This window comes from Rattus norvegicus, chromosome 10 (assembly GCF_021556685.1).
Source record: "Rattus norvegicus strain SHRSP/BbbUtx chromosome 10, alternate assembly SHRSP_T2T, whole genome shotgun sequence".
Classification (NCBI taxonomy): domain Eukaryota; kingdom Metazoa; phylum Chordata; class Mammalia; order Rodentia; family Muridae; genus Rattus; species Rattus norvegicus.
This window is the reverse complement of record NC_141543.1, coordinates 23,217,307-23,361,485: the sequence shown is the minus strand read 5'-3', so window position 1 is coordinate 23,361,485 and position 144,179 is coordinate 23,217,307. Positions and strand designations below refer to the sequence as shown.

General features: G+C 45.2%; 1 protein-coding gene and 2 long non-coding RNA genes across 14 annotated transcripts; 2 read left to right on the top strand and 1 right to left on the bottom strand.

Annotated features, from left to right (window-relative positions):
• Positions 1–36,425: 36,425 nt before the first annotated feature.
• On the bottom strand, positions 36,426–133,561 carry Fbxw11 (F-box and WD repeat domain containing 11). 12 transcript variants are annotated; one of them, XM_087571575.1, is made up of 15 exons: positions 133,359–133,561; positions 123,929–124,085; positions 97,267–97,368; positions 71,289–71,360; positions 66,636–66,861; positions 57,327–57,513; positions 55,833–55,923; positions 48,863–49,000; positions 46,830–46,948; positions 45,019–45,268; positions 42,398–42,516; positions 41,813–41,923; positions 40,896–40,974; positions 40,380–40,565; positions 36,441–38,790 (listed from the first exon to the last, which is right to left on the bottom strand). In XM_087571575.1, the coding sequence occupies exons 3-14, from the start codon at positions 97,315–97,317 to the stop codon at positions 40,404–40,406; spliced, it is 1,605 nt and encodes a 534-aa protein (XP_087427701.1). In that variant the 5' UTR covers positions 97,318–97,368; positions 123,929–124,085; positions 133,359–133,561; the 3' UTR covers positions 36,441–38,790; positions 40,380–40,403.
• LOC120095061 (uncharacterized) lies at positions 108,978–120,027 on the top strand. The gene is made up of 3 exons (XR_015631511.1): positions 108,978–109,164; positions 111,482–111,587; positions 119,334–120,027. It is a non-coding gene; the product is annotated as an uncharacterized LOC120095061 (long non-coding RNA).
• A 351-nt stretch (positions 133,562–133,912) lies between the features above and the next one.
• On the top strand, positions 133,913–143,888 carry LOC120095062 (uncharacterized). The gene is made up of 2 exons (XR_015631514.1): positions 133,913–134,431; positions 142,509–143,888. It is a non-coding gene; the product is annotated as an uncharacterized LOC120095062 (long non-coding RNA).
• Positions 143,889–144,179: the final 291 nt, after the last annotated feature.

The following is a 144,179-nucleotide window of genomic DNA, read 5'->3' as shown; positions in this document are numbered from 1 at the left end:
CAGGCCAGCTTGGTCTACATAGAGAGACCTGTCTCAACATCCTCCACCAAAAGGAAGAAGAAGGGGGAGGAGGGGTGGGAGAAGGAAGGAAAGAGGGAGGGAGGGAAGGAGGGAGGGAGGGAGAAAGGGAGGAAGAAAGGAAGGAAGGAGGAAAGAAAGAAAGGGAGGAAGGAAGGAGGAAAGAAAGGAAGGAAGGAAGGAAGGAAGGAGGGAAGAAAGAAAGGAAGGAAGGAGGAAAGAAAGGAAGGAAGGAAGGAGGGAAGAAAGAAAGGAAGGAAGGAGGAAAGAAAGGAAGGAAGGAGGAAAGAAAGGAAGGAAGGAGGAAAGAAAGGAAGGAAGGAGGAAAGAAAGGAAGGAAGGAAGGAGGAGGGAAGAAAGGAAGGAAGGAAGGAGGAAAGAAAGGAAGGAAGGAAGGAAGGAAGGAAGGAAGGAAGGAAGGGAGGAAGGAAGGCAGGCAGGCAGGCAGGCAGGCAGGCTTTTCTGTTATAACCTCTTAATGGGAGACTTGTCTGATTCTAACACTCTGTTCAGAACCTCTGCAAGCCTAATTCGGGCTGCCGGTAGCTGTCACACAGTGGACTTAGAAGAGAAGACTCTTCCAAACATGAGCCCCAGATGATTGAGATGATGTTTGCTTTCTCTTCGGTCCATGGCATGCCAGGACAGTGCCTGGCACAGAGGAAGCACTGGCAAACATGAATGGCAGACACAGTGCACAGCTCTTAAGAAGTGGGCCTGTGGGGCTGGGGACTTAGCTCAGTGGTAGAGCGCTTACCTAGGAAGCGCAAGGCCCTGGGTTCGGTCCCCAGCTCCGAAAAAAAGAACCAAAAAAAAAAAAAAAAAAAAAAAAAAAGAAGTGGGCCTGTGACCCCTGCCTCAAGTGTTTGTTTGCCCAGCTGCTAATATGCACCTAATGACACAAGCATCTCTCTCTCTCTCTCTCTCTCTCTCTCTCTCCCTCCCTCCCTCCCTCCCTCTCTCTCTCTCTCTCTCTCTCTCTCTCTCTCTCTCTCATGCACATGCACACACGCAATGTCTGTTCTTTCTTCTCCCACTTAAAATCCCAAACATCCCTGCCCCTGTGTGCTACTCAGCTTTCACCACAGTAACTCTCCCTTCTGCTTCAGTAATACCTAGGCTGGGGACAGAGTGACATCACTGAACCCCGTGAGTCAAGACATCTACAGTAGGAAAAATACGGGTGCCCGTCCCACACAGGCCGTCCGGGCCGTGCTGAGCCAGCGGCTCATCTCTGAGAGACAGCTGACACAGTGGCTTGTTGATGCTGAGTATTTATACAGAATTTCCCACATCAATCTTGGTCTAAAATGGGAGGTGATGTCATTGAGCGGTAAAACAAATGTAGTCTGTAGAAAAGCCTGCTTGGGGGTGGGGGTGAAGGGGGTAGTGCTTGTTTATCCTGCACGGGTTGTAAGGTGAGTGCTGATCTGTCCAACAAAGACCGGGAGCTGGGACAATCCTTGCTGCCTCCCCTGACCCCAGGGACCAATCCCTCTCTCCCAGTTGTTCCCAATTAAAAAAAAAAATCCCCTGGGAGGGGCCTAAGGAGGCACATTAAGATTCATGTCCCCAGTTTAATTCCTGGAATCTCACCCAGAAAGGGGAAGGGACAACTTCTCGATAGTCCAGCTGGAGGTTTCCCAGCAGCTCCCAGGCATTAAAATGATTACTAGAGTTCTTTCTCTTTCTTGCCTTCTTCATGAATTCAATCTGAAAGCCACCATGCTGGCGGTAAAGACACTCCTGCAGAAGGGGGAACTGAGCAGGGAGGAGCTGGTACACTGCAGTGGCCATGGCATGCTAGCCTTGGTGTTGAATAGGTGTGTTAAAGACTAACGGCGTCTAAGCAGAAGAGTGACCCAGTACCAGTACCAGTATCTCACCCAGGCAGGTGGTGGTGGTGGTGGTGGTGGTGGTGGTGGCCAAAGCCCAGGAAGTCAGGGCCTGAGTGGGTAAGGGCCAATCATATAGAACAATGATCCCTGTAATGAACTAGGACAGGGTGCTGGAGGTGCCCCCACCCAGAAGGACGCTCCCAACCTGCCTGCTCCAAGCACCCATGTGATGAGAAAAAGGATAAGGCTCCCGCAAGGAATAGTAAGCCATTAGTGGCTGTGCTCTGGGTTCTCATTGCCAAGAAGTGCTGCTACAGATACAGAGAAACAGGGAGTAAGTGTCATAGGATTTCTAGTGCTGTGAACAGACACCATGACCGGGGCATCTCTTGTAAAGGAAAACATTTCATTGGGGCTGGCTTACAGTTCAGAGGTTTAGTCCATTGTCACCATGGCAGGAAGCATGGTGGCATGCAGGCCAGACATGGTGCTGGAGAGGTAGCTGAGAGTTCTACATCTGGATCCATAGGCAGCGGAAAGAGAGAGTGACACTGGACCTGGCTTGACATTCTGAAATCTCAAAGCCTGCCTTCGCCCCCAGTGACGCACTTTCTCCAACAAGGCCACACCTACTCCAAAAAGGCCACACCTCCTAATAGTGCCCTTTCTATGAGTCTATGGGGGCCATTTTCATTCAAACCATTTCAGTGATAATGAATTGTTTCTGTGTGTTAGACTGGAGGCATAGAGAAAGAGGGGTGGATAGACAATAGAGGGGTTGGTGGGTAGACAATAGATAATTGGTAGGTAGGTGGATAGATAATTGGTGATAGCGAAAGAAGATAGATGATAAAGAGCTAGGTAGGTAGATGATAGATCAGTAGATAGATACATACATACATGCATGCATACCTACATATATACATACATAGATGACAGATAGATAGATAAATATATAGATGTATAGATACATACATAGATAGATCGATACATAGTTAAATAGATACATAGATGGATACATATATACATATATAGATACATACATAAATACATATATACATACATAGATACATACATAGATACCTAGATAGATACATAGATACATAGATAAAGTGGGCATGGATATGTGAGTGAGTGTGTGTGTCTGTGTGTGTATGGGCAAACATGAGCATGTGTGAACATATAGTTCCCAGATCTGACAGCCTGGACTCTCTAGGAGCAGCAATGGCCCAGGAGAGTGAGCACCACAGAGTCACCCCTGGTCTCCTACTCTCCCCTGGAAGGAGCAGCTTCACCAGCACTGATCACTCTAAACTTTCTCAGCCTACAAACTTCCAAGTAGGAGGTCCTCCACCATGGTGTCACTCAGCAAAGACACATGCCTCCAAGCTTTGCAGACCAGCTGTCCCCTGGAACAGGGGCTCTCTTACAGGGCTCCAGGCAAAGTGGCAGCAAGTATTCAGCCATTTTCCAATGATTTCCTTGGACCAGGGAGCGAGTTATGAGGAGATGCATCAGCACCCACACTGTCAAGAATGGAATACTAACACATGGAGAAGTTGAAGGAGCTGACCCAGCCCCCAAACCCTCTAAAGGGCCAAAGGCTAATGAGCTGAGCAGGACACAGGGACAGTGAGCTTCAAATAGAGGCATTTAGGGGCTGAAGACATAGTTCAGATTAATCACTTCACTGCTCTTGCAGAGGACCTAGGTTCAGTTCCCAGCACCCATACAGGGTGACTTACAGCTAACTGTGACTCTAGCACTAAAGGACTTTACACCCTCTTCTGGCCTCTGTGGACACGCATGGTGTGTACACCACGCACACACACACACACACACACACACACACACACACACACACACACACACGGGAGGGTGTAATGTTGGAGATTTACATAAATGCCAGGACGTGACTCTGCAACTCACTTTGTCCTCAACTTTGTGTGGACTTCTATGCTGTACCTGCACCTCTTTCTCCATACCCGCTACACGCATGCTCCTCAACCTGCCCAACCAGTTTTAAACTGATGGACATTTTGATTGTGCCCAGTGTTTCCATTTACAACGCTGCACTGGAAACTCTCGTATACCACTCTGTTGCACATGTCCCACAATTTCTCTAGTGTAGACACTCAACAGTGCAATTTCTGGGTCATGGTCTATGTACATTTTTATGCCCTTTAAACATATTTAATAGATCCTGCCAAACGTTTCTCCAAAGTGGCTATACAAATTTATAGTCTCTCGGTAGAGCGAAAGAATTCCCCACTCACTCACCAACCTGAAGTGTGGTTTCCAATCTGCTGGACCGTGTTCATTTGCATTTTCTGATGCGTCGGGAATTTGGCTATGTGTTTCTGCCTCCTTGCTGAAGGAGGAGTGGCAGCCTTTTGGGGCAGCAGCTCAGAAGACTAAGTAAGCATCACATGGGCTCATGTGGCAGGGTCGTCTCTGCAATGAGGGACTCTGGGCTTGACTCAGAGTCTCTGCTGCAGTGATCGAATAGAGTGTGTGGAAGGGGCCGGCCAAGGCTTTTGACAGATCCAAACCACCCAGTAGATGCCAGGACCAGCCTGTTATTGGTTAGCATTATTGTTACCATCCCAACACTTCTGTTCTGGGGCAGGAAGCTGTCATCAGAGTTTCCCATAATTCCCTGTGCTGACCTTGCACTTGTTTCCAGTGAATAGAACACAAGTAAAGCATTCACTCCTACAGTTAGCTGTGAAGGGCTGTAGCTCCCTCCTCACTGGTGCTTCTCCCTTTGTGAACTCTAGGAAATGACTTTAGGAAATGCTGTGCTGAAAGGTCGCACATGACAGGAAGTGGGAGGAGCCTCCTGCTATCAGCCAAAGAGGATCGGAGTCCTGCCAATAATGGTATGAACTTGGACAAAGATCCTTTGCCAGACTTTTGATGATGATAGAAACTATAAGAAACCTGAAGATGTGACAAAATCATGGTCAGATTTCATGCATATGAAAATTGTGAGGTAATGAATATCATATTAAGTCATTAGATTTGGGCTGATTTGTTACACAGCAACAGCTAACTGATACAGGATAGAAGTTTCCTCAGGAAACAGGCTCTATTGAGGACGTCTCTCTTTTTAATGTGGGCTGGTGGGATGTGGGTGCCAAGATACATGTATGTAGGTCAGAGATCAGTTTTGTAGGGTCAGTTCTCTCATTCTACCTTTTTGATTCTCAGGTTCCAAGAATCAAACTTTGGTAGTCAGGCTTTACAGAAAGCACTTTTGTCCACTGAGCATCACGCCATCCCTGACCACTTTTCTTGACATTTACTAAAACTTAGATTTCTCCCTCCTCAAAGGAAACAATGAGATAAATAGAAGATAGATAATAGAGGTGACATAGACAAAAGGTATACAGGTACAACTAAACATACTTCTGGGTAGTTTCTGAGGACAGAAGGTTGTGTTTCTGGACAGTTTCACACCTCTTGTGCACCTTTGTGCAACAGTAGAATTGAGGACTCAAGAGTCATGGACTTGACTATAAGGTTGGGATTGCTGCCTGTGTAGGCTTAGATATTTTTCAAAACCAACTTAATAAGGGTTCTTAAATGCTTCAACCTCCCTTTAGGCCACCACCTGCCAGAGGTAGGGGGACAGAAAGGTGATTAGAAACAGGGGTTGTGGACCTGTTTAGAAATAGAAACAGGGCAATTCCAGTCTTCATTGTCAGCAGTCCAATCCCTAGCAAACACCAACACAAGTGAGCAGCCGCAGTCCAGCCCACTCGGCAATCACCACTCACAAATCAGCCAAGGCTGCCCAGTCTCTGCCAAGACCACCAGAAGCTGTTGAAATATCGCAAGTTCTTCAGTGAGTTGCTCGCTATGAAGTCACAGCAAGTGAAGATCAGCAACGCGATGCAAGGCGAACTAATAACAGAATCATCAGCGAAGACGAGTGAGGTGGAGCAACATGGACCAATGCCAGAGCCTCCTTCCACTGTCAATATGCGGGCTCACACTTATGTTCTTTTTATTTTATTTTATTTTTTTGGTTCTTTTTTTCGGAGCTGGGGACCGAACCCAGGGCCTTGCGCTTCCTAGGCAAGCGCTCTACCGCTGAGCTAAATCCCCAACCCCATGTTCTTTTTAAACATCATAGGTCCTCTCGTGTGTCTGCTTCAGCAAAGCATCATATGACATAACGGAGTTTCCAAAGAAACCAGGAATTTCCACTTCAGTCTGCCTTGGCCTGTCACTTCTCTCTTGACATCTTTTCCTTAACTATATACAAAGCAGTTTTAAAGAGAAAATCCCATGGAAATACAGAAATATATGATATAGCCAAGCTTCCAACCCATAGTGCACACACATGCGCACACACAGACACACACACACACAGACACACACACACACACACACACACACACACAATTACTTCTTCTGAGACTTTATGACCTTGGAATCTCTGTCTCTTTGAGTTCCAGTGTATAAGATTATGTCCTCTGCAAGCAGAAGCAACTGGACACTTTCCTTTCAAGTCTTATGCCTGTTACTTTTTCTGGCCATATTGCTCTGGCCGAGACCTCTAATGCTGCATTAAATAAAAGCAGAAGAATGGTCACTCTCACCCTGCCCCGAGTCATGGAATGAGCTCAGACACACCCTGTTCGGAATGCAATAATCAGCTGGGGGTTGTTATTTGCAGCTTCATTGTATGTATCTTTCTACACTTAATTTGTTGGGTCTCTATCATAAGAAGATGGATTCTCTCGGATATCTTCTCTGACCCCCTACGGTATCCCATGGTAAGTCCGGCTCATTGATTTGCATGTGTTGAATACCATTGCGCTCTGGGAGTGAATCCAACTTGACATATGCAGCGAAGAAAGCTTTAAATGTACACCCCTTTGGAAACAGATAAAATGCTCAAAACCAGGGTGCAGTAACAGGCAGGGGCAGTTCTGCTGGATGCATGTGGAAGGAGGGAGCTGGACTCCTCTGCCAAAAATTAAAGTAAGAGCAGAAGCCATCAGTTCTTCTACTCTCCCCTCTGCTAGAACAACAGCAACTTCTTGTATTTTGCCAGCCTCATCCCTGACACAGGATGGTGAAGGTTGAGGTGGAGGGCTTGCCCGCATTGGGTGCCCGGACACCAGGGCTGCCAACAACTCTGGCAAAGTGCATGTTGCTGCCATCACCAACTCCTTCACTGGCCTCAACTATAGGGTCTACATCTTCCAATATGATCCTACTGACAGCAAGTTCCATGGCACAGGCATGGCTGGGGATGGGAAACTTGTCACCAGCAGGAAGACCACCTCCAGCTTCGGGGAACAAGAGCCTGCCAACGTCAATGGAGTGATGGTATCTTGTGGAGTCTACTGGTGTCTTCTCCACCATGGAGAAAACCGGGGTCCACTTGAAGGGTGGAGCCAAAACAGTCACCATCCCTGTCCCTTCTACTGATGTCCCCATGTTTGTGATGGGCATGAATAAGGAGAAGTATGACAGCTCACACAGTCCACGCCATCACTGCTACTAGAAGACTGTGGATGACCCCTCTGTGAAGCTGTGCTGTAATGGCCAAGAGCTTCCCAGAGCATCATCCCCATATCCGCTGGTGCTGACATGGCTGCAAGGTCATTCCAGAACTAACAGGAAGCTCCTGGCATAGCCTTCCATGTCCCCAACCCCCAGTGTGGTCATCAGGGAATCTAACAAGCCACGAAGCAGGCGTTGGAAGACCCACTGAAAGGCATCCTGGCTATACAAGGGCCAGGTCACGTCCTGCTACTTTAACATTGGATGTGGGCCTGCCATTACCCCCAATAACAACTCTGTTAAGCTCATTTCTCGGTACGACAGCAAATATGGCTACAGCAATGGGATGGTGGGCCTCATGATCTACATGGGCCCCAGGCAGTGAGAAGCCCTGGGCCACCCACCCCAGCAAGGACACGGGAGCCAGAGAGAGGCCCAGGGTTGCCCCTGTCCCAACTCAGCCCCCAACATTGAACATCTCCCAGAAGAGGAGGGGCTTTAGGGACACCATCATTAAAGTTCACTGCATCCCAAAAAATAAATAAGAGCTGAGCAGGGCAGGGCCCACTTGGGAATGAGCAGGATGGGGTGGGATGCTGTGAAAATTACAGTAAGGGCGCATGCTCTCCCGCGACAGGGTAGGGAGAGAGGGAAGGGAGGAGGGTGCTTTACAGTGTTAGCTGGAAACAGCAAGCTTAGGGTTCCTTTCACTGTCTCCACCAATCTTTCAGTCTACTGGACGGAGAGCTGAGGGGTGACAGGGTACTGGATTTAAGGGGGCCTTATCCGGGCCTCCTTTGCGACTTCCAAGATAAATACTCTGTCTAAAACCCCACAGCCTACACCTGTTTCCTTCAACTTAAAGGCTCCCTTAAACGATGTTTTCAATTAGTAGATGTCTCTCTAAAGCAGATCTGAAGACAATTTTTATAGCTAAAATATTAATTTCCTCTTAGCAGCCTCTCTCCCATACAAAGGGGTGTGAGAGAGTAGGTGTCTCAGCTACCCTCCCTCATTAAAGTCTTCACTGTGAAATCCAGGCTGTTCCTCTGTGGATGCAGAGACCCTTTCGTTCCAGAGGAAGCAGCAGTGGGGCTGTCTGTGGCCCAGACAGACGTGGCTCAGCAGAGGATGGGCTCTGATGGCTCGGGGGTGTCTTGGGTTTCAGCTTTGGCCAAAGTTTGCTCTTGTCTGCTTTCCTGCCCGTCTAGTGGGTCAGCCCTGTCTAGACAGGCAACCCCAGAGATCATTTCCACTGTCGGTTCCCTCCCTCCCTCCCTCCTGCACCCACTCATATCGGTGAGCCCATGAGTTAGGAGATCTTACGTGGTCTGCCTCCCGGTGACTAGCAGGGGGCAAGAGGAGAGGAGGCCTCTGCATTCCACAAAAGGAATAGAGAACAGCCTTGTGAAATAGCCTCCCCATCCACATGGCTTCCTAGAGTCTTTAAAACTAACCAGCATTGCAGTTGATATATCCTACGCTGAGCCAAAATAAACCTTTTTTCTGCGTAACTTAATTGTCTCAGGTGTGTTGTTACAGTAACAGAAGATCAGTGTATGGTGCAAACTTCTCTCCCAATACTGGTCAGCCACAACAAGCCACTGCTTATCCATGCGCTCAAGGGGCAGCTCTGGGAGAGCTGGCAAAAACAGGAAGTGAGGCAGTGTCCGCCTACAACGTTTGCTGCCTGGTGTGGGGGTTAGCTGGGTTGGGCACCTCATCTTCAGTCCAAACTTCTACCTCCAAACAATGGGATTGGTCTAGTTCCTAAGGTTGGTATTCGCCAACAGAGGAGAAAGGAATGGTAGGCATCCTGGCTTCCTCTCTGTGGCTTGGAGAGGAAAGGGTTTATTTGGTTTACACTTTCAAGTCACAGTCTGTGCTGGTTCGCTGTCTTCATTAGCTGTTTTCATTGGTTGGGTTGGGGTTTGGTTTGGGTTTTTTTGTTTGTTTTTGTTTTTTGTTGCCTTTTTTTTTTTTGTCAACTTGATACAAGTTACAGTCACTAGGAGAGGAGTACCAATTGAGAAAATGCCCCTGTCAGATTGGCATAGGCAAACATGAAAGGCTCTTTCCCCTCTCTCTCTCTCTCTCTCTCTCTCTCTCTCTCTCTCTCTCTCTCTCTCCCTCTCTCTCTCTCCCTCCCTCCCTCCCTCCTTCCCTCCCTCCTTCCCTCCCTCCCTTTCTGTTTTGTTTTTTAAGACAGGGTCTTATTATGAAGCTCTGGCTGGCCTGGAACTTGCTATGTAGCCCAAGACAGCCTTGAACTCACAGAGGTCCTCCCGGCTGTGCCTGTGCAGGCTGGGATCACAGGCGTGTACCACCACGTGCTGCTGTGAGGCATTTTCTTGAATGATGATTCATGGGGAAAGGCCCAGGCCAGAGCAAGCAGTGGTATCCCCAGGTGTGTGGCTAAGAGAGCAAACCAAGGCGGGGGGGGTGGGGGGGAGAGCCAACAAATAGCTTCCTCTATGGCTTCTGCTTTAGTTCCTGCCTCCAGATTCCTGCTCCAGCTTCCCTGGATGGTGGACAACTATAAGCTGAAACATACCCTTTTCTCCCCAAATTCCTTTTTGTCCTGGCGTCTTTTTCACAGCAACAGGAAGCAAACCAAGAGACAGGTCATGACCGAGAGAAGTCAAGATGGGGACTCAAGGCAGGAACGGAGTCAGATGCCATTGAGGAATGCTGTTTGCTGGCTTGCTACTGGCTCGTGGTCAGCTAGCTTGCTAATACAGCCCAGGGCTAGCTGCTGAAGGATGGTGCCACTCACAGCGGGCTGGGGTCTCCCATATCGATTAGCAATCAAGACAATCTCTAATAGACATAGTCACGGGTCAATGGAGACAATTCTTCATCTGATGTTCTTTCTTCCCAGGTGACACAAAGTCCTGTCCCACTAGCCAGCATAGGCAGGTTCCTGTCCACTGACCTCTAGGAGAGGTGGCTAGAGCTAGCAAGGAAAAGCACAAGAGGCCCAGTTCTAACATCAGATGAATATCCATTTCTTCTACTCACTGTTTTATTATTTTCTGAAAATGGAGTCTTCCCAGGCGGCTTACATTTTAGGGCCATTCTTGCCTGTGGTGGAGTGGACTTTGGGAGGAATGGCTCGAAAGAACAGAGTAAGCAGCCGCCTCCAGCTGCATGTGAGGATTCAAGGCCCAGCACCTGCAGTACATGGAAACGCGTCTCCCCGCCAGCGATTCCAGTGGCAGCCTCTGAATGGAGGCACCACTGAGTAGGGTCCTTGTAACCCAGTTTCCTCTTAGCTGCTTAAGGCTCATCCTCTGGTCCCCCTTGATTCCGAAGGCATCCTGATCACGTGAGGTTCCTGTCCTGGGAGTGCCTTCTTCATTGGAGCTCCTTTAAACCCACCTCCTGCCTCAGTTTCTTCCAGTCCCAGCACAGCCATGACCCACGATGTCAACCCTAGTCCCTCAAAGAGAACCAGGCACCAATGTGGGCTTGCTGAGCGGGGAGCCCACTTCTCCCCCAGAAGCTCTGCTCGCCCTTGGTCTTGGAGAGTCAGTCACACTGCAAAAATACTTGGGCCTGGCCCTAGCCACCTTCCTCCATGCCTTTTGTGGTTTCACAAGGAAAGAGACCATTTATGGGGTGGATTTTAGTGAGACTTAGGCGCTGTGTCCCAATGTCAGCTGCATTTCATTTGCCCCAGAGGCCAGTGCTGGCAGCGGCAGGCCGTGTGTCTGTTCTCCTTTCCCTCTAGTAAAGAGGCCCCAGGGTCCTCTTTTAGCTCATGAAGTGGCCCAGGCAAATCACTTGCAAAAGAACTCTCCTCGAAGGCAAGAAGTCAGCAGGGCACTGGGCCTCTGCCTTTGCAGCTCGCTGCTGAAGATCCTAGGATGACAGGACCTGCTTTGCTTATGTGATCCGAATCCTCTCCTTCCATACCTGTTCAAAAGCAAAGGGGCGGGGCCAGTGGGGTGGGTCAGTGGGTAGGAGCCCTTGCCCCTCGATCCTGAGACCTGGGTTCAATCCCCTGAACTCACATAAAGATGGAAGGAGAGATTTGTCTTCCCAAAGTGGCCCTCTGACCTCTGACCTCCACACAATTGTGTGCCTACATATACATCATGTGCACACATGTGTACACACACACACACACACACACACACACACACACACACCACACACACAGGTTGAAGCATGTTGGAATCTGCTGTCCTTTTCCTGGAGTATTCTCTCAATCCTGTCCTTTCTTAAGCTTCAGCTTTCCCATCTGTAAAATGATTAAATAATAAGAGGGTTTACGAGGTATAGCTAAAGTTATAGGAGAATGAAGGGGAGGGGGAGAAATGGAGGGGGAGGGAAAGGAAGGGAAATGAAGGGAAGGGGAGGGAGGGGGAGGGGAGGGGAAAGGAAAAGAAGGGGAGGGGAGGAAATGGAGGGGAGGGAAAGGGAGGGGAATGGAGGGAAGGGGAGGGGAGGGGAACAGAGAGAAGAGGAGGGGAGGGGAAGGGAAGGAAGAGGAAAAAAAGGGAAGAAGTCCTACCAGATGCCTTGGTGTTTTGTTCTTGCCTCTACACCTGTAGAGAGGCAGTTCTGTGGTTCCAGCCATTCAACCTCTCGTGGCCACAGACAGTGTAGAGATTCGACAGAGACGTGCCCAGAGGCTCATGTGTTTGAACACTTGGTCCCCAGCTTCTGATCCTGTTTGGGAAGGTAATGGAAACTTTAGGAAACTTGCTGGAGAAGTGCATCATTGGTCATTTGGTGGGGGTGGGGTAGAGGGAAGTTTTCATGGGGAGTGGAGGAAGAGGGGATGGGGGGATGGGAGGATGGAAGGGTTTTGAAGTTGTATAGATTGGCTCCACTTCCTGTTTCTCCCCACTCCCTGCATACACACACACACACACACACACACACACACACACACACAATTTTTCTCTTTCCCTCTCTCTTTTCCTCTGCTTCCTGTGTGGGGGTTGCCCTCACTCCTGCTGCTGTGCCTTCCCCGTCTGATGGACTGTATCCCTTTGGGAATTCAGAACTGAAATAAACCTTCTTCCCTAAAGAACACCTTTTTGCCAGCGTAGTCTGTCACTGTAACAGAAAAAAAAAAAAAAAAAAAAAAAAACAAAACAAAAAAACAAAAAACAAGGCCGAAACCAACGGTGATTTTCAGACAGACTGGCTGAGTCCCCACAGGATGCAATGGCAGGTGGACATGCCTGACTCAGACCTTAGGAGAGGCTCTTTCTCAGGAAATCCATCACAAGTCTCAGAACTGAGCCTCATGCACTGGTTTCTCTTAATGTGTTTGACCCTTAAAGACCCCACCTTTAAATACCATCACAACAACAGCAGGAGCTTGGGAGGAGACACTAAGGCCACAAGCAGTATATGACAGCCATCTCTCAAGTCACAGAATCAGGATGTGGCACCCTGTGGGCACCCTTCTCTTCTGAGGAGACCCCAGTTCCTTCCTGAGGTGGAGATGAATGGATGTCTGGTAGAAAAAAAAATCTGCTGTGTGGCCTCGGATAAGTGGCTCACACCTCTGTACCAAGCAAGCAACTATGACTATTGACAGGAATGAATGAGTTCCCACACACCAAGCCCCTGCTGAGTGTGGCAGGAAGACAGCCCTTCCTGAAAGCTCTGCAGACATCATCATCCCTCTGGAGGCCCGACTTCAGCATGGGTGTTGGGGAGGGGGGGTGGTACACGAGTAGTCAGAGGGAGACCTGCTTGTGTAGCAAACGTGCAACGGGCCCCAGTAAGGCACGAAAGAGTTGACGAGGGGTTGAGCAAAGTCACTGATGAGCCAGGAAGTGTGGGCAGTGGCTGGGTCAGTCTCCACACTGAGCCATCCCTGCCCTTTCCTCCTTGACACCATGTTCCTACTTCACTCAGCCCAAATTCAAATGCAAACCACGGGGGAAACCCAAATACTGGTCATCAGATAAATCACCGGATTAGTAACCAGGACTATCCTCCCACTGCTAAAACCACTGTTTTCCCTGTGAGAAGTCAGCAGGCCTCCTCCCACCGCCCGACAACGAGGCCATTAATCCAGGAAGGGCGGCTCTCCCCGCAGCCGGAAACCCCTTGACAGTGGAAAAACAGCCAGGCTCTCGGTGATTCAGTGGTCCCTGAGATGGCCAAGATGTGCGCTTTCTGCTTCCCTGGCCCAGTTTGCAGTGCTTTGTCTAGGCTGAGATTAGAGGTGAGCCTGGGAATACAGTTATGGGGGTGTGTGGGGGGGGGCAACGCTGAGCCTAGCTCATGTCTCCTGAGGACTCATCCCTGCTTGCCTTGATGCCCAGAGCAGGCAGGAATCAGGGAACAGGGCCCCTTAGAGGAACAGAAAGGAAGCCCCCAAGCACCTGGCTTTGGCAGCCGAAGCAAAGAGAGAAACACACATATTGGTACTTTTCACTTGCTGACAGCAGAAGGCACGTCCAGCACTGGGCAGAGACAACATTTGTCCTGGACCGCGCTGCAGGATGAACACTGGTGACACGGCGCGGGTAGGGCAATGGCGGCTTCATCTTCATCTGTGGCCATGTTCCTTGGCTTTCTCAGGCTGTTTCTGCCCGCTGGGCCTTGGCTGGTAGAGCCTGGAGCTTAGAGAAAGGTGAGAATAGCCAGGTTGAAAGAAGGATAAGGTCCTCCGCCCCACATTTCAAAGTCCCCGTGTCAATCCCTAGGCCTTCCCCTCCCCCAATTACTCACCCTTCTTATAACATGTGAGCTTCTCTCACCGGTCCACTTTCACTGGTCCCTGTGCTCCTGCTGTTGGCTCTCTTCCTTCTCTATTCTCTGTTCCTGCTATGTCCTCTATACCATCTCTATTTGGTGCCCGTTAGTCTCCCCTCTCTCACTGATAACCCTACCCAGGTCCAGGTCCAGTCTGCTGTCCATGTTTAATCTTCTTTCTCTGCTCTGGGCTCTTCCAGCTGCCTCTGATTGTTCTCTCTGTCTCTCTCTCTCTCTCTCTCTCTCTCTCTCTCTCTCTCTCTCTCTCTCTCTGTCTCTCTGTCTCTCTGTCTCTCTCTGTCTCTTTCTCTGTGTCTGTCTCTCTCTCTGTCTCCCTGTCTCTGTCTCTCTGTCTCTCTCTCTCTCCTCTCCCTCCCTCTCCTACAAGTAAACCTTTCCATACCATAAAGCAGCCATGGTGTCAGTTTATACACAGAGATGATCTAAGCTTCCCACATTCCCTCTGCCTGCCCCCATCCCCACCCTCAACAGACTAGAGAGGCAGAGGTAGCCAGAGCCCAGGCAGGATTTATATTCTACTTCTGAAATGCAACCGTCCAGACAGGAGGTGGGGGATCCCCTCCTGGATGGCCACTTTGTGTCTTCATCTCTGCCACAAAAGCCCAGTCTTGGCAAGATGTGTCCAGCCTTAGAGGGCCCATCATTGACCTACGCCTCATTACTGGATAATCTTTACTTCGGGCTAGTCATGTGTCCAGTTCTGATCAAGCAGATGTCTCCAAAAGCCCCTGGGAAATTTCCTTCCTTAATAAATAGCAAGTCTTGGGCTGAAGAGATGGCTGAGCGGTTAAGAACACTGACTGCCCTTCCAGCGGTCCTGAGTTCAAATTCCAGCAACCACGTGGTAGCTCATAAACAACAAGTCTTTCCTTTATACCTGGAATATTACAGATAAAGCTGTGATGCCCTGAGCTATGGCCTCCTAGGGGCTAGGAGGTAGCCTGTACTGTTAAAGAAAATACACCAATGCCAGCAGAATAAAGAGAGTTCTCAGAGCCACCCTAGGGCTGCCAGTCCATGACTGTCCAACAAAGATGTCTTCCTTACGATTCTATTACTTGGTTGCCCTGTTGCTTTGCACCAAATGCATCCTAATAAATCCCACAGGTAAACAAAAAGCATAAGAAAATTCCATCTTGGGAAGATGGCCCTTCCGAGCGAATGATCCTGGCTTTCTAACACTAACATCGATTTGTGCTCTGTTCTTGGAAACCATGCTCCCCTTCCCAGTCCCTATTTGTCACTGACTTAGCGGAAAGGGGATGAGGAGATGGGTGTGAAGTGCACCCGTCTCTTGGTGGCCTCTCTGTTACTATACCCTTCCCAGCATCTCACAAAAGATCTGATAAATCACCTTCCTCCCTACACTGGCCTCAGCACTGGGTATGTATTGATGTTGGATGGACTCTGCTTCTCTTCATGTTCATTGGCCCTCTGGCCTGCTCTCTCGGCTGCTTAATGAACAGGGTTCATAAATGACATCATGCGTTTACCAGGCAAGCCCAAGGTAGCCCTTTTGATTTTCCCAAGCCCGTTCTTTACTTACGATCCCAGTTGCCTTCTAAAGGGCACGGTGTGGGCAGGTCAGCAGACCTAGCTGAGGAGGACCGGGTCTGTGTGCCTCCACCCCTTCCACTGCCCAGGGGTGCCTCAGCCTCTCTCATTGTCTGGGGGCCAAAAGGGAGTAAAGTTACATGCTTAATGTGGCGTGGGTGGTATCAGGAACCCCAGGTATCTGCTTTGAGGAGCCTTGGCACTCTGATAGGTGTGCCCTCTGCCTCCACCTCCATCCCAAACTCCTGTGTGCCACCCCCTAATCCCCACCCAGTTCCTTCATGCTCCTTCAGACAGCAACAATGCCTTTGCCTATAATTTCAGCACAGAGACCAGACCACAGCAAGAGCAACCGATCTGGAGCCCCACCCCCACCCCTACCCCACTCCATCCAAGAGCACTTCCTACTTGCTTCAGCTTCTGCATCCTTCCAGCAAACACAGGCGAGCAGGACCCAGAGCCTTGCAGTTCCATAGGCCTGGCCATGAACTGACTGGAAGCCTGCATCTCCTGTGAGGAGGGGTGGGTGTGAGGGCTTGAACAACAGGGACGGGAAAGTTAGCGATGCCTCTGCAAGCCTGTGGTTTGGGCAGAGGCAGAAGGAGCAGTGGAAGAAAGGCCACAGGGGTCAGAGGCCTGGAGGGAAGATGCTCAGATTGCAAGCCGACTTTCCCCACCCTAGGAAAACAGGAAGTAGGTTTTTTTTTTCCCTCCTAACGCTGAGCCAAGAGAAGAGAAGTCACACCTGAGCACCCCAGACACAATTTTCTGGCCTGGGAAAGCAAGGCAAACCTTAGTTCCCTGCCAAGGAAAACACCTACCTAGCTTTTGGTAGAGAAATAATGACGTCCAGTGGACATCTGTGTCATCCCTAGGTGTGGGCCAAGTCGAAGGGCTGGGGCCATAAAGAGCCATGGGTTGGGCACTGGAAATTTGAGTCCCGGTACAACCCTTGTTTTTCAGCTATATGACCTTGGGTAAGTCACTGCCCTGCCCCCTCTCTGGACCTCTGTTGATACAGGCAGTGTCTCCTGTGCATTGCTACACCGACAAAGTCTCCCATATTAGAAAACTTGGGTCTCTTTGCTAAGACTAGCTGCATGGAAAGGAAAGACAACTTAGAAATCAGAAAACCTGAGGTTAAGTGTGGAACCCTCCCAAGGAAAAGCAAGGGCCACTCCATGTATGAAGTTTTGCAGAATGGGCTGGTGGCTTCCCCACCAAAAAGGGCCATAGCCAGTGTAGGGTGAGACCCTGAGGGGTTTGCAAAGGCAACATCTAGAATACAGGGAGGCAGATGTGTGTCTACTCTGAAAGCAGAGAGGGTTATGTGAATGGGATCGTGGGTATTGGCGCTCTGGGATCCTGAAGAAGGGCCTCAAACCACCACGCTTCTTTTTTTTTTTTTAAAGATTTATTTTATTTATTATATATATAAGTACACTGTAGCTGTCTTCAGATACACTGGAAGAGGGCATCGGATCTCCTTACAGATGGTTGTGAGCCACCATGTGGTTGCTGGGAATTGAACTCATGACCTCTGGAAGAGCAGTCGGGTGCTCTTAACTGCTGAGCCATCTCTCCAGCCCACCACCACGCTTCTTGAGCAGGACCTGAAGCAGACTACACGGCATGTCATGAGAACTTCGGGCCAGCTCAGGACAAGGTCAAGGCTACCTGTTAGTGGAAGACACACTCAGGTTAGAGAGAAGAGGAGCCATGAGAGAACTGGATACCCCCAACATCAAGTCTCATCCCACTGCCGTCCTGAGAGGGACAAAATGTTATGGCTAAAGGGGACTGAGTTGTGAACCCAAATCAACAGTGCTTAATTCCCTACATTTGAACTGGAATGTGGCTGCATTGCATGGTCTGCCACAAAGCACACCATGGGGGCCTCACGAACCAACCTCAATCTACATTCTGGGATCAAGGCTATGTTCCTCAGCCACCGGCCAGAGTTTGTGAACACACATTCTGGATGGAAGCAAGGTACCCGGAGGTCTCAGGATGTTGAGAGGGCTTCCAAGCCATTCTGCTCTCCAAACTTTTCTCTTCCTAAATGTGGCTTTTGGTGGGTAGAGGCCAGGTTTACAGTTATGTCTCTAAGAAAGTTCATAGTCATTTGTCCCCAGAGAAAGGGAGCAGAGAGTGGGACACTGTCTTAGTTAGGGTTTATATTGCTATGAACAGACACCATGACCAAGGCAACTCTTATAAAGGACAACACTAATTGGAACTGGCTTACAGGTTCTGAGGTTTAGTCCATTGGCATCATGGCCGTGTCCAGACAGAGGTGTGGCTGGAGGAGCCGAAAGTTCTACATCCCCATCCGAAGGCAGCCAGAACACTCTACAGGCTCTTCCACAAGAAAAACCTCTCTTCTGTCCTGGGCGGAGCTTGAGCAACAGGAGTCCTCAATGCCCACCCGCACAGTGTCACATTTCCTCCAACAAGGCTATGCCTATTCTAACAAGGACTCACCTCCTAATAGTGTCACTCCCTGTGGGCCAAGCATTCAAATACATGAGTCTATTGGGGCCAAACTGATTCAAACCACTACAGACACTAACTAACCTCTCTGAGGTTAGCCTGGTTTGGACATGGGCCAAGTCTCCATATGCATCACTTAGTCACAGATCTACTGCTTGCCGAGTGGCTCACAGATAGCATCTCCAGGCCACCACAAGCCTGCAAGGGAGGTATTAACCTCACACCTACCCACTTGACCAAAGGGGTCCCTCGAAGAGAGGCAGAACTCCTCCAGGTTGCATGGATAAGAAGTTGAGGGACTAGGGTTTGAAGTAGCTTCAAGACCCTTCCACCAAGGACTGTGAGTTCAGGGGTGTTTGTTAGACCTTGGTGCACAAGGCCTTAAGCTGCAGCTTCACAAGGACACAGAGGACTCTGTCTGCTCAGTGACAACTACAGGCTGACACAAGACTCCTCACCTCATGCACAGCCCTTCCTATAGATTCACAAAAATGCTTATGACCCCCACCAGGGTCATGTAACTCGCATAAAGTCACTCAGCCACTCAGTGACAGGACCAGGACTCAGTCTCCGGCCCATGCTGATATCAATAGCATCCTTGACCACTCTGCGATCCCAGGTGAGGAAGGCATGTATGTGGAACACAGAAGGTGCCTTGATAGCTCCAAAGCCTTAACTGTGCCTTTCAGTTTTTAATCTTCAATATCAGCAGCTACATCACCATGAGCAACAACACCAGCAGCAGCAGCAGCAGCAGAAACCCTATCATCTTCATCATTGTTGTCATCACCACCTCCGTCATTACTGCCGCCATTGTCACCAACACAGTCACCACAAGCAGCAGCACCACCATCATCACAACTATCACTAATCATCACTGCATGAGTCCTCTCCCTTATCGATGTGTGATTGAGTCATCTCTGACATGCAAAACTTAAGAGGGAAGTTTGGTTGGTTTATACAGCATTCAATCCATCATGGCAGGGGAGGCACAGCACCTGGGGTCCATCCATGGCACTAAGATCTTGTAGCACTGCTTGCTGTATCTTGTCCAATCAGGACACAGAAAGACAAGGAATGGAGTCAGCCTGTAATGCTCAAAGTCCATTCAAATGCCGCACACCTACCAGCCAGACCCCATGAGCTTAGTTAGGGTTGCTGTGAAGAAACACCGTGGCCATGAGAACTCTTATAAAGGACAACATTTCATTGGGGCTGGTTTACAATTTCAGAGGTTTAGTCCATTATCATCATGGCGGGAAGCATGGCAGCCTGCAGGCAGACAAGGTCTTGGAGAAGGAGCTGAGAGTTCTGCATCTGGATCCACAGGCAGCAGACATGAATGCCACACTAGGCCTAGCTTGAGCACTGGAGACCTCAAAGCCCACCTTGACAGTGACAGACTTCTTCCACCTCATAATAGTGCCACTCCCTATGAGCTGAGCATTTGGACACACGAGTCTGTGGGGGCTGAACCTATTCAAACCACCACAGTTCAACAACTTTCTCAGATAACCACCAGCTAGGAACCAAGTGTTCAAACACGGGAGACTGGGGGTAGGGGATGGGGGATTTTAGGTCCAAGCATGATGACCATTATCGCCACAATCACCACCACCATCATTCCAGTCATCCTAGCACCACCATCATCAATTAATCATTATCATCCAAATGCCTCAAAGTATAAAACATCTTGCTTCTCATCCTTTTGAACTTGCACTGTGATGTTAGACGAGATTTCGAGATTCTAAACCTTGATGTTTTGGGGTATGGAGAACTTGTAAGTACCATTTGCAAAGTGAGATTTGATCAAGGAGCTCTTTTTCCCACCAGCCCCCTTCTTCCTGAGCAGCTAGAAGTCATGAAGAAGGTCAGCAAGCCTGTTCCTAAAGCAGGCTAGACCATTGTGGTGTTTTGAGTAGGTATGGTCCCCAAAGACTCATGTGTTTGAATGTTTGGCCTATAGAGAGTAGCATTATTAGGAGGTATGTATGGCCTTGTTGGAGTAGGTGTGGCCTTGTGTCACTGTGAAGGAGGACTTTGAGGTCTCTTTAAGCTCAGTATGACACAGTCTCTCCTTGCTGCCTTCGGATCAACATGCAGACCTCTCAGCTCAGTCCCCAGCACCATGTCAACCTGCATGTTGCCATGATTCCTGCCATGATGATGATGGACTAAACCTCTGATTTGACCATTATCTTTTTTTTTTTTTCGGAGCTGGGGACCGAACCCAGGGCCTTGCGCTTCCTAGGCAAGCGCTCTACCACTGAGCTAAATCCCCAACCCCGGAACTAAACCTCTGAAATTGTAAGCCACCCCAATTAAATGTTGTCTTTTATAAGAGTTGCCTTGTTTGTGGTGTATATGGGAAGTCTCCCCTAATTAATTGATTAGATAATAAAGAAGACAAGAAGCCAATTTCTTGGCCTTCCAGGTTAGAGAAAGGAAGAGGGGATGGGGGGGGGGGACAAAACTGCCCCTTTTTACAGCAAGGCGGGGAGCAAGATGTAGACCAGGAACTGTTAGACCTGGTGGTGGCTTCCACCACCAGAAGATTTCCAACATAAAATAGTTGATGAGTTTAGGAAGGGAGATTCCACTCCCAGCGGTTGGTTGTATCATCTGTTGATTTTAAACTAAGAGTGTCTGGTGATTCCATTTGCAGCGACTCTGGTGGACTGGAGGCAAAGAACATAGCCAGGGGCAGAATTTGACCAGACTTTGGAACAGGAAGATTGGGCAAGGACCAAGTTCCAGGGGAGAGGTAACCACAGCAGAGCACAGGCTGCTGAGAGCTCACCAGCAGTTGGCCACTGGGAACAAGAGAGCAATCTTGGAGCTCTGGAGAGGCAGAGCCAGCATTTGTGGGAGAGTCATTGGCTAGGAGAAACACGTGGTCTTGGTCTTGGGCTATGCACCAGGCTAGAAACAGACAGAGACCACCAATACCCGTGCTTAGTCGGTCATAGCATGGTTTGTTTTGATAATACTACATGCTACAATGGTAGCTCTTCACAGCAATAAAATCTTAAGTATGACAGAAGTTGGTACCAGGAGTTGGGTATTGCCTTAATAGGCCTGACCATGCTTTTGCTTGGAGGAATGCAGATGTTGGAACTTTGGATTAGGAAAGCAGTGGAATGTTTTAAGTGAAGTCTAATGGGCCATTTCAACAGGTGTCTGGAAGATAATGGTGGTAAGGATAGTTTGAAATGTGAGGGCTTGGCTCAAGAGGTTTCAGAGGAGAAGAATTTTAGTATGTATGGTGATTTGGATATCTTTGGAACATGGTAAATGGAACAATTGAGAGGTGTGGCCTTGTTGGAGGAAGTAAGTCACTATGGAGACAGCTTTGAGGTCTTATGCTCGATCTCTGACCAGTGAAGAAGTTCTCTCCTAGCAGCCTAAAGAAGACAGTCTCCTCTGCTACCTTTCAGTCAAGACATAGAACTCTCAGCTCTTTCTCCAGCACCATGTCTTCCTGATGCTGCCATGCTTCCAACCATGATGACAATGGACTGAAATTCTGAAGCTGTAAGCCAGCCCCAGTTAAATGTTGCCTTGTAAGGGACAACATCTAGTCCAGTTCCACATCAAAAAGCAACTGGACTAGGTGTGTGTTCTCCCATTGAGGCCAAACAAGGCAGTCCAGGAGTCTCAGCTAGAAGAAGGGGGATCAAAGGGAGGCAACAGAGTCATAGACAGCAGCCACTTCAATTGTTAGGGGACCCATGGAACTGTGCTGCACATATGCTTGCTACATATGTGTCGGGCACCTAGGTCTCTATAAGCCATCATGGGCCCAAGTTAGTTGACTCTGTAGGTCTTCTTATGGTGTCCTTGACCCCTCTGGCTCCTTCAAGCCTTTCCCCTACTCTTCTACAAAACTCCCTGAGCTCCACCTAATTTTTGGCTGTGGTTCTCTGCATGTGTTTCCATCAGCTGCTGAATGAAGCCTCTCAGAGGACAGTTAGGCTAGGCTCCTGTCTGTAGGGATAGCAGAGTATCACTAATATTGTCAGGGATTAGCTCTCTCCCATGGGATGGGTCTCAAGGTGGGCCAGTCATTGGTTGGCCATCCCTTCAATCTCTGCTCTGTCTTTATCCTTGTACATCTTGTAAGCAGGACAAAATTTGGGCGGAAGGTTTGTGGGTCAGTTGGTGTCTCCTCTCTCCATGGAAGTCCTGCCTGGCTACAGGAAGTAGCCACATCAACCTTTATATCCCCCACTGCTAGGCGTCTCAGCCAAGGTCACCCCATAGACTCCCAGGAGCCTCCCCACTCCCAGGTCACCAGTTCATCCCAGAGATGCCCTCCCTTCTCTCACCCAGCCCTCTTGCTAACACCTACAACTGATCCCCATCCCTGTTCTTCTCCCCACTCTCTCTCCCTCCCAGTTCCTTCCTTCCATCCACCCCCAATGACTATTTTATTTCCCCTTCTGAGTGAAGTTCAAGTATACTCCCTTGTTACTTAGCTTCTTTGGGTCTGTGGATTGTATCATGGTTATCCTTACAAGTGAGTACATACCATGTGTCTTTCTGGGTCTGGGTTACCTTACTCAAGATATTTTCTAGTTCCATCCATTTTCCTGCAAATTTCATGATGTCTTTGCCTTTAATAGCGAGTAGTATTCCACTGTCCACGTTTTCTTTATCCATTCTTTGGTTGAGGGACGTCCAGATTGTTTCTAATTGCTGGCTATTATGAATAAAGCTGCTATGAACATTGTTGAGCAAGTGTCCTTGTGGGATGGTGAAACATCTTTTGGTTATAGGCCCAGGAGTAGTATAGTTGTGTCTTGAGGTTTCTATAATCAGGTCTCTAAAATTCCAAATTTTCTGAGAAACTGTCAAATTAACTTCCAATGTGGCTGTACAAGTTGGCACTCCCACCAGCAATGGAAGAGTGTTCCCCTTGTTCCACATCCCCAATAACTGTCATTTGAGTGTTTTATCTTAGCCATTCCGGTGGGTATAAGATAGAACCTCAGAGTTGTTTTGATTTGCATTTCCCTGATGACTAAGGGTGTTGACCATTTCTTTAAGTGTTTCTTGGCCATTAGAGATTCCTCTGTTGAGAAGTTTCTGTTTAGCTCTCCATCCCATTTTTTAATTGGGTTATTTGGTTTACTGGTGTCCAAGTTCTTGAGTTCTTTATATATTTTTGGTATTAGTCCTCTGTCTGATGTAGGGTTGGTGAAGATATTTTCCCGTTCTGTAGGCTGTTGTTTTGTCCTAATGATGGTATCCTTAGCCTCACAGAAGCTTTTCAGTTTCACAAGGTCCCATTTATTCATTGCTGATCTCAGTGCCTGAGCTATTGGCTCAGGAAGTTGTCTCCTGTAGCAATGAGTTAAAGGTGATTCCCCACTTTCTTTTCTATTAAATTTACTGTACCCAGTTTTATGTTGAATTCTTCGATCCACTTGGACATAAGTTTTGAGCAGAGTGATAAATATAGATCTGTTTGTGTTGGAATTTTGATGGGAACTGCATTTGGTAAGATTGCTTTTGGTAAGATGGCCACTTTTGCTATGTTAATCTTACTGATCCATGAGCATGGGAGATCTTTCCATCTTCCGAGATCTTCAGTTTCTTTCTTCAGAGACTTGAAGTCCTTGTCATACAGTCCTTTCCTAATGTCAACTGTTATGAAAACCATTTTGATAAAAAGGAGCAAACTGAGCAAGGAAAAATACAAAATGTATGGTAAAGGATTAAAGGGGCACCAGGAAGTAGAATGGAGCTAAATCCTGTATTCCAGGAGATAACAGATTAAAAATATTAACTGGAATTAAGGGAGCAATGACCTCAGGGTATAAATCCACCCAGCTAAGCTTCCATCTTTTGAAAAGGAATTGAAACTCAGGTCTCAGAACTCAGGAGACAAAGGCACGCAGATCTCTGAATTCAAGACCAGCACAGTCTACAGAGGAAGTCCCAGGACAGCCAAGCTTAGGCAGTGAAGGAAAACATCAAAAACAGAAAGCTAGTGAAGATGTAATTGAACAAGGAAGCCATATCCCAGCCCCAGCAAACAGCAGAACGTGGCAGCTTCAGCCACATGGCTCTGGTTTTAGAGTCCAGAATAAAAGAAAGAGCTGTGGAATCTTCCTTTGGGATTCCTGAGGCCAGGAATGTGTAAGGGGTGTCCTCCCTTCATGGAAACCTAGAAAATCCATGGTGTGAAGCTTCGAAGGTGAAGCCTGGATTGCCTTGGAGACATCAAGAGGTTAGAGATGCCAGAGCCATGGAATACCTGCTAAAGAAAGTTCCAGCAAGCATGGAGATGAAGAGTTTGCCCAACTGATTTTCCATCTTGTTTTGCTCCAGCATTTCCTTACTATGCTCCCTTTACTTCACTTGGAATAATGTGTGTGTGTGTGTGTGTGTGTGTGTGTGTGTGTGTGTATAACATTATATAACATATATAACAACATATATATATATATATATATATATATATATATGTTGGAAGTATATGATCTGCTTTTTTTTTTTTTTTTTGGGTTCTTTTTTTCGGAGCTGGGGACCGAACCCAGGGCCTTGTGCTTCCTAGGTAAGCGCTCTACCACTGAGCTAAATCCCCAGCCCCATGATCTGCTTTTTTATTTTGATTTTTACAGGTGATAACAGTTAAGAGATTGTATGAATCTCACAGCAGACTTTGAACTTTGGACTTTTAAACAAGTTTGAGACTATGATAGACTATGAAGACTTTTGAAGTTATAGCTCTGTTATAGCTACAAGCCAGAGAGTGGTGCTTTGAATAGGAATGGTCCCATAGGCTCACATGTTTGAATGCTTGGCCCATAGGGAGTGGAACTCTTTGGAGATGTGCCTTATTGGAGGAAGTGTGTCACTGTGGGGTGAGCTGTGAGGTCTCCTACGCTCAGTGTGCACACTGTCTCCTTCTTGCTGCCCATGTATCAACATGTAGAACTCTTGGCTCCCTCCAGCGCCATGCCTGCCTCATGCCACCATGCTTTCCACCATGATGACAATGGACCTCTAAACTGTAAGCCAGCCCCAGTTAAATGTTTTCCTTTATAAGAGTTGTTGTGATCATTGTGGCTCTTCCCAGCAATAAAAGCCGAACTAAGACAATCATCTGCTTGAGGACACTGTGAACTCTGCCCCTAAGTCAGCATTACAGCAACAAGGAGTTTAAACTGAGCTACAGCCAGGCTCTATACCCAACAGAAAGGACCAGAAATTGGGTCAGAAATGGTTGAGCCCTGTGTTCACATAGCTAGATTTTCACGACCATCCGATGAGCTTCTCCTGAGGAGGTTCGAGGAGGAAAAGAGAAAGCGGTCATGTACCCAAGACAAACATTGCTACAAAAGTTACCTCTGACAGCATATCAAATCCCAAGTTTGGTAGCAGGCAGGGTAGAACTGGGAGGCAAAAGGAAGCTGAGCTCTTTGCAAATCAACTGGGCTAGTGATTGCCAAAGCTTTAGGGTAATGATAAAGATGATACCTTGAGTGAGAAAATTTAATAACATGACAGGCATTCCTTGACAGCGTGCTAGGCAGTAAGACGTAGAATTAAACCTTACTCAGGCAGACCTTGAAGTCCCCAGAGTTGTTCGAGACAGAACAGCAGGGCTCAACGAACGGCACACACGGAGCCAAGCTAAGGCTGCAGGTCAGGCACTGCCTGCCCACTGTGCCACAATGGCCCTTAGGGAAATACTGCTACAGACTGGCATCAAATTGACGAAGTTGTTTTTGAAAAGATTACATAGTGGCCTGAAGTGTGGGCTCCGACAACTGCTTCATCATTTAGACAGTGTCACCAGAGAGACTTTTTATAACCTTGTGGACAGCTGGAGAACGTGTTGATGGTGCATCCGGTTCAGACTGGTAGAGTACACTTGGCTGGGTGCTTGTGAGGCACTTTCTGAGGGATCAGTGGAGGGAAGAAGACCCATCTTGAGTGGGCGCATATCCTAGCAGGCACCCCCGATGGAAGAGAAGAAGCAAAGGGGGGAAGGCTGTTAACTCAGACGTCCTTGCCCCTTCCTGCTTCCTGGCCATGGTAAGGGGAGCTGCTGTGCCCCATCATGCCCTCTGTGCCACAGTGGAGTCAAATACAAAGCTGTTTCTCTCAGGAAGGGTGCCGAGAGAGAGGTAAATGATACCCTGACCCTGTGTCTCAGACACAGACACTTAAGGGGTCAGTCAACTCACTTCTCCTGTCTCTGAGACTTCACTTACCCATCTGCAAAATGAGCAGACAATGGTAGTTTCTAAGGACACCGGAGCAGATGGGGAAATTAGCCAACAGCAGCCTAGAATCAGACATTTGCTGTCCTACTAGCAGAATATCCTCAATGCCTATGTCGTCAGGCTGTTTATCAAATGTGGGTACCATCTATCCTCCAGCTAACTTCAATGCCTTACGCCCCACCTCTGAACAAGACAAATGAAGGTCTTGTCTTCAAGGTCATGCTTCTGGCTAGTAAGGTCAGTTACACAGAGCTGTAAATAGTTGGGCCTCTGAAGTCACAGGGTATGCACCCACAGGTCCAACCGCCTGATGTGAGATTCAAGAGGGGACCTGTCTGCGTGGGCACCTCATTACTATGTGCTTAGCAGTGCCGTCCACAGCCATAAGAGTTCATAGTGGTCTGTGGGACAATGGCAGGTTTATCTAAACTGTTTTACAGGGTGGGTCTGAGTATGCCAGGATGTTGGTACCTGAGAGGTCCTAGAATCATCACCTGAAGATAGCAAGAGACTACTGCAATGCATTGTCTGCCTTCCTTAGTCACGAGGTAGGTGTCACGAGGTCAGGGATATTGGTTTTGACCTGCCTCAGCTCTGTATGTGGCACATAGTAGGCCTACAAGAAATATATCTTGAAGCCAGGTGGTGGTGGTGGTGGTTGTGGTACATGCCTTTAATCCCAGTACTGGGAGGCGGACACAAGCAGAGATCTTGAGTTCAAAGCCAGCCTGGTTTACAGAGTGAGTTCTAGGACAGCCAAGGCTACAGAGAAAAACCCTGTCCCTAAAACCAAAAAGAAAGAAAGGAAAGAAGGGAGGGAGGAAGGAAAGGAGGAAGGAAGAGTCTTTAGTAAAACTTGAACCTAAAGTCACACAGAATGTGCTGGATGGTGACATAGAGCATTTAGATGACCTGCTAGATGGGAGATGGGTCTCTGTGGCAACAGACAGCACACTGAACTCATGAATTTCTTGCTCAGAGACTATCCCTCTAAGGAGAAGGCTTTAAAGCTGAGGCTTGAACGAGGAAGAAGCATCCATGTACACAGCTGAGGGAACTGTGTGTTAGGCAGAGAAATAGCACATGAAAAAGTCCTGGGGCAGGAACAGAGACGGAGAACACTTCTGCAGCCTATATAGGGAAGAGAATCCTGATCCGAAATTGCACAGCCCACAGCAAGGAGTTCCTGAGAGAGTCTGAGGACAGTGGTAGCCACTGGAGTATTGGCAGGGAAGTGCCCTGATCTCACTTGTGTATGCAAGAGATTGGTTGGCCCTGTGTGACAGATGAGTTTTAGCCGGAAGGTGACAGCGTAGCTGCTCACAGACTCTCAGACTGATCAGAACTGAACACTGTAGGTCACACCCACAATGCTGCCAGCTACCAGCTATGCTCTTTGTCCTCTATTTCCTTTCTAGCTTTGTAAGGTGGCCATGCCTGCTCTGCAGAGCTGGCAGGTGACCCTCAGGGGCAGACAGTGTCTCAGTTCAGGTGAGGGCCAGAGAGGATGGTGCCCAGACAGGGGAGTGTGGCCTTCCTTTCCATGCCAAGTGGTTCCAAAGCACTTTTTCAAGCACACACATGGTTTTACACAGACTCCTCCATAAGAGACACACTTTCGGATGTGTTTTGAAAAATATTCCATATGCTAATGGAATGTCACCATCTGCCAAAGAAGGCAGAGCTGTTTTTAAAGGGAAAACTATTACAGAAATGAGGTATTCACAGAGGGGCACTAAAGAGCCAACTGTCGCTGACCTGAGGTTGACCTGGGCCACCTGTGTTACCAACATGAAAAGGGGCAAGGAAGTCTGAGACCAATTCCCCCCACATGCTAACCCTCCCTCCCTCTTTCCTTCTCTCCCTCCCTCTTTCCCTCCCTCCAACCCTGTTCTTGGAGACATGATGAAATTTCCTGAAACAAAAGCTCACAGCCCATTCTACAAACTGCCTTTGCCTTTGGTGGAAAAGTCCCCACGGCCCCTTTTATCTCCCATTCCTGAGGTGCAGACCTGGCCCTGGGCTGTTTGTGCAGATGGGCCTCAGGAACATTCCCAAGGAGGGAGCCAGCCAGCAAGAGCCAGGGAGAGGCAGGAGGCTGGAAGGAGTGTGAGGCAGGATTAGGTGTCCAGTGTGTGAACAGCAGACAGGCACCGCTCCCAGGAGACGCCTGCATTCTGGTTCTGTCTGTACCATGGCTTATCCTTTACCCTGCCCCCTAAGCCATGTTCGTGTCCATCCAGGCTCAGAAGCCACCAAAAGCCCCCTTTCTAGGCAGCTCTCAGGTCAGTGCTACTCTGGACACCTCCAGCATTCAAACCCCAAAGCTTTACCTGCCCAAACCCGGCCCCACCCTGGTGGTTTTTTCTCTTATTTAGCAGTCTGGATGCCCACTCTGGAAGTTTCCACCCTAGGGCCTTTGCATCTCCACAGCCTCATCAGGGACATCTTTTCTTGACTCAGCTTGTATCTGGACCCTTACCACTGAGGTCTTGACTTAGCTGACCCAACCCTCCTCCAACCCCTGCCCTTCACAGCTCTTAATCGTCTTCTCATACCATGTGTTTCAGCAGCCTGGGACAAGGAACAGGGGGACCACAAACCTCCTGAGAGGAGGGGGCTGTGTCCCCCTTTCTGTAACAGTGCCCCTTAATGATGCAGGGAAGATATACACCAAATATGGGAGTGAGCCTTGCCACCTGCTCTGCCTCCCACCATAGGTTAAGTCTCATTGTTCCTAGGTCCTTAATACCCACCCAAGCCCCCACCCCATCTTACCCCACCCCTGACACATCTTGTGTTTGTATTCCAGACTTCAGCAACCTTCTGAATTGGGACAGTAGACACCCAGCTCAATAGCTTAGCCCAGAGCCTGATGACTAAGCAGCCCACCCTTTGTTCTCAATCACACCTTGAGTGTTGGCCCAAGCACATCACACACATTATTACTGATCAAGAATGAATGCCATAGAAACAGAAGGTACACTGCCCAATTTGTTCTATGAAGGCACAATTATGCCTAAACTTCACAAAGACCCAACAAAGAAAGAGAACTTCAGGCCAATCTCCCTTATGAACACTGATGCAAAACTATGCAAGAAAATTCCTACAAACCGAATCCAAGAACACATCAAAACGATTATCCATCATGATCAAGTAGGCTTCATCCCAGGGATGCAGGGATGGTTCAGTATACGAAATCCATCAACATAATCCACTATATAAACAAACTCAAATAAAAAAAAAAACCACACGATCACCCCATTAGATGCTGAGAAAGCATTTGACAAAATTCAACACCCCTTCATGTCAAAAGTCTTGGAAAGATCAGGAATTCAAGGCCCAAAACTAAACATAGTAATATACAGCAAACCAGTAGCCAACATCAAACTTAATGGAGAGAAACTTGATGCAATCCCACTAAAATCAGGGGACTAGACAAGGCTGCCCACTCTCTCCTACTTATTCAATATAGTACTTGAAGTCCTAGCCAGAGCAATTAGACAACAAAAAGAGGTCAAAAGGATACAATTTGGAAAGGAAGAAGTCAAAATATCAGTATATGCAGATGATATGATAGTATACATTTTTTTTTTTTTTGGTTCTTTTTTTCGGAGCTGGGGACCGAACCCAGGGCCTTGTGCTTCCTAGGCAAGCGCTCTACCACTGAGCTAAATCCCCAACCCCCATATGATAGTATACTTAAGTGACCCCAAAACTTCCACCAGAGAACTACTAAGCCTGATAAACAACTTCAGCAAAGTGGCTGGATAAAAAATTAGCTCAAACAAATCAGTAGCCTTCCTCTACTCAAAAGAAAAACAGGCTGAGAACAAAATTAGAGAACTGATACCCTTCACAATAGTCACAAACAATATAAAAATACCTTGGTGTGACTCTAAGCAAGCAAGTGAAAGATTTGTATGACAAGAACTTCAAGTCTCTGAAGAAAGGAATTAAAGAAGATCTCAGAAGATGGAAAGACCTCCCATGCTCATGGATTGACAGGATTAATATTGCAAAAATGGCCATTTTGCCAAAAGCAATCTACAGATTCAATGTAATCCCCATCAAAATCCCAACTCATTTCTTCATGGAGCTGGAAAGAGCAATTTGCAAATTCATTTGGAATAACAAAAAACCCAGGATAGCGAAAACTATTCTCAACAATAAAAGAACTGCTGGGGAAATCATCATCCCTGACCTCAAGCAGTATCACAGATCAATCGTGATAAAAAGCGGTATAGTATTGGTACAGAGACAGACAGGTAAATCAATGGAATAGAATTGAAGACCCCAAAATGAACCCACACACCTACAGTCACTCAATCTTTGACAAAGGAGTTAAAACCATCCAGCAGAAAAAGACAGCATTTTTAACAAATGGTGCTAGTTCAACTGGAGGTCAGCATGTAGAGGAATGCAAATCAACCCATTCTTATCACCTTGTACAAAGCTCAAGACCAAGTGGATCCACATAAAACACAATACAATGAAACTAATAGAAGAGAAAGTAAGGAAGAGCCTCAAACACATAGGCACGGTGGAAATCTGAACAGAACACCAATGGCATATGCTCTCAGATTAAGAATCAACAAATGGGATGGACCTCATAAAATTGCATACCTTCTGTGAAGAGGAGGAAACTGTCAATAGGACAAAATGGCAACCAACAGATTGGGAAAAGACCTTTACCAATCCTACATCCAAGAGAGGACTAATACCTAATATATACAAAGAACTCAAGAAGTTATACCCCGGAGAATCAAATAAAATGGGGGACACAGCTAAACAAAAAATTCCCAACTGAAGAATATCAAATGGCCAAGAAGCACTTAAAGATATCCTCAGTCATCAGGAAAATGCAAATCAAAACAACCCTGAGATTCCACCTCACAACAGTCAGAATGGTGAAATAAAAAACTCAGGTGACAACAGATGCTGTCAAGAATGCGTAGAAAGAGGAACACTCCTCCATTGTTGGTGGGATTGCAAACTGGTACAACCATTCTGGAAATCAGTCTGGAGTTTCCTCAGAAAATTGGACATAGTGCTACCTAAGGACCCAGCTATACCACTTCTGGGCATATACCTAAAAGATGCTCCAACATATAACAAAGACACGTGCTCTACTTTGTTCATAGCAGCCCTATTTATAATAGCCAGAAGCTGGAAAGAACCCAGATGCCCTTCAACAGAGGAATGGATACAGAAAATGCAGTACATCTACTCAATGGAATACTACTCAGCTATCAAAAACAGTGACTTCATGAAATTCTTAGGCAAATGGATGGAACTAGAAAATATCATCCTGAGTGAGGTAACCCAATCACAAAAGAGAACATATGGTATGCATTCACTGATAAATGGATTATTAGCCCAAAAGCTCGGAATACCTAAGATACAATCCACAGACCACATGAAACTCAAGAAGTTGGAAGACCAAAGAGAGGATGCTTCAGTCCTTCTTAGAAGGGAGAACAAAATATTCATTCACACGAGGAAATAGAGACAAAGTGTAGAGCAGAGACTGAGGGAAAGGTCATCCAGAGACAGCCCCACCTGGGCATCCAACCTATATACACCCATCAAACCCAGTCACTATTGTTGATGCCAAGAAGTGCTTGCTGACAGGAGCCTGATGTAGCTGTCTCCTGAGAGGCTCTGCCAGAGCCTGACAAATAGAGGAGGATGCTCACAGCCAACCATTTGACTGAGAATGGGGTCCCCAATGAGCAAGTTAAAGAAAGGACTGAAGTAGCTGAAGGGGCTTGCAACCCCATAGGAACAACAATATCAACCAACCAGATCCTTCCCCACCCCGGAGCTCCCAGAGACTAAACCACCAAAGAATACACATGAAAGGACCCACGGCTCCAGCCACATATGCAGCAGAGGATGGCCTTATCAGGCATCAATGAGTGGAGGGGCCCTTGGCCCTATGAAGGCTCAGTGCCCCCCTGTAGGGAAATGCCAGGGTGGGAGATGGGAGGGAGTAGGTGGTGGGTGGGGTAACACTCTCATAGAAGCAGAGGAGCAGGGAAAGGGTAGGGGGATTCCAGAGGGGAAAATGGGAGAGGGGATAACATTTGAAACGTAATTAAAGAAAATATCCAATAAAAATTAAAAAAAAAAAAAGAATACCAGTAGCTAGATGTCTTTAATCTCAGCACACAGGAGGCTGGTGCAGGTGGATCTCTGTGATTTCAAAGCCAGCCTGGTCTACGCAGGGAGTTATGGGCCAGCCAGGGCTACACAGTGAGACTCTATTAAAAAAAAAAAAACCACCAACAACAACAACAACAAAAACGAAGAAAACAAAACAAAAAAGCACAATGCCAGTCAAGGACGTGGAAGAGAGGCAGGAGACACAAGGAGAGTCTTGTCAGCTTGAAGGGACCACACAGCTGAGGCCTGGCTCCTCTGCAGGGGTTGGGGTGGCTCTGCTGGCATCATGACACTCGCAGAGCATGGAGAGGCAAGAGCCACCTACAGAGAGGTCAGCTATGGCTACCAGTATGGACCAGAAGCAACTCTAGGCAACGCATTCTCCCATCTTTTTCATGGAGGACACAATGCACACCCTAGACCCTGCTTGCAAACTTGGGGTTCCTTTGTGAGGGTACAGTCCTGACTGGGGATCATCAGCTCATGGGCTGACTTCTCACGCCATCCCAGACACCGCTCTGCCCTGACTGAGCACTCTTAGCTATTTAAGTGCCACCCATGGATCTCTCAGACACTATGCTAGGCAGTTGCTTCTGGGACGCCCACTCAGTCTTTGGTTCTCTTAAAATACTCTAGATTATTTTTAGGTTATACCACTTAATTTCCACAGCACTCTTAAAAACACTGTGTCTGCTTTCTAGTGGCGGAAGCTTAGATTCTAAAGCAATGAATGTCCTTGTCCGCTAACCTGCACCATACACAGATGACAGAGTTCCAGTCCTGGGTCCAAAGCTGCCCTGTCCTCTGCCAGCTGCTAGCAGAAAGGCCCTTGGATAATGCTCTCCAGCAAGATCTGAAGACCGTGGTGGCTGTTGGGATTTGGGAGTACAAATAAAGCCCTCAAGGTTATTGAGGGTGGGCAGAGGGGCCTCCCCAGGATGCCAGACTTGGACTGTTCCTAAGACCCTCACCCTGAGTCTCCTAAGTTCTGGGTTCTCCCAGGCCAGCCCAGGAAGAAGTTCCAGAGTCAAGAACAAAACCAATCAGCTTTGGAGAGGATCAGAGGAGAATGGAGATAGAGGGAGACCAGGGAACCATTCGAGTTCATTCATTCACTCAACTCCCACCCCTGAGAATCCACCAGAAATAAGTTACGCATGTGTGCCCTGGCAATTTCTCACAGCTATGTCCGAGCAGTTTTTAGATCCATGAACTGAGGTGTCAGGGGCCCAGGTCAGGCACTGTGGGGTATGCCTAGGACCCCAGCACCAGGAAACAGAAGCAGGAGGACTGCTGTGAGTTCAAGGGCAGATTAGGCTTACACAGGCCATTTCAAAAAAAAACAAAACAAAAAAAAAAAAAAAAAAACAACAAAAAAGAATCCACTGCCCCATCCTCAGGCAAATCATGGTACCCTACAGCAGCCACATGGTCTATGATAGCTGGATATGTACTGGGTACAGGACACAGCTTAATGCAAGAACACTCAGCAGTGGGAGACTAGAATCCAGCTCCTGGCTTCTTCCTCCTCTGATCTCCTGTTAAATACCTCTTCATAAACAAACATGTTGGCGTGACTACTGCATACTATGCACAATGCTACAAGGCCTATCTTCTATCTTGGTCCTTTCTTCTATAAGTCCTAAAGAGGCACTGAATCAGTAGGTCAGTAAAAATGATTTGTCACACTAGTTCAAAGATCCACGCTGGTGAGATTGGTTTAAAATTAAGTCACCAGAGGATGAGGGATGGCTCAGCAGAGGACCTAGGTTCAATTCCCAGCGCCCACCCACATGGTGGCTCACAACTGTCCCTCCAGGTCAAGGCGGTACCTAACACTTTCTTATGGCTTCTGTAGGCACTGTACAACCTGGTGTACAGACAGACATACAGGCAGGCAGTGCTGCCTAGTTTTGCTTGACACAGGCTGGTGCCATCTGAGAGGAGGGAGCCTCAGCTGGGAAGATGCCTCCATAAGATGTGGCTGCAGGTAGGCCTGTGGTGCATTTTCTTGACTGAAGATTGATGTGGGAGGGGCCACCCTAGGCAGTAAGGTCCTGGTGCTAGAAAACAAACGGAAGGAGCTGGGAGGAGCAAGCCAGAAGGAGCAGTTGAGCATGGCTTCTGCTTCAGTGCCTGACTTCCTTCAGTGACAGAGTGTGACCTGAGGACAAACCGGACAAACCCTTTCCTCAAGCTGCCTTTGGTCATAGTGCTTTATCACAGCAACAGACTTAAGACACTGACAAAACACTCAGATAAAACAAAAATGTATCTTAATAAACAAATGCCAACTTATTTTTTTTGTTTTTTTGGTTCTTTTTTTCCGGAGCTGGGGACCGAACCCAGGGCCTTGCGCTTCCTAGGCAAGCGCTCTACCACTGAGCTAAATCCCCAGCCCCTCAAATGCCAACTTATAGTTGGAGGAGTCCACAGTCCGGATTTCTGGTTTCCTTGGAATCAGTTCGGGCAGCACTGGTTCTGCACTCTCAGTCACCTTCCCTTGGCATACGCCTTCCAGAATAAAGTCTGACAGGGAGCAGAGGCCCCCACCAGGAGTGCCAGGCAGCTAACTGGGAAGGGGATCATAAGGCATTGGAATCTCTATTAATCACGAGACAAGCAGACTGGAATGGCAGGGCAGCTCATCCCTGATGATAGAGAGTGCTCCAGGGCCCTCACATTCCCAGCAGCAGGGGATGATACGCAGCATTCAAGAAGGAAGAAGGGAAGGAGAAAGAGGAGTCTTTACTAGCTTCAGGAGGAGACCAGGACCTGTCTTAGTCAGGGTCACTGTTGCTGGGATGAAAACAAGACAGGCTGCGCTTACACTGCCACATTGTTGGTCATCACCAAAGGATGTCAGGACAGGAACTCAAGCAGGAGCAGGAACCCGGACGCAGGAGCTGATCCAGAGGCCGTGGAGGGATGCTGCTTACTGACTTGCTCCACATGGGTTTGCTCAGCCTGCTGTCTTATACAATACCCAGGACCACCAGCCCAGGGATGGCACCACCCACAACTGACTGGGCACCCCACCCCCACCCCACCCCACCTCCATCAACCACTAATTAAGGAAATGCACTGCAGACTTGCCAACAGCCTGATCTTATGGAGGCATTTTCTTAACAGAGGTTCCCTCCTCTCAGATGACTATATTGTATCAAGTTGACACGAAACTGTCCAGCACAGGACACAAGCTATTTTCCCCTCTGAGCCACACTACTGACTGAACTGACTGTACCTCTCCTACTGTTCCTAAGGAATAGCCAACACACACACACACACACCCTCAACTCTCACCTATAATGGGAAAATGACCTTATAACCATATACTGAGCCACTGAACAAGAACGGCATAGAGTAATCATCGGAAAGGGTTGTAGTACAGCCCAGAACTGCAGCTTTAGTGCAGCCTGGTACCCAGCAGACATAGGAGAGGTGGAAGAGAGGAGAGGGGGAAGAAGCAGGGAAGCAGCACTCCACTCTTTTCGGGTTGTAAACTCATTTTCTTATCCAAACTCCTGCTATGTTTTAATGAGACCTATAGCTCTACCACTCACACCATTTCAAGAGGAAGGATCCTCTCTCCTGCAAGTCTTGGGGACCACTTCCCTATCTTACAGAACTCACCTGAGACACAGCTCTGCTGGGGACAGTTCCAAGGGTAGAGCCCTCCCTCTGCTCTCGAAGCTTATTGGGAAAACCGGAAGTGAGGAATTCCACAGGCCAGAAACACTTCCTTCAGCTTCACCTTACAGACCAGATGATTTTGAAAATCCACCTTTGATGGTATGTCACTTAATTCCTGGTAAAGACAAAACTGCTTTTCTGAAAAATGTGACAGGACAGCGGGGCACTGCAACACTTTATTTAGCGTATTGGCGTGGATTAGCTGAAGTTAACAATCGCCAGGAAGCCAGGTCAGCTGGACTGCATAATACTCGTCTTCATTTATTGACATTACTTAGCAATTTATTGGACAAAGGTCAAACTTTTGTTTTTATTAAGCACATTCCACAGTACAAAGCCGTCATGATAATATCTGTACAATTTAACAGGTTCAATAGCTGTTCAGACACATATTTATTTCAAACAGATAATTGGCAAACATAATTAATTACCAGTTAGAATTAGACTACCCCAGTGCTTTAACACATTAATATAGCAGTAATTTACAGTTGTTCAATTACGGTTAGCAAAATAAAGTCCAGAGTACAGCTGGGAGTTACTACTGTAGTCCCAGAAACTGGAATTCCTTGGGTACCCAAGTCCCCTGCTATAATTAGTAGGCACAATTCAAAGGTCGTGTGCATATCTGAAGGCCATGATCTCCCAAGGACCGACAGGAACTTCTATATTAAACATGCAGAAACAACAGAAAAGTCCAATTGTGCAGAGCTCCCCTCCTCCCCTCCCCTCCTCTCCTCTCCTCTCCTCTCCCCTGGGCGTTCCTGTCAAATGGGTGACGAGCTGTGAGGTGGTGTGTTCACACCCCTTATGGGCTGGGGCCTACTTTCTATACATTTAAGCCCCCACCTCTCAGAAACAAACATGGAAGCATGTGAGAATGATTTAATCGGGAAAACAAACAAACAAAACTAAAACATTAAAAATCTAAAAAGGAAAGCCAAACCCAGTAAACACATCCAGTACACACTGACCCCACCGCATCACAATGCCAGGACCAGCGGAGCCCAGAGGCTGTCTCTCTCCTAGAGTGGACTTCCACGGGAAGAGGCTTCATTCACAGGGAGGGCTGGTTGGTCCTTTAAAACCGTACTGACATTCCTTGATCTTTGGATACAATGGCAAGGGGCAAATCAAAACTTAATCTTGGAAGAGGGAAATAATGTCACCCATCTCCTGCCTGTGTGCCACTCTCACTCGGGAACTTTGAGATTCTTGAACCAAAGTGATGAGTGTCACCAAAGCTGACAGGGCCTGGGGCTGTCACTCACACACACACACACACACACACACACACACACACACACACACACACACACACACGAGTGCCTTGTCCCCAATGTGGGCTCTGAACAGCTGACCTGCTCCACAGGCTCTAACTCAGCAGCCCATCAGAGTGCAGGGAGCCCAGAGCCAGGAGCCCCGTCCCTGGGGCCACCATCTCACTGTCTCAGGGTCACTGCCCTGTGATAGGTTGTTGGACAGAGAAGCCAATGACCACCCTGAGGAGGGGAGCACCAGCTCTGAAGGTACTCATGAGGGAAACAACAGAGGTGTGGAGACTGCAGATACCTGCCCACTGCAGTTGCCACACAACAAACACACAAGGGAAACTTCTCAAGTGCCATCTGAAAGCACATACTGCACACACAGACAGTGACAACTGAAACCCAAGTGAATACTGAAGGAAGGTTCTAGGCCAGCACAGCAACCCTGGAGTCAGGTGTGACCTTCTCCACAGTAGTGTCTCAGGCGCAGGGGGCTGGCCAGCCGCCTTGAGCTTGAATCGTTATGTACATTATATCTACATGCGGGTACAGTATTTTAAATTAGGAGGCAAGCACTCAGATAAAGGTGTTATTCTACCAAGTATCAGAAGATGAAGAGGAAACAGAGAACAGTTAATAAAGAAAATAGCTATATTACCTGTGCAGAGGTAATATAACCACTTATTCTTTAAATTAAAAGAAACTGAAACAGAAAGGAAGTGTAATCCAAAAATACTAAGATAATCCAGGTCTGCCCATTGTCCGTCCGACACATTCCTATGCAGGTCGTCGGAGCGACGTGACTGTGACTGGCGGTCTAAGGAGAAGCTGAGGCTGCAGAGAAAAGCCCTGAAGACTCTGGGTAGTCGTTTGGCACCCAGCACGTCACCAAGAACACAAGGCTGCTTTTAGTACCAAACCAAGGCGCAAAGCGACGACGTAAATCAGAAGCAGGGCTTCTCCTGACGGCCTTTGCTGTGTCCTTCTTGGGAACGTGTGCGTCGGAAGCGCTGGGGTCTTCACGGAAGGGAGGGGCATGAGCTGCTGCCCTACTCGCAGGGATGAGCTAAGAAGTCCTTCTCCAAGTAGAGCTGGGGCGCAGTGAGAAATGTCGGGGCTAGAGGGTGGGGCTGCTCTGTGTCTACCCAGCATCTGGAACCAAGTCCAGCCCCAAAACTCAGCCGTGAACGAATGAACTCCCTTAGGCATGTGATAGCCATGTAGCCAGTAGTTCAAGACCAGGAAACCCTGAAGAACAAAGGAGAATGGCCATTACTTGACAGGACATGGAAGGGACGTGAGGGCAGGCTCAATAAGGAAAGGGGAAGATGGGGGTGTCAGACCTCCTCCTTCCCCTCGGCCTTTCTGACTATGCCTGGTGAGGAGCTCTGTGTCTTCTACCTCTGTAAACCTCTAGACTTGTGTGCTCTGAAGACATCACTCAGTGAGTACTGACTGACTGCGGGTGGGTTTGTCAATGGACTCACATTCTTCCAAGAGACAGCAGTGGGGGAGATGACTGTGTAGGCAGACAGGGTATGAACAACAGAATCGACAACTCTCCCCCCAACACCCTCAGCAGCTGTCACCAGCCCATCTTGCCATCCAGTCCTTTGGGGTTGCACAGCAGTTTGAAAGGGGGTCCTCAACTGTCACTACTGGTCAAACTGAGATGTTCGAGGCAGCACAGAGTCACCAATTCCTGCACATTTCTGATTCTTAAAGGGCTACACAGGAATTGGCCGACATGTTACAATAGAGGCCGTGTGAGTCCCAACTACTCAGTTCTGCCACAGAGGCACGGAAGCAGCGCGGTGATGTGTGAACAAATGAGTGCGGCTAAGCTCCCATCAGACTCATTTTATGGAGGCTGGAGTTTTAATATCACAGAATTTTTATATGACATGGATTTTTTTGATATTTTTTCAAGTGTTTGAAGTGTAAGGACTATTTTGCCTGCAGTGGCAGAAAAACCAAGCACATGATGGGTCAGAGTCCATGCTTGGCTATAGTGTGTTAAGCCTGAGCAAGGTAAACTTCTTGAGAGTCGTTTATGGGACTCAGAATCTAGACTAAGACATTCTGAAACAGATGAGAGATGTGTGCAGACCAGCCAGCGTCTTCTTGGTCTCTAATCAACTGGAAGGTTACAAAGAGCTAAGTGATGCTTTTTAATTAAGAGAATTCAACCACACATCTTTATAGAGGCACAGAAGTAAGGGTATTCATGAAGTGGACAAAATGGGATGTGCACAGAATCCCACCGCCCTTGGCAAATCTCCCAGGTGGGAGTGTTCTTCCCAGTAGTCAAAGGTATCTGGGATGTAGGCAAGTCAGGCTTCTCGCCTTTAAAACTGACCATCTTGGTGAGCAAAACATTCTGTCACCAACAGTAGGATGGCTTTGTAACTAGCACAAAGGACTTGCTTGTCACTCTTCACCATGAAGAACAGCTTTCAAGGTGCACAGCAAAACTGAGTGATTGCTCCTTGTGGAGATGGCAGTGAAGAGTAGACTGTGGTGACGGGAAGAATAATTTGGATTGTCCTGAATATGTGTGCACTCATGCGCATGTACATATATCTGTCTGTCAGCCACAGAACCGAAAGACCAAACCTATCTTGGTGTTAAGTGGCTATGACCATATAGGAACTCATTTAGGTAGTCAGGTTTTGAAGCACATAACCTTCAATGGCGACACGAGAGTCTATGATGTTCAGGGTTCTGTTGGGAGTCTATGGAGACCTTACCTGCACTAAGGAACCTCAGTGGAAAGGTAAAGCCCAGAAGCAGGGACTTGAAGAGCCCAGACAGAGCTAGGGTTTGATCACACTCACCAGATTGGGCCAAAGTGCAGGCTGCTATCTGGAGATATAGGTGTAGGTTCTGGAGGGAGAACGTGTCTCATTCTGGGCACTGGGAGGCACATTTAAAAAATCCCAAATCAAAATAGTGTCATCATGGGAGCTGCTGATGATCTGAAACTCATCAAACTGCAGCCGAAACACACGTCCAGAGTGTTCCTGCGGAAGAGCAGCTTGGTTATTAACACACAGTAAGAGCTGGGATTTAGCTCAGGTTGGAGCTCCTCCTTCATGGCCTCCCAGACACTGAGCTGCATCCTTTCTCTGGGAACAAATAAAGGCCCTCTAGGTTTTTCCTTTTTAAATTAAGCATTCCTCTCAAGGCTACAGGAGAAATGCAGCGCAATCGTGAGGGCGCCTGCCCACCTGAGAGGACCCTGCAGCAGTGGAAATGCACTACGCTCTGGTCGACCAAAATCACTTTTTAATCACTGAAAGCATGGTATAAGACACAAGCTTTCCTGGGCCCCACTCCAACAAATCACATACCACCAAGGTGCGCAGACACAATGTGCTTGCTGGGGCCCGAGGGTCAAGAGCAGCCTGCAAATCCCAGACTTTAATCTTCCTACAAGGAAAAAGGAGACCAGAATTAACAAGAGTTAACATTTTCTACACTGTGGACATACTCATGACAGAACAGTGCACTTGAAAGGTCTACAACCAAACCCGATGGGCAACATGAGTATCTGATTTTAGAAAAGAACCTAAACCCTCCCGGAATCCCTGAAGCCTTACAGGGATAGAACTGCTAAGGAGAGGAACAGGCAAAGACTCGGGGTTCTGCAAATTCATCTTCCAACTGATTTCTATGTTACAAAATTCAATTACTTGGCGGCCTAAGTATGAGACTCCCAGGATGCCTTTCTCCAAATGAAGAAATGATTAGCACACTAATGCCCCGCTGACCAAGCACATATAAGGCAGAACTGGGACTTAGAGTTTCCATCTGTCACTAAGAACAAAAGGAGAAAGAGAAATTTTATTACTGAGTTCATGGGGGAAGGGAATGTTTCCTGGTTTATTTATAATTAAGGCAAAGAATCCCCTATAGTTTAATCTCTGTGTGTGTGCGTGTGTGCGTGCGCAGACAACTCTTCTGGAGTGAGTTCTCTCCTTCCCCAGGATTGAACTCAGGTCTCCAGGCTTGTGCAGCAAGCACCTTTACCAGTGAGCCATCTTGCAGGCCCTACTCTATTTCTGTTAATGGTTACAGCACAAGCTAGAATTCAAGTGCCTGGCTACAACATGATTGAGCAAGTTACTTCATCTTCCTGGGTCTGAGCATCCTCTCCTGATCCACTCATCTTCCTAACATAGAGTTCTGCACTCACAGAGCTATTTAACACATAGCGATCTTGTTCTTGACAAGGCTACAGCCATGCTCATGCAGATGAAATACATACCCGTCATAGGCGCCACTGACAATCCTCTTGTTATCAAAACGGATGCACCGGACCAATTCTTCGTGCCCCTCTAGGACTCTTAAACAGGCACCACATTCAATATCCCATAACCTTGAATAAGAAGCAGTCATTTATGAAACAAATTCTCTCACATGACTCATGCTCTCCTCAAGTATACACCTGTTAATTCTCCTGGTGTCTCAGCTGAAAATCCGCAGAGCCCAATGCCTCGGAAAAGCTTTTCTGGAGGACATGTGGACTTGAGGCAGGAAAGGGAGAACATCGAGGAAGGGAGGGAGATGGATCACACACAGGCAGGGACTCCAGTCCTGTGCGTGGTCTTCCCATCTTCATGAAGCTCAGGAATGACTCATGCGCACTAGCTACCAGGGTCATTCTGTTCTTAAGGAGGGCGCCTTGGATTCAATCGTCTTAGAAACACAAAACCACTGGCCATATCCAGCCTTCTCCTTTGCATGAGTCACAGAGTGTAAACACCTGTGCTCTGAATCTGGAGAGAGAGACTTTTTTTTTTTTTTTGTTTTCTACAATGGTTTTCATAAATATAAACTGATCTCTACGCACCGGATGGTATTATCTGATGATCCACTAACAACAAGCCGGTCCCGGTACTGCAGACAGGCAATGCCTCGCTTGTGCCCATTCAGAGTGCGGACGAACTCACAGGTGCTCGTGCTCCACACCTGCGGAAAGGCAGCAGCGCTGTTAGGACGATACCAGAGAGCTGGCAGGGACACATGCACCATGATCCTAGCATTTAAGAGACAGTGTGGCTACAGGAGGGAGGTAAGGGGCACACTCCAAGGATCATCCCAAATGCCTGGCCATAAACTCTCTTCTCAGTTAATGATAGGCTGAACGCAAGTCGGCCAGTGTCAGTCTTCCTGGCCATGGGTGATAAAGCTGGAGTAAAATTCAGGGGAGTTAAGAAGTCTAAAGTCTGAGATCTTCACCAAGGTTCAGGCCTTTCTTTCTGTGGAGGAAAGAGTCTCTAGTTTTCACGCTAGCTCCCATGTTGCACTTAATACCCCCGACACACGAAATCCTCACTGTTCACATCTTCCCCTTCTCACCAGTCTCTTGAATAGCACCATTTATTTTGCCATATGACCCTAATGTGTATGAGAATACATGACATAAACAGTCTCCTCTTGTGAGTCCGTTTGTAAGATGCAGATGCTCCCAGGCACTTACTACTTGGTGAGCCAAATAAGGACACACACAGTGACCGCAGTCTCAGAGTGACAGCAGCATTGGCAGCTCAGCAGAACGAGCAGGTGTTTCTATGCCCATTCCCAACAAATGGAGTTGGACCCCAAGTCCCGTGCCATATATGAAAACTTAATTCAAACAGATCAAAGATCTAAATGGAAGAGCTAAAGTTATACAGCCTTCACGGGGGAGGAACAAAAGAGTTGTGATCCTCTAGTGTTAGGCAACGGCTTCTTAGGTATCACAACAAAAGTACACACAACACTAAAAATAAATTGATAAACTAGATGTCATCAAAATTCAGAGATTTTTGTATTCCCAAGAATGGCATCAGCAAGGTGAAAGAATGAAAGAAAAGTCATTTATTTGATTAAGGGGCTCATCTCCATAGTGTATAAAAAGTTTTAAAAAAAATTACAACTTGTTAATAACAGTGGTTCTTCAGAGGTCCTGGGTTCAATTCCCAGCAACCACATGGTGGCTCACAACCATCTGTAATGGGATCCAATGCCCTCTTCTGGTGTGTCTGAAGACAGCGACAGTGTACTCATATATACATTAAATAAATAAATCTTAAAAAAATTACAACTCCACCAGAAATATAAAACTAAGTTTTAAGTAGGATTAAGATACGTTATCCAGAGCAGGTACAGTGACCAACAGGCAAGCAAGCACCATGGCCACGCAGCCCAGGACGGCTATGGCTCAGATCAAGACAGTGATGAATGTGGACAGTACCATGCAGAGCAATCTCCCCACAGAGGGGACTTCTAATCAGGCCCAAGCGTCCCTGACTCTCAGGGCTGCTCCTGTGCTGACTGTTGTCATGTGGCTGAGTTAGTGCACACAAAATCCATTTGTTCAGCCTCCAGACACCTGCGGTTTCATGTAGCACAGCCATGATTTGTACAGTGAGTTAACAGAGCTGTCCAGTGCTCACCATTAGAAATCCCTAAAGCTGGCATGAAGCCTGATGCTCGCAGGACCTAACATGGGACAGCAACCTGGAAAAGCGTTTGGCAGCTTCCTGCGGTCAGTCAATTAAGAGAACTAAATGAACATGCAAATCTGCATGGCAAATGTTTGTAGCGACATCATTCATGACTGCCAGAAAAGGGAAACCAGCGACAGTCCATCACAGGGGGAAACAAAGCATGATCCAGGCAGAGTGAAGATGGATTTGGCCACCAGAAGCAACAAAGCACTGATCTGCGCTAAACCCTGCATTACATGAGAAAGCCAGACACAAGGGCCACATAGCACATGATTCCGTTTACATGAAATGTCTACAACAGTCACATTCAGAGACAGAGGGTAGAATGATGGATGCCAGGAACATGTGAAGACAGGAGAGCTGGGTGGATGTGATCAGCATGGACAATGTATGAAACTGTCACAGAATCAACGTGTGTGTGTGTGTGTGTGTGTGTGTGTGTGTGTGTGTGTGTGTGTGAACATGGATATGGGAATGAGAACTGAATTCCTTACACCCCGTGGGTTATCTCAGTCTACACCTGCATGTTTGTCTTCATCTGCCCAAATGAACTTCTTGAAGGCAGCGACGTGTCCTGTTCATCCTTCTTTCTCCAGCATCTAACCAGCACACAACAGCCAGCTCTCAGAAGTCAATAAACAAATCTAAGCTCCACATGCCCAGTGTGAGTCGTGTTTGTGAGCCTGAGACACCTACCCTAGAAAAGCATGCAGCTGGTGGTGTGACCGGTACAACACTCCTTACACTGGTACAAAGCACACTTGGGGCAACTACTATGGCATCGCATGAAATTGGCGCCTGGTCTCTACTGGGACCAGTGGCTTTTTCTTGCCTTGCCTGTGGCTCCAGAAGCATGCGGAATGGGAAGATCTCATGTGAATGCATAAAGGATAGAGCCTGCCACCCGGCATGAGCCACCTCCGCCTTCTCTGCTCTACGGGGATGGGACAGTCAGACTGAAGGCCGCAGACACACTCACTTTAATAGTCCTGTCTCCAGAGGCAGACACGATGTACTTATCATCAAAGTCTACTACATTGACAGCAGCACGGTGGCCAACCAGGACACGGCGTAAAGTGATATCAGTGGCAGAAGCCATGTCCCACACAGCGATGGAGCGGTCCTTGGAACAAGTCACCATCAGTCCGTTGCTGAAGCGTAAGTGCAGCACGGCTTCGTTGTGGTGGATGAGTGTGTTGAGAACTTCCCCCGTGTTCACATCCCAGACTCTGGAAGAGAACAGAAAGCTGTGAGAGTGAACGCCAGGGAAAGGTGAATGTGGGCTCGTGTCACTCTTGCTGTGCCGGGTGTGTGCTGTCAGCAGAACCCTGGCAGCAGCCTCCTTAATGCTGACAAACCTAAGGTGCTCTCAAGAAGAAGTTGAATCTGGCTCTGCACAGGTTTATCTCACACTCAGTAAGGAATTAACTCAGAGACGTCTTCAGGTTTGTACAGGTGACAAAGACAATCCCTCAGGACAGCAGGCTTTGAGTGAGAGTCTGTGACAACAGGAGTCTGACAGTTGGGGACCCCAAGGTGATCTCAAGCTTAAAGTTCCCACTGGCCTCTGGCATGCTTACATCTGAAAACTAAGCCATGGCATTTTATCAAAGCACTTTCTGTCTGACGCCTGAGACATGGCGTGTACAGGTATAGCGTCTCTAGAAAAAGCTCCAACATCCTAAAGGATACTGTCACGGACCAGAAGACAAGTCTGAAGGCTGAGCAGTGACCTGAGGCAGAAGCAGCACTCTAGAGGCCAAGCCAGGGCATGGGCAGCAGCTTTGCTGTGGGCAGGGTTGAACAGAGCCTGATTGTATGACACGAGAGAAGTAACCAAAGGGGACATCATAGAAGCCAGGGGTAGAATGAGCAACTATGCCATTTCCTCAATGTGCCTGTGAATGAGCAATCATCTCCCGGCATCTGAGTCACCTGAGAAGACCTGCTTCTTCTCCTCCTCCTTCCCTGTGGTTGCCCCAACCCACCCCCCAATCCAGCCAGATTTCACAACAGGATGCCCTTTTCTCTTTTGGATTTGGTCATTCTGCCTGCAAGCCTATCAGGCAAGGGGAGGTGTGCTTTCCCAGGAGTACAGGAGCAGATCTCAGTGACGGTCCTTTTTTATCTTTGATACCCAACTACCAGTCACAGCTCCCTTCTGCACTGATTTCTCCACTCTGCCCAGGGTTGACAACTAAGAACTAAAGCCCCCATCATTGCAGTGCCTACAAATACAGTCACAGGTCACCTAAACTCAGGGCTCAAAATGAGGGACTCCCAGGAAATTATTTAACTTCCTAGTTTTCTAAGGTACCAAGACAGATGAAAGTCAATGCCTGAAAGAACTAAAGCAGATATCTGTAATCAAAATGTGTCATCCCTAGCTCTCAGAGCTCACTTTCCCAAGGGTCTGCAAACAGCCTGATTCTCTCCGTTCCCACACCCTTCGCACTTCAACAACTGCTGACTTCTTCCCCTGTGCTCTGCTGGCAGGCTCCTGAGAACAGGAGGGAAGTTAACAAAAGGCAGTGTGATTTACAGGAAAGCATACTACTGCCACCTCTATATAACATGGCAAGAGGAGCAGGACACATCCAAAACAGCCTTCTGCTCTATCTGCTTAGCATAACTCCACCAAAAAGAACCTAGATACATGGTAAGTTAAAAAAACATGGCTAGAACCACAGGTGTGGATATGTATGTATGTGCAAATCTCTGAAAAGGTATGCATCCCTGTCTCCTCAGGTCTTTGTCTTTGAGATCTGAGAACAGAGTTAGAGCACTCACCTCACTGTAGAGTCTGAAGAACCAGTTACAATGACTCGTTCATCATACTGGAGGCAGAGGACAGAGCCCGTGTGTCCCGTTAGCACTTTCAAACATTCCAAGCTGCTTTTATCCCAGATCTATAGAGACAAGATCAAGCACAGCAGCAACTTAGTGCACACACTCACACAAGGATCCCCATGCACCCTGCATTCTGAATCATCAAGAAACACATGAGTGTAAGAAACAAGATGAGTCTCAAACAGGAAGTCACAAGAAGAGCAGGAAAAGCTTTCCTTACTATGTAAGCAGCCCTTAGCTACTGTGCTGGTTCAATCAGCAGCTTGACGAAGTGAGTTTAATAAAAATCTGGATAGTCATCTTACTCTCTAGTAAATAATATGACAGCCTCTATGAGGATCGTTTAAAAATGCATACCCCTGGGCTGGAGAGATGGCTCAGCGGTTAAGAGCACTGACTGCTCTTCCAGAGGTCCTGAGTTCAATTCCCAGCAACCACATGGTGGCTCACAACCATCTGAAATGGGGTCTGGTGCCCTCTTCTGGTGTGTCTGAAGACAGCTACAGTGTACTTATATATAATAAATAAATAAATCTTTAAAAAAAAAAAAATGCATACCCCTGGGGCTGGGGATTTAGCTCAGTGGTAGAGCGCTTACCTAGGAAGTGCAAGGCCCTGGGTTCGGTCCCCAGCTCCGAAAAAAAGAACCAAAAAAAAAAAAAAAAATGCATACCCCTTATAGTTTCAAAACTTTAAATATTGAGTGTGTGTTCCCTTAAAATCCCAAACAAAGTACCAAGAGTTCTTAATAAGAAAATGTTTTGGGGCTGGGGACTTAGCTCAGTGGTAGAGCGCTTACCTAGGAAGCGCAAGGCCCTGGGTTCGGTCCCCAGCTCCGAAAAAAAGAACCAAAAAAAAAAAAAAAAAAAAAAAAGAAAATGTTTTAACACAAAGTTAAACTAAGCACTTAAAAACTGAAACAAACACGGGTTAGGTGGTGACACATGGTGCTGGTTTCTGGAAAGGAAATGGAAGTAGAGCACTAGCTTCTTTCAGAGCCGAGCTCCTGTTTCCATCCTTACTCTTCAGAGCTCTATTTCTTCTTCCAGAACCGCACACACTGGATCCTCCATTGTGGGGGCCTTCTCAGCCTTGTTCTTTAACTCAGTAACATTCACTTAGAGCTCTCCATGTCTTTCTGGGGCTTGTCAGGCAAATTCTTTTCAATGCTGAAAAGTTATCCCACTCCCTGGACATGCTGCAGCTTGTCCATGCACCACTGCAGGACACCTGCTCATTCCCAGGCTGCCAAGTATGAATAAAGTTGCTGCAAATGTGTGCAGGTTTTGGGGTAGACTAAGTTTTTGACTCCTCTGACCAAATACTAAGAAATATAAGCCCTGGATCATATGATAAGAGTGTTTACTAAGAAACTGCCTTCCAAAGTAACTGGACCACTTTACATTTCCACAAGCAATGAATATGGGCTCTGCAGGATTCCTTACCTTCTCCCAGCACTGCACCCAATGACATGGAATGCTACCTCACAACAAGAAGTAATGAACTACTGCTAAACAAAGCAGGAGAGTGAGGTGAAATGTATCTGTATTGAGTATAAGAAGCCAGTTCAAAGTTTGTCACATGTTATATGGATACACTGATAGAATTGCTAGATTTTACACACACACACACACACACACACACACACACACACACACACACACACACACACGAGATGTGGTGGGAAGACCACTGGATTCACAGGTGTGAGGATGTCCTGAGGGAACAAGACAAGTGATTCTGAGGGAATATCATGAACAGAGAGGACCAAATATGAAGGTGTTCAGGAATAGGTGAGATGAGACAGGGGTCGGGGGTGGGACAGTGGGTGCTGGTTCTGGTTTCTTGTGCATCATGAGAGCTGCTGGTGCTGAGAACAGGTAAAAACCTATCAGCAGAAGCAGAGACTGCCACACACCAGTACCCTACGTCTGGGCATCTCTCTAAAATAACACACAGAATCAGTAACTCACCTTGATAGAGTTGTCTCGGAGGCCACTGATAATTTTGTCATCATCATATTGCAAACAGTAGACGCCCTTACTATTTTCAGAGCGGCACTGGATCCTCTGCAAGTTGTGCCGTCCACACCGCCAGTTGGATTCTATGGTCTGGAGAAAGGAGGCAAGGGTGGGTTGTGAGCCAACTGTCCCTTAGGTTTAACAGTCTGGTGTTGCATCCAAAAACAGACACCAGAGACCCTGACTTCGCTCTTTTCCCAGTAAAACACTAGGTAACAAGGTTTCTTCTTAAACCCTCCCTGCCCATGGCAGTTGTCATGGGATTTCCCATGAGTTCTGGATTAGATTAGACACAGCCTAGACAGAATTCAGTGTGTTTAAAGAACATCACTTGTACTTGCCCCCACAATACAAATAAACAGTAACTCACTGAATCACTCCCAAATACTTCCTGATCACTAAGCACTAACTGAAGAGTTGTCTGATCTCTGAGGCAAAGCCGGCCAGCCTTCCAGTCTTCCTTCTTTCCTCCCTCCCATTCTTATTTACAGTGGTTTCAGTCTGGCAGGAGCTTAAAATTAACAATGCAGTTCTCTGTGGAGTTGTGGCACTAGCACAATGCCACCAATGGCACTCTGGCCTGGGAACTACAGCCCAGTTCAATGAGGAAGTAGAATGTGTCCACCAGAAGGCCCCGCCTCAGGGAGGCGCTAGGAGAGACTATCCAGATTAAAAGGCGTCAGCCTCTGCCTAAGACTAGCTGCTCTGTCTCCTTAGCCTTTGGAGCTCGTAGACAAGAGGGAGAGCTGCCCACACTCGACTTCTGAGTCCAGGTTGAAAGAGGACTTGTGAGGAGCTCAAGTGCTTGCTGTCTGAAAAAGGTAAACCTAGGCTCTGTTCACAAAGGGGCCCAGTCACTGGGCCTCCTAGCACCCAGTAAGCCAAGTCCTCTGGTCTGAGGACTGCATATCCCAACTTTCTTAAAATGCTAACGTTCTCTGAGCACTCCCTAATGCTGCCCTATGCTTTGTACACTGTCATCCCTGACAATCCCTACAATACGGCACAGATCCCGAAGTCTATGGTATAGATCCTGTAGAACAATATAATTATGTACAACAGCATAATTATTACTCTGTTTTGCGATTTGCCTTTTTAAGGGCACTCCTTACTATGTAGCCAGTGCTGACTTTAAACTCTCAATCTTCTTGTCTCATTTAATTAAATGGCATATTATCTTCATATACCTATGCAATCCTCATATATACTTTAAATTATTTCTAGATGAGCTTTAATAATAAATATGATACAAATACTGGAGAATTTTTGAGATTTTGTTGTTGTTCATTTTGAAACAGGGTTTCTCTGTATAGCCTTGGCTGTCCTGGAACTCAGGGATCCACATACCTCTGGCTCCCAATTGCTGAGATTAAAGGTGTGGGCTACCATGCCCGACTCAAAATAAATGTTATATAAATACTTGTGATGCTAATAATATTTAGGGAATTACAACCAAAGGAGAGAGAAAAGATCTTGTCCATGTTCAGTACATTTGTAATGTTTCTAATTACTTTCCACTGTGGCAGGTGAGTCTGTGAAACCAGTTATACAGAGGACCAGCTGTATTTCTACCAGTTCTTCATCTAATGCTGAGTCATTTATACAGAGAAAGAAGCAGAGAGTTAGAGCTAGTCCTACCAATATCAATGCAAGTGTATTTAAAGGGCGAGTGTCTGTCCCTTGTGACCTCTGTGCTCAGCACAAGCCCTGGGCACATCTGGGTCCTCAGAGAGCCATCACTCAACAAGTGGGACAGTCAGCAGGCAGGATGGCACATGTACAACCCTGGGAGACAGCAGCAATATAGACAAGCTCTTTTGTGCACCTGCTACCATTAAGATTTCCTAGGCCAGGCAGGGTCTCTAGTGGCTGATACATGTCAAAGCCAGGAAAACTAACTAACTCATCCCACTGTACATCCATCCCTCACAGCAGGCATCAATTAGTCTCTATGGCAACTTTTAAAAGGAATCCAGAGCATAAAATCTTACTTAAACAAACCCATTGTTTAGAAACATCTAGAGAAATAGTGTATTTTTGGTAGTGGCTGGGCCATCTTAGCAAGCTAAACCCTCTAGGGAAATGCTGACTTAAGAAGCCAGATACACCGGTAAGGAGTCTATTCCTAGCCTATTAGTTCCCCATGCTCAGCTGCTGTCCTTTGAGAAGAACAGAGTTGATAGGAAGTGTGTGATCCATTTGAACACAAAGCACTGAACACACAGCATACCTTACTATACACCAGGCGTTGTTTTTAAATTGTATGGATACCTTGGGGCTTTACAGCAGTGTGAATCTAAAGTACTTTGTGAGCCGAAGAACTGAGAAAGCACATTTACATCACATGGAGTTACAGGAAAAACTGCTCTTCATTCAAATAAAGGAACTGAGAGGATGTCTTCTACATTTTCCTACTACTCATCAAGGTATCTTCTGGAAGAGAGCTGGCCATAATTTTTAACTGCACCTAACACACTGAGGACACAGAGAATGAATGAGGAGAGGAGCCAGGATGGCACCTCGTGGTCTCCATCTCCTGTGGTGGCCGAATCAGTTCTTGAAACGCCTGGATGAAGAAGAGTCAGTATCACGGCTGGGCTGTCCCATTTATCCTGAGCCTCAGACAGCTGTGAGAGCAAGGGCTTCTTTCCATGAGTGCCACCAGATGGCCCACTTGCCTTCCAGTCAGAAGAAAACCAGGTATGGCTGTATGGCTGAGCTTCTCCACATCCACAAGGTTCTTAACTTTCTAAGATATTTTTATATTTTAAGGAAAAGTTCAGAAGACTCTTGGTGAGTCGTGCTGGGAAGGCCCTACTTAGGGCAAGTTTTTCAATCTTTAGGTTCTTGAGTCCAAGGTAAGTATAGCTCACCAGAACCAACAGGAAGTCTCAAGGAGGCCATGCAGTCACCAAGGGCACTCCTGAGACTGCTTGTCTCTAGTTCTCCAGCCTCCCCCCCGCAACACACACACACACACACACACACACACACACACACAGAGAGAGAGAGAGAGAGAGAGAGAGAGAGAGAGAGAGAGAGAGAGCGCACTTGCTGATGACTATGCTTACCAAGAACACTACCACCATGTCCGACAACCTCAACTCTCACTCCAATTCTTCCTCTAAACCGGGTTTTCACAAAATGTCACCCTCAGGCCTGGCAGGCAGCCTTGGCCAGGGGTACAGCTGAGCATCAGCCTCTACCTCTATGAAGCTGGTCCCTGCTCCCTCAACTATCAGAGGACCACGGAAGATGAAACACGTGCTCAGCACCACCTATTGGGACACTGACAGAAGAGTGGGCTGTAATTAAAAGAGAGGGTTCTCCCCATCAGTGGACTGTGCTGGCCCGAGTCATTGCTGGCCGCTTGCACTTCATACAAGGACCATCAAGGTGCTCAGCTATCAGCCCAGCTCGGCGGCAGCGAGGCCCGTCTCATACGGGAGCCCTCTTTAACACCTGCCACGCCATCAGCCCAGCTCGGCGGCAGCGCTCCTGTAGAGGAAGGTTTCACGTGGTAGGGAACTTGTAAAATCGCCTTACCCTGTGCAAAATCTCAAAACACTGGGAGAGTAGCCATGATATACAGAGTATACAGCGGCATTTAAATTGGCAATAGAGTGAAAACAGATGTCTGAGTATGGAGGAATAACATTATTTTTAGAAGCCTAAACATAACTGAGTGGGTGGGCAAGTTTCAGCATTTTCTAGCATTTTTAGTTTCTATTCTGTTAATATCGTTTGCAAACCACAAAAAAAGCTTTCCACTTTCCTTGAATGAAATGTGGTTTATTAAAAGGTGTGATACAACACACCGCCATTTTCCCCATGACCAGCTCCAAGGAGAGTGCTTCAAAGCCACTTACCCAGTAAATATACAGAGTCACTACTCTGGAATGGCAGACATTAGTTTGCTTGTAAGAGCAGCAGCCTTCCATCTGCAGAGGCATTGGGAGTGTGGGCGGACAGAGCCTGGGAGTCGGCAGTTTCATCTAACCAAGTCCCTGCGGTGAGTGGACACTGAGCCTTGAAAGTAGCACTGACAAGGATTCTAGACAGTGAGGGAGTGTGTGGCTGCCTCTTGACAGGACACGCCTCAGGTTTACCAGGAGTTCCTTTTCAATTTAGAGGCCTGCAAACCCTCCATGTGGCAAGAACACCCAGGAGGGAGGAACCTTTGCAGAAAGTTAAGAATGTGAACTCTTCTCCACAGACCGTGACTCTCACTTCCCCATTTTCTGAACAGCAGGAGCTAGCCACACAAAACCAGGTTGCCTATTTTTCCTTAAAATACAGTCAATTTCTGGTGGCTTGATGTGAAAGGCAAAGTTGGGAGAAGAACCTTTTCCTCTATGCTCATGATAGCCAAAGCTGAGAATGATGTACTTCAGCAAGCCATCAAGGAGAGCAGTGTCAAACAAGAGTGGGGGTCAAGGGAGAGCCGATCTGTGGAGTGTAAGGGAAGGGATAGTAGACTGGGGAGCTGTGCACAGGCGAGGGCAACGCTACCTTTTCCCTAACAGAACTAAAGCAAGGCCAAGGGATCTCATCTGAACAGTTAAGGAGCTGACTATCCACATTCTTAGAGGAAGACAAGTCTACTGGAATAAAACATGCCTTTCTCCTTCGCTTCCTGAACTTTCTACTTTGGAAATAGCAAACCACTAACTGTAAACCCAGGGCTAGACTGGCCTGAGCTAAAAGTCACCTCTCCTATGTAGCACATTCTAAAACTTCTTTTAGTCTCAGTGTCCCTTTGTGATATGATATGATATGGTATGATATATGATATGATATGAGATGAGATGAGATGATACGATATGGCATGATACAGACCTTGCAAAATTATTGCTTTTATATGTGTAAGTCCCCTCGCAGTTCATGGTAGACTACAGGAGTGACAATCGAGGTGCCTTGCAGGTGATATTTTCACCGCAGTCATCATGGACAAGCTCATCTGTGTGCCTCACAGATATGATCACAGAGAGAACTTCCACATTTATGCCTGCCCTGACAGAGCACAGCACACTCCTAAAGGGTCTTGTATGAAGAGCCAGAGTACGTGGTTGGTAGTGGGCTCTAGCACTCAGTAACTGTGTTTGTTAGAGTATATGGATGGCTGTGGACTGTGCCACTCAATAATGTGTCCGTTAGAGTGTGGGGGCTGCACCACTCACTGTGATCCAGGGTTAACAGTTTTACCTTGTCAGCCGTGTTTCCTAGATTTTCGGTGTGGAGTTGACCTACTTTCCAGGGTATCTAGACTACTGAATGAAAAGGTATGCTATACACTACTAAACAAAGTATCAAGTAAGTGTCCTATCAGTGGTACACTGTTTCTGTCACTATTACTATTAGTGAGTACACTGAAGTATAAGCGTCATCCCTCATACTAAGAAACTTAGCCACAAAAATTTGGAGGAGACTCTGTGGCCAGGCATTGGGTTTTCCCAAACCACACTGTAAGAACCACTGGGAAGACCACCATGATGCAGAGGTTTTGTGTCAAACTGTGTTTCCCCATGGCTCCATTTCCCGTCACATCTGCCTCCTCTGCTAGCTGTAAAGTATTTTTTCTGCCTGAGGAAATGGTTATGGTAAGTGCTGTCATCCTGTCAATTATAACGTAGTCATGACAACTAAATAAAATAATCTAAATCACCAAACCTCAATCTGATAAAGGTTCTCCAGAATTCCTGTTTATTAATGAGTGACTTTAAACAACACCCCCTCAGAAGGAACGCTGCATTGAGACCACTCATAAAGTAGGAGAGTCTGTCGACAGACTCTGCCAAAGAACAGAAGGGCATTTCTAAGATGTGCATGCACACAGTGTCTTGGTGCGCCAACCTAGAGCAGCCCCTTCCCTCCTGAAATACACAAGCCCTAACCTGTAATGGCGGTCTGCTCTATGTCGCCCACTAAGTCCTGCAGGACGTTAGTCCAAGTTCTGAACAATAAGTCAATTAATTCCTAAACTTTATGTGGCCATGGTTTAAAATTATTGAGCCCTCCCTAAAAGGTTAGTTTTTAAGTCGTTTTAGAGAGCATACACACAGATGTACCATTAATGGGATGGATCCATTAGTTCACATCTGCCTGAGAAGGAGCAGGGATGAACTCCACAAAAGCACATGGCTCTCCAGTAGGGAATTTTGGCATAATAACTTTTATGTTCATCACCTGGGGAAGAGGATTACTTCCCACTTTGGAAACTGGCTGCAACTTTATGGGAGATACAACACTGGCCATCGAAAGCTCACCTTCTCTGCCACAGAGGACACAGTGGAGAGATTAAGAACATACATGAAAGAGTTAATGAAGAAGTACCTGGGCGTGCCTATCCTGGTTTAAGGGAAAGGGCTTAATAATCAAAGTGAATTAGAGCACACCGACAATATCAAACATGGCTAACATCTCTTAGCAAAAGCACAGAGCTCTGCTGGTCACTGAAGTCAACTTCACAACGGCCCCAAAGCATAACCTGCTTCACAAAGCCCGTTTCATAACAGCTTAGAATAACCTGAGCCATTTTTATGAAAACTTATGCATGACCTAAGAGTAGACTCCATACATGCCTTCCAGAGATGACTCAAAAATACAAAAGTACATTCACCTAAAAAACTGGGCCTTGGATTGTAGAAAATTTATCAAATTAGAATACAGTTTATCTTGGATTAAGGTTTTAATTAACTGGCAGCCTTACAGAAGCATTCTGTGTTTTAGAGAAGTTGTGTTTCGATCAAAAGGTGAGTTCAGCTCTGAAGAGCAGCTACAGATTACACACTGTGACATTCATGTCCAAAACTCAACTTTTAAAAGTGCGAGTTCCATGAGTTTAGAACAAAAGGACTTTGAAACAATATAAAAAATTGAGAACAAGCCCCCAAGGGTGTGAGACAATTAAGTAAACAGTTACCTCTATGTCCTGGATAATCTTTGGGTATAATGATCTATAAAATGAGTTGGGAGGGCCATCTGTAGGTCTGTTTTTAAACAGGTACTGATCCCTGGCAAATGAAAACAAACACATGTTACGTTTTTGCATATAAGAGAAGGGATTTCACTTAAGCATCTTATGAGAACAGCCCGAGGTCCGTGTCTTTTCCTTGCACTACTGTCAACTGTCAAAGGGAGGGGCTCTAACAAGCTACAGTTCCCATGGTAGACACAATCTAGCTCTGGCATGACGCTGGTCTTTTGTCTTTCGAGTGCTGTCCGTCACACAGATAATTAAGCTCTCATTTTAGAGCTTTTTCCCCCTTAAACTTTATTTGTAAAAGCTTGCAAAAAAAAAAAAAAAAAACAACAACAACAACAATAGGACACAAGGAAATGAAGCAGTCGCAAAGTCTATACATTTTAATGAATGTCTTAAAAATTACAATAGGCATTCTGAAGCCATGAACTTCACACTAGACTTCACACTTTCAGGATCAAATATATCTTTATGTCTTATCCACTACGAAAAACGAAAACTCCATGCTAGAGTCACAATCAGGAGAACAATTAGCTTGCTATCCCTTTTCAAAATTCCTCATGCCCATTAGCCACACTCAGTCCTTCCTCCGCAGGACTGTGCCGTCCAGTGTGGAGTTCTGTCAGACTGCACCCACATGGAGAGTAAGTGCTAACGACGTCTGTGAATCGTCTTATTTCACATTACATTTCCCCCATATGGAAAATGCAGCGTCGCCCTCCATCTTCCCTTCTTGTGCCTGACTGTAACTCTCTATGCTGACTGAGCCGGATCACTGACAATGCAAGCTATCAAACTGCATCTAAGCTCATGGGCTTTCCTAGAAACCCCAGGGTGTGTTTCCACTCTTCCCCGTGCACAGCAGTAAACAGAGAAATGGCCTAACTCAGGCTGCTGGAATAGCTCAGTGACAGAGCAGTTGGTTCAATCCTAGCAATTACAAAACTAAGTAACATTACTAGACTCTCATATTTTCCTTTAACAATTTGTTTTATGTGTGGGGGTTTTGCTTGTGTATAAGTCTGTGCACCACATGTGTGCCTGCTCCCCATGGAGGCCAGAAGAGGGCATCAGATCCTCTGGAACTAGAGCACCAGACTGTTGTAAGCTACTAGGTAGGTGCTGGGAATTGAATCGAGGTCCTCTGAATGAACAGCCCATGTTAACCACTGATGGATTTCTCTAGCTCCAGCTCTCTTACCTGTCTATGATGGGAGGAAGCACACATTTAGAGCTTTAAAAAGATGAATGTGTCACCCACCTGAGGCCTTAAAACCTTTGTACCAACAAACCCGTGTCAGAGGAGGAGCCTCTAACAGCTTAGACTTTCATTTTCTTCCTTGTTGAAACAGACTACACATTCACAAGCATTTGCCTGAGTAATCAAGCTGACAGTACACCACAGGAACGTTTTCCAAACAAGCCCGTACTTACCAGCCTCTTCTTTCTGAGAGTCCCTTCCAGAGAGGGTCGGTGCGCACCATCCTCTCGATCAGCTTCTTCCAAAGCATCCCCTCGGAGATCACCCGCTGCCACTCTTTACACACCAGCTCTGCTGCACACAGAGACCTGGCATCCAGGTAGGAAAGAATGTTCTCTGCTATGTGATCTAAGCCTTGCTCTACAACACAGAAAATCAAGGGAAGGAGTGGGTAGGGCAGTGCACAGACCAGTCCTTACTCCAAAGGAAAAGGTAAGTAACTCTTTTTTTTTTTTTTTTTTGGTTCTTTTTTTTTTTTTTGGAGCTGGGGACCGAACCCAGGGCCTTGCGCTTCCTAGGTAAGCGCTCTACCACTGAGCTAAATCCCCAACCCCGGTAAGTAACTCTTAAGGCAGGCACAATAAGCACAAGCAAAGCGTGGAAAGGCTCAGGAACTGTCTTGCCATGACAGCTGCCCTGGGACAGCTCTGTCCTTGGAATTCTCAGAAGCCCCTCCCCATTTTTCTGCTGAACTTTAAAAGGCCAATGGTTCTCCAAAGTTACAGCCAAGGAACACAGAGGGAAAGCTCTTGGGCTGTGCTCTGTAGTGAAGCCAGAATGGGAACTCATGCTGTCTTGCTTCAAAACCTGTGCTTTTGCTCATATTGTGAACATGAGCAATAAACCACACTCCACCATGAACTCTTGACAGCCATGGGACCAAATGGCAAGACTGACCCATTTTTTAAAACATATGAAGATTTAAAAAGTGTTCAAGTCATGCTAGAGAGAAGGCTCAGAGGTTAAGAGCACTGCTCCAGAAGAGTAGTAATTCAATTCCCAGCATCCACATGGTGGCTCACAACCATCTGAAATGGGATCAGATGCCCTCTTCTGGTGTGTCTGAAGACAGCTACAGTGTACTCACATACATAAAATAAATAAATCTAAAAAACTGAAAGTAAAGAAAGGTAAGTGTTCATGTCAGTCTTCTAATCTCCTCTGACAAAGAACTGCTTTCTGTTCTGAGCAGATGGGTAAGAACCCTCAGAGCAATGTCCTGCTTCCTCACTCACTCCAGGACTTTGGGAAGAGCCTGCTCGATCTACAGACCTGAGGAACCCAGAGTGGAAGGACATAACCAACTCCCAAAAGTTGTTCTTTCACCTCCATAGAGTTGGGAGTGTTGTGGCACACACACACACACACACACACACGCACGCACAGGCACGCGTGCACACACACACAGGCACAGGCATGCGTGCACACACACACACAGGCACAGGCACGCGTGCACACACACACGCACACACGCACACACACACACACGCACACACGCACGCACACACACACACACACACACAGGCATGCGCACGCACACACACACACACATGGCAGAAATAAGAGGAAAATGCAAGGGCCTTGCAGAGAAGTTCACTCAAGGTCCAGCTCTGCCTGAGCTTTGCCATGGAAGAGCACCATGGGTAGCACTGTCACTGCCTGTTGCATTCCTTCTTGTACTTGTAGGTGTCGCTCTGTGGCTACAGAAAGCACTCCTCATCCCCAAGTGTGGAACATCCACATTCCATGTCCCAAGTTCAGTGTGCGCTGCTGGTCGCATGACGCAAACCAGACACTGAAACAACCCTGCCTCAGTAGCAGCGGCTGCTGCCTCCATCCCCTCCTCACAGAGTGTGGTCAAGAAAGGCTGACTGTGAGAATCGACACAAAATGACGCGTAAGGAATTCTGTCCACCCAGATGTGGTGGGCGCCCATGCCTGACATTTTAGTTGGAGGCGGGGATGTTTCACAAATGGAGATTGCCTTACTGTCTCAGAGTGACATGGTCACACTGCTGATGACAGCCCCAAGCCTTTCATATACTGATTCTATCCTGGACTGGATCTAAGACCCAGCTCCACCCGAGGCACCACTGCTATGCTGTTTACTTGAATTACCTTAGGGTCACACAATCAAAGACTGACCTCCTGCCCCTAAGGGCCATATCAGAGCAGGCTCCTGAGACGGTTACAAGTTAAAATAAATCCCATGTCCTTCTCCCCAGTTGCTATTAAAATGATTGATTCCCTTCAATTCTGACTTGCCCACCAGTGGGACAGGATCACAGCACTTCCTGCTTATCCCTACCGTAATTCAGCTTCAACATTTCCACGTGGCCCGGCCACTGCAGTCTCGAGAATTCTGGTTTTTAGCATCCAGAAAACGGATATTTCTCGGCAGACTACATAAGGAGCAGACCACCTTTACCCGCAGCTGACTACAAAGATGGGGAACGGGTCAGAACCAAGGACAGCACCCAGGACGGTGGCGCTCCCCTGCAGGCTATTCCTGATGACTCTGGTAATACTCCAGGGTCCCAAGACTCAGGTGCCAGCTCAGTGAGACATACAGACAATCCAGTCCACATCTGTCACTTCAGTCCCTAGGGACATGCGGACAGGCTCCCATGAAGACACTGCCGTCTGTAGCTCATTCTTCTGACCTTGACTTGGGAGGAGCCCACTGAGTCTGGCTCACTCTGGTACTTACTTACTAGTTGCTCTGCGTCCCTCCTAACATACACAATCCATGCTTTTTGGAGAAAAATTACAAAACACACATAAACAAATTAACTGCCAGCTCTAAAGCCCTTATCCAAGCGATCTTTCACACCCTGCATTCACCTGTTGGAAGATTATCCACCCTTCCTAATCTTTCCAGGTGCCAATTAACTTTTTTTAAATTAAGATGAGCTGAAGAATAATATCCAGCGTAACATATGCGTCCTATAAATGCCTCCTCGGTTCTTTTTTAAAAATATTTATTTATTTATTATATATAAGTACACTGTAGCTGTCTTCAGACACACCAGAAGAGGGCATCAGATCCCATTTACAGGTGGTTGTGATCCACCATATGGTTGCTGGGAATTGAACTCAGGACCTCTGGAGGAGCAGTCAGTGCTCTTAACCACTGAGCTATCTCTCCAGCCTGCCTTCCCAGTTCTTTTTTTTTTTTTTTTTTTGGTTCTTTTTTTTTCCCCCCCCCCGAAGCTGGGGACCGAACCCAGGGCCTTGCGCTTCCTAGGCAAGCGCTCTACCACTGAGCTAAATCCCCAACCCCGCATCCCCAGTTCTTAAAAGTTGGAGACTTGTCTGACAGTCTCCTCTGGGCACCATCAGGCAGGACTAAGAGCCCAGCTGCACCAATACTCAGTCACTTCTCAGAACTCCCCAGTTCTGAACAGCAGTCCCAGGCCCTGTCGCTACCCCACAAATTTGCTTGCAGGATTTCTAAATATATTCACATCTTTCTGGGCCACATTTTTTTTCCTTTACTGTTTAAGAGACAGAAAGACCAGAGTGGAGATAGACCATGCTGCCATCTCCAGCTCAGCATCCCTACATTCCTTGTAACTCCCTCCAGGTGGTTGGCTACTTGGCTTCAACTCTCCTTCTCTAGACAATCTGACACGATGTCCAATGGATTCTTGATACCATTCTCCAAAGCCCAGCCCCCTTCTGTGAGCCATATGTTCGCCTCTCCTACAGCTTCTGTGTGTAGTCACACAGGTCTGCCTCTCTCCACACCACAGCTACAACTACGGACTCAAATTACAGAATCTCTCAGCTGCCGAAAGCCGAGTCTATAACTTATCCAAATATAATCACATTAAAATCATGCTTGATCACATTCTCTAGCCACAGGGTGACACACTTGGTTCTTCTTGGATTTCTCCAAAGCTGGGGGCTCACAGACTTCCTCCCACACAGGATATTAACATGACTTTACATGACTCCCATGACTTCCGCCCCACTAACTGGATCCTCCTAATTGGTTATAAACATGCCCTTACCAATTCCCCCTTCAAATCCTCTATTCTTGGAAAGATGAAACAAATAGCAAGACATTAGAACATACATTAGAATGCCAGCTGCCTTTCCAGATCTCAGAGGCAGGATTCCCAAGACCTGTGAAGAACCAGGAGAAGAGCATTCAAACTTCTACTTTACCAACAAGCCAGAGCTTGCAACCATGAGACACTAAAGCCTTGGACTGGAATCAACTAGGATCACTGACTTTCAAAAGGACAGCAGCATTACAGATCCCTCACGCTTCTACTGATTCAACCTCTGGAGGGAGGCAGCCTAGGAATCCATCTCTTGGAAGTGCCACCAAATTGTGACAAATGAGGGATGACTGGTTTATAGCAAGGGCACCCTAGAAGTCTTGGATCTTTCTCCTTACTGATTGCTCACACGACTAAGCCATTAATAAATTTTTGCATAAGCAAATCCCTTACATATCTCTCCTTTCAAATGCCATGAGCTCATTTAAACAATGCCCTAGTGACACCTAAGGTTTCCTTTGGTTACTACTTTAAACTGTTAGTCTTACGGAAATGCAATGGCTGTCAAACCAGATAATCTGGCTTACATTTTGTTTCAGGCAAGCTGTGTGAGTGACCATGAGCAAATCTATTATCCTTTTTAATATCACTAGTCCATAACATAGGAACAATGTAAGTGCTGAAACAAGTTATCTCATACAATCTGCAAAGTAACTCTCCTAGGTAAGTGTTCTAAATATCCACATTTCATAGGGAAGGAATCTCTCCAGTCCGTTGGGAAGGCTAATTTAAAGGGAGATTTAAAGGGCCAGATATTTAACAGATATTCAATAAATGCCCTTAATCTTCTCCCCTTCCCCCTTTTCCCTCCCCTCAAATTTCCTAGGCTGATACGAATGTGAATGTTCATCCACAAAGAGACAATGCCCATCTCTGCTAGCAAAACCAGCTAACTCCCGTTCTATTAGCATGAGCCCACATTCTCAAAATGTTTTGAGGTGAGTAAGAATCAAATGCTCTATTTCAGGCTCTTTGATCCACTGAACACAGGATGCTTCAGCAGTCATACTGAAGAGCCACACGAATCTTGCAACTCTCTGGTTTCAAGTCCACTGAGGAAAAAGTGGTTATGGAACAAACACAAGGTGATCTTTAGCCAGGGCTGGAGGGCTTTGGGGTGTTAAACTAAGTATTTTCCTCTTATTACTCTATTATGCTGAGGGAACCCCCTCTCCAAGGCAACACGAGGACACATCACCACCTCAGCAGAATACAGCCCAACAGTGCACGCACATTTCTGAGAGTGCTGCTGGTGCTAACTGCAGACACCTCACGACAATCCAGAAAAATGTCAGCAATAAACTCAAACAATTAAAAGGCAGCGATTTCAAAGTTCAATGTATAAAAACTACTATATCAAAACAAACCTCTAATGTGTGATGTCAGCTCAATGTCCTTGGTGAGGCCAGCTTGGCACAGCTGCTTAGATTACACAGTAACTTCCAGTAGTTTAGAGACCTTCAAAGGGCAGCTGTAAAGAAACTCCCCCCAACCCCCACCTCTGCTGCTCCTTGCCTCATGAGTTACAGCTTTGGTTATAAAATCTACAGTTAAAAACCTTTTTAAAATAAAACAACCACCTACAACTGTAGTCTTTCCTGGTCTTGTGCGATTCCAAGGGCTAAAGGGGAAGTGACAATATGCATAGGTCACAACCCCCGCTACACTACCGTGAAAACCCAATGACCAAGTGAAAACCTTCTGAGCCACACCCACTAGGTGGTAGGCACACTGCAGACACACACTGTGCCTACATAGATGAGGATGGGTGGGCTACTGTGTGCAGCATCTGGGACTGAAGCCTTGGGGCTATCTAGTTCCAGCACTCCCACTTTCCTTTCTTGATGCTGGGTCTTTGGCCCTGTACCCAACCTGAAGTCTTGGCTCATTCCTGACCGTCCCTGTGACCTTTGATCTAGTTGTCATATTCATAGTCTTTAAAGGTTTTCTTACTTGGGAGCTAGACGAATGGATACAGCATGGTCAGGAAGCTAAGCATTCCGACCTTGTTAATTGCACAGACACCTCACCAAACTGATCAGCAAGACTTATCATCTTTTCTGAGGTACAATCTGCCTCTATTTTAAATGGTATAATTTTTCCCTTTAACAACAGTTCTTAGAAACCACAAACTTAGCCTGCAGAAATTGACATTGCAGACTAAACATTTACCATGATTTTTAGAAAAGCGTATCATAATTATCACTTTTTCCACTGAACCAAAAGGAGCCAGAGACCACAAACATTTTCCACTTTTCTTATACTGACAGGTACAATGTTCACAGTAAGCATTTTAAAAAAGCCAAGACTATAGAGCATTTTCTAGAATTAATGTTTTTCACAACCAAAAGTTTAAAATGATTGTCAATCTTAAAAGTAAAAATCCAAACTTCAGATAGTTACTGAATGACTGGACACTGAACTAGCAGAATGACTAAAAGTTTTCTACATCTCATCAAACCTACCGAAGTGCATACAGACTTCTCCTCCCCATAACGCACTGCCTGCTTAAGTCTGGGAGAAGAACTAATGCCAGGTTTAATCCAAGTCTACTAGTCACAAGCACAATCAGCTGGGCCAGCTTGTCCCTGGCTATTAGATTCTCATGTATGAAATATACTGACATATGTATATATGTTCAGATCAAATCCTGTTAAAACAAATAGCATTTTAACAGAAATATTTCCATGTCCCAGCCAACAGTCCATTCATTTCATATAACATTCAATACCACAAAATTCCACGTTAACAGAGATATGGACAATGCTTTACAATTCGCTGTAATGAAAACTGAATTGTATGCCATTATACTAACCATATTTATATACATAACACATGTTCATCTGTTCTGCCTCTTCTCCAGGGCTGTGTATACCCCAGAAAAGGCTGCGGGAAACTATCAGGGGAACTTCAACAGTGCCACCTTGTGGCCATTCTGTAAACATCAGGGGCAATCAATCGCCCACATCTAAACCATTTGGAAAGCAAATTAGAGAGAAGAAAATAAAACCAAAACAAGAGAGACAAACAATAAACGGATTTGCCGGAGAGAATGGAGGCTTGGCCTCATTAGTTAGTAGTCACTGGTGAGAAACAGTACAATCAGTGACTTGAAACACTTCCCTGGCCTTTCCTGGTACAGTACAATGTCAGGGCTCTGGAGTTCCAGCAATGTACAGAGAAGGTGCACACAAGAATCCATTCACCTACACCTTTCTCTCTCACAATGAAAGACCCCTCATCTCACCCTCTACAACTAAAAGTGAATTGAATTACTGTCCTGATTGGGTTTCTTTTCAACTTGACAGAAGCTAGAATTATGAAAGAAAGCAAACCGAGGATGCCGGGAGAACAAGGCAGTGGTCCTCGTGGTCTCTGCTTCAGCTCCTGCCCTGACTTCCCTCAATGGAGGCTGTAGGATGAGATAAAACCTTTCCTTTCTAAGTTGCTTCTGATCATGATGCTTAATCACAACAACAGACAGCAAACAAAGACAGTTATGATACATTTACTTAACATTTGTGATCAACTTAAGGACTCTCCCAGAGTAATCTTAACAGAGTGATTTCATCCTTTGTGCTAACTTTGAACCGATGTCTGCCCACCATCATTTTACAACAGCACATGACAAAGAAGCCATGTGACCCAATGGGAATATCATCTAACTTCTCTGACCCCTGTCATTATAATCTGCCTAACGAGAAACTGGACTAAGCAACTGAATGCTATAATTCTGGATGGAAAGGGTTCCTATTTGCTTTTGTAGACACACTCACCAGAAGACAACTAAGGAAAGACAGAACAACATTCTGGCAGAGTCAAGCCTTTATCAGCTAACTCTCAAGTATTCTTGTAGAAATACTAAGTGTAGAAAATAAACACACAATTCTGGAAGAGTGCAAAGACATTAGACGTTCCTGTCACTTGTAGCCCACACGTTCCAGGCTAGAACCACAGCTCCACCAGGTCCTGTGTGCTGTGAAAGAAAGCACCAACAGCCAAAACCCGCTGTCCCTTCCTCAGGCAGGGCTGCTGCAGTCGCACTGACCTATCTTGGGAGGTTCCTAGACCTGTGCTGGTGTGCGTGGCAGCAGTAAGTGCTGCGCTGACTGTTAAGGGAGAACCAGCATTCTCCTCAGGAGAAGTCAGAGCTCTACAACTTACCAACCAAACTGAGGAATGAAAGTCTTCTAAGTTGTTAAAACCCAAGTAGAGTGAAGTAAACACCTTCCATGAGAGTGAGGAGGACAGGTTCACAGGTCACCCAGCCCTATCATGATGTACCAACCATGACAGTACAGACAGCTGTGTCTGTGGGAGAGGTGGCACAGGCAGGAACACAGAGTTCTCTGTAGTTATTTTTTAAGACTTTGCTCAGGACTACAACTGTTGAAAATACAAATAAGACTTAACCAGAAAACTGCACCCGTGAGTGCATATGATGAGTGAGGACGGTGGGACTAAGGAGAAGACAGAGAAGCAGGAGAACAGATGGTAACAGGCTGGAGAGGGGCCCAGTGGTTATGAGCACTGCTCTTGCAAAGGACCCGGGTTGGTTCCCAGCAGACACACAGTGGTTCACAGCCACCTCTAACTCCAGTTCCAGAGTACCCAACATTCTTGTGACCTCCATGGGCACAAGGTAACACATGGCACACAGATATACATGCAGATAAACTCACATACATAAATAAGTTGAAACAAAAAAAGAAAGAAAAAAGGAAGCATTAACAAAGACAACAGTTTTTTCGGTTTCTTGGCCACTGCCTAAGGATCACTTCAGAAAGGGAACAATCTCAATCAACTCTTTGAGCCTTGCCAAGATCAGACTTAAGGAAAAGTAGGGGTGTGTGTGTGTGTGTGTGTGTGTGTGTGTGTGTTTGTGTGTGTGTGTGTGTGTGTGTGGTGTGTGTGTGTGTGTGTGGTGTGTGTGTGTGTGTGTGTGTGTGTGTGTGTGTGTTTATGTGCAGTGTGCATATTTTGTATGTCTCACCCTGGCTGACCTCAAAATAACACCCCCTATTTCAGCCTAACAAGTTTTGGGAGGACAGACATGAGTTGCCATGCCTATTTTAAAATTACATGCAAACTGCAGATTGTCTACACACCAAAATTAAAGTGTATCTTTAAAAGACAGAAAAGCAATTAAATAAAGCAACAGCATTGACTAATACGTGGCAAAACCAATCACAGACGTGGCCTGCGTTTTCTAGAAATTCATCTACTGTATTTTACTTTATGACACTTGAAGAAGGATTAAACTCTAAGTACAAACACAGTGGCTGTCCAGAAATGACGGCTCACAATGTACTCATTCTGCCACTCACTTCACAGGTCCCACTGAGCACTACCAGGTTCAAGGACTAGGAACTTCACTGCCCAGCAAGTGTGAGGAGAAGTGCAGTGACCTACCTGGTAAAGCGGTGATGAAGTCCCGCTGCAACATGGGCTTCAGGTAAGAGTTAATATGTCCATGCTGATAATGACACATTCGTGAGATAAGATGCTCCACAAATTCTACCTGATCTGATTCAGACCACTGGTCAAAGTACTTGATGCACAAGTCCTTTTCTTTCTGGTAGTTCCCCTCCGATGGCCTCTTTCTGGAGACAATCACAGATGACGTTCCATTACTTATCTGTTTTGGAAAAACAAAGAAACAATAATTAGCTAGAAAGATATTTAATCAATTTCATTAAAAATATCTTTTGTCCTATGGATTTAACTTTAAAATACCAATTTTAACCTAAGCCAAAATAAGTTCATTCATTACACAATTAAAATGTATTGAGGGTCCACAGCCTCAAATTAACAACCATAGTAATTACTAAAGTTGCAGCTGTCTCTAAAGCTAGCCGGTGTCTTAGCTAACCATTCCCCGGTGCGTGCTGTGCCACTTCTCTACCACTAGATAACTCATGTAGAGAGGATCAACTAACTGCCCGACTTGAGAAGTCAGCATCCAGTTGGCTAGTAGTAGTCTGTCTCCACTTCCTCAAAATCAAAAGTTACTGTCTCTCTTCTATTCTCAAGATATTTCCAAGACCTCAGGTAGACACCTGAAACCATGGACCCAAACACATTTTTTTGTCTATATATACATACATATATATACATATATGATAACGCAGAGCTTACTAATTATACATAGCAAAAATTACTGACAACAGAATTCATAAAATATACCACAATATGCACATATGTTCTCCCCACCTGTACGTCTGAACTTTTCATTTAGTATGTTCACACTGTAGCTGACCATAGGCAATATAAGCAAATACAACCAAGCAGGGTTAGGCTGATGTCCATAATGCTAATGGTTCTCACCCCTGAGCATAGGTTAGAGCAGCTGAGTGCCTGATAACACAGATTCTGAATCTGTCTGTCTGTCTGTCTGTCTGTCTGTCTGTCTGTCTGTCTGTCTGAGAGCCTCAGAATCTGTATTTTAAGTTCCCAAGTGCAGCCAAGTCTGCTAAAGAGAGAGAGCTGAGAGCCCCCATCTGTCTAAATAGAAGAGGGGTATAAATGTAAGTCCATTTAGAAAGCTTCATTTCCTAATAGTTTTGACCCTTCCATATTTGTTCTGATGGCTAATAACTGCTGCACAGACAGCTTAGGCTTTCCATCCTTTCTACTTCCTAGAAAATAATCCAAAATCCTGAAAGGTATTCATCTGGGCAGTTTTTATATGACCAGCATGGTCCTTCCAGCAATGCTCTCATCAGCTCCACCTACCCTTCCCTGCATAGCAGCATCATCTAACCTGACAGCAAATGAGACAACTTAGCCCGAGTTTGATTCCAGAAACCCACAAAATGCAAAGAGATCACTGACCCCAGTAAATTGTCCTGTGGCCTCCTTACTTACACTATAAAATGTATGCATATTAATTAATTAATTAATTAACTTTTTAGTTGAAACACAGGACTCTAGGTATAGTCCTGGGAGGTTCAATTCTAGAAACCTGCATGCACGCACACACAGGCATGCACAGGCACACAGACACAGACACAGACACACACACACAGACACACACACACACTGAGAGAGAGAGAGAGAGAGAGAGAGAGAGAGAGAGAGAGAGAGAGAGAGAAGAGGAGAGGAGAGGAGAGAAGGGGAGAGAAGGGGAGAGAAGGGGAGAGAAGGGGAGAGAAGGGGAGAGAAGGGGAGAGAAAGAGAAAAGAAAAAGCCATAGACACTACTTCTGGATGACAGCACCCAACAATCCAGAGGCTGGGAAGATGTGCATCAGATAAGGGCACTGGCTCTGCAAGCATGAGAACCTGAGTTCAAATCCCCAGAACCCACATAAAAATCCAGACATAGCCCAGACATAGTGGTGCACACTTTTAATCCCAGCAATTAGGAGATATAGACAGGTGGATCTCTGTGAGTTTGAGGCCAGGCTGGACTACAAACAGAGTTCCAGAACAGCCAGGGCTATTACATAGAGAAACCCTGTCTCAACACCCCCCCCCCCCACCGCCAGCCAAAAAAACATGCTCAGACATGGTTGCACATGCCTGTAACCCTAGCATGGGAGTGTGTAAACATGCAATCACAAGAGTTAGGCTGATTGGCCAAAAGAGCTGAAAATGCAAGGTAATAAGGCTGAGAACAACAGAAGACCATGTCCAGACACATCTGCATACTCACACCCCATACAAACCCAGTCACCATAACAGTAACAGTCCACATCCCTAGGCTAAAGCCACAACCATTATAATGCTAGGAAGTGCAGTACCTTCCTTTTGAGGCAGGGTGTCTCTAAGTGGCCCTGGCTGTCCTGGAACTCACTCTGTAGATCAGTGTGGTCAGATCCCCCTGCCTCTGTCTCCTGGGGTTGGAATTAAAGGCATGCACCACCACCTGGCCACATCTGTGTTTCGTTATAACCTTGAGAAGCCATCTGTCCTCTGATAGCCTACTTGCATGAAAGTAAGACCCCTAAGAGGTGAATTACAAATGTCCATTAATTCCATTAGAAACTTGTTTCCAACATCTTATATGGAATGAAGAGCTCTTTTTAAAAAGATTTATTTATTTCACGTATATGAGTATATCTGTATACATGAGTATATACATATATGTACACACACACATATGTTGTCTTCATGCACACTAGAAGAGGGCTCTGAATCCCATTTCAGATGGTTGTGAGCCACCATGTGGTTGCTGGGAATTGAACTCAGGACCTCTGGAAGAGCAATCAGTGCTCTTAACTACTGAGCCATCTCTCCAGCCCCGAAGAGCTCTTGTTAATAGTATGTTCTCATATTAAACTCGACTACTCAGCTAAAAAGAGAATCTCTGTAAACTTCAAAGAAACTTCCAACCTACCTTGACAAAAATCTTTTCAGTTTCATATCTCAAGTGAGTTTTTTTTGTCTATATTTATAGGCAAGGTTAGAAAGCACTCATCGTCCACTTAATTTACATTAACCATCTATTTCCAATTCTCCATGCCACCCCCAATTCCCAGAGAGGGATAATTCAATTTACATCTGTTACCACCAGAGGGCAACATTGAACAGGCATTCCAAAAGTTCAGTTTGTTGAAAAGATTCCCGTCTACTCGTCAATAGAAGAGCTTGAGACAAGGTAAATATTCTTTGCAGTGATAAATATCACCAGCAAATAAAAAAGAAGACATATAAGGATATCTTACATAAGACATCAAACATAAAAAGGTAAACTTAAAAGGAGATGTCAGTGTTATTTTAAGCATAACAGTATCACAATGTTATAACAGGAAAACAGAAGACTGCCTAGTTACCAGCAATTGGTAATGCAAATCACAACACATCTTTCTGCACAGAGGCACTGAGGTGTGGCTGTTACAATCCAGCTTTAAATACAGTGAAACTGGATTAACCATGGCAGCCCTGAAAACGATGGGAAGGACCAAAGGCGAGACGTGGAGTTTTACGGTGTTGTGAACACCATCACCAAATCAGGCTACACATCGGAATACCAACTGTGGAGGCTTACGGACTCCATGTACTTGCTCCTTCTACTCAACACCTGCTGACAACTTTCCAGAACGTCTGCTTTCACAACAGGTTAAACAGAACTGTGGCAATAATTCTGTGCACTGCTTCCTAGATCACAGTATTTTCACATCCACTCTCCCCCCTCTGACAGGCAAAATGTTATTATTTCATTCACCAATGAGTTTCCTGCTAAGCAACAAGAAGATGGACAGGTGAAGAAACCTGGGTGCTAAGGAGCTGGGAGCCACTGCAAGCTAAAGGGTCACAGTGAAGAGCAGTCCGTCGAGCCAGGGATATGGAAGGTCACGCATGTTCCTTTTACACACAGTGTTCAAAAAGACAAACAGACACATGTGTGCTTAGGAGCACATTTCCTGCTGCTATTCCAGCTCCCCGGTAGCCCAGACAAACCCTGTAGCCCTGCTGCTATTACTTCACCATGGTCTACACTTCACTTCCACAGTGTAGTCACATCTGCGCTAGTTTAACTAACCTAGTTTATAGTTTTCACATGGGCCCAGGTCACTTTTGTCTTCATTCTATATATGCTGTGCCTTTACTCATGTCCTCACGGAGGAGAGAAATGCTCACCAGCATGTTTAATGAAAACACTAAACCATGAAGGTCTGTGTTCCCCAGACCCTCACCACAATGCCTGGGAGGTCGGACAGGAAAGTAAGAGAGCCAGGGAGGAGCCGGAGAGGAAAGGGGACAGTGGCTCACAGAAGAGCAGTGAAGGAGGAGTGGGATACAAACAGAGAAGAGCATGTCTGAACTTGCTGCAGGACTGGCATGAGGTCTGCACTTGGCTAAAAGGCTCCACCATCCCCGGGATGGAGGATTTCCATGTGGTCTATCTTGGGTCACGGAGTTGGAATTTTGGAATACTGCCCCTTTGGAATATTACAGAAAACTCCAAAGTTCTTTACTAACATAAGGATACTTCCCAGAGGAAATGGTAGATAAGCAGGGTGGCTTCTGAATCTGACACCCTACACAAAACAGAGGCTGGCTCTGCTCTCGTGAGGACACAAGGAAAGGCAGAGCTTTATCTAGTCATCTGCCAGCTTACCATGCCTACCTGCCAAAGAGCACTTTTCTTTGGGGACTCGTCTTCATTTTGATCTTCCATAACTGAAGTGTTCTAAAGGGGGAAAAACAGGTTATTTGAATTATGCCAAGTTCTGCAAAACCTAGATGACTACAAGACATAAACTTTGAGTGTAGGGATGCAAACCCAGTAACTCTGGTTGCTGCTCACACACACCAAGCTGGGTCAGGAAGCTATACCCGGCTTTCCTAAGTCAATAGCAAGCATACAGTCTTCCCTTACGGAGCCTGTGCATGACTAAAGAACAGCTAACTTGTGGGGTGACCTTCATCGTCACTGCTGTTCTATGGCTCGTGTCAGAAGACTCAGAGGCTCACAAGTTCCCAATGGTTGCAAACAGTAGTGCATCCCACCCACCAGCAATTACAAGTGACAAGGCCCTTCAAGTGCCCTCCTCCTCCCCTCACTGCACAGCTGTTCTAGAGAACAGCCTTGCCATCTCCCCTAGCAAGAGTGGAAGGCTGCCCCAACCTCCTCCCTCAAGAAGAGGATGCTGTTAGTCACTAACAATCTGGCTTGCCTTTGGAATGTTTTCCTTCCATTTTTGTGTTTACTACACAAAGAAGTACTGTGTAATTATCCCTTTGGTGACCTAGTGGCTCAACAGATGCCCATTAACTGGAGATTATGCATGACTGGGTTTTCCCTTTTGAAGCTTCTACCTAACAGCTAAGTGGAACCTTAATGTGAAGGGGAAGTGGGCGGGCTGTGCTCAGAAAGGAGTGACATACAGCTCTCTATGGCCAGGATGCTCTCACGTTCCATTCCAAACCTAGAACTCTTATGACTGGAACACAAAACTTAAACTCCAACATCTGTCCTGTGGTATTTTTGGAAGGTCCATTGTGGCTCCAGAGGGAATCTCTGTTTGCATCTTCAGGGATAAACTTTCTCAAATTGACCCTACTTTTCCTTTACATCCTAAAATGTCTGGACCCAACCCAGAGTACTTCCCAACAGAGCAATGGAGAATCCCCAACAGTTGACAGGAGCCAGCACTGAATAGGAGTCACTGCTGTCTATGTTAGTGACACACAATAGGTGAGGCAAAGCAAGATGCTGGAATCTTGACTTGTCACTCAGTATGGGACCTTAGGCAAATAAAACCATGAAACAGGGCCACAGGATGTGGTGAGAGCATCAGTTCTGTGCCTGATGCTGAATCTCTGGCCAAGATGTCCTCCTTCCCTCCTTTGAGGACACTGCTTTCCCAGGTTTCCTTTGCACATGTTTACAATGCCAGTGACCTGGGCAGAGCACACTGGCTGTGGAGGGAAACTCTTCCTCAAGAAAATCTTACAAGTCCCAGATGTCAAGGCCAATGACAGAGTACAGGTGAAAGGGTGTGGGGGGCAAGCAGTACGTCCTAGTGTTCAAAATCGGGGCAGCAGTGGACAATCCTGAAGCAGAGTCGGGACTGAAGTGGATAGAATTCCACTGCATCTACGATCTGCTGGAGCACATGAAGGGGCTGGTCCTGAAGCTCCAAAGCTGCAGGATCTCCATGACACAGAGCAAGAGCAGGATTTCTGAGAGGAACCCCAGTGAGGATCCAGTATTAATGGTGTAGCAGAAAGCCAGAGGCCTCAAACTAGACCAGTAACTCACTGCAGTGAACATTTGCAAGCAAAGATGTGTGGACAAAAGGCTACACTGTGTGACGCACTACAGCTTCCATGATGAGATGGGTTTTTTGTTTGTTTGGTTTTGGTTTTTTTATTTTCTTTTGGGTGGAGTCTGCAATGGCAAGGGGCAGATGAGTATGAAGGGACAGGGAGGCAAGTGGGATTGGCGGTGATGATGTGGAATTCATAAAGAATCAATAGAAAGGTGGTTTAAAAAAAAAAAAAAGGAAGGCCAAGGAGACAGAAGCTTGCCTGGATGCACAAGGAGATCACAGGAAGGATGGGAAGTCGAATACAAGATGGCCAGAGTTCTTGTCACTCAAAGGCCAGTAATAGTTTGTGCTGAAACCTTCTACAGTCGGGACAGTGTCTTGGTTCCTTACCTCCTGAGTAAGCATAGTTCTGACCTAAGCATTGTCGTATTTTTCTCTCAAGGAAGGAGTGAAAATGTCCAGAGTCCTGCAGATGGCACCAGTAACGGCATCATCACAGTGAGAAGCTTTAATTTACCTGTGCCACAAAAGCATTATTTACATGGCTGAGAGGAAGGCAGCTCTTGTGAAGAAATAACAACTATTCTCTTCCTGTGAAATTATAGAGGCTAAGTGTATATGGTTCAGTGAAACCCTCTGAGGGTCAGACCAAACCTGCCTCCCACACACTTCCCAGCCTCTCTTACAGATCCTTAAGAAAAGCTACAATAGAGACCACCATTCAGAGTATACTGAGGAGGCTTGTTTCATGACTTCCACTCATCTCTATAGCTCAAACATGGGCCCTCATTCTGCTAACAGCACCTGGTCATTGTTGGACCACATTCTCAGTTAATCACTTCTAAATAGTATTTAATCCTACATGGTATGAGAGCTGCTGAGAAAGAAAACAAAAAACAAACCCAGGGTCTAAGTAAGTTTGAGAAAAACAGTCTATGTCCATGAGCACACACAGTCACCTGAGCTATCACCCGTTCCAGTAAGTGACCAGGCTACTCACTGTACATTCTGTAAGGAACTAGAACTCTGAGTCAGATCTAGTCGGTTTATACTGCTTCCCTCAAGCTATGTGGACATGAACAGCCCTCAGTAGTGATCTCTGCTAACTGCATGTCTCTAGACTTCAGACAAACAGCTGTGACTAAAGGGGAAGGAAGGGCTGCTTCGACAATCAGTCACAAGCAAAAGCCACTTCTCCAGCACCTTTCTCAGACTTCTACATAGGATTACAGAGACTTCTCTTAGGACAACTGTCTGTGCCACACACTTGCGCACACACACAACACATACACACAAACACACACACACCACACTCCCCAATGCACATAACACTCTCAAGCGCGCCCACACACACAATGTATGCACACATTTTTATATTACTTCTTAAACACCCACAGGTCCAAGGTTTGAGTGGAGCCAAGGTTAGTTATACACATTCAAACTGTCAGGTGAAACCACGGGGTCAACCCATCTGAGACGTGAATCCCTCAAGTTCCAGAGCTTCCCACGCTTGAATACCCACGTGCCTTCCTTACTTCCTGCCCGTTTGTAATCACTTCTTGTCTCCTGTCTATCTGCCAGGAGTACAACATGCAAATGGATAAAAATTTAGACCCTCCTTTTCTGAACCGACCAACAAATACCACCCAGGAAGCAGCAGTGGGACTCTTGGGAGGTTGGCCCGGGCACTACTGATATTTAGGGACAGACAATGTCTTGTTATGGCAGCTGCTGTGAGCATTGCAGGAAATAAAGGGTATCCCAGGCTTTTATCTGTCCTGCAGCATGGCAATGTGACTATCAAACTATCTCCAGATTGCCTTGTCCAGAGAACGGGAGGCAAACTCACCCCGCTCACTTGAAAGGCAGTTCTCTATGAGTGTGCAGTGCACTGGCCTTCAGAGGGCACTGCCCTGCAGTCTGCTTGGCCCACAAGGTATTGGAGGCTCTCCACATATGCATGACTGTAGCAGCCACATAGGTCCGTTTTGTACTAGCCACTCCCCAACCCCACAATGGAAGGGCCTGTAATCCCAGGTTCTTGAAAGGCTGAGACAAGATCACTGGGTCTGAAACCAGCTTAGACTACAGGGTGAGTGGTGCACAGACATAGTCGACCTATATATTTACCTCCCTACCTTCTGAGCTAAGTCCTGCCTACCATCGGATCAGTTATGTGAGAATCTTTAATGACAGGAGTTCTTATTAGGCATTCATAGGCTTTAACAAAATTTCTGTAATTCTTTGAGTAATTCTATGCCTCTGTTTAAACCATACTGTTATGGCAAAATGGTGTGGCTGAGGCATATGTAACCTAAGGAAGGAAGCCCCACTAATCACAGAACAACAGACCAAACCCAAAATACAAGATTCCAGAAGTGCCGCTAGAATCTGACGTACTGCTGACAGCTTCAGCCAGTAGTCAATCAGAAACATCCCGGTGCACCTTGCCTAGCAGGTCTACTCAAAGTAGAAATGACAACAGTTGCCATTTTAAAAGTTATGGGTGTGAACAGGCCACAGCCACATAGAAGTCAGAGGGCAGTCCTCCTCCTACCTACCGTGTGGGTTCCAGGGACCAAATTCAGCCTACCCGGCTTTACCTTTACCCACCAAGCCATTGCTCTGGCCAAAAAGAGTTACCATTTAGTGACTTTCTACAATAGTCAGACTTTGAAACTTTTAAGAACTGTATGAATTCCCTCTGTTCATTACAACAATCCTATCTGACAAGTACACAAATTCAATTTTACCAACGCCAAGAACCACGACTCAGAAATATTATTCACTGCTATTTCACATCAGTTAAGTACTAGACTTCAAAGCCTGCCTCTTCCTTCATGCATGAGTCCCTCAGTAATACAGCACAACACAGCTAGCTGGGGTCCTACAAGGATCCCAATTCTGTTTTAAACATCCTTTTTCTACCATCAATCACAAGGAGACTACAGACACCGAGGGAGGATGTGGCCTTTAAAAACACTATTCAACACTGGGCCCCACGGAAGGGCCTGGAATTCCAGGTGGTTGGGAGGCTGAAACAAGATAGTGGGTCTAAAGCGAGCTTGCCCTACAAGGTGAGTTCCAAGCCATCAGGGTCAACTTAGCCAGACCGTGTTCCTCAGATCTATAAGGAAAAAGGGTCTGACACAGCTGGGTGGCGGAACATTTGCACAGGTCCTGGCTTCAGCCCACAAAGCAAACGCACTCAGCATCCCAAGGATAAATCAAGCAGTACAAATTTTCATGCTGACGAAGAAACATTGGCTTGATTAGTTGGATCAATTAGTTAAAACTCCATTAAATATACCATTAAATATACCCAAAGATTTAAAAAAATTCCATTTTTTTAAAAGCGCATTTTTAAATCTGCCCTAAGATAGATGCCATCGGTGGTCTGTGACAAAAGGTCCAGCAGAAGCTTCTTCTCCCCCATGACTTTGTTAACACTTCTCCCAGGTAACTGCAGCCACAGCACTATGGCTCTCTAACTGCCCTCTAGCACTGACAAACACCTCTTCTCCATTGTCTTTAGCTTGCAGATAAGCAGGGGAGTTGGTTTGCAGGCAGGTGCCACCGAGGAACACAGAATATATTTCACTTTAAAAAGTCCCCACTTTGAGAATCAGCTAAAAGGAACAATTCCTATTTAAAGCCTGGGAAATTCTGCAGTAGGTTAGAGGCTAGGAGTCGAGTTGCTAAGACATTCACCCTTACAACACTAAACCCTCCGGTACTCCAGTCCTTCTCTCAGGTCCTTCTCCAACTGCTGGCTGCAGCCCATCAATATTTAATGGGTTGCAACCAGCATTTTAAATTTTAAAAAAAAGAAGAAAAAATAAGTATAAGGCATTCACCTAACCCACAGAGTAAGCACCAATTCACAGAAGAGGCGTTAGATGTGGTAGCGTTGGCGGGATGTGGACATGCAAAGGTCCCGTGGCACGCTGCACAATATTCAATCAAACTCCTGACTGACAACTTCCTGAAAAGCAAGGGTCACAAACAGGATAAAATGTGCTTTTCTAACTATACTGAATAAAATTTGACTAATAACACTAAAAAGTTATTAATGTGTTTTTAGGACACTTATCTACTGCCAAATTCTGTTTGTTTCTAAGACAGGCCTCAGGTTCGAGGGCCGGGCACAGGTGCTGTTCACCAGGACCCCTAATTCTCCCTGTGGCCTTTACTGGCCCTCCCTGGTGACTGGGTGGTGGTATCTCTTCCTGGAATTTCACTGTTCTGAGTATTTTTTTTTCTTTCTTTTTTTTTTCGGAACTGGGGACTGAACCCAGGGCCTTGCGCTTGCTAGGCAAGTGCTCTACCACTGAGCTAAATCCCCAACCACTGTTCTGAGTCTTGCTTAACATTGTTTCATTGAAATTTTTAAGTACAACAGTAGTTCATTCTTTTTCATTTCTGTGTACTATTTCAAAACTTCCTTATCGGTGAGGATTTAGCTCAAAATCAAGAGAGTTTGCCTCCATAAGGCCCTGGGCTCAATCCCCAAACCGCCAAAAATGTTAATGCACAGTCACTTCCACCTCAGCTTCTCCTTTTCTTCTTCCTTGGTGTGTGGGGTCTGGCCTGGACCTCATGCAAGCAAGCCAAGCACTGCTGGGCCACATCCCAGACCTCTTTCGGCATTTCAAAATAACTGGCCACGTCTTCTGGTGTGCACGTGTGTGATGCTATCAGGTCTCCTTACAAGTACAACTGGACCACTGCAGTGCATGCCCGTCGTCTCCCAAGGCGTGTCCCTAGCTGCAAGTTCCCAGGGCCTTGTCCTACTACTCATTTTTCCCTCACCCATTCATACAGCACCCTGATCTTCCAGTCATAAAGTAATAGATGCCTCCCTCTGTGACCTAAGAAAGCCTAATTTAAAACTATGTGAGCTATATAGAGGGACAAATTACAGTACGCAGACACACAGCTGTTTCTCGATATCCATTCAGACCTGATCTCAGGAACCCCCTCAGAAATCAAAATGGAAGGACGACTGCCGTGTTCGAACTTGAGCTGCACGCGTACTCTTTCAGCCATCTCTAGACTCCTATCAAACATTCTGTGGAGAGGTTGGGGATTTAGCTCAGTGGTAGAGCGCTTGCCTAGCAAGCGCAAGGCCCTGGGTTCGGTCCCCAGCTCCGAAAAAAAAAGAAAAGAAAAAAAAAAAATTCTGTGAACTGTCCAGCTACACTGTACTGCTCAGTGATGACAGGAAAGTGTGCCCATGTCTGTAACACACAGAGGTCGGGTTTCCCCTTTTGTTTTGTTTTTTTTTTTTAAAGATTTATTTATTTATTTTATGTGAGTACACTGTCACTGTCTTCAGACACACCAGGGGAGGGCATCGGATCCCATTACAGATGTTGTGAGCCACCATGTGGTTGCTGGGAATTGAACTCTGAAAGAGCACTCGGTACTCTTAAGTGCAATTAAGCCAAGCCATCTCCCCAGCCCCTCTGCTTTGTTAGTTTTAGCCTGATGTTAGTTTAATCTCTCCCTGTAGGTAGACAGCCATCCGTATACCACAAAATGTGAACACAAGCTCAACTGTTGCTGATTGGTTTTAACGAAGTATTTGTATTGTATGAGTTGCCCACATATATGCATGTGTATCGTGTGTGTGTGTGTGTGTGTGTGTGTGTGTGTGTGTGTGTGTGTGTGTGTGTTGCCTAGAAGGGGACCCTGGAAGCCCTGGAACTATTATAAACAGCTGTGCTCTGCCAGGTGGGTGCTGGAAAGTCTGCCTGGGTCCTCCCAGATACTGGGTCCTCCCCAAGAGTAGCAAGTGTTCTTAACCATCTCCCTAGTTCCCGGAGAGAGTAACTTGACAATGAAAAGGGTATGAGCCACACTGAATGTGGGGATCTCATTATGCTAATAAACTTTAAAGGCAAATAAATAAAATGTACCTGAATACCAACCACATCACAATCACTACTTAGATATTGTCCAAGTATATACCCTGTCACATCCATCCAAGACCAACACACAACACCATAGCAACTACAGAATATATCATAATGGTTACACCCACACAATAAGGTAGCAACCACTTCCTAAGTGATGAAAAGTGGGAAGTAAAAAGAAACAAAACCAAAGGGAGTTAAGTCCACCAAAAGCCTGACTTAAAAATAAAGAGATAACAGATTCAACACAATCACTGGCAAAGCACCAAGAGGTTCCCAGGCAAACCTCTCCGCACTGTTGTCACGCCCCAGCACTGTTGCCACGCCCCCATCTAAGTGCCACACAGCCCACCTGCCACATACACCCTGAGCAGAGGTAAAAGTTCACAGAGAAATATAAAGGGCCAGCCCCCAAGAATCAAAGCAACTGAAGAGCCAAGCTAGCGGATCCACACCATGGACTTCCAAGTGCTCACATGTAACTATGATAAAGGACAGCCATGCAGACAAACAATCTGAACAAAGTCCACAGTCAGTTTACCTGACTAAAAGGACTGGGGACCTTTCAGTGCAGGAGGAAGAGAATGGCCATGTTAGTTAAAACACCACATAACCTATTATGTTTAACATATCTTAAACCTCCTTGCCCCTCCACACAATCTACTCTACATAGAGATCTAAATATAAATAATAATGCTATTAATATTTATCCTCGACACATTCTTATGATCTTGGAATGGGCAAGTTTTCTTAAATAGAACACATTGTTTAAGATAAATGTGGTAAATTGTACTACAGTTAAGTAAGTCTGCTCATTAAAAGCATTATGCATCTGTGTGTGCACATGTGGAGGCCAGAGGTCAATGTCAAGTGTCTTCTTTGACCCTGTCTAATTTATTTTTGAAGCAGACATTCAGTCTGTCTGGAGCACTGGGGTTCAGTGAGGCTGGCTGGCCAGTTGTTCCCAGGATCCTCCTGTCTGCCTCCTGGGCTGCAGCTACAGAAGTGTACCACAGTCCTGGCTTACACATGGGTGCTGGGGACCTCATGCCTGTGCAGTAAGGACAACTAAGTAAACCACCTTTCCTGGCCCCTGAACACATTATTAAGTGTGCAAAAGGCATTTGCATGTGGTGACAGTGAAAACATCCTAGGAGTAACTTCGATGATGCTTCGCCCTGCACTGCACATGACAATGACACACACACACACACACTCACGCACACACACTCACACACACGCGAGCGCGACTGAATTCTAAACAGGTAAAATACACAGGCATTATACACACATACATAATTCTTTTTAAAGAAATCAATCAAGGGGCTGGGGATTTAGCTCAGTGGTAGAGCGCTTACCTAGGAAGCGCAAGGCCCTGGGTTCGGTCCCCAGCTCCGAAAAAAAAAAAAAGAACCAAAAAAAAAAAAAAAAGAAATCAATCAAAACACAGCCTCATAGAGATAAAACTACTGCCATCAACTTGATGCGATAACCACAAAGTACAATGAAAATTGCCTAACACATGCTCTCTAGAAACTGCTTCTGCCATGTAGCTCTGTGTATCTACATTTTTGTTTATTTCATTCCATAAGTTGTAAGAACAACAGGAAGTAAGAACATTGTTTTTAGTACTCTTAGGTATGACATGAGAATGAACTTTTGCACCTACTACAAGTGCCTCTGATTTGGGTTCCCAGAAATGGAGAAGATGCTTGGGAACCTGGGTTTCATAGTGGATGACCAAACTAACTTTGACTGTCTCTAAAGTTATCAAATGTTTCCCTAAGAACAGACTTCACTTCTAAATCCCTTTATTCAGCAGTCACTTCCTGCCCTGTGAACAGAGAGGGGCACTTCTCTGACATGGCTCTTGCTCCCAGGAACAGCTGTGAAGCCCTAAAGTCCCTCAAACATGGTAATGGCATCAGATGAAAACACTTGAATTTACGGAAGGAAGGAAGGAAGGAAAGAAGGGAGGGAGGGAGGGAGGGAGGGAGGGAGGGAGGGAGGGAGGCAGGCAGGCAGGCAGGCAGGCAGGCAGGCAGGCAGGCAGGCAGGCAGGCAGGCTGGCTTAAAAAAAAATCCGACTATATACATATTAATCTTGACAAACAGACAAAAAGAAATTAAAGACACAAACATCTAGATACCCTGTGCCCAGGGATCACAAGACTTAAGCAGTCAGCATTATCATCAAGTCAAAAACACAAGACAATGTCTGTCAGAATCTCAAGTACTTTTGGAAGAAAGAAAAATCCATCCTAAAACTTCTATCAGTCCCTCATAAGTCCGCAAATGGGATTTAAAAAAAAAAAAAGTGGGGCTGGAGAGATGGCTCAGTGGTTAAGAGCACTGACTGCTCTTCCAGAGGTCCTGAGTTCAAATCCCAGCAACCACATGGCTCACAACCCTCTGTAATGGGATCCAATGCCCTCTTCTGGTGTGTCTGAAGAAAGTTACAGTGTGCTCACATACATGAAATAAATAAATCTTAAAAAAAAAAAGTGAAAAACAGGAACAAAGTTGGAGTTGGGTTCCCAGGGCCTCTGATGCCCTTGCCTGGCTTCCAAAGGCACCAGGCACACAGACACACACACAGGCACACATCCATACACATAAAAATAAATGTTAAAAAAAACTGAAAAAGTGTTAAACCATGCTGTAACAATGTTCACAGCAGAGTGTGGATCACACACTTAAGGCCAACTCATCTTCATCCTGAGAAGGAACAAAGTCTCTTCAACAAATGGTGCTAGAACAACCAGGCAAACAAGCCAATGACTCTAATGTAGATACAAGCCTCTCACATTTCCCAAAATTAATTAAAATAAATAATAAAACTTGTTAATAAGGTGTTAAACCAAGAGCCAGAGGGCAGTGAGACGGACGGACGGATGGTTCATTGAGTACAGGTGAGCACCTGAGCTCAGTGCCTGGGATCCATGGAGATAAAAGAGAGAACTGAGTCCCACAGGTACCACAGACACAGAAGCAATTGACCAGCCTAACACTCAAGAATTTTACAGAGTCTGGGCAGTAGTGACACACATCTTTCATCCCAGGCAGAAGGCAGAAGCAGGCAGATCTCTGCGAGTTCAAAGCCAACCTGGTCTACATAGCAAGTTCTAGCTAGGACAGTTGGACTATACAGAAAGTCTCAGTCTCTCTCTGTCTCTCTCTCCCTTCTTCCCTCCCCCTCCTTTTTTTTTTTTTTTCAAGACAATGTTTCTCTGTGTAGCCCTGACTATCCTAAACCACACTTTGTAGACCAGGCTGGCCTTGAACTCACAAAGATCATCTGCCTCCAGAATGTTGGAATTAAAAGTGTGCACCGCCACCACCCAGCTGAGAGACCCTGTCTCAAAACAAAAAAACCAAAAACAACAACAAGAGCTGTAGGTTTCTAACATTGTAAGTGAGTGGGAATAAACCTTTCTAACTTTAAGAAGGTCTCCCCCGCCTCAAGAAAAACCCTCAAGTCAAAGCAGTGCATCATGGCTAGAGACTAAGAAACAGGATGCTTGTCTAGCATGCAGTAAGGGACTAGATCCAGTCCCAACCACTAGGGTGGAGAGGAAGAATCTGAGGTTTACACTGCCTACTAAAGAGATTTAAAGTGATCTGCTTTTCCAATGTGCACACAATTGACAAAAGCTAACTGAACACTAAATCACAAAGAAGCTGCACAGAAAAGAAAGATTAGGAAATAATAGTTTGTGATTTTAGGAAATAATAGTTTGTGGTTTAAAACATCCTAAAACCAAGAATAATTCCCATAAAAAGTTAATTTTTCAAAAACCAATGCTACATACAGAGCCACACAGCGGCCTGGCATTCAGGAACTGTACGTCTGTGGACTGGTTCTCTGGGGACTTCTCTGGGTTTGAGGCCTGCAAAGGCTGAAGCACCCACATCTGCCTTCGTGCTCCTTAGAGCTTGCTTCCTCCTTCCTTCCTGACAACCTGGACAGGCTTACTTTCCACGGGAGCTTGAGTTCCTACTTGTCTTACCCCATAAAAAGCCTTTTGTGTTATTTTTGGAGGTGTGCTGACCTATACATGTTTTCCAACAGAAGTTATAGAGCAAAACTCAGTGTAAAGCTTGCTGCCTACGTCTCAGAGCCGCCCACCCCTCCGTTATGCTTTATTTTCCCCCTGAGCTGTCCTGTCCTGAGAATGCGTGTGGAGAATAAATACTCTCAGGGCTCTTTCCCTCCACCCTAGTGGTTTTACTGCATGCTAGACTAGCATTCTGCCGCTGAGCTGCATCCCCACATTCTCAGCCTAGGACTCTGTTTCTTAGTCTCTAGCCATGATGTATTGCTTTGACTCTGAGTCATTGTCTCAGCATTAGAAAGGGAATTATAAACTGTGAGATGATGAATCTCACAAGCAGAGGGGAGCAGAAAGAGGCAGGTGGATCTCTGAGTTCAAGACCACTCCAGACAATACAGAGTGAATTCTAAGACACCCAGGGCTACAGAGAAACCCTGTCTCAATAAACAAACAAAAAGAAGTTAGAGATATACTAAGGGTCGCCTTGCTGGGTGTGGTATCTTATACTGAGGCTGAAGTAGGAAGCCTGTCATATAGATCCGAGAGCGGCCTGGGGTACAGTGAGTCCTAAGAACACGTTGGAAAACTTGGAGGCCATGGACTCAGATCAGCACTACAACACCTGCTTAGCAAGAAGCCCTGGGATCAGTCCCCAGTACTACCACTCACAAACTTATGTTTTGTTTCTTTGTTTTCCCTGGCTGCCCTACAACTCACTACATAGACCAGAATGGTCTAAATCTAAAAAAGACCCTCCAGCCTTTGCTTCTCAAGTGCTGAAATTAAAGAAAGGCATACACCACCATGACTGGCCTAAGAATAATTGATAACCATTAATATTAAGATATAATTAATGTTAGATATAAATATAAATGCAATAATAATAAAGATAAATATGTTTGTATTTTTAAAATATTTTTGGTTTCTCAAGGCAGGGTTTCTCTGCATGACCTTGAAGTCCTAGAACTCACTCTATAGACCACTATCATTGGGTTTCTCTGCATGACCTTGAAGTCCTAGAACTCACTCTATAGACCACTATCATTGGGTTTCTCTGCATGACCTTGAGTTGAAGTCCTGGAACTCACTCTATAGACCACTATCACTGAAGTCAGAAATCTGCCGTCTTTGCTCTTGGTAGCTGGGGCTAACTGCTCAGTTTGCCTAGGGTGTGCTTCAGGGTCAGCTCATATGTGTTGGATGTGCCTGTGTCATTGTTTAAGTATTTTGTACATTCATGCTCCAGGCTCTTAAAAAAAATTGAGACAAAAAATAAGCATTTGATTCCCCAAAAAAAATTTGAATTAAGACAACAATTTTTCCTACTGGGTTATCACCACAAATATTCTGTAGAGAATAAAAAGTATGTGAAAACAGTCCTCACACGCATCTGGAAAATACTACTCAAGCAGCTTTTGTAAAGCTCACCATAGCAGTAACTCCGCACTCTGGAGGCTGAGGCGGGATGACACTGGGGCTGTTTGAACTCAGGGGTTTCCATCCAGAAGAAGTTAGAGGTTTAGAGAGAAACAAATGACATCTTCTAGCATACGGGCTGGGCCCAGAAGCAACGACATTGTCCCAGCAACACTAAACACGCACTTGTACCTGAGTATAGGAAAACCCAAGAGCCTGGACCATGAATGCACAAAGCACTTAAAACAATGCCAAAGGCAATCAAACAGATACCGGAGCTGACCCTGAAGGACCCACTAGGCAAACTGAGCAACCTGGCCATCAAAACAATGACTAACAGACTACAGCCTACAGAGTAAAATAGGAAAGCCAGATACTGACACAGGAGATGAAAACAAAGCCCCAGGGAGTCATACGCTTCCATCAACTCAAAGGGCCTCTCTACAGATTACGGAGTTACAAAGGGATAAACAACTTTACGGTGAAGGATGCTTGCTGGGCTCTATTTAAACCAAGCAATCACTGTTCAGAAGACAAATCAAAATTACACTCGGCCTAGAAGGTGTTATGAGCACAGAGCAAGCCTGTGTGCTGATCCAACCACAGAGGCACACGGAAACCTATACTGAAACACCACCTAACAGTTGGTCTGCAACCCACACAATTGGCAAGGTCACCAGGATCCAGCAAAGGCAGAAAAGCTGTCCCACACCGAAAGGGGTACAACTGAAGTCAGCACACCATTCCTAAATGACACTTAGGTAGGGCCTGAGGAGTGATGTCAGCCATGTGTCAGTGTTAACCTACTGCTGAGTCCTAACAGACTTCTGAGACACTCACCCTGCACCAAGACAGCAGAGCAAGACAGAGCCAGCCAGCTTTACTGTCAAGCTTTCAGAAAGGCTTTTGCCTGTAATACGCCTGCAGCTTCTCTACGAAAAAGAACCCTCCAATGGCTTGCTCACATTACTGTCCAGCACTGCAAATTATGCTGTCACACAACTAAGAATGGATATGATGAAATAGTTGAAACACCTCCCCCTTTCAGTTTAAATAGAATCAGGTTTATCTATTCACTTATTTATTTAATCTACTGTTTATTTTTACAGTGCTGGGGTTGAAGTCAGGCCTTGCACATGATTGACAAACTATCACTACATCCCTAGCCCTAGGCTTTTATCTTTTTATTATTGGTATGAAAAAATTATTTTTGTTTCTAAAAAATTAATCCTGGGACTAGGGGATAGTTCAGTACATAAAGTGCTTTACTGGAACCCATGCATTTGGGAAACAGGGACAGAAAATCCCTGGGCAAGACAGCTAACTAGACTAGTCAGAATCAGGGAGCATCAGACTCACAAGAGATCTGTCTCAATAGAGTGGAAAGACACCCAGCACAAACTTAGGGTTTCTACAGCATAACCATACATGGGAGCACTCAAATAGAGGGGTGTGTGTGTGTGTGTGTGTGTGTGTGTGTGTGTGTGTGTTTTCATTTCTTTCCGCCGGAGTCCTTCATTGCTCCACTATCCTCTTCCTCGGCTCAACTAGCTCCCAGCCCCACCACATCTTTTTCTTTCATTTTGTTTTTGGCACCTATGAGATTGATTAGGGCTGCTTACATATACATGGACACTTTACCAGTGGCTAAACTGAAGAAAATGTCTCTCACTCCCTACTTGTATCTACAGGGAGGAATGGGGCCTCATGATCCCTCTGTTGGCGTCCTCTGACAGAATGCTAAAGGTCCAGTGCTGTGTAGGTCTCGTGCTGACCATCAGAGCTGTGAGGGACAGAAGACAGTGTTCCACAATCCACTGCTTCTGCCATCCCTTAGTTTCTTCCTCTGCCCCTCATCTTTGACACTCTGGGCCCCGGAAAGGGTGATCCAGATGTCTCCCAAATTTTCAAGAGTCAGTCATTTTCAGCATTTTGATCAGTTATGAGCCTCTGCAATTACCAATGCTCACCGAAACAATACACCTCTGTGACTGAATCTGATGACAGAGCTAATCCATGGGCACAACCAAAGAGATTTAAGACGCATTATTCCCAGTCAGCAAAACCACAGCAGTAGCTTTACCCACTCAGCCTCATGACTTCCTCGCCATGTTTATAAGGGTTCGGGGTGAATCCCTGTAGTGCCAGCCTCAAATCTAATCAGAGAGTAACTGGTTATCCCTGAACACCCCCCCCCCTTTAAACTATTACTATCAGATGATCCTAAGAAGCATCTGGGGCCAGCAAGATGGCTCAGCAGGTAATGGCACTTGCTCTCCAAACCTAATACATGGAGTTCAATCCTTAGAACCCAAGTAAAGGTGAGAGGAGAGAACTAACTCCACATGCACACAGGCACATGTGTGTATGTGCGCGTGCGCACGCGCATGAAAGAAAAAGGCAGAGGTCGAGCTAGTGCTGACTGAGGACACCAGGTTCAAGTGTCTCCCAGGCCATCCATGATAGTGAGGAGTGCAGTCCTGATCCTTCTAGGATTACTACATGGATCTTTCCTATCTGTCAGCACAGATATTATCACTGTAACTGTTAACTTTTCCATTCCTGTTGTTTTAAAGATCAGAGACTTTGGGCTGGGGAGATGGCTCTGTGGTTAAGAACACTAGATGCTCTTCCAGAGGTCCTGAGTTCAATTCCCAACATGGTGACTCATGACCATCTGTAATGGGATCTGATACCCTCTTCCACCACCCAGGTAGGTGTACATGCAGACAATGCACCCATACATTAAACAAAATACATAAGTAAATAAATATGAAGAGATTTTAATTTTTGTTTTGCTCTAGAGATTTCAGATTAAGCAACTAACAAGTATCTTAGGACAAAGGTAATTTACAGACTCTAGTAAAGCACACCTGACGGTCTCAAGGGGTAAGCTTCCTTATATAAAACAACTCGTGCTTCCATGTAACCTGTCTGGGACTGCCAGCTTGTTCTTTGCACTAGCGAGGCATAGCATGATGGACTACAGGGGTCCCCCGGCTGGTAAGACATGTATGAGAGAGTGTACAGCTATGTGAATGACGCCATTGTAACTGAATCATCTCAACATACAACTCTAAACACAGTGACCAGGTAGTTCAGTCAGAAGGCCTGGGCTGTCCCAAGCTGGCACAGCTGCGTGCTTAGAAATGTCTCTGGGGCTCTTTCTCATAGCCAAGTGTATCCAGGAGATGTTCTTTCCTAAGCCATGATTTCAGCTGACTCAAACATATGCTCAAGTTGCTCAGAGTGAAGAGTTGACATGTGTCATGATGTCTGCCAACTTTGATGCCACAGGGCAATAGACTTTCCAAATTTCTCAAAATAAAACCCTTGGTTAGGGTTTGGTGAGATCTGCTGTTGTTGTAAAAATATAAAAAATAGAACAGTTTTTTACCCACTCTAGGTCCGGCACCGCAGTGTCCCAAGGTATCTGCTAGATATCATGACAAAAGCATACATCCCAATTCCGAGGTGGCCAAGACTAGCCACTGCACATTTTCTTACATTTAAATCTGCACATGAAAGAACACACAACACAATAACCTCTGATCCAATTGATAAGATATAATTGCCCACCTAAACATACAAAGCCCTGCACACATCCATCCCTTAAGAACATTCATAACAACCTGTAAAGGTATAGCTTCCATGCTGTCCTGCGGCTACTCTGCCCCAGCTTCCTGTCTCCTCCCCTTCCCTCAAACTTTTCTCCTGCCCATCCTTCCTTCTCGTCCAATGACAGGCCTCATTCTATCTTGTACCTGCCTCACCTGTGACATCATCCCACAATGTGCTTCCAATATGAACCAGGTGATGAGCTCTGCCCACCCAGCCCTGTACAGTTCAAATGAAGGCAAGGACAGAGGTGACAGTGCATGCTGTAATGCCTAAAACCGAGATTCCAAGTACCTTGATTAGTACCAAATTGTGGGATGCTTTTAAATCACATTATCTGGAGGAAAAAGCTAGTACAAGCATCCTGAATAGGACAGGAGTGATGGTAACACCTTTAACCTCAACATTCAGAGGCAGGGGCATGTGGACCTCTGTGAGTTCAAAGCCTGCCTGGTCTGCATAGTGAGTTCACAGTGAAGGCAGAGTCTATCTCCAACAAAACAAAACAAAACAGCAAAAACCTAAATAAATCTCTAAACGATTGTACAAGACATAAATAAAGAAAAATGAAGCATCTCATTATGCCCATAAAAAGTCTCAACCACATGTAAAACGTGAAGTGCATTGCCTTTTAGGGTGAGGGTTACCCCTCACTTTCCATTTTTACCCCAATTCTCTGTTAATAAACTATATATTCAGAAAAGGTTACTTTTTATTTTGTTTTGTTTTCAAGACAGGGTTTCTCTGTGTAGCCCTGAATGTCCTGGGACTGACTCTGTAAACCAGACTAGCCTTGAACTCGAGAGTTCTACCTGCCTCTGCCTCCAAGTGCTGGAATTAAAGGCACCCCCACCACTGCCTGGCTAAAAGATTACTTTTTAGAGCAAAATAAAATTACAGCTAGTTGGCTTAAAAGCATAACCAACTTTCGTCCAAAGTTACCTGCCAACTCACAGAAAAACTTAAATTCACAGAACTCAGAAATCCAAGTCCAAAGTGGACCTACTTATGCAATCCAGTGAGAACCAGAACAGAGCCAGAACCTTTCCCTCTCACTGCAGCTGACTGTGCCCACTCTTCAGTCAGTGAATAATTACTGAGTGCCCACTACCTGCCAGTCTAGAAACAAGTGTGCTTACAGGCACTTCACAGGAAAACATGACCTGTGGGGTTTTTTTTTTCCCCTCAAACATGGATTGGGGTGGGGTAGGTGTGGCAAGAGACGGAAAAAACAAATTTACAATCTAATTTCAGCCAGCGCTAAGTGCTATGAAAAAAAAAAAATCAAGCCCCAAAGGAGGGAGCAGTGGCCAGCAGGCCAGCAGTGCCCACTTAGAAAGTCCTCTCAACAGACACCCGGCCTTCAAGCTACCAGTGGCACATGACACGTCTCCTGATGACCAACACAAGATTGAAAAGCCCTTACAGTAACATTTCAAACAGTTGGCATGAATAATGGGCTGTCCAAAGTCAAATGTATAATTTCAAAGTGAGTTATAGCTTCATTCCTTCTGTTTAAGATACCAGTAATAAAAATATATAGCTGTCAAAAAAAATATTGAGAAGCCTTTTATGTCTGTATGTCAGATGCAGACAAGCACAGCAATGCCTTACTGTAAGAACCAGAGAGGTGCCTAAGGTCAGAGACTAGCCTTCCTTCAGGCCTGCCTCCTCCCTTCCTCCTCTCAGGGCACTTTTCTCACATGTAAACAGACCTAGAGATGCCTGGTGTAAGAGGAGAGCTCAGGAACACGTGTAAGCAGGTACACGCTCATGGACGGCTCATGTACACGCTCATTGACTGTTGAGTTCCCACGGACTGCATGGATCTTCCCGTAACAACCCTGCTTTGAGTGCCATGTCTGTGCTGTAGGCAGCCAGCCAGAGACTCCACTCAATCAGCCATAAATTCTCATCAGATATCAGTGCTATAAATGATACCAGTTTGGCCAGATCGGCAACATGTCTAGTAATGTTACACCCTCCTTTTCTCTTTTCATTCTATCATGACTATCTCTGTCTGCACCTAATCGCTGCACCTAATCACCAACACCAGCGCCCTTACCCCAGGTCTAGTTTTGTGATTGCCAGTTTCGTGTATCTTCTTGCCTAGGCTATGGTGGCCATTTGTCTGCGCAAACACTAATCCAGATGCTGCTGGGAAATACTTTTTCAGATATGATTGACACAGACAACCAATAAGCTTCCAGTAAATCATATACCCTCTAGGATATAAGGGAGCTTCATTCAAAATGGAAAGCCTTTGAGTAAAGGCTAAGGATTTCACCGGAAATTGCTTCGTGGGAGCAGCAGGGAACCAGGCCTGCCTTGCGAAGCTCCAACCTGTCAGTGCCACAATAAAATGAACAGTTCTGTATGCTTCCTTTCCTGCCTCCCCTTGAATCCGTGGCTCTGGAGAAAAGCTGACTAGCATGCCCGGCTAGAACTGGTGTCCCAGACTCCATCTCTCCATCTCACTGTGTGGCCAGAGCAAGGAGACTGTTAGATGGCTTCCTGGTAAAATGCTCTAGGGCCCAGGTGCAGTGAGGGCAGACGGACAGCTGACAGGTGAACCCCAGGCCATGCTCGGTCCACACTAATCCCTCATTCCACACCCCAGCAGACCTCGGCCTGACCTCCGCAGTCTCCCACCTCAAGTGCTCCCCCTCCCACTGATACTCACTGTCCCCAAGGTCTGCGAGTCTCTCATTCTCTCACCCTTGCCCTTGCAATCAGCCTGCTCATTCATTTCACTCTTAGGGGGCTTCTCTTCAGCTCAGGTAAAACTGAAGCCGTCTCCCAAAGCTTGAACCACCCCAATACCTCTTCCCACACATCTCTTTTTTTTTTTTAGATCCTATGATAAAAAGTCACACATAGTAGGAATATCATAAATATTTGCTGCTGGGGAAAAAGAAAAAGGGTGCATGTATTTTTAATAATTAAAAGTTTAGGGGATTGGGGATTTAGCTCAGTGGTAGAGCGCAAGACCCTGGGTTCGGTCCCCAGCTCCGGAAAAAAGGAAAAAAAAAAGTTTAGGGTTTTCTATTTTGTTTGTTTGTGTGTGTGTGTGTGTGTGTGTGTGTGTGTGTGTGTGTGTGTGTGTCTGTGTGTGTCTGTGTGTGTGTAGGCTTCCCCTAGAGCTGGAGTTGTGAGCCACCAACCTTGGGTGCTAGAAACTAAACTCGGGTTTTCTGGAAGAACAGCAAGTGCTTCTAGTCACTGAGCCATCTTTCTAGCCTCCGACAAAGGGTAGCTTTAAATTTATTCTTCATGTGTTCCTATGTTTTCTAGTAGTTTACACTGGGCATTATTTCTATACGATCATATCAAACAACCTTTCTACTGAACTTTAAACCTGCTGTATGAACTTTAGGAAAACCCAAAATTTCTCGGTGAGAATTTGTATCCTTAGGAATTAGTCATGAATGTATATCAAAGTTTAATGACAGCAGTGTTCTAGTACTATAAAAGACTGATCAACTTATATAACCTAGACACGTAAGCCAACAGTTGTTTAAAATGGAGGTCTGCAAAGTCACGCCTGTAATCCTAGCACTCAGCGTGCTGAGTTCAAGGGATCAAGAGCTTAAAGTCAACCTAGGCTACATACTCAGTGAGACCCTGCCTCAAAAACAAACAAAACTATACAGAGGGATATATATATCACACAAATGCCAAGGTAAAAACATCACAGAGTGAAAAATAAAAGGAAGCTGATGTTATATTACAGCTATTTGATGCTGAAGCTACATCAGTACTTTTTCTTTAGACTTACCTACTCCCACTATCTAAATTGTCACTTCATAAACAAAATAAACAACTATAAACAAACCAAGAGAAATAAGTGAGGTTTTACAAGCAACACAGCAAATAGCAAATTTTTATTTAAAAAGAAAAAACATTTTAATATAGTCTAAGATCCATTTACCTATCTTCTTGACCTAAAATCACACTGTAGAGCCTTATCCACAATGCATATTGCTCTAGAGAAAAGATGGAGTGTTCCTGGCTCATCACCTCACGTACTGACATGAAGAGACGGGACTGAGCTAGCTACTGTACACAGTGTGCTGTCTGCATTAACAGTGTACACAGTGTGGCCGTCTGCACTTCACCTGAAGGTAAATTGGGAACCAGCATGTCAGATGACAAGTCCTCAAGTAAAATTGAGGGGGGGAAGTCAAAGGACAACTTGAAGAAGTTCTCTCCTTCCAAAATAAAGTGGGTCCCGGGGACTGAACTCAGGCCATCAAACTTGGCACCAAGCATCTTGACCCTCAGAGCCATCTTGCTCTGGTTTTCTGAGTTTAAAGTCTAGGTAGTCCAGGCTAGCCTCAAGCTTCCTATCCTCACACCAGTGGAGGAAAACAAGATTTTCCACACTTTCCTAAGATTTCTATACTTCTCAGCCTCCCGAGTACTGGGATTATAAAGACAGACCATAATACTATGGGCCTTTTTATAGACTTCAGTACCAACTGTTCCTTTTCATTTTTAAATCTTTAAATGCTGACAGAAATCAGTGATTTGTCAAACTTGCTTTTTTTTCCTTCAGTTACATCATCTTAAGTCTGTTTTAAAATGTCCTGGAAAACAGCAAAGTCAGAGGTCTGAAGACTGCTCATGATTAAGGTAAGTGCTTCTCATGTCTGCAAATGCTTACAAAGTTCCACCCCAGGTTTCAAATAAAGTTTGCAAATAAAATCCTCTGGAGAAAAGATCAACTCAGAAGCATTCTGGGTAAGGGAGAGTTCAAGGAACACAAAGTCCAGCTTCTTCTATGCCTCTGCTGACTCCAAATCAAGCTGGGCTCACAGAACAGTTAGGACACTGTCACTGTTGTCAGAGCTGCCCAGCAGCAGGTAAATGAAGCCCCCAGGTAGTAATTGGAAGTGAGGTTACTGGCAGACATGGGAAGGGAAGCATCTACTAGGAACTGACCCTAGGGCTCTGTGCATGCTAGGCTTGCAAGGCCTGGTTTCTCCCACTAAGCTGTATCTCCACTCTGGTCACTGTATTTTGCCAATTTTCCTACAGAAAGGAAAGGTATGGTTTTTAATGTTCATAAAGCATTAAAGGCTCTAACACTGAGAAATCCCAAAGGTCATCCTAAGCATCATATCTTCTAGACCTGAAGTGTAATAAAATAATCATCAGAAGTAATAAACTCTCAGAAGAAATGAGGACAGGTGGTCAGGAGAGTCCACTGCTGGGCCAGGCCGCATCACCTGCCTGGTCTTCTAGCTTCTCTTTAACTTGCCCTAGAACTACAAATCAAATAGCCTCTTCTTCTAGAGAGGACTCACTGCAAGCAAAGAAAGAAACGGATTTCCACCCCTAAGAAGCAGACCATCAGCATGAGGCATTTGTTATTATTCTCTAATTAGCCAAAACCCTGAATGGTAAAGAACTACTTGCCTGTCTCAAAATGGGAACAGACTCTATCCTCAAGCAAGAAGATGAATCTGGGCTTACCAGCTTGGACACCAACTCCCCATCCAATCCACCTCACCCACTACACGGCCACCCTGTCAGTAGCTACAGCCTGAAGTAATGCAGCATTCCCAGCCCTCGGCTCATTGCTGAGTTCTTCACAGCCCAGCAAAGCAAGAAGCAGCCAAGAGGAGGTCAATGAATACAGCCACGGGACCCTACCCCTAAGAAACACTGTCACTCTTCAGTCACTTCACTGGGCCTGTGTGCTCCATTCGTGCCTTTTCAGTTTTGACATTAAAAACAAGGGGAATTTTTTTAAATTCTAAAATGACCATTGCCAAGTTAAAGAAGGCTGTAGTGACTGTAGTCTGGGGCAGCTCTGCAGGGCTAGGTTCATAACCCAGTTTTCTATTCAATAAATACATAGCCTCAGCCAAGTCAACCCAATTCTATAGCTTCATCCACAAAGCAGCAGCCCAGGTAATTTCTGCAGAGGATCCTAATGAGGGCAGGGGCATGACTGGGAGGACGCATGCCTACACATGTAAGGCCTGTGCTTCAATCCTCAGGACCAAAACCAAACCAAGAATCATAGGTCATAACACAGGAAATAAAGATATGCCATCAGTGTTAACCTCAGGCCAGAGTCCTGGTAAATCAGGGTCCTTGGATTGTCTGATCTAAGAACCAAGTGGTCAACTCTGGGCTTGTGAAGTAAAGGATACTGGCTCGGCTCGGCTAGATTCAGAGACAAGCCAAGTGTTCTACGACATGGAGAGTGACCAAGTTTAATCTAGCTACCATGACTCTAAAAGCCTATGGAGATTCAGCTAACTGCAGAGCTTTACTGCATGCATGCACACACATGCGTGTACGCACGCAGGCATGCATGCACACACTAGAGCAGTCTGCATTTTCATCTGTGGTTCACTCACAAAACTCCCTGACAGCAGGAAACAAGCTGTGCCCCTGACTGCATACCAGGGACACCCTTATGGCAGTGCCTTCCCGGAAACCCACTCAGGCTCTAATCCCAGCTCTAAGATTTGGGAGTATTCCTTCCTCTTGGCAAAGGGAATACTTGAACTTAGCATGTTTTTCTTATTTTAGGTTCAAATTAATAATGACTAAAGAAACCATACATTATTTATTACTAGTACAATTTCCGCAAATGAAGCTATGCTAAAACAAAACAAAACAAAAAACAAAAAACAGGAAGAAGGAAATTTAAAAACCAGTATAGGGGGAAGAGAGTCTGCACCAAGGCTGCCATGGATCTCAAACACGTGCTTCAGCACCTCACAGTCTCACAAACCTAAGCAGTCAGCACACATCGTCTCAGCCTGGGAGCTCATCATCTACTCAGCTGCCACATGAGGAAAACGGGGACAGTGACTCCTGCATCCCACAGGTTGTCATAAACCTAACAGCTGTGAGCCATCAATTAGAAGTAGAGGACTGCTAACCCTCTACTCTGCTAGCAAACCCTACAAGACCTAAATTAAGCCTAAATACAATTACTACCTTTACTCCTGTATTTTCAAAATGTACACAGCCACCCACACAGGACAACAGACTGAAAGCCGAGGTTATGACAGGGTCAGTATATCAACCGCAGACCTCTACAGCCCAAGCAAAGTCAACTAAGGCTCTATCCTCTTCTACAGTCTTTTTAAATGCAGTGTCAAAGAGAGCCACCTTTGTAATAAAACAAAGGTTGAGCCGTCTGGATACTGCAACACAGCCCTGGAGGCCCTCCCCACATAGACAGGAGAAGGAGAAGGAAAGGCCAAGGCTGCAGCTCAGTGACAAGGAATATACAAGGCCCTGAGTTCAATCCCCAACACCAGATGTCAGAACGATAATTATACTTTTTTTTTTCTTTTTTCTTTTTTTCGGAGCTGGGGACCGAACTCAGGGCCTTGCGCTTGCTAGGCAAGTGCTCTACCACTGAGCTAAATCCCCAGCCCCGATAATTATACTTTTTAAGAAACAATAACTATATTTTAAAAGTAAGAATTAAACTCCAGATACATATTTTGTTTAAAATAAGCAACAACAATAACACTTATACAGAACAAGTAAGTGGAAAGAAAGGACATCTTCCAGGTTCATTTTCACAGGGAACAAAATAACGATTTGCTAACGTCAGCTAAGCCCTTGGTTTATCTCACTGGGCCACCTGCCTTCGATTATATGATAGTCACAGTAAAGGCTCAACAATCAAAGTTCCCTACATGCATTTAAAGGCAATATTGCTCCTAATCTTTGAAACAAGGTTAGATGAAGGCGAGGTTTCATCTTTTTTTCCTCAGAGGAAGGTGACTCCAAAGAACTTTGAAGGCATTTCCTCATTTTTAAGAGGAACCTGCACTTCCTCCCTCTCCCTAGCAGCTCCAGAGAACCCACAGTAGGTACCAACACACAGCCTGGGGCGCTCTGCTTAGTGCCTTACGCTACCCTGTAATTTTAACTGAATGTAGCAAAGAGAACCTCAGATTAATAACTTAGACTTACAATACAAGTCTTCCCCTATTCTGGCTAAAACCGGGTCAGCCCACTACAAACCCAGGGCAACCCTCAAGAACACTTAAAGAAACACTTTTATAATGCAAATGGCCATTCTGTGGTACCAAGAAGAGAGATCACTGCTGCATTGCCCTTTCGAGGCAAGAAAGCCTGAAAGAAACACTCAATTCTATATCCAAGACTTGTAACCTACCTTCACAGACCTAAGAACTGGCGGTGTGCCAAATCTAGCCTCCCTCTAGCTGTTCTGAAGTGCCAGCACAATTTTCCAAAGACAGTCATTTCAATCAATAACCACACCAATGCTACTCACAGGCTGGCAAATAGATGGCAAACATCAACATAAAAGAAACTTCTTCCTTCCAAACCCCTAGCACCATTTAAAAACTGTACACGGCAAGCCTTGGGAAAGAAAGCAGCCATGGCATCAATTCCCCTCTGACTCATTTCCTAATATCTGTGCAGTATCATCAGGACTCCAGAAATTTAATACTGTTTTTAAAAGACAGTTATACCAACCTGAACAAACTATACAGTAATAAAAGCTGATACTGCTACTGACACATTTAATTAAACACTCTCTAAATAGAACTTCCCGCGTAAGGCCATGATAGCTGTGGCCTTGGTTTTATCAGAAGCCATCATGATCTAACACCAACTGTACTCCTGCTAACAGTTTTATCCTAAGCAACCCCCACCCCATCCATCCAAAACCCCCACCCAATATTACTTTTATCTGTGGAATTCTCTGCTGGCCTTGGCCTGGAAAACTGGGGGGACCTGAGGGCAGGTATCAGATCTGCCCTTTTTTGGAGTTGGCTCAAACCGATGGTTGCCAGCAGCATAAAGCTGTGGTCTTCGGAAAGTGAAACAGTACAGTGTTAACTGGCGGGTCCCTCCCCTCTCTACCTTTTTTTTTTTTTTTAATGGAGGAGAAAAGGTAAACCAAATGATGTTTCAAAACAGAAAAATTGTTTTAATTATGAAACCCTCTTAACTCAAAACTGTTAAAAGCAGCCAAATGGGAAATATCAGACTGTTTTGTTTTGTTTCGTTTTTCAAAGGTTTAACAATTAAACATGAGAATCACAACTTTGAAGTAAGGGGGAGAGAATTAAAAGGCAGGAGCAGAAAGGGGAGTAAGAAAGGACCCTTCAAGACCTGTTTGTTCAGAAGGGTCCCTCCTAGTACTCCTCCTCCATGGGGGTGTCCAGGCTGGAGGAAAGCAGAGGGTTACACAGAACATTTAGCAGACTTAACATTGGATTAAACACACTACTGCAAGTTTCAACAAATGTTCATGGCATACGTAAAAACACATTTACAACAAGAAAGAAGAGAGGCACCTGGAGACATCTGACACTGGGCATGCTCTGCAGGCAACTCAGTGCGCACATGCTCTCTACCAGGTTGGCGCAGCCTAGCCACAAAGACCTTGGCACAGAACACTGCAGGATGACAAAAAGGAAGGAAGAGAAGAAGCAGTTAGAGGCCGCAACAAGTCACTCCTTCACACAGGCAGCTTGAGTGTTAGTAGGGGCAGGGGTGCACCCATGCAGTTTAGAGGGCAGGGATGGTCCTAAGTTTCCTGAACCCTGGGAAGCAGGCCCCCTTTCTGTCTTATGGACAGGGATTTTGTGCAGCCAATCACTCATTTCACAGGATACAGTAAACAGAATCAAGAGGGAGAGAATGCTTCCATGAAAACCCACTAGAGGGAACTGGGAGTCTGAGGCCAGACCACGGGAGAGAGTGGCAATTCCACAAGTTCTGCTCTATCTCACACAGTCTCAGCTGCTTAGGAAACTGCTAAGGCCTTCTTAATGGATCCCCTATCCCCCACACCACACTATGAAAAAAGGGAGATTGAGTTGTTGAATAATTTGTACATGGACACACAGCATAGGAGGGAGGAGCCAGGGCTCTAAGCTTTGCTTTGTTGGCTGCCAAATCCCATTCTTTCAAGACCTGGACGCCCCCCTACCGAGAACTTTGGTAACCTAACATTATGTGAATACAGTTTTACACTTCTCCAAAGTAAAATTTCAGGAGGTTTAAGAGAATGAGGCAAAGGAAAAGACAGATAAGTGATAGACAATTAAAACTGCTTGACATACATCCTGTATTCACCGGCGTCAACGTCTCTGCATTCTCAGAGAGAAACGCAGAGCTTTGTGACTGACGACTTTCCATTCTGGACTTTATGTACAAACTTGGTGACAAAACTAAGAATTAAAAGCTTGCCAGCCAGTGGTGACAAACACTTATGAATCCAGCACTCGGGAGGCAGAGGCAGGTGGACCTCTGTGAGTTCAAGGCCAGACTGCTCTACATAGAGAATTCCAGGACAGCCAGTGCTACAGAGAAACCCTGTCTCAGAAAAACAAAACAAAACAAAACAAAACAAAATAATTAAAAGATTAATTCCTTGATTCCATTCTACCATTTAAAAAAAATGTCTTGCTTTCAAAGGAATTAAGAAAATGTAAAATTGAGCACTTATAATAGCTAATATATAGTAACCATCTACTGGTATTTAATAAATATTTTATTCTAGGATCAATTAATTTACAAAGGCAAAACCCAATAATCTCTCTCTCTCTCTCTCTCTCTCTCTCTCTCTCTCTCTCTCTCTCTCTCACACACACACACACACACACACAAACTCTGAAGATAGGTGTTTGAGTTCTACTGAAATACTCCACACATCTTAAGCCCAAGCCATGTTTGGTCCCCCTGGCTCCTTGGTTTACACTAGTAACCTCTGCAATTAGTACAAGTGTGTTATAAACAAAGAAAGCTTTGCTTGCAATCAGATAAACCTGGGTTTCTTACCCAGCCATTTCCTACTTACTAGTTACAGCTCAACTCATAATGTAGAGAATACTGAGTTGATTTAGAAAAGGCATGTGAATGCATGACACCAAAAAACGGAATAAGTAGCAGTACCCCTACCTCTCTCTAAGCAATGAAAGCCACCAGACATTCCAACCTGAGTGCTTCTTAAAGGCTTGGCTTGGGCGATACAATGGGGAAGTGTCTGCTACTCCAGAACAGACTCTGTTGTCCAACCATTTTGCAACATAGAAAACAACCACAGAAAGACCTGAGAATGAACACCTTTGTAAAATGCAATGAAAGTAGTTGCCATCTCTAACGTCCTCTAACCCATTCCTATTATGACAACTGTCACAGTAAACTCTCACAGTAAGTGCTGAAGAGCACACACTGTCTTCGCCCACAGATGATCTGTTTGAACACCAGCTAAGGTCCACATGCATGTGAGTGATTCTTCCACAATGAGCTCTCTACCCAGGGGTGCCATTACACACACTATTGTTACACATACTAATTGGAATAGTGGTTCTATCAGACTGTGTGGTCAGAGAAAAGACCCACATCACATGTTCATTACATGGATTACTTAAACTCCCAAATATCCTCAAATAGTTCAATTTAGAACTCTCTTGATGATTTTGTTGTTTCTCCTTTTGGCAGTCCTGGGACTGACCCGGCACCTTTGTACGTGCCAGGTATGTGAGCCATGAGCAGAATCCCTACCCACAGATCAGTGTTTCTTTCTGGACTGTTTAGTTTGCTCAATCACAAAATCACTCAGGTCCTAAGCAAGAGGGTCACAGCAGCAGTGTCTGACTAATGCCAAATTAACAAAGCTCACTTGCGATCAATTTCATTTATTCAGTAAATGGTCATGTTGCTTTGTCAAATTTACTCATGAGTTCCAGAAAAGTATCCTGCTACTGAACTATACCCTAAACATGAGTCACACCATTTTTAAAGTCTGACATAAATTTGCAGACTCCAGAGGAGTTTCGTTTGCTTGCTTTGGCTTCTTTTATTATAAGTTTTATTTATTGGGAGGGGAGGGGGCTAAGAGCAAAACTCACATGCCATGGTACAGGATGCCATGGTACAGGTGCAGAGGTCCTAGGATGGGTTAGAACAATCAGTTCTCTCCTTTTCTCCTCCATGTGGTTGAAAGGATTCCCAGGACAGGACTGGGTTCATTGGGCTGAGCAGCAAACACCTTTACCTACTGAACATCTTACTTGCCCTGCTTTTTCGTTGTTTTTGGAGTTTTGTTTGTTTGTCCATCTGTTTGTTTGGTTTTGAGACAAATTTTCACTATGCTGCCTAGGTTAGCCTCAACCTCATGATCCTCTAACCTGAGTCTTCCCAATGCTAGAACTAAAGGTGTCTGCCAGCATGTCCAACTCTATTTAGAAAGCAAAAAACCAAAACAATAACAACCACAAACCCAATCAACCAAAGAAACCTTTAAAGGACTTGCTGCTGACCTAATTCCAGCTTATCTCCTACCATGCACCATAGATGCTGTAGAATGACAGCATCCACCATAGATGCTGTAGAATGACAGCATCCACCATAGATGCTGTCTGTAGAATGACAGCAGTAGGCCCTGAAATGGGACCGGGTCCTCCTCGTGAGTCACACCACTTCCATTTTATGCACGTTACTTTTCCAACATTCAGAATAGGAAAATGGATTTAAAGAGATGCGATTTCTTGTCCAACAATCTCACACTGCCAGGTCTGAGCTGGGGCTGATCCTAGTAACCCTAGATTAGAATGGCAGCTCCACAGCTGACAGACCTGCTGCAGACCAGGACCGCAGAGACAGCAGCTCCAGGCACCTCCCAGCTGTGCTGTAAAGCAGCTGCCCAAACCTCCCAGTCAGAGATCTCACCTCTCCGCTCAGCAGGCCTGCAATCTTCCAAGTCAGAATGAGGTCTGAGATGTGGGAGTTAGAGGGCTTTAGGAGTGCTCCGTCCCATACTCAGTTACCCTGTGGCTGACTAGCTAGACACACTGCTGGAAAGAGTCTTTACTCAGCAGAAGAGGCTGCTACACGAAATCCACATACCTTGTAATAAGGAAGTCCACACAAGCTGCCCTGAGCCTAAAACCCAGAAAGTCATGGGCCCAACTTGAAAATGGGCAAAAGCAGAAGTTCAATACTCTAAGAACATCAAATAAAATGCAGCTAGAACCGTAACAGTAATTGATTCAAGCTTTTAATTTAATCTTCAGGACTTGGTTGGAAACTCAAGTTGTCATTTTTTTTTTTAAATAATAAAAACTGTCTTCTCATCCACTATGTTTACAATGTGACTAATCCTCCCTCCCTTCTTGTATATTTTTAAATATCTTATCTTAAATATCTTTATTTACTGTTATAATAGGTCTGAGGAATTTACCATGAATGGTGTATTTACAAATAAGAACAAACTTACAAATACGTATCAACTTACTTAGTCAGCAACCACCAACAATGCCAAACAAGCCTTTCTTCTTCCAACCTCAGCTTCAAGTCCCACAGACTCTCACAAGGACCATCCATCCCAGAGGCCATAAAATTTCCAATATACACTTGTCAGAATTTCATATTTAGCCACTTCTAATATTAATTAATTAATTCTAATTTAAGATTATCTGTAGAAAACATGAAATTATTCATTCCAGGTTCTAGAATTAAAGGCAAATAGAAATCAGGATGAATACCTTTCCAACTCTAATGTCAAAACACTGGCCAAGGAACCCGGAGGCACTCACCGATTCTGCTACATTCACCACTAGCTGGGAAACACTTGGAGTTGGTAAAAGACAAGAATAACAGTTTTTTGGCATTTTTCAAAAGCTCAAAGTTTATTAAAGGGGGTAAGTGAGGAATGTCCTAGACTCTCTTTCTAGTACCATAGGAACCACAAATCAATAAAAAAGTAGTTGCTGCCATCCTGTCTTCTCATTGGCCAGCCTGCAGAGTGCTCACAAAGTCTCTTTCTGGGTGGGACTGTTGCATATCTCCTGCCCTCATTCCTTCTCAGAGAGGCAATTCTTTTAAAGCAATACACAGAGGAATGCTGTCATCTCTCTGGTGTGTCTTGATTTAGAAATCTGCATTATTATTGATTTTCTGTAATTCCCCTTGCAGGTACTTTTCTTTAAACCCCTTCTCACCAAATCAACCATTACCGTCATCTAGCTCACATCAAATGTGCTAGACGTCCTCAACCCCATCTCATTCAATAAAAATCCTATCTGCACAGAAAAACTAAAATAAAACAACAAGACTTTCCCCTAGACACACACAGGAAGCTAACTGGACAATGTATAAACACACACACACACACACACACACACACACACACACACACACACACACACACCCCACATAGACAACCTAGCCAAAGGCGGAGGTAAAGCCTAAGATGATGAGTAGGGAAAAGAAAGGATGGATTTCAAGAACAAAGAGCATATGCAAAGCTAAGAACTGCACAACCTCCAGTCAGCTGGGTGTGTACACAGAGGCAACTCAGCATCTAGGAGCACTTCCTTCCAGAGGCCCTGCGTTTGGTTCCCAGACCCCATCCAGGTAGCTCATAACTACCACTATCTCAGCTCTTGTGCGTATACCCTGCATCAGCACACACGGTTTTAAATGATAAATCCATGGGTCATGGATTCTTAGCTCAACAAGGAAATGGAGCACACTATCAATCCACAGCCAGCTTCAAAGAAAAAGATCTGTTTTCTAGAACATGTAGTAAACACAGAAGATGACTGTCTATTCACAAAGAACGGAATGATAAAAGGTAGAAGTAAATAATACAAAACCACAGCTGCCATTAGTAGGTTACTGCAAACTTTATTAAAGTTCAATAAATATGAATATTGGACCATTTAATTCCGTTAAGCAAGAAATCACCAAATTCAGTAATCAGGGGCAGGGAAGAAGGCTCAATGGGAAGCGCCTGTGCACGAGTATGAAGGCCTGTGCTCAGCTCCCTAGTTAGGACGCAAAAGAGCTGTGTAGTGGTGCACGCTTGGAAACCCTAGCATTGGGGAGGCAGCAAAAGGATCCTTGGAGTTCTCCTTGGCCGATCTGCCTAGTTCATCACTAGCTCCATGTTTGATCGACAGAGGGTCTTAAAAGCTAAAGACATTGCCTCCACATGAGTACAATTCATGGACACAAACACAGTACACACAAAACTGTTAATTCAACAATTAAACCACTGGTGTGACAATGTAGGAGGTGCTCGACTATGTCAGCAGAGCAGTGAGTCCTGGCAGCTACAGAAAAAGCACAATCTGAGGAGAAGTGAAAAGGCCATCTCAGGGAATGCAAGGCACTCAGTGATTGTTGGTTCACATACTGCAAACTTTGCTCAGTACATGAGGAGCCAGGACTCAGCAACACTCAGAGTGCAAGTCCTTTTCTTCTCCATAAGACTTCCATTATGCCCTCCTTATGAGATGGATACAGACACAGGAGCCAAAAAAAGATCTGTTTCTGGGGAGGACACTGGGCAGTAACAAATGCTCCACTGAAAATCTCCAGCCAGCATCAGCTCTCTAAACCTAAGTTTAAGAACCAGCAGGACCCACTGAAATTTCTCTTAAGACTGCAATCATCTCAAGACAAACAGAGCAAGCATTATAATTAATCAAAATTAAGAATCATGCTTGTGTGTCAAATTGCTTGTTCTAAGTCAAAAGACTTAGAACCTAGGCTTCTAATGTTGAATAATGACCTGAGTTCAATCCCCCAGAGAACAAAATAGAAGGGGATTCTACTCCCCAAAACTATGCTCTGACTACCAGTTGTATCATGGTCCACACTTACCAATGCGCACGCGCGCACGCACACACACACACACGCACACACGCACACACGCACGCACACAGACACACCAATAATAAAGTTAATTCACAATTCAAATGCCTTTTTCATACCTTTAAAAAATATAATACCAACTCATACCTTCATGTATAACAATCTTTCAAAAACAGAATGACACTTTATTAAAAACAGAGCTGAACAATAAATAACCATGTGTCATGTGACCACAATTGATATTTAATTCTTAGCAACTGTACTTTAGAAGTGCATATTTACTTGTCACTGATATTACACCAGAGTATTTTCAAGCTGAGATATACAATAAGGAAAGAAATGACAAGAAGAAATGGGAAAAGAGGGGAGAAATAAGGAAAGCAGAAACTATTTCCTGAATTGTTGAGATACAAACAAGGCCAACAATGATAAAAACTTGACAGCATAAGAACTCAAGGCCAGAGCCCAACCCATCCTTACACACTGCTCTCTCAGTTCTCAAATGTTCAATTACTTCATCTTGACGATGGTCCAGGATAAGACACTGAAACCCCTAACCTCATGATGCCATCATGATCTCCATGCACAAAGGAGAGAGAAAGGATAATTACTTTTTCTTTCCCCTCTTTCTGTTATGTTTGCTTGTTTTACAGCACTAGAGCATGAACCCAAGCCTTACACATGCTGGCAAATTACTCTGTGGATGACCTATTCCTCAACCCTTCTGTTTGCTTTGTGAGTAGCACACAGAGTTTAATTAAGGTTGCTATAAGAGTTTGGGTGATGGGCTATTTACAGGAACATGTACAACTAAACTGCCAGTGGCTACACCACTTAAGAAAATGTCTCTTCCCTGGCCCTCTCCCCTTACAACCATGAACTGCACACCAGTGACGTAGAAGCAGGAGAATGAGGACCATTCTCCACTATGTAGCAAGTTCCGGGCCAGCCTGGGGTACGTAAAATCTTGCCTTTAAAAGGGGGTGGGGAGTAGAACTAGAATTCTATCTGACTCCCAAACCCCTGTTTCCTTTTCTAATTTACACCACCTATTACTCTCTGTTTAATATTAAACTCTCCAAACTGGCACATCCCCCTGGTTAGTTCAAATTGTATCAACCTGCTACTCCTATCTCAGCCCTAAGGGATGTAACTGGGTAACTGACACATAACCTGTGAGGTTCAATTGTGCCACATGGATTCAGAGTCTGAAAAGCACATGTATTACTGACTCATCAATCTACAAATAAGATACTATGTTAAGGGGAAGAAACAATGACATTATCTAAGACCACAGAGACATCCATCAGATCAGATCATACTAAACATAATAGCACATAAAACCCCAGCATCAAGGACAGACAGTAAGTTATGGAGTACCCATAGGAAAAGCAGGATATTTGTCACATAGGACCATCCAGCAGGTGCCTATTCATGACCCAGATAACTGTCCATTAAAAAAAATTCCAACACACTGAGGCATTTAAAAAGCACTAACTCAGGACTAAAACTGATGGCCCCATTTTAATACATGTAAAACACTCAGAATAAGATTTCTACTTTAGTCTTTCAGTCAACCACATATACCTGGAAATATAGCAACCAACTTCTAGATCCCATGTCTTCAAGTTAAAACACTGGCTTCATGCTTTACCATGCTCAGCATGAGGACTTCCGTTTGACAGGACAAGCAGCAGAGAGCCAAGTCCTCGGTGCTGTCTGCATCCTTCCTTCCCATTGGCTAAGGTCCCATGGGTTTGTGCCATCAGGGTTCCTGTGTGCTAGAGACGTGTTAACCAGCATGACAGCACTGTGAGGTGGTGGACCAGAAGTGGGCTAGAAGGTGGTTAGGTCATGGAGCGCTGTCACATGAGAATAATGTAGCTCAGGAGGTCTCGGTTCCCAAGAGGACGCTGTCCTAGTCCACACCAGATCCCTTCTGCACACACTCTTGCTATTATAAGCACATCTGTGATGTCACAAGATCCTCATCGGAAATCAAAGATCCCGGGCTATCAGCCTCCAACCCTCTTATGTCCATAAACCTCTCCTCTTGGAAACTGAAAATGGATTGATGTAGCACCGAAGACAAAGGTGCAAGCCTCCCTTCCAGGCCCTTCTACTTCACAAGCCAAAAACCCTCAACTGTCTATGGAAATGTCTGCGTAAGGTTCCTCTGCATTCTAGCACGCCAAGTTCTCATGTGAGAGTGCAAAATTTATTATGTTTTATATAGAACAATAAAAAGATATGGGAAAAACTTTCTCCCCATATAATAGTCTTATTTTTCCTAGAAAGAGATAACTGCTTCAGGAAGATGGCTTAAGGACAACTCGCTTTTTCATTTTAACTATTTATTTATTCAAAAATATTTGTTGCAGAGGCCAGTATACTATATGCTTCAGCGAACACCGTAAGAAATGGCAAAACCAAATATTCTGGTATGGGAAGTGATTTCTGTAAACAATGCTGTATAGTTTTTCACTTACTAAATGGAGAGATGTGGCCAACTCCTACAGGGCAGATGCTGTCCTCAAGCCCCATCTCACTGTCTCCCACAGGACTGAAATCAGTTGGTATTTGAAAAATCTTTTGTAAATCTACTGCAAAACTGCCCCAAGCTTTCTCCATCTAACATGATCCTGACTCTGTAAACTATGAATTAGTGTTTAAAAAGTGAGCTGGGACTGCAACTCAAACCTGTAATCCCAGCACTCAGAAGGCAGGATTGCCATACTTTGCAGACCAGCCTGGGCTAAGAACGACTTGGATGATACAGTAAGTTCCCAGATGGCCTGGGCTAGAGTGACCCTGTCTCAAGGGAAAAACAAATGCAAGAAAACAACCAAAATCAAATCTAAACTCAACTAAACTAAAAGCAAGAGGGGAAATAGGTGCTGCTAGCAACCTTGGGAACTCAAACCTCAACACCATGTAAACAAGCCTCTGTTAGCACTAAACACTAACAACTTCAGAAGTTAATCAGGCCCTACTTCCCCTAATCCACACACATTCCAATGGTAGGTCTTCGATACTTTCGTTTTATAGACAACAGACTTAGAAAGCAATGGTGATCAAAATCCTGCTTCTTAGAGAACAATGTGGGTGTGAGGGACCCAAGCCTGGCTACTACCACAGGGTATGTTTATTAGCCCTTAATTTAAACTGTATATCATATTTGTATTGATTGATTTTGTGTGCATGAGTATTATGTGGGCAGTACGTGACAACTCTAACTTAAGGGAATGGGGTCTCTCTTTCCACTGTGGGGGTCCCAGCATAGAATCAGGTCCAGCATGGAATCCAGTTAGTCAAGAGCTGCCTTTGCTCCCTGAGCCATATCACCAGTCCATAATTTTATAATTAGATTCACACTTTCCTTTCCCATATGGCTACTGTTCCCAGACCCTAATTGACTTTAGGTAATAAAGCTCTGTGCTTTCTGGCCCACCAGGCACCCAGAACAATTGAGCATGGCCTCAGGAAGAGGTTCCTGCTACTCTGAGTCCCTCCACACTGTTTCCTACAGGTAAGCAGGTAAGGAGACTTCTCACTGCTTGAAGCCAGGGACTTCATTGCATGCTGGTGCTCAAAGGGCCTTTATAACCCTTGTGTTTCTGTCTTTACACTGATTTTCCAGTCAGTTCCTCTGTATCTCTAGCCTTGGCTTTAAGTACTTAGCCATTCAAAGCACCTAATCTCCATGGCAGACAATGGTAAAGCCAGCCTTTAACAAGGTTAATGAGTGATTCTGCAGGCGTGCACATGACTGACTGGGTGCACTGCAGCACTGCTCACAGAGGAAGTAGTGAAGGTACACAAAGGCCAGGTATAGAGAGACACAGAATTCCTACCAACTTGCCCCAAACCCTTTTAACACAACTGTTTCAATAACGTGACTGACTTAGCTATAAGCAAATAATTAAAATACTCCACAAACCAGGAACACAGATGTGTAGCTAGTCTTTGTTGCTTTGTGGGTTCTTTTTTCCACCCTTTATCCCCCCACCAGTTTCACCCGCTATCACAGATAGGAAAGAAAGAAGGATAGAGGAAGAAAGGAGAGGAAGGGAAAGAGGAGAGGAAAGGAGACAGGAGAGGGAGGGAAGGAGAGAGGGAGGGAGGGAGAGAGGGAGGGAGGGAGAGAGGGAAGGAGAGAGAGAGAGAGAGAGAGAGAAGAGGAGGAAGAGAGGGTGGGGGAGTGGGAGGGGAAGGGAAGGAGAGAGAGGGAGAGAGGAGGAAGAGAGGGAGGGAGAGAGGGAGGGGAAGGGAGGAAGAGAGAGGGAGAACAAGCAAGAGCGAGCGAGTGCTGAAACTAATTTCTTTCATGTTTCTTCTTTAAACACTATTAACAAACCCATCAGCCACCCCTCTCAGGGATCCTAGCATTTATATACCCTCTGAAAAGCTCCCAGAATTCTAAATGTCACACATTTGGATAGTTGCAGAAACTATCTTCAGCTGGCAAAACCATGCCCCTGCTAGAGTGAGAGACAAAAAAAGGTCAGCAGCTACAGACAATCTGAAGCAGCCCAATATTCCACACCTGAGATCAAAACAAAAGCGCATTCTTATAGTATTGCTTTTTTTTAGAGAAACCAAAATTCCAGAATTCTCAAAACTTCTCACTACACAGATGTCACCATCATAGTGAACTTATTAATAACCAAGGAAACACAGAATGCAAAAGTATGACTACACACCTGTAACCTCAAGAATCTAGAGGCAGAAGCAGGACTGCAAGTTCCAGCTTGGTCTATGCCATGCAGAACAACTTAGGAGCTGCACATTTAAGTCTGCAGGGAGGGACCTAGGACATGGCTCAGTCAGAAACATGCCTGCTTTGCAAGCAAGCAGTAAGATCTGAATTCAATCCTTAGAACACATGCAAAACTGCCAGACCTGGTGGCACACACTTGTAATCTCAGTTCAGGGTATGTAGAGAGGACATCTGGGATCACTCAAAAGCCAGTCTAATCTACCTGTGTGCCCCAAGTCAATGAGAGACCTTGTCTCAAAAGAGATAGACAAGCTTCCTGAGGATGACACCTCTGGCCCTGACTCAAAAACGCACATACATGCACACACAACCATGCACATACAACTTTCACAAAAAGGTGGTAGAAGGCAGCTGGGGAATTAGCTTAGTCAATTAACTGCTTGCCCTTCAAGAATGGGGACCTGAGTTTGACAGTGTACAGCTGTTAGCTCAAAGCTGAGGCGGAAGAGACAGACCAGTCCTTGAGGCTCCTTGACCAGCAGCCTAGCTAATCAAGTTCCAGTTCAAATGAGAGAGAGATACAGGCTCAAAAACCTACATGGACAGCATCTGAGAAAGCATAACCAACACTGACCTCTGACCTCCATATACATGTGCATGTGGAATCTGTAGAAACAGAAACAGTTACGACAGTTGGGAGATGAGGGCAAGAGGCTAAGAAAATGAGAGTCCTACCTCTTTGAAATCTATCAGCTGCATGAATGGTGGTGGTGCATTCTTTAATCATAGCATACAGGAAGCAGAGGTGAAAGGATCTTTGAGTTCGAAACCAAACTTATCTACAGAGTGAGTTCCAGGATACAGAGTGAGTTCCAGGACAGCCAGGGATAGACAGAGAAATCCTGTCTTGGGGGGTGGAGGTGGGGGTCAAATTACCAAGTCAAAAATAGGTTTAAATATAAGAAGTTAATAAAAGCTATTTTTTTCCTCAAAAACTATACTTACTTGTTACAACCAGGTGTTTTATTACAAGAGATAGAGGAGTATAAGCAGTCAGCAAGAAATAAACCAACTTAGACTTAGTGTTCTCCGGTCCTCACAGAATCTATAAACAACAGACGCTCAGTAAACACCTGCTGAGTAAGCAAATAATCAGCAGCCAACTCTAGAAAAGTCTACAGGATGACAAGAGAGAACGCATTAGTTAAGAGAGCTTGCTGCTCTTCCAGAGGACCTGGCTTTAACTCCCAGTACCCACACGGCAACTCACAACTGTCTGTGACTCCCATTCCCCAGAGGCTCCAACACATATATAGGCAAAAATAGCAATGCACATATTAAAAATGTTAAAAGGTCGACAGGTAGAGCAAAAGCCTGGCCCGAGGCTTGCTGAACAGCCACAGTGCTTTACCACACCACCCAGGCAGTTACTGCTTCAGTTTGCTCACGTGCAAGGGTGAATCAGAAGACTTGTGTGGGAACCAAAGGAGAAATCTCATCCTCACTAAGCTGGGCAAGAGATGCCACCGGGGCTGCTGAAAACACTATGCCCTAACCTGGTTCCACATACACCTTTTCTTCTCAAATTAGAAATTCCCTTTCTTAGCTTTACATAGTTTTGAGTTTTCTATGACTTTCAACTGGAAAAAAAAAATCACAAAAAAAAAAAAAAAAAAAAAAAAAAACCTTAACTATTTCCTCCAAATAAATACAGGGACTAGGTGTGATGTGCACACCTACAATCCCGGAGTGGAAGCAGGATAATCAACACTGCCTCAGTTACATGAGTCACTGTCTCAAAAAAAATTAATTAAATTTAAAATAAATTTTATAAAATTCAGGCTGTAAAGATCTGGTATTCTACAGCTGAAACATTCTTAAAACCTCAGTTTACTATGGAGTCATTAGTTTTGCTGACAGTGTTTGAAATTGTCTAAAACATTCCATTCACACTAAAATCAGGAAGCTCTGCTTTGTGTCAATGACCGCGTACTTCGAGAGACTTATGGTACACCACAATTGAGAAAGCAGCACAGCACACTGAACACACAAAACCAGTTATCAAGGGAGCTCTGGGGGATTCTGCTCTTACTTCATATTATTTCTATTTTTTCTAAGATACAAGTGGACACTCTGCAAAAGAAAATTTAAATTGGGGCTGGAGAGATGGCTCAGCGGTTAAGAGCACTGACTGTTGTAAAGGTCCTGAGTTCAATTCCCAGCAACCACATGGTGGCTCACAACCATCTGTAATGAGATCTGATGCCCTCTTCTGGTGTGGCTAAGACAGCTACAGTGTACTTACATAAAATAAATAAATCTTTTTTTAAAAAAAGATAAATTAAATTTAAGAAAAACTTCGAAGAGGTCACTATTTACACAATTTGGAACTGAACTCCTTCACTGGGCCATGAGATCAGACTAAAATCAATGTGGAGCAGCCCGTGCTAACGTTTCTATGTCACCAAATTAAGTCATCTTACCTTCCTAGGAGTCAGACAAGCTTCCCAAACTGGCACGACAAAGAAGGTCCCTCCGGTCCAATCTTTAATCTATCCCTCATGTAACCTGAAGTGACCTGGTATTAACACACCAGTTGTTTTTCTATTATTCATCTCCCTGCTCACAAAGAAGGAACTCTGACAAGACCAACTGCCTCAGCCTTCTCAGCATGAAACAAACCTCCTCCCTCACTTACTCAATACCAAGGCTGTGTTGAGTATGCAATGTATGAAATGAAGTGTTGCCTGATTCTAGACATACAATTTTAAACCAATCAAGATCTGTGTCAATTTGGTGGAATTTTGTCCTTTTACACATTCAGGCTTTGTTTTGTTTTGAGACAGTGTCTCAGAACATAGTCCTGGCAGTCCAGATCTGCCTGCCTCTGCCTCCCAAGTGCTGGGTTATAAAATGGCACATCTATCACAAGATATAAGTAGCCGCAAACACATAAAAGCTGAGCAACACTGAGCAACTCTGTGGGTGAAACCACAAGGCTGAGGCACACTTCAAGAGTATAAAGTAAATTAAATGTTTGCATGTTGCTGGAGAAAATAAAGGCATATCTTCGTGCTTTGGAGAAGATTCAAAGTTTGTTTTTCTAGCTACATGTGATGTGTAGTGGTACAATGAATACACAGTTCATCTGGATTCTCTGTTTACCCTCTGCCTCCTTCCAGGGACAATGGCTTCTAACACTTGGAACTCCCTACGTGCAAGGGGCAAGAAGACCACTTCCTATCTATAATCAGCCCTTTCAAGCAGACCTGGGTTTTTGTGAGTGCGGTAGGTAACTGTTCTCTCTGACACCCTTTCATGGGCTGACGCTATAGCTCAGCAGTTAAGGGCACTGACTTCACTTCCCAGCACCCGCATGGCAGCATTGTGTATGGTAAACACCAGTGCCGGGGAATTTAATGCCTTCTTCTGACCACCTCAGGCACTACACACACATGCAGGCAAAACTTACACTTACTACTTGTAAAATAAAAATAAACAAATCTTATAATATCCGTTCATAAAGCTAGTAACCCTAAGTGAAGTGTTTCCTGGAATTCTCTGCACCACTGTAGCCCATTACTGAGCATGAGGAAGAGGGTGGTGGAAACTCCTAAGGGAAGCAGGTCACGACATGGAACTGGGGAGAGCTATCTAAAGTAGGGCAAGCTGGGATCTAACACAGACGCCAGGTCTCACTGGAACTGAACTGAATAACAGGATCCCTGGTAGGAACATGCAAAGAACTGGAGAGCTGCTGATGTAAGACAAACCCGACCACAGTGTCACGACTCTGGGCAAAAAAGGAGCTTTTTTCTTTTTGAATTTGAACTGTGCCGACAACTCCACTCTTAAGTACTCTACCTGGAAACAAACATCCTGCAAAGTCTACATCATGCTCCCTTACACTAGTCCCAAAAATCAAACAATACAAACAAACCCTCTAACAGTAAAAAGAACTTGAACAATTCTTGGTGCTGGAGAGATGACTCTCAGTAGGAAAGAAAAGGTGCACTTGCTACATACATAACGATGAGGAGCACACTTCCAATCCTAGCACCTACATAACAAATATAATAAATGGGCAACCCAGATGTCTGCAACTCCAACGCTAAGGCAGCAAACTCCTTTTAGCCTCAAGGCACACACCTGTACATGTGCATATATTCATACAACACAACACACACACACATACTCTCTCTCTAAATATTTCTTAATGAATGAATGTGTCTTAAAACCATGTTGAGCAGAACAAAGCAAGCATACCCGAGTGTACAGTGTATACAATGCTAAATGACTTCTAAAAGCATGGAAATGAGCCATATGCTGATTATGGTGATGATTATATGAGATAAAAAATAAGTAGTACATTTAACTAAACATCAACTCTACTAAGCTGATTAAATAAAAGGCAAATAAAGGCTACAGTAAAGATAACAGCTCACACCCATTAGACTGACTGACACGGACCGGCAAGCCACCAGGTGATGGAGTCTAGTGGAACTCTACCTTAGCAACAGAAACTTAAACTGGACTAGCACCTGCTGCTCGCTCAAAGACACCTGAGCTGTCTTCTCTGAGTTCCCAATATCCTATCCACAGTCAACTCTTCTATGTCAGTTGTCTTAGCTAAGCTCCCTGTGCCCACCTGTGCCACCCACAAGCCAACACTTCTATCTCAGAGCGGTCTACTCAACAGAAACTCGGGGTTCTATCTACCTAGAAGTGTTATCCACATGAGCAACCAAAACTTGGAAGCAACTGCATTATTTATCAACAGCGCTCAGCACTCAGCAGCCCAGCCATTCAAGCTACCTAGTAAAAAGCATTGAACTAGAAACGGAAAGTGCAAAGGGGCAAAGACTACAGATGTGCAAAATAGGAGAACTTCCTAGATAGAATTATGGGCAAAGTATATGAACATGTGACTACAGAGACACAGCTAGCCCGATATACCTTTCTGAGAGCTGGCAGGCACTGCTAACTCTTGGAGGGTTTTGGAATGATCTCCATCATATCTACTGAGCTAATCTTCAACCCCAGGACTTTGTGTTTTAAAGAGTTTTTTTTTTTTTTTTTTTTTTTTTGGAGCTGGGGACCGAACCCAGGGCCTTGCGCTTCCTAGGTAAGCGCTCTACCACTGAGCTAAATCCCCAGCCCTTTAAAGAGTTTTGTAAGAACTTACATGCCTGGCAAGATGACGTTTGCATTTGCAGTGTGACCCTGGGGACCTAAGTTCAATCCTTAAAAAAAATACAATTGTAATTCCATCACTCCGATGGTGAGCTGAGTCTCCTGCCTCTGTGTCAACACAGCAGGACAGAATCAACCCCCAAAAGTTGTTCTCTGCCCTCTAAGCACACTGTAGATGTGCGCTTCCACACTCATCCACACAAACTTAAGTCTTTTTTTATATAAGAATGACTTCTTTTGTCAATTCCTGGGCACACTGTGCTCACATCTATCAGTACACTCTCTCCACTCCATAGCTACAATGACTCACTTCCTCCTCTCCCCCATCTGTTACTAGACGTCTTCCTTCCCTGGAATAATGCAGCAGTCTACTAACTGCTCCAAACTGACTGCCAGAATAATCTTTATAAAGCACACATGTGGCTCAACTTGCACAGTCCATGTCCACTGCACTCATCTTCCGGTTCATGCGAGAATCCCAAGCCCAGACCCATCCGCAGGTAACATGAGGCGAGTAGGACTGCAAGGCAGACAGAAAGCACAAGCTCAGCTCCAAGAGGCAGGAATCACCGTGCTCCACATTTTCACACAAAACCAGAAATGGGGATGCTGATACGCAAGGCCCCAGTCCTTAAACTCGATGCAGATCAAATAAAATTGTCTGTGGGATCCCTGTCCAAAGGTAAACTAGTCTGTAACTTGTGACCTAAAAAGTCTAGTTTAGTTATAATGGCCTTGGCAAGTTCATCTCCCTCAGCTGCTTCACCCAGGCTACAGGAAGCACAGGACTCCTTACTCATCCCTTCTCAAGAAACCACACACCCTCTGCCAGGCAGAGGTAGCACATACCGGTAATCCCACCCCTTGGGAGGCCAGGTAAGATTGTCATACATTCAAGGCCAGCCCAGACTACATAGCTAGACTCTGCCTCATAAAAAAACCTGCTCCCACATGCACACAATTAAAAATTAAAGGGATATAGAGAAACAGCTCAATGGTTAAGACCACTTAGTGCTCTTGTAGAAGACTAGGGTTTGGTTCCCAGCACCTGCACGGTAGTTCACAACCACCTGTAACTCCAGTTCCAAGGAATTTGAAACCTTTTTTCGATCTTCATGAGCACCAGGCACATATGTGGTACACATACATACATGCAGATAAAACTCATACACAAAAAGAGTGTGTGTGTGTGTGATAAAACTAAACTATTAAAGAGAAAACAAGATAGACAACCTTTTACCATGTCCTGATTCTCTTTGCTATGATGGTCCCTACATCTATGTCCATTTCTAATTTCTGCCAAGCCTCATATAGCTTTTAAAATGTGTCTTGTGACTGGAGAGATGGCTCAGTGGTTAAGAGCACTGACTGCTCTTACAGAGGTCCTGAGTTCAAATCCCAGCAACCACGTGGTGGCTCACAACCATCTGTAAGGGGATCTGATGTCCTCTTCTGGTGTGTCTGAAGACAGCTACAGTGTACTCATATATAATAAATAAATAAATCTTTTAAAAATGTGTCTTGTGTAGCTAGAGAGATGGCTTGATCTAGTTGTGCAAGCATAAGGCTGGGAATTCAGACTCTAGCAGCCATGTAGAAGTTGTGTGTTCTACATGTACTACTGCATAGCCTAGCCCAAACAGCACAGGCTCCAGACCCCCTGAGACCCTGTCTTAAAGAGCAAGGCAGAGACTGAAGAGAAAGACACCCAACACCTTCCTCAGGCCGTATGTATGCATACACCACACAAATATAACCAACGCTCACAAACAAAATAAGCAACTAAAACGTCCCTTATAAAACTTTTTCTGGGCTGGAGAGATGGCTCAGTGGTTTAGAGCACTGTCTGCTCTTCCAGAGGTCCTGAGTTCAATTCCCAGCAGCCACATGGTGGCTCATAACCATCTGTAAAGAGATCTGATGCCCTTGTCTGTACCTCGTGTGTATCTGAAGACAGTTACAGTGGACTTATATATAATAAATGAATAAATCTTTAAAAAAAAAAAAAAACTTTTTCTAACTCCCACAACACCAAACAAACTGATTCTCCATTTATGATTGAAAACTACTGGAAGTAACATATATATGAGTCTATTCTGTATCCCATAATACTAAAAAGGACATGCTCAAGAATGAATGAATAAACTACTTACCTATTTATATAACATGTGCACCTCAACTTTGATGGCCATTATGTTAACAAGATCCCTTAGATTTTTTCAGTATTCAGACTATCAAGCTCAGAGGGAGAAAAACTGTAATACTAAATCTGAATCAGAAGTAAGATGAACTCATAGGTCCTTTTAAATGTATTTCTCAGCACTGTCTATCACAAGGGTCTACAGTGACAAGAAAGTTTCTAGAAATAGTCCCATAAAAAGCCATAGTGTCACATAGACCTGGGACAATCTGGTTCCAAAAAGCGGGGAGACACACAAAGACTGGTGGCCATATCAAAGGAAAATGGGAGCCACCGGATGGGGCTCTCATTAACCAAATCTGGGACACTGAGAATCAGTAAGGAGGGTAACTGACGGTTAACACATTGTATAAACAAAATCCCACCGGAGTATGACGGCACAGATAGAAAGGGAGAACCAGGCTAGTCTTTGAACACTAGCTAATAAACAGAAGAAGAATGACAACTAGACCACAACTTTGTGACCCTACTTCAATAAAAGACTGGAGGGTTGGAGGCTGGAGTCTCTAGGTGAGGAGCTGTGAGTAAGAAAGACTGTTAAAAGACGCCAAGCGGTGCCCTGGAGACAACCTTGCCAAGAGCAGAGGGGAAACTGCAATTACTACAGAGTTCTGGCTGCTGCCACATTAACCAAGGAACAGTTCAGCGCAGCTCTTATTGCCTGTGATGTGATTTGATGTGAAGGGCATTTCTCCTATGACAAAGCATCCCTATGAAAAAGCTTAGCTTGGATTACAGCTCACCAAAGCTCCGTTTACAGGAACTAAAGCAGCAAGTGAATGCATGTGGAATGCTACACACTGCTGCACACATATGAGGAACTACCTAAACTGGGCTCTTCCGAGAAGTCAGTGGGGGAAAGGAAAGATAAGCAGCTGCTTCTAAATTAGGACAGCAGAGACAACTAAGTTCAAATTTCGGGGCAACAACACCAAAATGTTTGCAACTACTCTCAAAAGATTTGTACCAGGGTAAGAAAGAAAGGGGGGAGGGGATAAGAAGGGAAAGAACAGAAGGAAGATGCCAAGGTCACCCATGATGATTGCTGAGCACAAAAGAATGCATCTGTCTGTCTGACTCCCAAATCCATGTACATATCCTATTTTTCATGCAAGGTCAAAGAGCTTAACCTCAGTGCTATAGCAACTACCCATTAAGCGGAAGGCGTTGGTGGGCTGGAGAGCTTCCAGTTTAAAGTCCACTTAACACCATTAGGAAATGAGTGCAGTCTGAGGCAAAGCCTATGCAGGTATATGCTAAGGATCAAACTCAAGCCCTGCACCTTAGGCAAGCCACTGAGACAAACCCCAGCCCAGGGCCAGATCTTTCAAAGTGCCTACCTAGCCCAACTCCTCCTCAGAATCTTCCCTAAAGATATACTACTTCACATGTGGAATGGCACACGCACAAAGTCATTCTTATAGTACTGTAAGTTACAGCAAAACCGAAAATGATTCACGTGGCAGTCATCAGTCCACGCTATTGCACAAATTACAGCCCTATTATACAACAAATCGGCTTGCATTTTAAAAAGCATCCCCCAGAAAGTGAGTGTCCTTTAGGAATTGATAGCTAAGATGATTAAATCATATTTTACATTAAAGTAGGTAAGATTCAGGGCTGTAGAGATGGCTCTACACTGTTAGGAACACAGGTACCTGGGTTCAATGCCCAGCACCCACACAGTGGTTCACAACTGTCTATAGCTACAGTTCCAGAGAATCCAATACCCTCCTCTGGCCTCCTCCATCACCAGGCACATATCTGTGGTATGCAGACATGCATACAAGCAAACAAACAAAAAACACTCCTACACGGGGTTGGGGATTTAGCTCAGTGGTAGAGCGCTTGCCTAGCAACCGGAAGGCCCTGGGTTCGGTTCCCAGCTCTGGAAAAAAAAAAAAAAAAAAAGAGTGTGGACAGACTTCTTTGGGCTGGAGAGATGGCTCAGCGGTTAAGAGCACCCGACTGCTCTTCCAGAGGTCACGAGTTCAATTCCCAGCAACCACATGGTGGCTCACAACCATCTGTAAAGAGTTCTGATGCCCTCTTCTGGTGTATCTGAAGACAGCTACAGTGTACTTATATATAATAAATTAAAAAAAAAAACATTCCTACACATAAGATAAAATAAGATTAAATAAATTTAAAAAATAATTTTTTAATTTATATGAAAAAATTACATACATAGTAGAACATGCCTTTAATCCTGACACTCAGAAGCAAAGGCAGGCAAATCTCTGATCTACACTGCAAGTTCCAAGCTAGCCAGGAAATTTTCATCTCAAAATAAAACAACAATAAAAATACTAGTAGTAATAAAAATAAGGTAGGCATATATAGAAAAGGTTAGGTGTGCTTATAGAACAAGAGCCTTGTATTTTCTTTTGCACTGCGCACTTTATGGCCCATACAGCAGATACATATAATTTACCTTAAAATGAGTAAAATATTGATGGCCATCTCCAACAGTCTTAAGTGATTAAGATAAATATAGCATGAGGTAAAAAGAATTGCATTAAAAATCCCTTAAGAAGGGCTCTTTCCAGAACCCACGTGACAGCTCCTAACCATCTCTAAGCCCTCTTCTGGCCTCTGTGGGCACTACACACAAGTGGCACACAAGCATACATGCAAATACCCACACCCACCAAATACAAACAAATCTGTTTTAAAATCCCCTAAGGTTCTCAACCTGTGAGTTGCATCCCTTTGGGGATGCATATCAGATATTTAATTACAATTTATAACAGTAGCCAAATGGTTATGAAGTAGCAACAAAATAACTGCCCCCCCCCCCCCCAGCACCACAGTATGAGGACCTAGATCAAAGGGTCAAAGTGTTAAGAAGGTTGAGAACCACTGGTCTAAGGACTGGTGAATTTGAGCTCAGAGAATTCATGAACTACACAGAGATACTCTGTCTCAAAATTAACTCCCCAAAGGCAGTGCTACACTAGAGACCAACACAGCAGTCTATTATTCCAACAAGGCTAATTCTGACTCCTGCACTAGAACAGCTGTTGCTTTAACTGACAAGTAGGTAAAATAGCTGACTTGTATGTATTCAGGCTTCATGCTGTGATGTTTAAATGCCGTTTAAAATTCCATGGTTGCACTCACCAGGGCTAGGTGAGAAACACTCAAAACTGAGGCTGGCTAGGAGGCTAGGTGCCTCTTGGCTATCTATCATTGCCCAGGTTATTTTTCTCCTGATGTAACCGAATGTGGAACTGAAATCAGGGGAAGGAACAAAGGATGTACATACAGTGAGCTCAGTGACTTTCTGATAGCCGGTTAGAGTAAGAAAAGATGCGACTGCGAGCAATGGTTTCATCTGTCAATGGGAACAGGAACTAGCAGGCTGCTGGGAAATCAGAGTTCGAGAGATGTGTAGCCATACCTGGTCAGCATCACAGCCCATCCCTGTGTGCTGGCACCCCAGACAGGCCGTCTGAGTCATCTCACATAGCTACATGAAGGCAGAGGCTCCCAAACTTCCCTACTGGTGAGCTCAGACCAATATTACATACAGCTATCTCTACCCTTAGGTTTGTTTCATCTACTGGTGAATCAAATTCGTCATTAATTTTGCCTAATATAAACTCATTTTTCTTTTCCCCTAATACGTTCTATTACAGTATTACCAATCCTAAGGACGAAAGCAAACACCTACCCCAAGGCCTCAAGGCAGAAGAAAAATCTAAAACTCATGATATTACTCCTCAAGTCTGCTACTAAAGCCAACAACCCCTGAACTCTGAGATCCGAGGCCTACAACTTCCACAAAGCAACGGCGCCCTAGTGAACCCTAGTGAACCCTAGTGAACCCTCTTGCACCTCTGCCTTCCATCTCTTCATCCTGCATCCATTTACCAAGCTGACCTCCTGAAACACTAATTCATTTTTGTTTCCCTTTTTACATCAACAACAAAGAGAAAATGACAAAGCAAGAGAAATGAATAACACAGTAGGTGAAAACACACCCCACAGAGCAGCGTGCAGTAATGATGGCGAATGTGCCAGGGGTATGATCCTCAGTGTGCCCGTGTACAGCACACTATACGACCAAGTTACATAAGCTTAGTAAGCCAACCATCTCCTTAAGAGTACAAAGTGGACAGAAAATGGGTCACAGCAATGACAAAGGAACTCGAAGCAAACCAGGGGCCAGAGCTGGGGAGAAGGCTCATCGGAAAAGCTCTCCTCCTACAAGCTGGAGGAGGGGAGTCCGAATCCCAATCCCAGCAGCTAACTATACTAGCCCATCCGATCAGTGAAGCTCACTGTAATGAAACCTCAGGTAAATAAAGTAAAGAGCAATGGAGAAAGACATCAGCTTCTAGCCTCTACATGAAGGCACGCACACACGTGCTCCAAATGAATAACGGATACATATGCAAAAAGGAAAAAAAAAAGAGGAAGAAACAAGGACCTCTCCGACTTCTAAGTCAAAAGTACATTCAAGCTGAATGTGCTAATGACCTAGGTGCTCTAAAAGCAGATAGAGTGCTGTCATGCAGCTATGACTTCAGCACTGAGGTGGGTGAAGGAGGACCACAAATTCCTGCTCAACTTGGGCTACATACAAAACCCTACCTCAAAACAAAAAGCAAAGGAGAGGGAAAAAGACAGGAAAACCCAAAACCCTAAATACCATAATCAGAAAAGGTTTTGAACTGAGGTTTTTGCCTTCAATAAATCTATACACTTCATGGGAAACAAAAAACAGACAAAAAGTTTCCAGCCATCCATCCAGCAGATAATCTTACTTAATTAACAGATTTGAGCCCATGATATGACCTGCTAGGCCAGTAGTTCTCAACCTTTTTTTTTTTTATTCATTTATTATATATAAGTACACTGTAGCTGTCTTCAGACACACCAGAAGAGGGCGTCAGATCCCATTACAGATGGTTGTGAGCCACCATGTGGTTGCTGGGAATTGAACTCAGGACCTCTGGAAGAGCAGTCGGTACTCTTAACCGCTGAGCCATCTCTCCAGCCCGTTGTCAACCTTCCTAATGCTGTGACCCTTTAACACAGTTCCCCATGTTATGATGACCCCTGCCAAGTACACAATTATTTTCGGTGCTACTTCATAGCTGTAATTTTGCTACGGTTTTAAACTGTAATGTAAAAATCTGGTATGCAGGATATCTGATATGTAAGCCCTGAGAAAAGGTTGTTTGATGTCACACACACACACACACACACACACACACACACACACACACAAAGGATTGACACGCATAGGTTGAGCATAGGTTACCTACAAAAAGAGAATGTTGTAGTCACTCTGGGTAGTCTGCAGGCCCCTCTGAATTAAACTAGCATATAAATAGCATCTAGCAACTCTTGTGTTAGGGGAATACTCGGGCTGGGGATGTAGCTCAGTTGGTAGAGTACTTGCCTAGCATGCACTAGAGCTCTGAGTTTGATGCCCACCATTAAATAAAACAGTGTAATCGTGCATGCCTGTAATTCCCAGCACTCCCATGTGGATACAGGGCCATCCTCAGCTACACAGTAAGTTCAAGGCAAGCCTGAGAGCTACATGAGACCCTGTCTCAAAAGAAGGAAAAGAATATACTAATCTGAAGAGACAGATGGTTCGGTGGTTAAGAATATACTAATCAGGGCTGGAGAGATGGCTCAGTGGTTAAGAGCACTGACTGCTCTTCCAGAGGTCCTGAGTTCAATTCCCAGCAACCACATGGTGGCTCACACCCATCTGTAATGGGATCCGAAACAGCTGAAAACAGCTACAGTGTACTCATGTAAATAAAATAAATCTTTAAAAAAAAAAAAAAGAATATACTAATCATGATATATATATTCACCATGAACTTACACTAGTTTCTGGACTTACTAGCGGTACTGTAAAATCACTGATGTTGCCCCACCCCTAGGCTACAGAAACACTTTGAGCACAATAACTGAACAGATTTCTGGGAACTCCCAGCCAGCTTCCCAATATTAGGATTACAGGCTCATGAACTGCCACGCCCAGCCTTACTAAAGTAAGAAAACTGTACACAATGTCACACAGTGAAACCCAGTGTAGCCATGCTGGATGTTGTTCTAAACAAGAGCACAGAGTTGGATAAAGCACATTCCCTGAAGCCTCGCTGCCTGGGTTCCCTCTCATCTCTGCTCTTCAGCAGATTATTTAACCACTCTAGCCATCGGTTCCCTCAGCAATGAAGCACTGAGAGCGCTGACCCCAGCAGGTTACTGTAAGGAAATCTGAGTTCTGATCTGACCATGAACTACATGACTCTTCATAGGTGCTACCACCTGCTCTTTCCATTGCATCAGCCACAACCCACTGCTCTTAAGGCGGGGTGCTAGAATATGAGCAAATGCAAAGAAATTCAGTCTGTAACACACAGTTTTCAAACAGTATAGAGTGTGGAGAATAGAGGGAATTTACATAATGAAAAAACTGTATTACTTGAGAACATCTATCCTGTCAGGCTGACGGATGACAGGTCAAAAGAAGTATATGCATTTGAGCTGTAAGCTATTTGAGTAAAGCTATAATACTATGAAGGAATGGGAAAATGTGGGATTGAATTCAATGGGGATCCCTGTACACAGCACACTGTGTTTTAAGGTACTGTGCCTCTCTTCTGCTCCTAAATTACTTTCATATTCACCTGAACAACTGACTAAAGATCTGTTGGATTTTCTCAAAGCAGACAGAACACCAGAAATTACTAAAATACTGTGTTGCTAGTTTTATGTCAACTTCACATAAGTTAGAAGTCACTGGACAGCGGGAAGCTTCCACTGAGAAAATGCCTCCATAGGGCTGTAGGCAAGTCTTAGGGCATTTCCTTAATTAGTGATTGATGGGGCAGGGCATCAGCTCCTGCCTCCAGGTTCCTGCCCTGTTTGAGGTCCTGTCTTAACTTCCTTCAGTGATGAAGAGTGATGTCAAAGTGTAAGCCAAATAAACCCTTTCCTCCCTAACTTCATGATGTTTCATTATAACCATAGTAACCCTGACTAGGACAAATACCATGCCAAACAATGAGCTAGCATGTGTGTGCTCTTCAAGGAGAAATGCACTGTGAGGGGCTAGGGAGATGGCTCGATTAATAAAGTGCTTGCTGCACAAGCATGAGGGCTTGATTTGATCTTCACCCACATAAATCAAAACATAACAAAAATAAGTAAGCAAATCACCTCAAAGTCTGAGGCGGCACACCTGTTATCTGAGCACTGTCTCCTGGCCAGTGTAGGGTCTCAGGAGAACCTGTCTCCACAACAAGGTATAAGAGCTACTGAGAGAGACACTGCCATCACCTGGCCTCCGTGTGCAACCCCTATCCCCGAAACAGCCACAGTGAGCACATACACACCTACATCTACACACACACACACACACACACACACACACACACAACTTCACTGTTTTGAAAAAAAAAAGTGAAAATCCAAAAAGGCTTAAATACAAACTTCATTGGACCTAAAAACCTAGGCCTGAATCTGGCTCTGCCATTTACTGGCTGCATGGCCTGGGTAACCTGCACTCCCTCAGTACTTCCGAGCTTCATTCTACTGTTTAAAATCCAAGTGACCAACTAAAAATCCTGTGTGCTAACTAAAAAACATGCCAAGTACCTACCGGCGGTACCTAGAAAAAGTTAGCAATGCTCTCAACAGTTGCTACACGGAGCAAATCTTCCTGAGAAAACCCTCTAGGAGTCCTCATGACAGACTGCTACTTTACATGTATTTAAAAAAGTAATCTGGGCCATTATCAACAATTAGTCCACAAAAGAAAATGTCTCAAAATGGCCACTTGTTTTATAAACTATCCCCTCAGACCTCCCAAAATCCCCGCTTACAATATTCTCTGTTGAGAGCTGATGAGAAGATATTTAAGCCCGTAATTGTAACCCTTGCATGTACGAAGTTTTTACTCATAATTCTGCCATAGCCCCTTCACTGACTGCCAAATACTAGGCACAAATATCCAGTATGTCTTTCATCCCCTAGAAACAGGCAAAAAAAAAAAAAAAAAAAAGATTTGTTTGTTGTTTGAAATACAGCCTTACCCTGTAGCCCAGGCTGGCCACCAGCCTGCAGCAATCCTTCTGCCTTACCCTCCCAAGTACCAGGATTACAGGTGTGAGCCTCAATATGCAAATTTGAAAAGATTTTTTAAAAGTGTCTTTCAGTGAGGTAAGTCCACAAAACAACACAACACAGGGCAATGGCTTACCTGGAAAGTATTTTGCACTTCAGATCCACCACTGAATGAATGGGGGATTCCCTTCAGACTAGTCTGAGAAAAGACAGCAGTCAAGCATCTTCCAAGATTCTTTCCGTTTACTGTATCCAGCTTTCTTCAACAAAATCCCAAACATGCACTTCGGTAACTGTTGAAAGACAGAGAGCAATCCATACACCCACCATGGCACCAGCGGCAAATGACAGCCACCAAGAATGGAGAGAAGGGCCGGATGGAATGGTGGATTTGAGGCACAGACCTTGGCCATGAAGGGCCTGGGGCAGTAACCTTCACCTTTGCATTGAGAGGAGTCTACATAAGGAATAATGAAACTCGGCTAATGTTAATACTTATGTATGACAAAGAGCATACTATCTACAAGTGAAAAGAACTAAAAACTCACTCAACCGTCCAGAGACTGTCCCCATCATTCAGTACAATGACCTTCCTATTGTTTCTAGGACAGCTCTTCCGCCATTGCAAAGGCAGCTTGCCAGCCAGAATGAAAACAAGCAAGGACTCAACTATCCCCCAAGATTTCCTGACATACGTAGCGTGTGCCACTGGAAAGACATCAACTCCACATACACTTCTCACATCCTTGGTGCTCAGCTGGAGTACAGAATATTCTTAGAACATGGCAGTAAGTGTGAACTTACAGTTCAATAAAGGCCAGTACCCCACAATAGCTAATCACCAAGTAAACCAAAGAAACAATAATATATACTAATCAGTAATTTACAAGATCATTACAGTATATACATTACAGTATATCCAAATTATAGTAAACATTACAGTAAATCCAAATTCTATTAACATCCTTTTTCTACTGTGAGTTTTCTTAGACCACAAATTCTAACAAACTATATAACAAAAAGAAAAGCCACTAACTTAAAGACCATAGAGAGTGTGAAGACTGAACTTGTCACACTATAGCCAAAGTGTCCCTGCAGTATTAAATATCTACGACAGACCAAGCCTTATATATTACTGACCCACATTTAAGCTGGGAGGTGGTAGAACACACCTTTAACCCCACCACTCAAGAGGCAGAGGGAGGTGGATCTCTGAGTTCAGGCAAGCCTGGTCTACAGAATTCCAGGACAGCCACGGCTACACAGAGAAACCTGTTTCAAAAAAGAAAAACAACAACAAACAGCTAAAGGCACCAAAATATTTAATTCTCAAGAACTTCTCCCAAGTCCTCCCATCTATAGGAGGAGGTAAAGCCTATATCATTTTCAGAAAACACAGCTGCCTCCTAAGTATGAGGGTCAGAAAAGCCATTAAACACTTTCAAAGGCCCTAAGTTCATGAGAACCACAAAAGTACCGAAGGGTGAGAATTTCAGCCTGGTAACAGAAAGAACAAACTCCACATATATTCCATGTTACCAAAGAGCCATTCCATCCCAAGGTCCCAAGCATGAATGTCACAGCAAAACACATCTTAAAGGTGCCTGAGTCCTCTTCTGTGTTAGCAACCATCTAAGTTCCCATCCCAGCTCAAGAGAAACTTCTCAGATGCAGAACCATCCACAGGCAATGGTAACAGTGTGCTGACTTCCACGCCCTGGGCACCGAATGGCCAGGGTGAGTGTGAGTAAACAGCCCCACAGTGACCAGATGCAAATACTACGTCCTCACAACTTAAAGACAGCACCGTGCCAAGAGAAAGAAAGAAAATGCTCAAGCTGTTCCTCACTAGCTGATGTTACTGAGCCAAGAATGACTGGAGGCTGAGGCTATGGCTCAGTTGGCAGCGGGCTTGCCTGGCATTCAAAGTCCCAGCGTCTGTCCCTGGCACTGCATGAACTAGGTGTACATCCTTCTAAGCCCAGGACTCCGGAGGTGGAAGCGGGAAGATCAGAAGCTCAAGGGCATCTTAGTAAATTCAAGGCCAGCCTAAGACACATGCAACCTGTCTTAATTAATTAAACTGGAAATCCAGGTGTGACAAAGTATCCAGTGAACTACACTGGCAGCCAGTTGCTCAAACAATACATTCTTTTTCAAAGTTCAACTTACATCCAAACTGCAGGATAGGACACAGCAAAACCACCACTTCATCGGCCAACTTGTTTCTCGCCCTATTGAATCCTCTGGCTTTCCCTGGACTGGTAAGTTAATTTTTCACCCTTCCTTCAAAGAAGTCTCTCTCCAATGCCTAACTGGTAACAGGCTTTGCGGAAGGTTAACAGACAAAGGTGGAGAGTGAAGACTGAGTTCTCCCTGTCTCTTCTCAGACAGCCAAAATATACTTTCTTATCAGTTCTTAATGTGGCTAAAGGTTCTCGGCTTAACTCCTTAAGAAGAAGGTGTGTAGAGCCCATACTTGGTTTTCCTTCTGTGGAGGGGTCTTTCTCCTGGAGACCAGCTCCTACGTTCACTGCATTCGCACACTTCTCTACACGCGAGCAAGCATTTTTCTTTTTTCCCTCCATTTTTCTTAATAATGTCCCAATTTCTACCTCACTACATTCTGGCCTGTAAGTCCTTTATGTTGCCTAACCATTAGAGTGAATTTCCTAAGTAATCTTCCTGCTGACATTATGAAACTCTACACAAAAGTTAGCATGTGTTAAAAGAGTAAGCCAAGGTTAGACACAGCAACTGGATTGTCAGGCCCTCCTAGTCTGTCTCTCATTTGCCTACAAAGACAAACTTCCTGTTAAGCAATTGTGATGAAGCAGAAACTTAACCAAGGGGAACTCATTCCTGACCAACAGGTTTTCCCCCATTGTCAACTAATTCAATAAACATCCAACCTAGAAGGAAACATGGTTTATTCAATTAATGGCCAAAATCACCAGCTTTACCAAGAATCACAAATCTTCTAAACCAAGAAACATTAATCAGAATTTTCGATGTTCACACACATTAACTGCCAGTCTCATTCTACTGGGATACCCAACACAGGGCTGGGGTGGAGGAAGGGATTCTCTCCATAGTTACAAAGGTCTGATCAGACTAAACGTGATGCCTCCCACATTTTCTAAACCATTGTGGATTCTGTAAAATATTACCATTTCCCTCAAAGAATGACTCACTATCTCTATGGGCTACAAGAGACTGAATGTTAGGCCTCTAAAAATAAATGCATATACATATGAATAGCTTTACAAGTAAACATGTGCACAGCTCAAGAAGAAAAGTTAACTTCCCACACCATCTGTCCTGACTCTGCTTTACAAAATGCAGACCCCTGAAGGCTTGTCATGGAGGCACACACCTACAATCCTAGCAACTTTGGAGGATGAGGCAGGAGGACATCAAGTTTGAAGCCAGCCTGGGCTACATAGTGTTTCACTAACATACATACACACACACACACACACACACACACACACACACACACACACAAATACACATACTCACACATACACAAATATACACATCATGCTTATGCATACACAATAATAAAATGTTTTTTAAAAAGAAGCATCAGGGGGTTGGGGATTTAGCTCAGTGGTAGAGCGCTTGCCTAGGAAGCGCAAGGCCCTGGGTTCGGTCCCCAGCTCCGAAAAAAAGAACCAAAAAAAAAAAGCATCAGTCAGGTGTGGTGGTACGTGCCTGAAATCCTAGGGGAGGCTGATACAGTCTGGACAACTTAGCAATGGTCTCAAATATTAGAATTAAAAAGGGTCTCTGAGTTAGTAAGGCTGCCCCCACTGGGAAGTTCTTTCATATACATATATACATGTCTCTTGAATCCTCCCCATAATTCAGAAGGCTCTCCAGGTTTCCATATGTGTACAGCTAAGCAGCCTTATTAGGCTTCCTTTAAGGTCACATAGTGAGTACAGAGCTTTGACAGAAAATCAGGTGTCTTGCTCTTCTGCTGTGCCCTTTCTGCTAGTTAAGTCATGATTTCTAAGGTTAGAAAGTCCTTGTAGCTTAGCAAGTATTCTCACCAACATATGTAAAAGGAGAGTAGCTTGCTCAGTTCTTGATTAGATGGTCTAGGATGCATATAAGTCTATATGCATATACGATGACTAAATGTTTATACATGTCATATGAGCCACACATATCTTCCATTTCCCTCATCAGTCTTTTTCTTCTACGTACACCTTTGTCCTAAACTTATTGAAAGAAAATCTTAAAAGGATGATATTTAAAAACACAAAACCTCAAGCAGTGGTCTTTGGTCCCAGCGCTCTGAAGGCAAAGCTACAGAGCAAATTCCAGGAAGACAAGGGCTACACAGAGAAACGCTGTCTTGAAAAAACAAAACCAGAGAGAGAGAGAGAGAGAGAGAGAGAGAGAGAGAGAGAGACCCTAACATTAATTAAAATTAATAGATAGCCAAGCCACTGAACAGTACACACTTGGCACACAGTGAAGGAGTGAAAGGATCAGTGGCTGCAGCTTCTGACACAGGTGTTCAGACCCAACTGTAATTCTGGGTAATTCCGTAAATGAGGCTAAGGTTCCATAAAAGTTAAGTTACTATGAGCACTAGAAACAGGTGAAGTCTCACAGACATAAAGACGGCTAAGATACAGAAAGTAGCTCACTACTAAATGAACGGCTATTACAAGAGCACACTGTGTATGTGAGGAGCTGTGGCCAGAGGAAGGGAGGAAGGGAGCTCTCCTCCCATGAAGATCTTTATCATCTAATGGGGGACACAAACAGTGTAACCACAGACTATGCTAAGTGCCACCAGATAACTCAAATGTCAGGATTCCTTTAAGACTCTTCCACAGAGATAGTGCTATGCAACTAAACAAGATGTTATCCACCACCACCATATACCAACTGACATCAAAGGGGTGGCCTCCATCGAATTCTTCCAGAGGTTTATCAGCATAAATAGTCTCAAAGAAGTCTGCTGAGATATGACCTAAGTCAATCTGGCTCAAGGCAGTTTATACCAGTGCTGTCAACACAAACAGTGTGACAAGTGTATGCAGGAACATGGCCCACCAATTCTTGCTGGACCACAGAAAAGAAAGTGGGAAGAAAGAGCAGAGTGGCAGGTTCAAAGAGGTCAAGAAAGTGGCAGGAGGGAGCCGGACTGAAAGAGGGACAGAAAGCAGAGTCAGCAGGTGTCCTCTACAGGATCCCTGAGTCCTTACAAACAGTTCTAGAACTCACAGCTCCCACAGCACTGCCCAAAAACACATGTGTGGGTGTAGGATTCTGGGTCAGTGGTCTAGGGAGTAGCCTGAGCTAGCTCTCTACTTAAAGGGCAGACTACAGCAGTCAGGGCAATCCCTGTCAAATCTCAAGGACACTCCGCCTACTTCGAATTCTCAGGCAGAGTATCTATCTGAGCCACAGTCTCGCAGAACAGGACAGAGTCTACAAACACATGCGGTTTATTTCAGCTGGGCTCTGCTGAAACCTGCATCCATTCTGCACATGCAGTGAGCTAGCACCACCAGAGAGCAGTGAGGGGGTGAGTGCAGACGCCCAGTGTCTGGAGACTCACTAAACAATCCTACTTGCCTTACGAAGCCAAAGACAGGAAGGGAACGGGGAAAACTGAACCAAAAAGAAAAGAGAAAGACAAACGGTAATTTACCTTAACAGTTTCTTTCATCTCCCTAGTTTTGCAGCCTGCCTATATTCAATAGCTCTAAAAATAGCATTTAGATTGCACCTTCTTATATTTAGTCTTTATTACTTCATCCACTTAGGAGCTGAAAGCAAGAAGGAAGTGACTCACTTAAGGTCTCTTAGCAGAGGGGAATGTTACACAGCCAATAACTCAGTACAAGTGTAAATAGGCCAGTTTTGTTCACGTTCATGAGGCAGAATTATCATCCTTAAACTTCTTTAAAATACATTTACTTATTTGATGGAATGGGGTAGCTTTCCAGAGATTTCTTCTTCCTCTATGTGAGTCCTAGGGAATGAAACTTAGGTAGTTAGGCTTGGTGGCTAGCATCTTTGACTGTTGGCCTGTGTTCTTAAACTGTTGCAGCTTTTTGCTGTCCTCTCAGGGAGGAACTGGCCACCTGTCTGTCAATCTGCAGCTTCCTAAGGAATACCTGTACATCAACTCATGCTCCCACCTCAGTGCGATGCATAATGAATGAAGTTTGCATTCTTTCCACTGAAATCCGACCAACCAGACACACAGCCTGGTGAGCTCTGAATATTTCCAAAAAGGGTCACTGTTTAGCTCACTGTTCTAGCTCACTCATAATAAAGCTGATTGTTGCAGAAACGTTTAGAACACAGGTCCACAAAGTTGGCCCATGAAAGCCACAAGACAATTAAATTATTCACTATCAGCAACTATAAAGTCATTGTCTCTTTCAAGAGTTCATTCAAGAGGATGGTGGCACCATAATCCCAGCACCTGGGAGGTAGAGGAAAGGAGATTGAAGACCAGCTTCAGCTACAAAGTTCCAGGCCATCCTGGGCTACAAGAGTCCCTGCAAGAGGACAGGGAGCTGGAGAAAAAGAGAACATGTTAAGAAGAAGAAAAAGGAGGGAGAACGATAAGGAAAGGGAGGAGTAAAGAGAGGACAGAGCAGACAAAGGAGGAAAGTGGGGAGACAGAGAGCCCATATGAGGTTTCTGTTAAGAGTCCTAGACACAGACGCACCTTTGGTAGTCCAGGCCTCAAGTAGTCACCAAGGGGACACCTGGATTTTTAAACTTAACTATTCCACTGTCACCCACCATCTTTCTCCTCCAACTATCCCCTAGGATTGCTAGGGACAGAAGCAAAGTGTATACTATAATAAACAGGTGTAGTGTACTGGTATTCCACAACCAACACGAAGTCATTCTCAAAGTAGTATTTTAAAATATAACACAGTAGGGTATGTTGACTATAATTGAAACTGATCATAGTGAGAAACAGGTACCAACGATTTGGAAAAACTGTAGCTGCACACCTTATAAATGACTCAAGTAACGAGCCATACGCATAGACAGTAAATCAGATCCAGCAATGCAGGCCTCGGCACTACAATCTTTAGGGGGTTTGAGACTGACTTTTGGTTGGTTGTGGTTTTTTTGTTTGTTTGGTCTTTGTTTTGGTTGGTTTGGGGGATTTCATTTATTTGTTTAGGTTTTGAGAGACAGGGTTTCTCTGTGTAGTTCTGGTTGTCCTGGAACTCACTTTGTAGACCAGGCTGACTAACCTGTCTCTGCTTCCTGAGAACTGGGATTAAAAGCATGTGCCACCATGCCTGGCACATTTTTTTATTACATTTCTAAGAATCCTACATTAAATCCCTTTTATGTCTTCATTAGGTGACATCTCTTCAATGTAAGGGCAAACAATATCACACAGTCTAACCCAGCCATGAGGATTTTATGGACACTAAGGAAGCATGTGCTCTACCACTAAGGTGCACCCCAGCACCTTAACAGTTACTCAAAACAAAACAGTTATAAGCTTAGAAAACCAGTAAGTGTGGGCCAGAATATTTCTTTAGTCATATGCTAAAAGACCATGCCTGAGGTTAATTACACTGTATTTCTTCTAACTCTCCTGAAAAAGAAGACATTTTGGTTGTTTTAAGTGAATATGTTTCATATGAAGCACTGGTCATTATGAAAGCAGATATACTGTTTTGTCTTTAAGAAGATGGAACATGTATCTTCATACATGAAGATACTTTGACACTTTGCCAAAAAAGAGGTCATCAGGATGGCTCAACCAAAGACACGTGATCATACATGCAGAACGAAATGAGTTCAAGTCCCAGAACCCAGGTAAAAGCAGAAGAGAATCTTTACAACATGGTCCTCTGACCTCCACAGGCCCACTGTGGTGCACGTGTGAATTCACATTAATACATAAGGCACGTTTTAAAGACATTTTGTCAAAATAACGGACTACTAAAGTTTCCCAAACTGTTACAACCGACAATTGGATGCTGAAAAAGAAAAAAGGTCCTCAGAACCTGAAGATAAAGTGACAGAATCCCTGTGAACACACACACACACACACACACACACACACACACACACACACACACCCCAGAAACTTCCAGGTTTGATTTTTCAACCATCCAGTTCTGCACATTGTGCTGAGTCCAGCAGACATGAGACTCTGTAGTTATGCTACTATTACTTCCATTTTAAACGTGTACCTTAGCTCCCTGGACAACATCATCCACAAAAACCATGGGCTATCCAACAGACTTTCAGTATCACCATTTATTATTTATAGCACTAAATGGGGGAAGTGGCTCTGATGTCACCAACCCTACCCAGTGGAATCACTGACTCAATAAGCATTTCACACTGGAGAAACTCTGACGAGGAAAACACATTGCTAAGTTCAGTAGATCGTTCACCTTTCCTCAGTACTGTGCGGCAGATACTAGTTGTTACTATATTAGTAGAGATACAAAGAAACTGTCAAGGTTTTCACAGGAAGAAGCCTTTCTTATGTCCCCAACTCTCCTGGGCCCAGTTTGATTTCCCTCACGTTCAAACTGGCAGGTACTACCAGCCATACTTTATTTCTTCCACCAATAAGCAAATCCTTCACTTTCCCAGCCATTCACTCACAGCCCTGTTTCCAAAAACCTTTCTAGCACCAAGTCTGAGGTCAGAAATGGGTTAGGGGTGTCCGGGAAGACCTGACCAACCTGGCTACCAAGGGTTTCTAACAGTAAAGGGATCGCTGCTTCTCGGTGGGTCAAGAACACCCCCACACACACACCGTCCCGCTTTTTATTATTAAAAGAAAAGAGGGTGGCAGTGATGAAGGCGACCTCTTCTCCCTCCCCTCTCATTTCCCAAATGATAAAGTTATGGTTTTCCTTTTCTGGGGGATGGAATTCTGAGTACCTAGGGCCCTGCTATACAAACATCCTTCACGGCAGGGTAGGAAACCCTTTGTCCAAGAAGCCTGACACCGCAGGGGCTCGGAAAAGAGGCCCCTTATCCCCTACAGCCTCAGACTCGTGGGCATGCCCAACATCCCAGTCCTGAAGGGCCTATCCTGGCATCCACACAGCGGTAGCTTGGGGTGAGGGTGCTGAGACCCACCGCCACCCCACCCCCTAAGCCTAGGTTACGGAGGCCGAAGCGGCTCCAACTGGTCTCGGACAACCTCCCACCACCATCACCCTCGGCTTGAGCGGGGCTGGGAAGCGCGATGCAGGCCTGGCAGAGGAATCCAGGGAAGGGAAAAAGAAATCCCCTTCTAAAAAGTGTGATGGCAAGGCGAGAGTGAGCGGTGGCTCCGGCAGGAGCGAGGCAGGGGCGCCCGAGACTGGTCGGAGCCCGGCAAGGAGCGGGGAGGGGGTGGGGGAGTTCGCGGGGAGCGGAGGCCGGGCCGGCCCAAGAGCGCAAGGCGTCAGCAGCGAGCCGTAGCAGGGGGCCGGCCGGGCCCAGGCGACGGGGAACGAGGGCTGGCCTGGCGCGGACGCCGAGGTGGGCAGGCCCCCGGGCCGCCGGCCGGCCGGAAGAACTGAAGGCCAGCGGGCCGCACTCACCATGAGCTCGATGGTCTTGTCTTCAATCACCGAGTCGGGCTCCATGGCGGCCCCGGCGGCCCCGCCTCGCTCTCTCCGCTCAGCAGCGAACGGCCCGGGCGGAGGAGGCGGTGGCAGCGGCGGCGGCGGAGGCAGCTCTGGCACCCACTCTAGCTGCCAGCCCGCCCGGGCCGCCGGCAGCTCCGCCCTCCCCCTCGGCGGACGCAGGACGCACGGCGAAGACTACAACTCCCAACAACCGCGGCGGATCGCTAAGCCTTATGGGAACAAGAAGCCGTCGGGCCACTCTGCCAGGGTTCCGCCACGGGAGAGAGCACCTAGGGGAGGGCAGGGCTGGGAGTGCGGGGACATGCAGATCTGGAGTATCTAGGACTTGCTCGGGATAGGGCCTCGCGAGCGCCGCGACTACTTGTCCCAGAAATCCTCGCGCGCGCGGTCTCCTTCCGGTTGGTCGTTCCAGACTTCCTGGCAGCGGGTGGCTGCCCGGACCCGGACGGAAACTCCGAGGCAACTCCTCACTTGTCTGAGATCTTTGCGGTGCGACCGATTTCCGCACATGCGCAGTAGTTGTCTGCAGTGCCCACTGGTCGTCTAGGTGCTTGCGCGGCCGCCCGGTGTATTACACTTGGTAGGGACAGATGGTGGAGACAGGTGGGTCCGAGGTTGCACCAGGAGGTGTGGGAGGGGTCTGTGAGCCCGAAGATCCAACCAAGGGAAGATGGACATCTCAAGAGGAAAAGTTTGGAGGCTTGAGTTGGGAAACAGATGTATGGAGAGCTGCTACACTGGAAGTAGCTGAGCCATGAGAAAGAAGCTGATCATTTTGAAGACATTTTTAAGCATTCCGTTGCTACTAGTACTGCCCTAAGCTCTGGAAATGACAGGCGAGACCTCTGTTCTCGTGAAGCTTAATTCTAATGGGAAGACAGCAGACATTCACCAAGAGTTAGAAATGCTGTGAAGAAACACATCTAGAGACTTCCAGTGAACTCTTCCTCTTAACTCTGTGTGCCCTCCAAGTTGTCAGTACCCTCAAACCAAAAACCCCCAGGAATACGCTGTAGTTAAACAAGGTGGGTTTATTTTAGCTGAACTAGAAGAGAACATGCACCACGATGAATCATGGACGTCTCAGTAAGAGACATTAGGTAATGTAGAAAAGGATTTGAAGGGGCTCTGGAGCGCATACTGCCAGGAAGTGGGGGTAATAAGGTTGGACACCTTATCTATGGGAAGTTATATTAGATTGAAACTAATCCAGTAATTGATGACAGCCTCTTGTAGCCGTGTGTCAGGGGCTTAGACAATGTTCATGTTTTATCTGTGTTCACGAGTAATTATGGAGTGGTCTTGTTTTTGTCTTGATCCATAAGATAAGGCCGTTCTGTGGCCTTGTCTAATGTTAATGGTCTGTGAAGTTGTTTATGTTTTACTGGAGATCTGGCTGTAGAAACCAAGCTCTGGCTATTATCGTGTATCTCGAGGGCCTGGCTCATTGTACCCAACCCACTTCACAGTAGCAGTGACTTGAGAAGCTTTCCTGCTTCTCAAGTGTGTTTCAATTCTTTGCCCCTGTAAAGTGGATGACTTAGAACTCTTCCCATTTCCAAAGAGCAAGCAAGGCATTACAGTAATCTGTATGCATCTAAACCACAGTATAAATTCCCTGCAGTTAGAGTCTGAAATGTTAGAATCTTTATCTAGTGGCTTTCACCAAGAGATTGAAAGAAAAACACCTGGGAAAAGCCCAGAATTAGAGTTACTGCCAATACCTTGCTGTCTGGATTTCCCCAAACTCTCCTCCCTTTCTGGGTTTGGGACAGTCAGTAGCGTAATGAGGTTAGGTTAAATGACCTCTGTTTCAGTTACCTATTGCAACATAATCCTCCATCCCAAGGTGTGGTGGCTTAGAATAACAATGGCTTATTATTTTATACAATTATGTAAATTAACCAAGCTCATCTGGACCAATGTGATGTAAGCTGAGGTTACACATGGGGCTTTAATCAGCTGGGAACACCTTCAAAATGATATCTCATCTTCTGGAGCCTCTCAAGCTTCTGGAAGGTGGGTTCAAAACAGGACAGGACCCATCAGCAAATGGTTATCAAGCTTTCTGATTGCTGCACTGGTCAAAGCAAGTCATGTCCAAGCCCATAGCAAGTGTGGGAAGTTCTATGAATACCGAAAGACTAGTTTATTGGAGTTCACCAATTTAACAGCCAACCAAGACCTTGAAGTTGTCAGTACCTTTCATATGAGATAGCATGTAGGGGAGCACAGGATGAGTATGAACTTCCCATGTGTTTGTTTTAGCCTAAACTACCATATTCATTTTTTTTTTAAAAAGTCACACACTAAGTGTGGTAGCACACACCTTTAATCCCTGCACTTGGGAGGAGACAGAGGCAAGTGGATCTCTGAGTTCAAGGCCAGCCTGATCTAAAAAGGAGTTCTAGGCTGTTAAACCGAGAAACTATGTCACAAAACAAACCAACAAACAAAACAAAAAACTCTGGCATATTCCTAACCTGAAGGCCCTGGGTTGAACCCATAGCACTGGCGAAATCAGTCAGTTAAAAGTTTCACACCTTAAAAAAAAAAAAAAAAAGTTTCACACCTTAGGGGGCCTAAAGAGATGGACCCAATGGCTAAGAGCGTTTTCTGCTCCTGCAGGTGTTGAGTTCAGCTCCATACTGGGTACCTCACAACTGCCTGGAACTCCTGTTCTAGAACTAATGCCCTCTGGTAGTCCCTGCAGGCAGCTGCATGCCTGTGCACACACCTGAACACACACAGAGTTTTTAAAAAAAAATTACATCTTCAACTTCACATTTAAAATCTGTGTTTTAACTCCTCTTGAAAAATGAGAATATCTGAGAGATCTATGACAACAGCACGAAGTGGCTCAGTATCAACCATAAGTAAGGTCCCACCATCGCCATTACTCCTTGTACTGTTACGTGTGTCTCAGCCCATTTTTTGCTACTGTATTAGAATATGTGAAAATGAACGATATATATGCATATATATGTATATACACACACATATAATACACACACACACACTAAAGAAGCTGGGCAGTGGTGGCACACCCTTTAATCCCAGCACTTGGGAGACAGAAGTAGAATTCAAGTGCGTTCCAAGTTAGCCAGGGCTACACAGAGAAACCCTGTCTTATGGAAAAAGAAAAGAAAGAACGAAAAAAAAGAAACTTGATTTAGTTCATGGCAAGAGCACAGTGTCAGCATCTGCTTGTCGTAGGTCAGTACCCTCATAGGGTCATTGCAAACAGTGGTTGTCATGTGACAAAATGCTAGAGCAAGGTAACCAGAGGAAGCTCACTCCACAGTCCAGCAACTCCCTTATTAGCCCATTAGTATAGGAAGGGGGTTAAGTGATTGATGAGAGTAGACGCCCTCACGATGGGGACTCTCCGTTTCAACCAGAGCCTTGGTGCCACATTCACACTATAGCAATCTGCATGCTTCTCATTGGAATGCTAAATCCCTGAGGATATCTGAGCTTGCAACCCCTGGCATCAGAAAGCCTCAAAGTTTCCGTCCTTTAATTAAAACCATATGCCTCCTGAAAAGAAAAAGAAAACTCATATTGCCTTGAACTCCAAACTCTCAAGGGGTTTTTAAAAAGCGTGTTTATGACAGAAGACTCGCACAAGCCCAGCCAAGGCTGGCCTGCTTGCCTGGGCCTCTTAGACCTGGGTGTGCAGGTTCTTACTGCTTCAGGCTTGGTGCTAGCTGGTGATCAGATCTGACCATAGACAACGGCAGAAAGTCATAAGGCAGTTTCCGTCCAGAGCTGCAGACAGATCTGGGCCAAGCTTTGCAAGGTGCTGACAGGGAAGAGGTGCAGATCTGTGACCCTCAGCATGACACTGAGGCCTCGACAGACATCAGAGTGCATACCTCAGATGGCCATGGCAGAAGGCGCATACCGCACAGTGTGAGGTAACAGCCTGTCCTTGCCATCCTTGGAGATGCTGGAGCACGTGGACTGTGCTTCACTTCATCAGCACAGAGCACAGCTGTGGCAGAGTGAAAGGGCTCCTGGCCCTGCCTCTGCTGGACCTTCTTCTCTTATTGCTTTGGTGACCCAAGCAGCAAATGTCCTACAGACTGTCTCGCATGTGTTCATTCCACCCCACTCTGTATATGCATGGAGGTGATGGGGTGTCTGCCTGCCTGTCTGTCTGAATAATGTGTGTTCATTCTCTCTCCCTCTTCTCTTTCTCCCCCCCCCCTCCACAACTCCATTCTCAATATCAGCACCACCTCCCAGCTGAAGTAGTCAGGTCAGTGCATCTCAGTAAGTTACCAACTCCCCTGCCCCAGCTTGTATTCCTTCAATAGAGTACAGAGCTTGCAAATCATGGGTTCCTGACCCTCAGAGACTGTATGAAGTCATGTTCTTTCCAGACTGTTAGGAAATAGTTGTCACACCGGGGGTCAGGGGAGCCAACTCATGTAAACAGTAGATTCTATGAGATCACTTCCAATCAAAACAACACGAACTCTTAATAGAATTTATGTCTATCTTTTTTTACATATTTTTATTTATCTGTTATGTATGTGTTATATTTACATGTGTATGTGTGTGGGCATGCATGCGCACATACACACGCAGGCACACACAGAAAGCCAGGGGAGGCCATCAGGTGTCCTCCATAACAGGTCTCTCACTAAACCTGAAGCTCACTGTCTGACCTCAGCTGACTGGCCTGTGAGCTCCTGGAGAGTACCTGTTTCCACCCTGAGGTTATAGGCATGTGCAGCTATCTCTGGCTTCTACAGGGATGCTGGAGACTCAAACTCAAGTCCTCTTGCTTTACATAGAATGCACTCTTACCCACTGAACCCTCCCTCCTCAGTCCCCAGCCCTGTGACTCTGTGGAAGGTTTTCATAGGGTAACATTGTAAAATAGTATATTTTAATCCATAATTCAATTAATCAATTAAATTCAATTAATTCAATTATTTAATCCAAATTAAATTAATTAAATTAATTGAAATTAAAATATACTATAAGGTGATGATTATACTGAGTAACCTCTTGATTAGTTTCATTTCCAACTAATATCTTTTGAGACCTTTAGCAAAGAGTATTAGTAAGATGGATTAAATGCAATATAATCTTATTTTACCCATACAATAAGATTACATATCTTTATTTATCGATAAAATTGAGGAAAAAGATAACTGTGACAAAGAGAGTGCCTGATCTGGCTGACCAGTGAGTTACGTATGTGAGTGTGTGTCTGTGTGCACATAAGTGCAAGCATCTGTGGAGGCCAGAGGTGAAGCCTGACATAGGCGCTGGGACCTGAACTCGGGTCCCCTGCAAGAACAGCGCCCACCCCTAACTACAGAGCCATCTTTTCTGTACCAGGGAGATACATTTTAAACTGCATAAATAAAAACATTACTTCTATCAATCTACTCCCAAATATGTACTGAAATTAATATTTATAGTTTTCAAACTCTTTAAGCTTATGTTAAATAGGACACCTGCAAATGAAAGCATAAAGGGAGGTTGTCCAGAATCTACTGGGTCACAACAGCAAACCAGTCTTGTGTATTAGCCAGAACCCAGTCAGGAGTTGGGTGTGGAAGTACATGCCAGCAATAGGGAGACGAGCAGGATGGTGAGGAATCCAAAGCCATCGTGAACATCCTCAGCTACATTGTGAGTTCAAGGCCAGCCACACAAGACTCTGTCTTAGGGGGGGGGGGGGCATTAAGATGACTTCAGTGGGTAAAGCCATTTGCCACAAACCCTGACTACTGATTTCACTCCCAGGACCTACAGGAGCTATAAAGGAAAGAACTCACTTCTGCATGTTGTCCTCCAACTTTCCTGTGTGCACAGTGGCAAATATGGACTCACACATATGTGAACACAAATTATGTGTGTGAGTATTTTGTCTGCACACTCTATTCATGTCTGGTACCCAGGAGCCAGAAGAGGACATCAAGGCCCCCAAGAACTGAAGTTACAGATGGTTGTAAGCCACTACCAAGATGCTGAGAGCGAAACCCAGGTTCTCTACAAGAGCAGCAAGCATTCTTAATTGCTAAGCCACCTCTCCTGCCCCAATAACATTTTGTTTGGTTTGGATCTTTGGGAGAAGGTTTCTCTGTGTAGCCCTGGCTGTCCTAGAACTCACTCTGTAGACCAGGCTGGCCTCGAACTCAGAGAGATCCAAGTGCTGTAATTAAAAGTGCATGTCACCACTGCCTGGCCCCAATAACATTTTAAATGCAAATGAAAAGAAAAAAAAATCAGGGAATCAGAACCAGAGTGTATTGAGGAGCTTTTAAAACTAGGAACTGACTTCATGTCTTTGCCTGCCCCGGCAAACACTTAGTGAAGCTGTTACCTTGAGCTGGGTTTCAAGGTGGGGTCAGCAAGAAGGGGAAGTGATGTGCAGTGCACACTGGGGTCGGTGAGTCTTGCCGTGTTCTAGTCGGAGGCCCTGTTGAAGAACTGCATGCACACTCAGAGCCAGGAGTCAAGAGAAGGAACTTAAAGGACGACTGGGATTGCAGATTGCACAGATTACTGATGTGTGGTGCATGAACAACATACGACCAGCACCTCCCTCCCAAGCTCCCCATCCTGCACACAAATCTCTCTGCGTCTTGTCCTAAGCAGAAACACAGAGGAGAAGAATTCAGAGAAGTGTCTTAATGGCCAGGGCAAGCTGACATGATTCTAAGCTTCTGTAGCAGAAACAGCCCCACCAATAGACAAATGCCCACGTGTGTCGGTAATCTAACTGTATCCTTAACGTGCACAATCTGGGAAACACGGTCTCTAGTATTATAGGGAAGCAACATGCAGAGGTGGCTCACTAGCCGGTGACTACCAGATCTCAGATGCACACCCTTCATGCTCATCAGTCATTGGCTAGCACCTAGCATTGGCTCCAAAAAGCTGGTAGAGGGGCTGCATACATGCTCTTTGAGTGTAATAGAAAACAGGAAATATAAGGCCCTGGTTTTCATGTCTAGCTACAAGATAGGAGGGTAGGGAAGGATTTGGTAAGCCATATGTGATGGCTCCTACTGTAAAATATGTAGTCACTTAAAAGCCTAAGTAAGGCTGCCTTCGCCACACTGCCGCCACTCTCTAACACCAGCCCAGCCTCCCTTGCTGAGCTCCAGCCAAAGGGAAAGGGGGTAAGTAAAAAGGTGCCCGGGGTTGGGGATTTAGCTCAGTGGTAGAGTGCTTGCCTAGGAAGCGCAAGGTCCTGGGTTCGGTCCCCAGCTCCGGAAAAAAAAAAAAAAAGAAAAGAAAAAGAGAAAAAACAAGGTGCCCATACCATGGCCTTGTACAAAGCAGACTGCTCGCAAATCCACCAGTGGTAAAGCACCTAGGAAACAACTGGTTACAAAAGCCGCTCGCGGGGCTGGGGAGATGGCTCAGTGGTTAAGACCTGAGGTCCTGAGTTCAAATCCCAGCAACCACATGGTGGCTCACAACCATCTGTAATGAGCTCCGATACCTTCTTCTGGTGTGACAGCTATAGTGTACTTATACATTAAATAAATAAATAAATATTTTTTAAAAAAAAGCCGCTCGCAAGAGTGCACCCTCTAGTGGAGGGGTGAAGAAACCTCATCGTTACAGGCCTGGTACTGTGGCACTCCGTGAAATCAGATGCTATCAGAAGTCCACTGAGGGGTTGGGGATTTAGCTCAGTGGTAGAGCGCTTGCCTAGGAAGCGCAAGGCCCTGGGTTCGGTCCCCAGCTCCAAAAAAAAAAAAGTCCACTGAACTTCTGATTCGCTAGCTCCCCTTTCGGCGTCAGGTGCGAGAAATTACTCAGGACTTCAAAACAGACCTGCGCTTCCAGAGAGCAGCGATTGGTGCTCTGCAGGCGGCAAGTGAGCCTATCTGGTTGGCCTTTTTGAAGATATCAACCTGTGTGCTATCCATGCCAAACGCGTAACAATTATGCCAAAAGATAGCCAACTAGCACGCCGCATATGCAGAGAACGTGCTTAAGAGTCCACTATGAGGGGAAACATTTAATTCTCAAAAAACAAAAACAAAAACAAAAAAATTCCCTCTGCTTCCTGTTATCAGTAGTTCTGAGTATTAGAGGTTTTTCCATGGGGTCAAAGGTACCTAAGTATATAATTGCAAGGGGAAACATAAGGGACAGAATCAAGTATTGGCAGTTTCTCCACGTTCATTTTTGTGTGAATTTTTAATATAAATGCAAGATGTAAAGCATTAGTGCAAGCAAAACGTTTCAGAGAACACATTTCAACAGTTCAACTTTATAACAATTATAAATAAACCTGTTAAAATTTTCTAGACGGGAGGGGGATGTTTGCCCGGAAACCGGGAAAGGGAATAACACTCGAAATGTATATAAGAAATACTCAAGTTAATAAAAAAAAATAAATAAATAAATAAAAAGAAAAAGATAAAAAAAAAAAATTTCTAGACAATGCCAGCATTTGGATTTTTTTTTTAGATAAGTAAGTTTCTTATTGACAGCAACTAAATGGTGTTTGTATCATTATACCATACAGTAGATTCCATCCATTCACTATACTTTTCTAATGGAGTTGTCCTACATGCGAGTACATGTCTTTAATGTTGTCTGTCTTCTTTGCTGTTCCTGTAAGTTTGCTATTAAAATATATTAAACTGTAAAAAAAACAAAACAAAAAACAAAACAAAACAAAACAAGGGGTTGGGGACTTAGCTCAGTGGTAGAGCACTTGCCTAGCAAGTGCAAGGCCCTGGGTTCAGTCCCCAGCTCCGAAAAAAAGAAAAAAGAAAAAGAAAGAAAAGAGAAAAAAGAAAAAAGCCTATGTAAATGAGCTATGAGGCTGTTGACTTAGTTCTTACCACTAAGAATACAGCAAAGAGGAAAAAAAATGTTAGAAAAGCCATTTTGGCATACTTCACACACAAAAAGCACCTACATTTTTAAAAGCCTTTTAGGTGGGTGTGGTAGCACATACCTACAGTTAGTTACCTTGGAGGCTGAGGCAGGAGTTCCACGCCAGCCTAAGCAACATAGCGAGATCCCGATCTCAAAAAGGAACAAAACAAAAATACACAACCTCCCATCAGTCAAATGGTTTCTAATTTTTTTTGTTGTTGTTGACAGCAACATCAGAGGAATATGAAACTAAGGCTGAAACAAACTTAAGAGTACCTGGACATGGTGGTGCCATGTTCCAAGAGTTCCAGCTGCGTAGAAAACAGGCAGGAAGACTGTATGAGCCCAGGAGCCCAAGGCCAGCCAAGGCACCGCAGCAAGATCCTATCCCGAAGAATTGACCCAAGGGCTGCAGAGACAGCTAAGCAGTTAATAACTCTGGCTGTTCTTCCAGAGGACCAAGTTCGATCCCCAGCACCCACATGGCCAATTATAATTGCAATTCAAATTCCAGGAAATCCAGTGCCCTCTTCTGGTGTACAGGCATACATGCAGCCAAATTACCTATACACATGAAATTAAATGCAAAAAAAAAAGACAAAAATAATGATTTTGCTGGTAGGTTGCTATTTGGGGGTTTTGTTTTTGGCTTTTTTGTTTGTTTGTTTGTTTTTGTTTTTTGTTTTTTGTTTTTTGTTTTCTTTTTTTCGGAGCTGGGGACCGAATTGTTTTTGTTTTTAAGATGTGGTAGAAACGGGGCTGGGGATTTAGCTCAGTGGTAGAGCGCTTACCTAGGAAGCGCAAGGCCCTGGGTTCGGTCCCCAGCTCCGAAAAAAAAGAACAAAAAAAAAAAAAAAGATGTGGTAGAAACTTTTAATTTGGAAAGGGAATGGTTACACGTAAAGGAAAGTAGATTCTGTACTAACAGATGTGCACTGCAAAGCTGGTCTAAGAGAACGAAGGGAGTTCCCTGGACTGTCCACCTGATGCCCAATCATAGTCACGGTTAAGCACACTGCTGAAGAATCTATATGTCCAACGAGCTGCCCTCTCAAGAATTCTTATCTAGGGCATGACAAACAGTGAGCATTTCTGCCAGTCTCCACAACTATGTCCACTGGAGAAGTTCAGCCAACACAGTTCATTAAAAGCTTCAGGATAACTCAGGCAGAGACCAGCACAGGCCGGAAGTCGACCTTTCTCTGAGCCCGGAAGTCTACCTTGCTCTGAGGGTTGATCTGAATTCTCAAAAGGATGGCCAGGATGAAGCTGCCCACACAGAGGATGAAGCCAAGGAAGATAGAGTTGAAGGGAAAAGGGCCCACGGGGAGGTAGTAGCTGGACCACAGTTCCCTGATCAGCGGGCGATACAGGAGACAGGAGTGCAGGAACCTCAGCCCTTTCGGAGGGAAGCCCAAATACTCCTCCGGAAATCACCAGACAACGGACGCCTGCATGACGAATGCAGGACACTTCCCACCGTGTAATTTTTGACATAATTTAGAATTCTAAGAGGTCTCATAATGTGGCTGAGACAAGTTACACTCGTGTGTGAACAGGTTTTCTCACTACTAACAAAAAATAAAAATAATGCAAATTCTATCATCATCAGCAAGCGATATTCATGTGCAGAAATATTACTCAAATGATTTTAACGAATCCTGTATTTAAATGATGTAATGCTAATAAAATCTGTACAAGATAAGAATTATAGCAACACTCAGGAGGGAAGTCTAACATAGTAATAAAAGACTTCCAAACAAAAGAAATATGTATTAGGTTTGTCTCAATGCGCTTGATGTAAGAAAAAAAATAGGATGACTTTCTTTCCAGAAAAATATGTAGTTGGTGCACACCATTAATCACAGCACTTAGGAGGCAGAGACAGGCAAGTACCAG

Coding starts and splice junctions, on each gene's coding strand:
- Fbxw11 (XM_087571574.1), bottom strand. CDS start 133,403: ATGGAGCCCGACTCGGTGATTGAAGACAAGACCATCGAGCTCATG. Junction 97,369..133,358: donor ACAAGACCATCGAGCTCATG/GTGAGTGCGGCC, acceptor GTCATCCTGCAG/TGTTCTGTGCCAAGGTCTTT. Junction 46,949..48,862: donor TCCGAGACAACTCTATCAAG/GTGAGTTACTGA, acceptor TTGTCTCTATAG/ATCTGGGATAAAAGCAGCTT.